Consider the following 117,882-nt stretch of genomic DNA (forward strand, 5'->3'; position numbering starts at 1 on the left):
TTTGACAAAAATTTGAAATACCACTTATTCTGTACTACTAATAGTAAGAAAATAACAACAATATGATTTATAAATCTTGCATTTTCCCCTTATTCTGCCTAGCCTTATTTTCAATTACACAATCGAAACTCATTCCAAACTACTACCAAAAATCATGTCCTAAATTTGAAGACATCATCAAGCAAACCGTCACAGACAAGCAGCAAACAACACCTTCAACCGCTGGCGCTGCACTCCGCCTCTTCTTCAGCGATTGCATGGTTGGAGGTTGTGATGCATCTGTCCTAGTATCCTCCAATTCCTTCAACAAGGCAGAGCGTGATGCCGACATCAACCTCTCCCTCTCAGGAGATGGTTTTGAGGTCGTTACACGAGCAAAGAACATGTTGGAGCTGGAATGCCCCGGTGTGGTCTCTTGTGCTGACATACTTGCCGCAGCGGCACGTGACCTTGTTGTCATTGTTGGTGGTCCATCTTACGAGTTAGACCTTGGTCGAAGAGACAGTTTAGAGTCCAAATCAATCGACACAGAAAACAAATATCCGTTGCCAACCATGACCATGTCTCAGGTAAAAAAACAAAGCTATTACATTGTTCAATAAATTTTTTACTTAACACTGAAATTACAAAATTCATCGTTGAATTGAAAATCATTCAGTATGTGAGTACAATACATCAAAATTAACGTCATATAATAATATGATCATGATTGAAATATATGATACAAATTTTTAATCAAATTGTGAATTTTGTAATACGGTAAAAAAGTTATTCAACATTGTAACATTAACCAAATACTTCATCCTTCTACATTGAATTGTTGACATAAATATTTTATGTGACCATGCATGCTAGGTGATAGACATTTTCACTTCAAAAGGGTTTACAGTTCAAGAGATGGTGGCTCTAACAGGTGCACACACAATAGGATTCTCTCACTGCAAACAGTTTAGTAACAGGCTCTTCAACTTCAGCAAGACCACTGAAACTGATCCTAAATATAATCCAGAGTATGCTGCAGGGCTTAAAAAACTGTGCCAAAATTACCAAAAAGATCCTTCCATGTCAGCGTTCAACGACGTGATGACACCTAGCAAGTTTGATAATATGTATTTCAAGAATTTGAAGAGAGGAATGGGACTTTTGGCTACGGATAGTTTGATGGGTGAGGACAAGAGGACAAAACCATTTGTGGATATGTATGCTGAAAATCAAACCAAGTTCTTTGAGGATTTTGGTAATGCTATGCGTAAGCTTAGTGTTTTGCATATTAAGGAGGGGAAGGATGGAGAGATACGACATAGGTGTGATACTTTCAACAATCTTAATGCTAATTGAGTTGAGATTCAAAGATCATTTTTATTTTTTGTTACTTATTATGTTTCAAAGAGTTCCATCACTCAAATAAAAACTTACTATATGTTTTTGTTTTTGGTTGTAATTATTGTGGAGATACAAAAATGCTGTAACAAGTGAAAATTGGGGAGAAAGAAGAAGTTATTACTCATTGTGGGAACTGTAAGACTTAATCATTATAAAAGTTTTATAGGGATGTTAGAGTTTGTCATGTATACCCATGAAACAAAGCATAGTGCTGATGTGTTCCCGAACTTATTTTTTAGCAAATGTGCTGCCTAACTTAAACTCAGTCCCTCATTTTTTTTTAGTAAGAAAATTATTTTATTTTTTTAGGTTAGACACCTTCATTTACACTACCAAGAAAAGACACTTTCATTTAATTTTGAACTCAAGAATTACAGTTGCACGTGTGAGTTTTAATCGGTGTTTGACACTTCGTCACAACCTTAATTTAAGTTCTTTTAAGTACATACAGTATATATTTTTATGCAAATTCCTTCAAATGTATAATTTTTACCTTTCTTTTAAATTTAGGTTAAAATTACTTTTATTATCCCCATAAAATTTTCATCATCCAAGTTCATCTCAACAAAAAGGTGTCATCCACTTGATACCTCACTTATTTAGCTTTTCTAGAAACAAGTTCTTTATTTTATACAAATTAGTAGTACCTTAAAAAATTAATCGAAACTCCAATAGAGACGTACGGTTTATAAAATTGTATACAAACACACCCCTTGGTATTTATTTGGTTTTAAGTTTTTTTTTCTTTCTTATTTCATTGATAAATTATTTTATATCGATTTATGATTATTTTTTTTGTTAGATTAGTTTGAATGTCAACATTATTGAAGACATATATAGTCAAATGAATAAATTTTAGAACTCAAAAATTTGGTCACATTATATGGACACATTCAAATAATATAGGAAATCAAAACAAACAATTAAATAAAAAGTATTTTGATGACAACTATATGATATATATTTATAAATGTGACCAAATAATATGCCCAAATTTTTGTGTATAAAAAAAATATGTCTAAATCATTGCAAAACAATTTCATAAAAATTTTACTTGCAAACACGAAGCCCCCACAATGAATATTATATGCAAAATTTATATAAAAATGTAAATAAACAAATCCTATAATAAGAAATGTGAGAATAAAAAAGTCAACAGAGAGAAAAGTCTCCACGGGGACCACAAAGAAGAAGTGAGGCTGTAACCACCATTGCCGGTATTCCTCTCCGGTGACGACGTGATGGTGGAGCCATTGAAACTAGGGTTAGTACCATATAAATATTGAATTCCCCTTACATCATCTTCAGCCAGCACTACTTTCTTCATCCGTGACGATATCGTCGGAAACATTATCGCTTCCTCCACCGACGAGTGACCTAATCCTAACAAGTGCCCAATCTCATGCACCGCCACTGATTCTAAATCAACCGCAGTTGGTAACGACGACTTCGACACATCGCCGGAAACTACCCAGTCCTCTGCAGCGTCAAGGTGAAACCTCCCGTTCCTTGGAGAGAAAGCATGCGCCAGCGTTCCTAAGCTTCCGTCAAACGGCTCGCCGTCTCCATGGTCGCCGTTGAAGAATCCAATCTTAATATCAGCGCCTGAATATAACGTTGTTTCGGTGAATTTCAGCGTGGTGACCTCCGACCACCGTGCAAACGCTGTTGCGAAGACGCTTTTCACGGTTTCTGTAAGTTCGTTACCGGGGAAGAACGCGTAGGTTAGCTCCTGCTTTCCCTCCGGCCACCGTGGTTGACCGGGAAAGACGGTGAAATGTGATACTGTATGGAACCGCAGCTTGCTGTCACTGTTTGACGTTGTTTCTGTGTCCTTGCCGGCGTTCATGGTAGTTGTACCGTTAATGATATCCGCTACGCCGCAACGTGGTAGCATGACCTGCCGGAGAGTCATGTCGTCGAGCTCACCGGTTACATTGAGATTGAAATTCTTCTGGTAGGTTTTAATTGCTTCATGGAGATCATCGTCGAAGTCATCGGAGAAATTTGATTCCGGCGAGCGGGGAATGTAACCGAAGTGTTGGAAGTAGTTCTTTAAATTAGAGAGGCCGTTGTAGTTTTCGCCTTGACGGCAGCTGGTGAAATTGCGAAAGGCATCCCACGGGCCAACCTGGGGAGTGCCGGGAGGTATCCAAGAGGGGACGTCGGGAAATAGACGAGCTGAAACAATGAGGAGAGTGAGAGAGAATGAAACTGTGAAAGGGAGGATAAGTTGTTGTTTTTTCATGTTTGTTTGGTTGGTGAGAATTGAGAAATGTAAGTGAAGGAGTATTAAAATAGGGTTATGATAGAAGACACCTTTTGTGAAGGTGTCTTTTATCAAGTTACTCTATGAGCATTTGTTAAAAGACACCAACTACTTTTTATGAAGGTGTCTTTTATCAAAGTTATAACTAAAAAAGTGAAAATCACACCTTGAGGTGTGACTTGATAAAAGACACCACACTACTTTTTATGAAGGTGTCTTGTAACATAACCCATTAAAATAAAAGGGGTATCCTAAAGGTGAATCATTTCCCATCATCGGAAAGGTCACTTTTGAAAATTGCTTTTCTGACATGGAATACTTCCTATTGACACATAGAAATGACCAAATTACCTCCAGAGGTTGTTAACTGCCGCTGGGAAACACGCCGGTAGTTAACTACCGCTGAGTGCCAGCGGTTGTTAACAACCGCCGAAGCTTAATGTAGCGGTTGTTAACTGTCGCTACGTACTTGATCATTTTCCAACAGCTCATTTCCATCTTCCTTATTTTGTGTATTTCCTAACCAATTTTAACTTTCATTTTCATCTAAAAAATTTATCAAATAACCAATTGAAAATTCTTATAAAATTTTCATCTAATAATACCTAAACATATTCATCCAATATTTAACAGGAACATGGTAAAATTAAAATGCAAGAAATAATATAAAACGAACGTACGTATATGTCATAGAAATAGGAAAATGTATGAAACATGTCATAATAATACATCATGATCATCGTAGTCAAAAAATACATAAAAAAACCCTAATACTAATCAGCCCTGCCTACCCTGCCTCTGCTGACCCTGCCTCTGCTGACCCCTGCGCCGCCTGGAAATCTAATAAGTAAGGGCAGGCTCAGTAGCACTAACTATCAGCATGACCTCCTGGACAACCTCCTCTTTGGTCATCTCGCCATGCCTGGCCGCAATATCTCGGGCTATGAGCGCCACATCCCGGACGATCGTCAGTGTGTGAGGCATCTCCATGGCATGCTCCTCCTCAATCAGTTGCTCCATGTTCACCGGCCTGGGAGGGGATCCCTCATCAGGTGGGAGAATGCGAGGGTGATAGACTCTGGCATACCAAGCCATGTAGCCAGGAACATGATGCCATGGTGTCTCACACCCATCTACCCAAGCAGGTACAAGCCATGGCCGAGCGTCCATCAACACAGTGGTCAGCATTTGTGTAGGCACCGGAGGGACAGCTGAAGGATGTCTGGGAACGTCCTGGACAAAGGAGAACTGTCTCTTCACCCGCTCAGGCAAATGACGGTACACCCTCTCCTTCCCGCACATGAGTCATCCCGAGTAAGTGCACAAGATACTAAATGGATGCACGTCTCTGTGATCACCATAGGTAGAAAATCTGACGTCATCCACCTCCATGCGATCCAGGCGTGAGCGGTAATGGTGCACACTCGTATGGCCTTTGGTAGTGAGCCATCTCGCAGCACATGGTGTCCGTAGGTCCCACTCCGGGTTACGCTTCCTTGGGTAAGGACCTGACAAATGCTCCATAATCCATCCCTGCAACAAAATAAATAATACACAAAAATAATTATTCGAGTTAAATATTCAATAAAGTAGTTAATACACAAAATAATAGTCTAACATGATAATAAAATTTATAAAATAAATTCATAAAGAAATTAAGATAAATATTACCATCAAAAGAGTCGCAGAGCCAGCCATCGTTCTGTTATTCAAGATAACAGAATCATCCAGATAATTGTAGAGGTAGGCTAAGGTCATCCCTCCCCATGACCACTTCCCAATCGCCCCCAAGTCCGCCATGCAATCAAGATATATCAAGTCGATGTGTCTGTTCGTTTTGTTAGGGAACAGCGCACAACCGACGAGATATAGAAGGAAACTCCTCACACAGCACGCCCTCCTCCTGGCTCTCTCGTGCATCTCCTCCCTCGACTGTGGACGCTCAAGCCGTCTAGCCTCAGTCAGGTGCTCCTCATAAACCCGCTTCAGTGCGGGATAACTGATATGTGTAACGCCCTCCTTTTTATTTAATTATTTTAATTAGTTTTAGAATATATTTATATATTTATATGTATATGAGGGATATATGATTTGTTGAGATTAGATGTCTTTTTATAATTTAGTTAATATATTTTGTTGAGTGATATTTTGTTATGTTATATGTTGGTATTTACTAGCATAATATATTTGTTAATTGTTATAGATATATATTTGTTATTTGGTGTATTATTATATATTTAGTAGAGAAATATTATTGATTAGAATATGAGGATTATTAGTGTGAGTGGATTTGGGGGTTAGAATAGAAAGAAGAATAAGTTGTTGGGCCTAAATAGATTTGGGAAGAATATTTTAGTATTATAAATAGAGAAGCTTAGGTTGGAAAGAGTTTACCCAAAACTGCTTTTTGGAAAAGAGGAGAACAAGAAAGAAGAAAAGAGAAAAGAAAAGTCAAGAGAAGAGGAGAATACCTTAGGAAAGAAGAACGCTGCTGCTGATTCAGGAATTAATCTAAGGTGAGGGTGAGACTATCTTGCATTAATATTAAGTTGTTAAATCATTAGATTACATCTAACAAGTTGGGGAGAGTTTGTGAGAATTTGAGAATTAGGGTTTTGAGAGAGATTTGATGATTAGATGATGAAAACTTGTTGAATTGATGTAGAAATTGTGTACAGACCTTAGATAATCCATAAGATGATTATTGGAAGTAATTTTGAGGTTAGCACCATGAGATTAGGTGAAACTTGAAGAAAATCTGCATTCTGCCCGAATTTTGATATTAAAACTGGTATTGATCGGTGAGGAATTGGTCTTAGGTGTAAACACGAAAGTTGTAGGTATGGATGTCAGCTTTCTAATGTCGTTGGTCTCACATCAAAACGATTTATAGAACTTGAGTTATGGTCAAATTACTGCACGTAGGTCACAGTGAATTTTTATGGACTTTCAGCACAACTTTTCCGAATTTAAAATGAAAACTGGTATTGATCGGTACAGAATTGGTCTTAGGCGTAAACATGAAAGTTTTAGATAATTTTGTTAGCTTTCTAGTGGCTTTGGTTTGACGTGAAAATGATGTTTGGTCTTTGAGTTATGATGAAAATACTACAGGGAGGTCTTAGCGAAATTGTACGGTGACAACATTTTCTGTTTCATGTTTTTGCGTTTTGTTCATATGTTTCTGTTTTGAATTGATCTTTGTTGTAAACATGATATTTGTGATATCTTTCCAGTAGCTTTGGTTTGACATGAAAATATGTTGTGGATAATTTATTATGTTTTTACAAAGATACATAGTGAATTATTGTCGATGTTTAAATACGATGTTATATGAAGTTGTTTATGATTGATGAATATGATGTTTTAAGATGTTGTTTATTATCATTTGATATTGTTATATTATGATATGACATGAATTATTTATGTGATCCATATGTTGTCAAGATGCTATGATGTTAAGATGTTAAGACGTTAAGATGATAAGAGTTGTTAAGTCGTCGAGTCGTTATGAAGTCATCAAGTTGTTAAGATGTTATGTTGTCAAGATGTTAGGATGTCATAGATGTTCATGAAGTTGTCTAAGTTGTACGAAAGTTATGTCGTTGCATTAGAGTTGTGTCGTTGCATAGTCAGAGATGGGGGCTTAATGCCCGACAGGTCCTTTATGACCTTAGAGATGGGGGCTCAATGCCCGACAGGTCCTTTATGACCTTAGAGATGGGGGCTTAATGCCCTGGTGGTACCACATGCATAATGAAGATGTCTAAGATGATTTAAGATGATTTGAGAAGTAGAAGTTGCATAGTCGAGTCGAAGTTGTTAAGATGTTGAGATGTCAAGTTGTCAAGTTGTTAAGATGTCAAGTTGATAAGTTATTAATGAAATGCTATGATGAATGAAGACGAATGATTTATGATAAGATGTTACGTGAGTTATAATTATGTTGATATATGAAGTTAATTACGAATTTGATTATGAAGTTGTTTTCGGTAATGCTATGTTTTGATAATAATACTTATGTGAAATTACATGATGATGCTTATGATTATATTTGATATTAGGTGTTGATGCTTATAAATAATGTTTGATGAAATGTGGTGACGTTTGTGATTAATATTGATGCTATGTGATGATTGTTGGAGACTATTATTTGATGTTATATGATGATGTTAAGATTAGTAATTGATAATATATGAAGATGTTTATGATTAGTATTAAGATAGTTTTACGACCAATATAAGAAGATTAATGACACTAGTTAAGGAAGTTTAAGTTGTTAGATATGATTAATGAATTATAAGATGTTTAAGTTGTTGAATGTACTTTATATGATTTATATGCTTAATATTATTGTTTGAGAAATCTCACCCCCTGCTTGGAAATGTTGCTCTTCGTATGGATAACTTGCAGGTAATCAAGATTAGAGGCGTCGTGAGTGGACTCCTCACATGTGTTTCTAGGTGCTCTGATACGTAACGGGATGGGACTTGACTTTACTTCTATTCCTTACGTATTGTTTATGAACTTTTATGAATAAATATTGAACTAAGACTTATGAGATTTTCTGATGAGGCCTGCGTGCCAAAGACTTTTTATGTTGAATGAACTAATTCCGCTGCGAAGTTTTGAATTACTTATGTTAAATGATTTTGAAGAATAAATTGTTATTTATTCAGTTTATGAATTTTTAAGAAGTGTAGCATTCCATTTAAAGTTGAATTACTCTGATTTTTAATTATGAAATTTTTACGTTGGGAAAACAGGGTGTTACAATATGACTAGGAGATTCATCCCTAACCTGATCTCTGGCATCAGCATCTGACATGCCCAACAACCTGGTCATCATATCAATCGATCGGTCCTGATCCATCGACTCATCGTGCTCCAACATGCGGCCGTAAATAGGAATGTGCAGAAGATTATGCACATCGTCCAGAGCACGTATCATGGCATGGGTCATAGTCGAAAACCCAACGTGTATCAAACCATGGAGGCCAGACCCCTCCACAGGCTCCCAAAACCATCTCAAAGCCTCCTCCGGCTTATCAAGCTCCTTCAACCTTTTCCCTGCGTTTACGCACTTATAACCCACTGCATCATGCCACATCTGAAATTCAAATTAAATAAGACATTGTCACTATTTTAAATGATTCAAACACTTACGCTACATTATTTTTAATAAATTAAAACACTTACGCTACATTATTTTAAATAAATAAAACACTTACGCTACATTATTTTAATTAACTAAAACACTTACGCTACATTATTTTAATTAACTAAAACACTTACGCTACATTATATTAATTAATTAAACAACTTACGCTACCTAATTTTAATTAATTAAATCACTTACGCTACGTTATATTAATTAATTAAACAACTTACGCTACGTTATTTTAATTAATTAAACAACTTACGCTACCTAATTTTAATTAATTAAATCACTTACGCTATGTTATTTTAATTAATTAAACAACTTAGGCTACCTAATTTTAATTAATTAAATCACTTACGCTACGTTATTTTAATTAATTAAACAACTTACGCTACGTTATTGTAATTAATTAAATCACTTACGCTACCTAATATAATTAATTAAAACATTTAAAGAATTTTAAACAATTTAAACACTTACATTATTGTGGTTCACCCAAAGAGGGTTCGCCACGTGCCTCGTGTAGTCGGACAACAATGACGTGGTCTCAGGTCCTCCAGAAAAGGGAGCCTCTCCAGCAAGATAGGGCGGTATCCGCGGAACACGACCACCTCGTCGTGGCTGAGGCTCACGCTCAGGCTCACCCTCGGGAATAACATTATGTGCCTCCATATAATCTGCCACAACATCCTCTGGCACCCCCTCACCCTCATCCTCTGCCTCGTCCTGCGGCGGCGGCTGAAAATACATCCTCTCCTCCTCCATCCGATCATTGCCAACAAAATCATCATCCGCATACCCAGCATAATCATGCGCTGGTGTCGGATCAACCACCTGGGAGGAGTCATCCACATGTGCCTGTGAGCCCTCTCCATGTATCATCGGGTCCCTGCGCCTCCGAGTCTTAGGGACATACGGGTCTTCAGCCCTCTTTTCTCTCCGAGCACTAGCGGTACTCGCCTCTTTACCTCTCCGCATCCTATCCTCTCTAATAACCCGTTGCTGCTCATCTGTATCCCTAGCCATATCTGTACAAAACACAAATTAAAAGAAGGCATAAATACGTGGGCAATGTATACTTTACGATAACATGATTCTAAGCCATTGAACATATCATAAAAATCCAAGGCATTGAACCTAAGGCAAGTAACATGTAACATATCACAAATTTAACTTAGGCATTCATAAAAATCCAAACTTAGAATCATTCAACTTGGGCATTTTCATCAAAAAAAATTATGTATCGTATAACATTATGTCATTCTTAAACTTGCCAAAAAATGTCAAAATACAGGCTTATAATAATTACAACATCTATACATTATAAAATTGAACATACTTGAAAAAAAAATTACACAAAAAAAGCAACAATTTCTCACTTAGGCATTTCGTCAAACACCTTATGTGCATTCTAAATTAGGAGCACAATTAGTGTTATTTGAACATCTAAACAACTACATTGTACCTACACTTACTCTAAACAACAATTCCAGCATAAACAATACATTAAAACATCTAAATCATAGTTAATTTTCAATTTTCTAACCTAACCTAAAACTAACATTTTGCTCAAAATTATGAAAACTAACACCCTAAACAAACTACATTGCATGTAAATAGGAAAGAATGAACTTACTTGTGAATTAGTTGATGAAATTTGGCGCAAATTCGTGAAGTACAAGTTTGGAGAAATTTGGAAGTTGTGTTTTTTGTGTTTGTGTTTTTGGAAAATGAAGAAACGAGGGTTCTGGTGTTGCTAAATCGCAGAACTCAGTGGTTGTTAACAGCCGCAGGCACTCAGCGGTAGTTAACAACCGGCGTGTTTACCAGCGGTAGTTAACTACTGCTGGGGTAAAAGTGTCATTTCCATGTGTCAATTGGAAGTATTCATTGTCAAAAAAGCAATTTTCGTCACTTTTTACCTACAGAATACACATGGCAATGCAACAAGTTGCTACATGTTTTGTTTGGTTTTTGGTTTGAACAAACATAATTGAATGCTATATTAAATTAAAATTTGAATTACACCTCCCCTTTTAGAAAACATTACTTTGTACACCACCACCACCTTATGTATCTCTCAGTTCTTGACAAATTTTTATCTTTTCTACATCTCAGACTAAAATTATTGGTAAGTATACCCCTTGTTGAGGTTTAATAATGCAAATGCCCTTGTTCTATACATGCTTTGGCGAACAAGCATTTGTTTTCAATTTTTTTTTGTTGTTTTATTTTCGTTTTGGGGGACAACCATTTTTATTTTATTTTTTTGTTTTTTATTTTTTCTTGTTTAGTTTTATTTGGTTTTTTTAATGATTTTTAGAATTAAATGTTTAATAAAAATCTAGCAACAAACCGTGGTCTGTACGGATTAAACGTCAAAGCGCGAATTATGCGTCAAATTATTCTACTCCCTCCGGTCCTATTTATAAGAGAAATTTGGGTCAACAAAAGTGGATGTATTTGGTCCAACTTTTTAACCAGATACATTAACTTTTGTTGACCAAAATTTCTCTTATAAATAGGAGGGAGTATTATAAATTCTCTTATTATTATTTTTAAGATACATAAATCAATCTACTTAATTAATTAGCGATTGACGGTTGTAACGTGTATAAATTGTACAACAATATTATCTATTGACTATTATTTTTTAAAGCAAGAGTTTTTAATTTCTTTTACAATTTTTTATCAATATTAAAAAACCAATAACAATAGGCCATTAAATAAAATAATATTAAACATATATAATATGGGGTCACAATAGGTTGTAGGTAACCCATCTCAACCGCTCAATATTTTTATTAATATATCAATGGTCAAGAATAATTTTTCTTATAGTGGAAAAGGATTCCCCTTTCCCATGTTAAACTCCACCGTATCCCAAACTCAAAGTCTTCGTCATTGAATTGATTGGTGTTGTTGATGATGTGATCCAAGTTTGAATAACTTGTTTTCTTCTCATAAATATTTCAACGGTAAAGCACTCGGAAGTTTCAGGTCAATGAAAGAAAATTTCAGGAGAATAAATAAATTTTGATATATTGTTATTATAAATTTTACAAGTTTATTCACCAATTAAGAAAGTGTAAAACATCAATAATGGATCGGTTCATGTGATTAATGACTTAACATCCTAAATAATTGGTCACATGTTCGATTCTTACCTTAGGAAAAAAAAATCTCTTTAGGAGGAGTGAACCACCTTGTATACTCCGCAGATCACAACTAAGGCCCCGTTTGGATTGGCTTATTTTGAGCTTATGTGGGCTTATCTACTCTCATAAGTCTTTTTAAAGGTGTTTGGGTAAATAAATAAAAATAGCTTATCTTAGTTTCATAAGCTGCTTATGCCATATTTTAATAAGCCTAAATTTTCAGCTTACCCTCCGGCTTAACAAGGAGCTTATGAATTTATGTAACCTCTTTCGATTCTCTCTGGATCCACTTTTTCGAAACATATATGTTAATTATAATGTTAGTTATCTTTGGCGGTGCATGAGTAACAAAATTGTTATATACTTATCTTAAGTAACACACGTAACTAAGATTTTTTTTTTGAAGGAAGATTTTTATTATTTTTTTGTCACGTAACAAAATGAAACTGAATAAAAAAACAAACTTAACTTGTCTTTTTTGGTAACAAACTGTACACTAATATCTATATATATGGTAAATTTATTTACACCTCTAATGTTAATTTTGTCTTATATGAATATTGATATTTTTTTAAGGACGAATATTGATTATACTATATATATATATATATATATATATATATATATATATATATATATATATATATAAAATTAATATATTATAATATTGTTTTTTACATCTTGATTAATTTTATCAAAAAAAATCTTGATAATTGTGGTTCGATTCTTTGATTTTTTTGTTAAATTAAAAATATTTAAAATTTTGATAATTGCTTATGTAATGTCACATCCAAACACTTCAATTTATGTAAGTACTTTTTAGTGTACATATCCAAACATAAATAGCTTATCAAGTATAAGAGCTTATGATGTAAGCTCTAATGTTATAAGCCATAATGCTATAAGCATCTATATAAGCTGTTTATCCAAACGGGGCCTAAGTTTGTATCAATATTGGTAACTAAAAAAAAAAGCGTGTAAAATATTTGTACCAAAAAATAATAAGGTGGACTTGTAACGGCATTCCTTATGAAACTATTTTTAAAAATTATATTATTAATCTTTGAAGTATATGTAATGTCATTTTATTTTGCTCAAAAAAAATGTAATGTCATTTATGGCAAGTTGGTCCCATTGTTTAGGTGATTAATTTCGAGAATTTTAAAATTGATGGAAATTTATAAAGTATTTTGTCCAAGTTAAATTTTAAACGGCACCTAAATGTTAGAAATTGGTAATTATTTCCTTACTCTATAGTCTATACAATATGAATATCAAATTAGTTTTTAATTTTTTAAAATTCATTGCAAGTTGGTCCCAATTTTTTAAAACTTTCAAACTGACCTCTATAAATTTTCAAAAGAATTATAAATTGACCCCTAAAATTTTTAAAAAAATTGCAAACTAGTACCTATTTTTTAAATTTCAAGTATCACTGATAACTTTTAAAATATATAAAAGTATCCCAAAATGTTAACAAGGAGTTTTTTTTATTGCTATCCAAACAAAAACTTTTAGAAATAAAAGAAATTCAATTGAATCATTTGAATTGCCTCGAATGCTAAAATTTCTAATTACATCATCCAAACACACGCTTATTGCACTTGTAAGCATACTCCTATTAACTAACCATAATGTGTTAAAATGTACATTTGAAAATCATGTTAATCACGTTTAAAATGATGGTTAATTGTGTTCATTATGGTTAATGAACTGCAACACTTTGTTAATTCGTTAACCGTCCATTTGACTACGTTAATTATGTAATTTTATGTCAAATTTTGTGTCAAAATATCATGTCTTTAACCTAATTTAACACTCTTACTGAGACGGGGTGGGCACAAATGTGAAATTTTACCACATGCCATGAAGGAAAGATTTTCAAGGAGTAAATGATCAATAACGCCGTCCACAATGTAGATAATACAAATGACCATTTTATAAATGTCTCCAACAATATTTGAACTATGTTCTTTGAAGTTACAAGGTTAAAATTATATGTTAATCTTTGTTTCATTTCTTACTTAGATCATATTTATTTTCCATGTTGAATTGAATAACATTCCTATTGTATTTTTTTGTCAAGAAAAACCATTACCAGTATTTTAGTTTTATTTTGATCCTCAAATAAAGTTTGCAACTGTTTCTCTCAACAATAAAAACACTCGGTTCTCCTTTCAAACAAAAAAAAAACTCAGTTCTATTTTTGTTATAAAATAATTTCAAAGAAGGGAGACATTTTTTCAAACAAAAAATAAAAAGGTAAACCGCATGAGCTTCTGACAAGTACATGTAACGAACTAAGTTGAAGTTTTGTCAATTACCTCACCAACAAATTGTCTAACTCACTTTTATTGTTTCACAAGCAACCTGCACATATAAGTTACATTGTAGCTATTATTTCAAACTACTTTTTTTATACTGGTAGTAAAAATTACAATATCATAAATTCCACCTTAATTAGCTCTAAGGAACTCAGTTATTTCTTTTGACATCTCATGTATTTTTAGAATGAGTTTTATTGAGTTGAACAGGTACCTAAAGAAAGAAAGGCATGCATAAATCTAGCATGACACAACGGTTGTCTGAGAATAAACAAGTGGAAAAATAAATAAAAGAACTCAGCCAAGTGGCAGCTCACTAATACACAAAAAGGTTGATTAAGGTTATTTGTGACTCACAAATTGTTGAGGATGTGAATATGAAGACCAAATTGAAGATGGGAAAGGTGAGAAAGTTGGTATTGCAGGTGGTAGAAAGTACCTAACATGAAATTTTACACCAGGTGCAAAGAATATCATATGTCAACTATATTGCTTCATTGTGAAGTTTCATTTTGGCCTGCTATTATGTTGCAGATTTATGATACTGTATCGAGGCACTGATGTACATCTAATACTTCAATGTCTCAACAATTGCATGCATTGTATCGTACCTCTATTGAGGCGCTGCCATTGAATTCGCCACAATTTATATTTACAAGATTGAGCTGTGATCTGAGAGCATGTGATTACAAGTTTCTAGCTAACTCGATGCTTCATTGTGATTTGCAAGGTTATGTTAGTATCCAATTTTGCCTTTACAGATGCCAGTTCAGATATAGGTCAAACTACCCAACATCAAATTATCAGCTGCTAAGCAGTTGACTTACCATAATGAAGTGAAAATGTTAATATTGTACTCTAGTTTTTCAATATTAACTAATGGAGTGCCATTTCTTCACATGTTTTAAGCAATTTGAATGTGGAACTAAATTTTACTTAAAAATCAAATATACATAAATAGATATACATTTCTGCATGTCACATGGTATATAGACAATTTTATAACAGGAAAGTGCACGATGGCTAAAGATAAATTTAACAAACAATTATAATCTAAATAACAAACGCTGGATTGAGCTCAGATCTAAGATCGAGAAGGCCGACCATAAGTTAGAGGAAGAGAAGGGCAGTACTCGTTCATGTTGACATATGGATCTAAGGTGTGATAGCCAGGCTGTTCCATCCTATATAATCTGATAAAATGGAAATCAGTCATTCTTTTTGTTGCACCAACTTGGTAGGCATGTTTGGTTATCCTCAAAATTCTGAGCATGTGGGCATCACAAATCTGCAAATCATGCGAAAACAGTTAGGGAAAAAATAACAATTATATCCAAAGAACAGAGGTGCAATCAATAACGGAGCATCATGACTTACTGTGAACTCAGTAACTTGAATGGAGCTAGAACCAGGACCGAAAATTCCAGCTTCTATACATTGAAAGAATAAAACCAACACTTGTTGATTTACCGTCGTTGTACTGTACACCTAGTCGTCTTGCTCAGGAATGGTGAGTAATTGATCAAAAGGTATTCCACGCTTCCCAAGCTCTACTATAATATCGTGCAAATCCATATCCTGAAAGCATACAAACATGAGAGATCTCGAAAACTATGAAAGAAGCAACCAATGTATAGTTTGGTAAACATTTAACTATTAATGTATAAAGCAACCAGTGACAAGGTGATATTAGATGTAATTTTCCGATAAGGAATTATTTAAGCATTTAACTATCAAAACGAACAACATATAAACTTTCAAAGAAACTTAGTTAAACTAACATGTCCTATACATTCACAGACATCGAACTCATAAAATGCCAATTCTTAAAGGCTGACAAACTTTATGATTTCACACCAGACCCAAAATTTCCATATCGAAACAAAGTTGAGCATTATGTGAGATATTCCTCTTGCAACAAAGAAGTCCTAAACTAAAACAAAGGCAAGTAGAGTTCACATACAGTCTTTTGTATTTGATGAATAGCACCAGAGCTCATTGGTAAACTCAAATTTCAGACAAGTCCCGCTGGTTATAATTGACAATTGTGCCCCATAGGCGGTTGCTTCAGTTTTGGAGGATTTCTTAAGAGTGTTGTCAAATAGCGGGGCTATATCATAGTGAATTTCAACAAAACTTCTAGGAAAACTGCAATACTATCCTAGTTTTGCTATTGGCTATTACACATAGCACATTTTTGGCACTATGCTATTGATAACACTGTCTCTTTGCCTTAATGGTTTCCTTCTTTTATTTACAAATTTAACACACACAAATAAAACAGAAAAACCTCAATACACTAAACGGTCCAAACCAGTGCCAAGCCTAGGACTGGCAATGAACCGAACTAACTCGAAAATAGTTCGTGATTCGATTCGATAATTGATTCGTTGAACTTGGTTCACGAACCAAATGAGTCGAACTTGAGTTGAAAACCAAACTCGTTAAATAAATGAGTTGAACTTGAGCTAAGTAAGGCTTGACTCGTTTGGTTCATGAACCAGCTCGATATATATATATATATATATATATATATATATATATATATATATATATATATATATATATATAATATTATCTTGTATTTTTTTATACAATATGTAATTTATATAATAATAGAGAAAGTGAAAAAAAAGAAGTTAGTACCTTGTGCAGGCTTTTAAACAAACATGTACACTCAAATAGTCCCACATCGGGGAGTTTTGTAACCATTAAAGAGGAGAAGTATTATATATATAACAGAAGTGCATCCAGATTCACAAGGTAGAACTTCTACTGGCATAATATTTCGAGATTTTTTTTTTTTTTGAAAAATAAGGTCAAAGACATATTATTTGAAGGAAAAAAAAAGCTACTGAAATATGAAATTCAAGCAAACGATTTGAACCTAACGAGCCGAACCGAACTGTTCGTGAACTTTAAACGAGCCGAACTCGAGCTAGAAAAAAGGTTCGTTTCGAACTCGAGTTGAGTTTCGAGCTGAACCAATTCTTATCGAGTCGAGTCGAGCTCAGACAGGTTCGACTCGACTCGACTCATTTCCAGCCCTAGCCAAGCCTTACTTCAGTCCCAAACCACCTATTCAATGCTTCATTCCACATATTTGCAGAATAAGTTAGCTGCATTCTAGTCCACATGAAGTTACCTGCAATCCTTGCTATTCCACATATCTATCTGCTTTGAAAGTGCGAAAAAGTTGAAAGCCTAGTAGGTTCTTAACAAGGTTTTAAACTGTTGCTGCGGTTGTCTCGCAATCCTTGCTATTGCGGAGAATCGTGGTCAAATGCGATTGCTGTGAACTCAATAGCGGTCATGTTGCTGTCACAAACATCACAAACCTTGATGTTGTGGCCCAGATCACAGTTCCAGCCCTTAATCTAACACCTTGGTTCTTAATACCCCAATCGGAAGCATCTTCCGAATCGTAAGTCATCTGATAACAACATTTTGTGGGGCAGTATATTTTAAGCACCTTTTACTGCCTACTAAACTAGCCTTTATAATTATTGTTTATTCCTTGTGCAGCTTAACTGCCTGATAACCAATGACAGCAAAACTAAATCTTCAAAAAGATCATTTAGATCCATGTGCTTCATAGGGCTATCAAAACATTATATGCGTTCAAAAGAAAAACAAGGATTTCTTTGAGAGAAAAAAAAAACTACTTATCTAATCTTTTGTACGTGCTTCATGTCCTGTTGTTATGCCTCATATCTGTATTTAGCATACAAGTGCCCAGAAAATGGATAACAGAAGATATAATTGAAGTCATAAACAAGTACTAACTAATTCATTTAAAGAACTCTATTCCTGAACTTGTGCAGCAAGACTTGGTCATTATATCATAATAGCTCATAGTTCAAAGCAGCAAATCCAACAACTGCATGGTAGAAGATAATGAAATGACAGGTAGGGTAGAGAAACTACTACTTACATAGTCTATATGTTATTGATGAACTAAAAGTTGACATGTTGCAGAGGCCTTTGGGCATGGGGACAAATTTCTTGCTATTTCAGACGGTTCCTGTGTGGTCCAGATTGTCATGGTTTGTAAAATGTTTGAATTTTTCAAAATATACTTTGCCAACATAAGGTCACTTTGACAGCCACTAAAGTGTTTAATAGTGCAAATTCTAAGATAGGATGGAAGGCATTGTGGAACAAATCCTGGTTCCACCCAAGGTTCTTTCCAATCTTCTTGATCCTGTGTTCGCGAGTACATCTCTTTAAATAGTACACATGATAAAACTAAACATAAAGGCGAATTAAGAAAAGATAAACTGAATATGATTCTTAAACCTTACCACACAAACCTGATTAAGTTGGAGATTTTGAAGCTTAGGGCATTGGTGAAGGCACTTGTGCTAGAAAACCACGGTAATTGTGGAGCTCCAAGTGGGTCAAATTATGAAATACAGGAATTAAGAGTGTTGCAGCGGATTCACCTAAATTAAGTAGAAAAACACACTATCAAATCAAGGCAAAAAGAAAATAAAAAAATGAAGATAAGTCACATTTATATTATTCATAATGAAACGGACCCGGATGTCATTGTCGTGGCTCAGAGTGGATGTAATTGCTTTCTCCAAACCACAGGAATACCGCTCAAATGTAGTGATATCTGCTTTAGACAACTTGGGTAAACTGAACCTTTTAAACTCTTGAATGGCTGGAGAATCTACCGACTCTTCCCTATGAAAGATATATACAAAAAAAACAATCATAGATTCTCAAAAGACAGCTTCTTTGGTAGTCAGTAGTCACAACTCACAAGCAGGGGCGGAGCCACTCACATGCTTGTGGGGGCTCCTGCCTGCACTCAAATGTAATGAAGGCGGGGGATACTCGATGTAGTTCACATTATGGTACATCACTTAGTATAGTTTCTTTATTCTCTTATATGATTGGTTTCCATGAGTATCTAAAAGAGTATCTAAAACCCTAAAAGTTCTCTCCTTTGGTTTCCATGAGTTTCACCAAGCTTACCCAACAAATGGGTCATGGAGTGCTTAAATAGTGTGACAGAACTGTCAAAATCGCGCCACACCTGTACCCAATCGCGTCACGTTACAAACGTACGACCCAAGGTACAACGGCCTTATCCACAAATCGCGTCACGCCTGTGCAAATCGTGTCAAGATTTGCCTTCACCTGAAACCATCCGTTCTGTCAACAAAATCGCGCCACGCCTCTCTTAATCGTGTCACGATTTTCAGCTTTCCCAGAATCAGAATTTTTGAGTCATTTCTCAACAATAACCAGGAAAATGTAACTCAAAATTTATACAACAGCATATAAAGCAACTTAAACAATCCTAAAAGCCACGAGCAAACTACCACAACCCTTCTAATAAATACACCTTGCTCTTGGAAAACAGCCTATTGTCCTTATCTTGAGAACACTACCATTACCCTTCTAATCGTAGAAGAAACATACCCACCACCAACAAAAACATCCGCTCTATGCCGAAAACAGATGCTAAAAATTGTCGCAGGCAAACGAACAGGTACGGACGTCCCAATCTGCGGTTTGCAGGGGGGCTTTTGACTGAATTTTGTGACTATGCGTGAATTCTAATACCTCTTTTAAAAATTAAATAACAAAAAAAATATATGACAAACCCTCACCTCGCATTCAGGGTAGTGATACTAATATTTGAACAGTTACTGCTGCATCAAGTGTTGAGATGAGACTAATAAACTGCCAGCGAGCAGTTAGGGTTCAAGTATTCATCATATTGTATTGGAATGGAATTCAGTCAGGGTAGTGAAACGTTATGACTTGTAATTACCTCTGCTCAATTTGCAAATCGGTTTTAAAAGTTCGGTTATTTAAAGATATTAGTGCAGTTCTGCTATACGTGCAGTATAAATGTATGATTTAAAAGCATGGTTATAAAATACATATGAAGTCATTGTTCAAAAAAAAAATACATATGAAGTCAAAAGGCTAAATAGTCACCATAGTTGAAAAACACTAACTACTCTCTCCGTCCCTTTATATAAGCACCTCTTTGCACTCACAAAACAGGTGCTTATTTAAATGGGACAAATAGAATATACATATGTTGGAAAACGAAAAAACTTGCATGACATCATTGTCTTTACATCATGATACAGCATTATGGACAACATAAATCCAAATGCCAAAATACATACCTAGACAGTTTATCGTGTCATTCATATCTAACAGCCTTTGATATGCTTTTCCGCCTCTTCAAAAGTCCATCCATTAACTTGATATACGTATATTTATTTAAACTAACTCCTTTCTGCTCTGCCTGTTGAAACAATTTCATTGCATCCTTGTACTTTCCCTGAGTACACAAACTACTTATTTGCTCTGAGTACATCATATCACTTGTACCAAGCTCCGGAGAGATGTCTTGAGTTTTCACCTGTTGCCCTTTCTCTGCAAATTTCAACGCCAGTTTCTCTGCTTCCTCAGTTCTACCAGCTTTGGTAAGCCCAGTCACAATAGCATTATAGGTATACCGGTCAGGCTCCAAATTTTTCCCCTCCATTTCAGTCATAAGGTCAAAAGCATCCTCAAGTCTTCCTTCTTTGCAAAAAGAGGATATTATTATGTTGTAGGTAACTGTGTCCATGGGCTTCCCTTTAGAGATCCATGTGTTAAATAGTGTTAGACCTTTCTCCAGCATTCCCTCTCTGCAAAGACCTCGAAGAAGAATATTACATGTGAAAATATCTGGTTTCAAGGAGTGCTCTACCATTTTGTTATGGAACTGGAATGCTTTCTCTACCGCTCCCTCCCAGCAATAGCCATGAATAATTATGTTACTAGTAGATTCATCGGGGACCAAACCCTTCTCTAAAAGCTCGTTTAATTTGTCTACAGCTTGACCAGTTTTCCCAGACAGACACAACCCCCTGATTATAGTGTTATAAGTGATAATAGTGGCAACAATTCCCTTCTCCTTCATCTCCTCCCAAAGCTTCAACGCCCTATCTGCTTGTTCATCCTTGAAATACCCCATGATTAGAGTTCCATACGTTACCTCATCAAGAATATAACCTCGCTTCCTAGCCTTCACAGTCAAGGCGTAAGCATCGTCTAGCTTCTTCTCCAAGCACATAATGTGCAGTAAGGTGTTAAGAGTAAAAGTATCTGGTTTCAATCCTTTCCTTCCCATTTCATCCATCATCTTATAAGCCTCTGCCATCTTTCCAGCTTTACAATAACCATTAATCATCGTGTTATAAGTAAAACAATCCGGAGAAAACCCACTTTCCACCATCTTCACCATTACATTGCTCGCCTCATCAATCTTACCTTCCTTACAGAACCACTTAACCATTATATTATGTGTCACACCATTCTCCTTAACTCCCCTCGCCTTCATTTCCTCCAACAACTTAAACGCCGCATCACTACCCCGATGCTCAAAACACCCATCTATCTAAGTATTATAAGTAACAACATCCGGAACCAGTTTCAATCTCTCCATCTCATCTCTAAACCTAACCGCCTCATCAATCTTACCCTCATCACATAAACCCCTAACCATAGTATTATAAGTCCAAACATCCGGCAACATACCACTCCTAGTCATCAACTCAATAACCTCAGCAGCTTCTTTCAACCATTTCAGCTTACAATACCCATGAACCAAAATATTATAAGTATTCCTATCAGGAACAAGACCACTATTCTTCATTTGAAGCAACAAATCCCTAACTTGACTCAACTGACTTCTCTTACACAAAGCAGTTAAAACAGTATTATAAGTAACATTATCAGGACAACAACCATATTCCCCCATTTGATTAATCAACCGAAGCGCTTCTTCGACATTATTATCAGAACAATAACCATGAATCAAAATATTAAAAGTATTAACATTAGGTTGAACACCAAGCTTAACAGCATCTTGAAAAACCTCTCTTGACAAAACCAAAGAATGAGAGGAATTAGACCTGACAAGAGCATTAAGAAGAGTATTACAAGTAAGCAAATTCGGTCGAACACGAAGGCGTTTCATTTTGTTAAAAATCTGATAACCAAGCTCATGGTGTTTAGAGATGACATAAGCAGCAAGGGAAGTGTCAAGTAAGGGTTTAGGGACGGAGTGATCGGCGCGAAGGAGGTGTGCATGAAGAGAATGATGTGGGTGATCGGAGGAGATGAAATTGAGAAGGAGGGATTTAGCGTCGGAGAATTGGCGACGAGAGAGGAGAGGAGGGAGTAGAGTGAGAAGGGGTTTAGGGGAATGAATGAGAGAGGAATGTGCGTTGGATTGGAACCATTTGAAGAAGGAAAGTAGGGTTTTTGGTTGAGAATGAAGAGGTTTGTATGAAAGGATTGAGATTATGATTGGGAGTGTGAGGCGTGGGATGAATTGTTGAAGATTCTGTGGGTTTTCGTTTTTAGTTTTGGTTAGTATTGTGGTTATTGTTTTTATCAGTTGTTGTTCTTTTCCTCTTCCGTCTCCGCCACCGCCACCACTGCCGCCGGCGACGGTGTTAGTGTTCATCATCTTTCTGCTTTGTTCTCTGTTTTAGGTTTTGGGGTTTTTGTTTGAAGTTTGCTTGATTGAAGAGAAGGAAGGATTCTGAATTTTTAACACATAAATTGAAAATTACGAAAATGTCCAACTCTAGTTAGAAATTTACTACCTTGACCAAAAACAACAACACTTTGTATACGTGGCAGAAAGAGATTTTAGTTTTGTTGAAGCTACACCGCGTAATCTCTCTTCTCACTCTCTCTCACCTATTTCTCTCTTCACAACTTCTCTTCCAAACCAAACACACCCTAAGGGTGTGTTTGGTTGTGAAGAGAAATTGTGAAGAGAGAAATAGGTGAGAGAGAGTATGAAAAGAGAGAAATATGTGAGAAATAGAGTAGATTTGATGGATTGTTTGGAATAAGAGAAAGATAAGAGAAATAGAGAAGAGAGAATTATAATGATTTAACAAATTGACAAAAAAGCCCTTACCTTATAAAGTCATCTTTATAAAAAAAAATTGTCAAGTTAATTAATTATTTCATTTTCCTGGTCTTGCTGTTATCAAATTAATTAACTAAATAGTATACAACAAAAACAAAATTAATAAAATAGGGGAGTTTTTTTTTTCCTTTGGAAAAGCGAATGTAAAGAAAAAGTTACAAAAATAATGAAAGTTGATTATAGAAAAAGAGAAACTATGTTTATCTCTTCCATTCTATACAAAACGAGGTCTATCTCTTCACAACAACAAATCCTTGGGGAATTGCAACTTGAGAGCAATACCAAGCCTTTGTTGTTTTCCATTTAAGCCAAGAGAAATGATATTTTGACAATCACTTTTTGACAACTTTTGAACAACTTTCTCTCTCATACTCACATGATGTTGTTATCCTCTCTCTTCCTTTTTCTCTCTCAATTGTTTTTGACCAATAAAAAGTGAGAAAAACATGGTTGTCAACAAAGTTGTCATTAAATAGATGTCAAAATATCATTGCTCTTAAGCCAAATATACACAAGATCTTAATTGGGGTGTTTGCTGCAAATCCATTTGAAACAGAAAAAAAAAAAAAGCTTTGTACACGGTGAGATGGTTTGGAACACATTCAAGAGACAGCATATAACCATGGCAGTAATGAAGAGATGAAGGAACAATATGAATTATATGAATTGTGATTGTGATAATAATAATTAATAATAATAAGGGTAGAACAGGAAACAAAAAAGTGAAGCTGGTTTCTCCCCCCTTTCTTCGCATGTTAGAGGAGAAACAAAAAAGTGGTGGGGCCCATATTAAAGCAGTCTCTCTCTCCAACTTCTTTGCAAACCAAACAGGAGAAGTTTGACATCTCTCTCCAACTTCTCTCTCACCAACTTCTCTCTTTCCTATTTCACCTCAAACAAACACAGTGTAAGTGATTCTTTGTCAAGGTGCTCCTGGAAGCACTCAGTTTTTTATCTGCTATTTGGTTCAGTAGTTGCTCCCTTTTTTAATCAAAATAACTTTAAAAAGTCCAATGCCATATGCATAACAAGAACATGTAGCGAAACACGATTCAAACTATTCTTTGACCAAACCCATCTCGGGTTGGCTTCAGATCTTGGAGTGTGCTCCTCTCAAGGTCTCAGGTTCGATTCGATTCCCCTTGGTGGCAATTTTGGTGGGCTAAGTCCACACAGAGCAATGGGCCCCGCAAGTGGGCGGTGGAATTGGTTCCCTCAGATTAATCGATTCTTGGATTGGATGCTGAGTTTTAAAAAAAAAATATCTTTGACCAATGACAGTGTTTAATGTAATTAACCAACATAACTTAAGATATTTCATAAAGGTTTGAATGAAGATTTGTGAAAATACAGCTTATATTATCTATGTAGTCACTAATCACAATATTACTGATGCAAAATATTGATCCAAAGGCATAATACAAAATCATCGTAAATTATTGTAAAGTGTAAAGCTTGAATCTGTGGTCAAATTTACAATGCCACTATCAATAGTAATTGCAATCAACTTTGGTTGTTTAAATTCACAGAGATGGATTTATTGTTTTATCTGATCTTGGTTGTTGTAATTTCTCGCTGTTTCGGCTGTATAACTGTATTTATCTTGACATAAAGTGCTCAAAATCTGTTTCACTATACATATTACATCAGCTTAATTTAGCTGGGATAGTTATTAGCTTCCTCAATTTAGATTGACATTATGCTGCAAGCCTGCAAGTCACCAACCTATACCCTAACTTATTGGAATTAATTTGTGTTTGTTAGGTTCTACATTATGCATCTTGAAAATCGTCCACTTGAGTTTTCTAATATCACACATCATGCAAGTGTGACTCAGTGCCTTGGGTCCATTGGTGGTCATGTTTGGTATCTTGGAGTGGCTAAGCCATCAGTTGTTGATTCAAATGAAATCAAAGATGATTCAGGCAAGACGGTCGTGAAGTCGCACAGTGGTCATTTTTATCTACCTCCTACCATTGAGGATGTCCAAGTTTTCAAGGTTTCAGGTTCCAAATTTCTCAAGCTTAACCGTGGGACATGGCATGCTGGTCCTCTATTTAAGTCTGATACAATGGACTTTTACAATCTAGAACTGAGCAATACAAATGTAAGATTTTCACCCTCCCTTTCACTAAAGTGTTACATGCACCTGAATTCATTTGCAATGTTCTTTACAATAATACATGGGAATTGTGCTTATCTTATTTTTTTGGTCTTTTTTAGGGTTTAGTGGATGGTGTTGTGATTTATGTATGGTTTTTTATTGTGTTCAGGTGGTGGATCATATCACACACAACTTTAAGAAGGACAATGGAGTGGTTTTTTCGATTGTTGAGTAATTTGAGCTTTATGTAGTTGCAAGCCTTTCAAGTGATTCTGCACATTATGTACCATTAAATGACATATATTATATACATAATTTAAGCATAATTGATCAAATATCAGTAAATCATGCTTACAATCTTATGAAAGATAATTGGATCCAAATCATCAAGAGTGTTTCGGTCAAATGCAATTTGCTGCATTATGTACCAAACAAGAGGACTACACGAGATACTACATTAAACTTTACCTTCCTAGCCTGCTGCATGAACAACTTTCATTATGACAGAACAGGGTGGGTATATATTCAATGTAGTTTCATACTAACAAAACAATCAACCCCTATTCTAACTTGAATAGAGTTGTTATTGGTGGTCATCGATATATGCTTTTCATACGTTGTTGTGATTGTTTAGAATTTGAGTGGTGCTCTATAGCACGACACTCCTGATGCACGAACAAGCACGAAGGGTCAAACAACCTACAATTTGCTAGGTAAACAAAAACAAAGTATCTTAAAGGTCAAAACCTGAGACTCTTTTGATCACAACAACTACTGAACCCTCAAAAGAAACAATTGGACCGCTGGTAAACAAGATGTTAAAGCTGTTAATAAGAAGACAAATAAGATAAAAGACAAAGGTCACCGCAATTTAATAATAACGTGAGTGATTTGGATAAGTGAAAAAAAATAAGGTACAATTTAATTTTCCTGATGAAAATATCATTTAGATATGTGTAAAATAACATAATTAAAGAACCGCAAGTGAATTAAATTTCTTTTCCTTGCTTATATTCCATGCAAAAGTAAAGAAAAGGAAAAGAAGATGAAGTGAATATAAAAACCAAGCAAAAGTCACTATATAGAGGTTCGTAAGTATCGTCAATGGAAGACATTAGAGGTGGAAAGATAGTCATAAATATTGTTGGGCAAATGAGAATTAAAAAGCACAGTAATTGAATGGCAAGCTCACTCTTATATGGATTTGCATGATTTTTCAGTCGTGCATATTAGCATTTTTCTTAGAATTTAGATTAGATGGGAGAAATTAAACATTCGGGTCCGAACAGAATGGTTTTATATTTTATAGGAGCCACAAACACTCTCATGTATTTTATCTGGACTTGGCACTAGGTTGTCATTTTTACTAGTATACAAACTGTCATGTGTGTTTTATTCTGTATATGATATTTTTACTGTTAATTTGGCTTTTGATTTTTACTAGTTTTGTTTTGAATATGTTGGGTCGTTTTTGTATAGAATATGTTGCACTTGGGTATAGTTTATATGTATCATACTGGTTTTGTGTCGTACTGGTTTTGGGACAAATTGATATTGGCGGAAGGATGAATGACGTTAATTAACTAGTGTTGTCAGAGATGAAAGTGAGTAACATTCGACAAAGTCAAGAATCAATTTCAAATATTCATAACATCAGACATATTTTAGAACGTTCTGAAGAGTCGAAGATGAATTTGATGGTTCACTTAAAAAAAAAACACAAACAATTTCAAAAGCATTTATTAAAACGCATTCTAAAAAACAAAACACAAACAATTTTAAAAGCATTTATTAAGATGGATTTTTATCAATGTCCAAAACATTCATAGAGGATCCAACCATGACTTATCTCTTTTTGTTGAGAATGCACTCTCTTTTGGTTGAGAATGCACCAAGAGTACTAGGTTTTAAGATTCAAAGAAGATAAAAAAAAAGGAAAACTAAAAGGATGAGTAAAACAAGAGGGAAGATATACAATCAAAAAATGAGCCACATTCTTTGAGTAAATGATTTGATTCAAGTGTTTAACGAACTGCATATAAGAACAAATCGTTTGGTAGAATCTACGTTCAATTTCTGATAGAACGATTTTTGATCAAACTATACTTACCTATCAGCTGAACTCATAATTACTAGGATCCTCTTCCATTAGAAATCGAAAGATTAACAAACAAAAAAAAAGTCACATCCTCTCTTTACAAAATACAAGCAAAACTCCAATATAAACGAACTAGCGTATTATCTTTTTAAATTTGTATTATGTCGTGTCTCGTATCAAAGTACCAAGCAATGTTAATGTCATGTTATTGCCTCTTTTTGTTTGAATGAAGTTAGTAATTAATTTATATATTGGCTTTTTCTCCTTCATTCGAGTTTGAATCTAGACCTTCAACTTCGTTTCCTTAATTCAAACCAGTTGAGCTAATCAACCCTAGAATATGAATGAATTTTGATCTAGAGACAAACTTCTCCCAATTTGGTTGAGCATGCTCTAACACCACAATTGGAACGGAGTTACTAAGATCATCCTCAATGGAAAGATCTCTCCATTTAAGACTTGGTACCTAGGAGATACATCTATTAGGTAACAAAAATTTTGAGTACCTAATTGGAGTAAGGTCTAGACAAGCATCGCATCTTAAGTAGGACCCGTCAATATTTACCATTAAAAAAAATATTTTGCAATGAAGAGTTATTGGTGGTACCTATTTAGAACTTCTGTATATCTTCTCTCTTGATGATACCTAATATGGACTCCATCTTATTAAGCACATTCATTGGAGAAAAATAGGGGTGTTCATGGGTTGGGTCAACCCAAAAAACCCGTCTAACCCACCCAAAAAAGGGATTTACTTTTCCCACCTTATAGCCTTCTCGCACGCCCTGCAAAAATTCCAAAAATACCCCTGGTCCGGATTATAGAATCCGGACTAGATTGCTAGTAATTTCCGGAAAACGTACTCCGGACCAGATGTTATGTGCTTTTTTGTGTCTTTCTTTGATGTCAAGGGTCTCTGTTAACCGTTATATGAACCCCACACAAGCTGCAATGCAATTGCAGGGTTCATAGGAACGGTCAACAATGACCATGACACCACAAACACTCCTACAAAATTTAAAAAATTTGAAGAAAATGGAAGAAAAGAGGTGAAGTGAAGAATGAACGTATTTGTTGAAGATGGAAGCCTATTTATAGCCTAAAACAAGTCCTAGGTCATTAATACAGTCAATGAAAACGTGTTAGTGGTTGTAACCGTCCAAACCCACATTGATGACTCTCTTTCAAAAGAATCCAAGCTCTCTTTCAAAAGAATCCAATGCTGAAGCATTCCGGATTATACATTCCGGAATGTCCTTAGCCCTACAAAGAAGTGCCAACTTTTCCCTCGTTCACCATAATCGCATTAATCCGGAACATATAATCCGGAAACCAAAGGTGTATTCCGGATTGTATTTTCCGGACTGCATCAATGTCATGGCCGGTGGTCTGCACCACACGCATTTGTCGGTGGTCAAGTCAAAAAAACGTGTTTTACCACGTTTTTTGACTGCATTTATGGCTTCCCAACCATTTTTTACCCACCCCTCCCTATAAATAGCCTCCCAAACCCCCACCATTTCTCACACCATCCTCTCCTCCTCTTCTTCCTTCTACAACCATGATTTTCCATCGTTGGCCTTTCATAGATAAGGGCCTCGTTGAAAACTTTCAGGGTTTGTATGAACGGTCAATGAGGATGGAACCGCGCTGCAACGAAGGGGGGGGGGGGGGGGGGGGTTCATCTGAGGGTCATGTGGGTCAGTGTGGTTCTTAGCCTCGTTGGCCTTTTGATGTTCTAAACTTTTTTTTTTTTTAATTTGTAGGTTCTAATGAAGGTGCACACAGTTATAGTTACTTGAATCTGAAGAGAAAAATAGCACGAGTATTGAAAGGTCCACATTTAGTTACACTGGTATCACCACTTCGTATCCGTTAAGTATAACTAATTTCCTAAATCTCTGTGAAGCGATAACTGACAATATATTTTCTCTGCAACATACTCTATTATAAGATTGAAAAAAAAGCATCAGATTAAAACCTTACACTGCAACTCATTGTATCTACAAAATGCATGCGATCAGTTCAGCTTATGTTTTAAAGTTTGGTGACTGTTAAACGATAGTAGTTACAGTACACATAATATTTTCTGCTAAACTTTGTCACTTAATGCTGAACAGGATGGTATTTGACATCTTAGTATAGTAAATTGCTGACTGATCTCTATTATGTTATCATTCCGAGCAACCTTATATGAACAACATACCTTATTATAATCTCATTCCTTATGACATTATTACCATCAATCATAACTTCATATTTGTTACGTATAGCTAATATTCTAATTTTTCAAGAAGCAAGAACGAATGCAATTATTCACTGCAAGATAATCTAAGAAACCATGTTATCTTATCCATCAGTGCATCTAATATCTTAAATTGCGGTGACTGTTAAACCAAGATTGCAGTTACAAGGCACAAAATGCATTCAAATAAACTTTGCCTTTTTTCTCCTGGAAAGGAAATTTTTCGACATCTACCCATAGTCAATTCATAACTGATCTCAAGTTAGTTATTATTCAAATCATAATTCATGTTTCCCTATGTAGCGGCGAGTATCCAAAATGATTAAGATATTCGTTTCGAACAACTATTTGAAAACTAATCTTTGTGGACAAACTACCATATATTTAATGTCAGTTTCAACAAATGAAACACCTGTATTTGTTAGTATATGGTGGAGATGGTTCTCATATTTTAGATTGCGGCGAATTTTTGAATCATTCAAATCATCCTAAATACAATGTTGTTTACAAGGAAATTTTTCGTAATGTACCAGCATGATTTGTTCCCTTTTTTTAAGTTGTATTATTATTTTTAACATTGTATTTGCACAAATAGATTACGAATTAACAGTATAATTGAATATTTTGTTTGCCATCAATATGACCCGTGCGGCAGCACGGGTGCAAGGTCTAGTATCCAAAAATTGAAGACATATTAATACCAACCTCAGAATTATAACTGCTCTCTACGTGAGTGAAGATCCTCTCCATTTTTGTTCCTCTCCATTTCTTCAATTTGGAGAGATAAAGACAAAAAAAAAGTTTGAAAAAAATATAAAGTAATTAATTTTGTTAGTGGTAGAACCCACTATCAATTTTTTGTATCTATCTCTCCAAATTGTATCTTCCATTTATTTTGTCAAATGGAGATGATCTTAACCCGTTTTTTTTTCTTCATATTTTAAAATTGTTATAAGATTTTTTAAGGAACAGTCCTGATTTTTGTGTTGATTTTTTTTTTTCCACTTCATTAACTTATTGAGACTTAAAGGTTCATTTTCTTTTACAATATTTTTCAATTTCTAGTGTATTATTAAAATATAACTAACACTAAACTAATTGATGACTTGATTCTAATACTTATATAAGCGGATTTATATCCTTTCATGTGTGAAGAAAATATGAATAAATTATGTTGATGACCTTATCATTAAAATGCATTGGGCTCTATATATAATTTTAAAAGTTGCATAACTCAATGCATTAGTAGCCGAGATTAGTAACATAATCCGTGTTTTTTCATACCTGGTCCAAATCCTTATACATGCACAAATGTAGAACATAACATAACAAATGTGGGTGTGAATGGAATTTTATTTTCGCGCTACATTGTTTGGCTACAATCATCCATCTTCTTTTTTCTGAAAGAAAGAAATAAGCTCGTTTAAAAGCCCCCATGCTTGTACAAAACTGTCATTAGCATTGCCATTGACAAAAATAAAGCATGTGGAGATCAATTGTCATTTCCAAAACATCGATGTACACTGCTTAGTGCATCCAAACGCAAAACAGTTTAACTAAAATCCTAGCTATCTGGTAAGAAAAATTAAAAGAAAAAACTTTTAAAATCTAAGCATGAGAAACTAACATCCAATCTAGACTTTGAGGGGGAGTACTAACGATCGGCTTTTAGGAACATACAAAAAATTCTGATGTCTTTATCAGTTCCAAATTTTTGGGGAATATCTGGTTCTTAATCTGGGAAGTGTTGGTTGATGTGAAAGCTACAATGACGAAAATCAATGAATTATACAAAACTGTTGGATTAATCTTGTTTTCATTGACCATTTTTCTCTCTCCCATGTATTGTGCTCCACAAGATGATTTCCTTGAGTTACGCCTCGTTGCATTTAATACTATATACTCCCTCCGTTTCAAAATGAATGTCGTTTTAAGTGTTTACACACATATTAAGAAATGCAATGATTAAAAGAAAAAGAATGGTTATTTTATCAAATTATCCTTATTAACTATTGGTTAGTTTTAAAAGTAATACTTTGGAAGTAGTGTGCAGAGTATTAATTGAAGGGTACAATTGAAAAGAAAGTTATTATTGCATTGAAAACTGAAAGTGACATTCATTTTGAAACAAATTTTTTTTTGCTAAAGCGACACTCATTTTGAAACGGAGGGAGTAGCATTTTTTTTTTTTAAGAAATTTCATACTATATAGCATTGTTCAACTAATTTATATGTTAGCTTTTGGGAGGGGTATATGGATACATAAATTTTCTTCAAAATTCCCTAGTACTAGTAGGTTACAACCAAATTAATGAAAAGTAAAAAAAAATAAAAAATTCTACAACTCATTGTCTCGTGGTCTAGTTTCCAAAGCCCCATACCATAAAAACAGCAAAAGTTTAGCAACTACAAACCGAAAGAAGAAAAACATGAACAATCTTAAACACACAACATTTGTTTCCTCAATCAGATTGTACCGTACAAGTACAACGAGCGGTCAAGTTCTTTAAACTCTTATATGATCATCCTTTTGTAATCCCAACAATAATCCTACTCTTCTTCTCTTTCGGGAGGCAGACCACAAGGCAAAAGCATTTTCTGCAACAAAACAAAAAGGTAGAATTTATCAATTAAGAATATAAAGTGCTTAGGTGAGATCATCAAATATCATGAATGTTAATCATATTTCAATCAATCAAATAATGTAAAATAAAAATTGAATAAACCAAGGAGTGACAGTGGTTTGGGGTTGGAGTGATAAGGGGGTCATAAGGTTTATCCCCCTCCCCCCAACTAACAAAAAATAACACATGAATACTTATCATGTCATTCCAAAAAAAGAATTGAATTAACCCTTTTGGTTCTCCAAAGATTAGGGTGTCACTATATTCGTCCTCCAAATATTTTTGTAACCAAATGAATTCCTCAGATATTGAGATGTCACCACTTTAATCCATACAGATTTTTATAATGTTGAGGAACTTATTAGATGAAAAGTATGCAGGAAGATAGTTAAAATCGAGGTTTTACACAAAATTGGAAAGGGGGGGGGGGGGGGGGGGGGGGGGGGGGGGGGGGTAAAATTGTAAATCATGCAGTCGTAATACTAATCTAAAGATGATACAAAATTCATAAAACCCATATACACATATAAATTCATATGCACATAAATAGCATAATACAAAGAAAACCTTAAATCACATTTAAAATACTTATGTAAATTAAAATTCGTAAGCATAAGGAAGTCAATAAATAAAGTCTTACAAACTCATAACTCACAACTTCATAAGTCACAAACAAAACAACTAAAATTAGTAAAACAACCAAGAACGCCTAATCGTCATCTCTTCTAGAAGTGGCATATCATGACCACCCTCATCCTTTATAACATCGTGTTCAATGGGATTAGGAGTATAATTTTCCGCCACAATCCATTCATTATTAGATGAGACATCATCAAAATTTATATTCTTCTTAAACATGTTAATGGCAGTGAGTTGTGAGCCAAATCTTCTCTTAAAAAATATTTTTGGAGCTGTCAACAACACCCTCCACTTCACTGCTTTCCCTTTTTTCAGTAAGTTCTACACAATCACTCCTATTTCCAGGAGCATTCTTAGTCTTTTTTCTATAGCTAAGGACATGAGAGTGAGTAGCAGCAAATCCCTCACTGGTAGCAACATGAGAAGTAGAAGCAATTTGGTTAACAATGAAAGCAGAGAAGAACAGGAAGAATTGGACGTGAGGGAGAATAAAGATGAAACAGATGAGGGAAAACTGGACAGAGATGGACAAGAAAGGAAGGAAAGGAAAAGTAGCACTAGACAAAAATGGTCGCAGCAGGGGATAAAGAGGGTCACGAAGACTGTTTCTAAATGAAATTAATTAATAATTTAAGGTTGCCCTGTTTTTAAAATAATTAATACATAATAATTAATAAGCACGATTTTTTAACCAAATAATCCTATTTTCAAACTGGGTTTTCTTTATGACCCGCATGGATAAACATGTCTTATTCTCACCTGCGAGCAGAAACGGGTATTCTTCTGACCCGCAAGCAGAAATCAGAAGATAGTAATCTCTTTCTGAGGTTATTATTCCATGACCCACTGTTCCCTTCTTAAACTGAAATACACCTCTCTCTCTGAGGTTCAAATCTGTTTTTATTTTTTAAAGATAGTAATCTGGTATTTTATTAGAAATAAATAGGGATATGACTCAATTACAAAGGAAAAAACGATGAAGAACTTTCAACGTCAGCAAACTTTCTAACCCGAAGGCCCCAATTCTCTCTTAAATCGCTTGAAGATTTCCCTCTAATCGTTTCCTATGATTTTTAAATCACGGTTTGCCTCTCTAGCTAAGTGTACCATTTCCAAATAACAAACCAGAACTAACACTCTCCCCGTAGCCTATTTGCAGCAACAAATTGCACTACAAGAAAATGCACTGCAACAGGCTTTAGAATCACAACAGACCCCTAATCCTCTCCGCTATTGCCTGCCATAGCAGTACTACTGACAACGCAGGTATTGAGCATGTAATCAAAATAAACAAATCAATACTCCATTGATTCATTCATGGGACTTGAATAATTAATTATCTTGTAATTAATTCATCACTTAACTAAGCTGAAATCAATAAACATGAGAAAAATTACCTGCATAAAAGTGTAACGCTGTCTACCAATAGATTCGTTTTGAGCGATGGAAAAGTAAGAAAGTAAAGGGTAATGGCCAATGTATGAAGCATAGCTATCGCGTTGAATATTCACAGCCCATTCAAATCTGTTGATATCAGCATGTCCAGTTCCAACGTATTTAGCTTGAAGATGTTCAAGTTGGGAATTTATGTTAAATCTATCACTCGCCTGCAACGCAACGCAACGCCGTTTCATGATTTCGTTAAATTGAAACAGAAATTGATAAATTGATAAGCGAAGAAAAGAGAAAAATTGGGAAAACTGTTACCTGCATATTGCCTCTCGTTTATTTTCTTCGTCCCTCAAACCCTACTCTACTCGCGTCTTGCTACAATGTTAATGTCTCAACTCTCACGACTACTCCACCGCTCCCTCTTTTATAAACTAAGTAACTATCATATCCGTGGAAAATTAATTTATTCATCAAATTTTAATATCAAATTTTTTTAAATTAGATTCAAAATTTATTTACACAAAAAAAATACATTATTTATATATTTATATTTTTTTTTTAATAATAAGCATCCAATATCTTCAATCCAGCATTTCACATATTAATCATCTATCAATAATTTTATATCAATATATTTTAATATTTTAATATTAAAAGAGTGAGACCCATTTAAAATTGAAATGTTTAAGTGAGACTTTTGTCCCGTTAAGTACTCAAAATACTTTTCCCCAACAGCAGCACCTCATAGGCACCAAGTTTTAAATGGTGAGAACGCCAATGAGGATGGTCTAAGTCATGATAAATTTAACATATATTAAAAAGTTAATTGTATAGTTTTTAAATGTGGTCCTTGCATTTTTACCACTTTTTTACATTAGTCCTTGCAATTTTTTTTTTATTTGGCATTAATCCCTTCACTTTGTAAAAAAATTGCAATTGGTCCTTCTGTTAAATCCATATTAAAAAAACAAAAACTAACGGTGTGCCATGTAGACCAATTATAACACACCACTTGGCACAATAAAGTCAAAATTTTCATAATTAATTTTTTTTTTCACGTTTTGGTATTTTTAACATTTTATCATATTGGTCCCTGCACTTTCAACACTATATCATATATTGGTCCTTGCGCTTTGATTTTAGCCCCTGAACCCTTTTTTTTATATCTTCCGATGATATTATTATATTTATTATTATTTTGTTCATTATTTATATTGAGAATAATTATAAAAAAATGAAATAAAAAAATCTTTTTTAAAGAAGGATTAAGCTTTATCCTATCACATGTCTTCTTTTTTTAATTGTGATGTCATTGTCAACCGAGTTATGTTCACTAGGACGATTGTTCAAATTATTAAAATTGATTAAATAAGCGAATTAAAAATAATTTTTATTTTCTATAATCATAAAGTTAATAATAAAATATTTTAATTTAGTTAACATTGAGGTCGGAGTATAATGTTTTCTATATATTTATTTACTTTACAGTGGAATATAGTGCATATTTTAACATATGGTGAGACGGGATGATAATTCAAGGTTTTCTCGAAGGAGGAGGAAAATGAAATTTACTCGTGTAAATAATTTTCTCTCGGAGGATAACATAAGATGGGAGACATAATAATTAAAGCTTAATCGTTCTTTCAGAAATATTTATTTTATTTTATTTTTTTTATAATTATTCTCAATAAAAATAATGAACAAGACAATAATAAAACATAATAGATAAATAATGGGTTTAAGGACCAATGTCAAAGTGCATGTACCAATATAAAAATTTGTTAGTGCATGGACTAATATCAAAACGTTGGAATAATTCCTCCCCCATATAGAGGAACGAATGGTAGCATCTATTTTTTCACAAATACTAGATGGAAGCCAAAGGTTCTGCTTAGTATAAATTGGCATAATAGTCACAACATTTTTGGCCAAGGTAAACCGTCATGGTCTACTTAGTAAATTCAGTTTCCAACTTGCCATTGATCTTGAATAGAATGAAATTGAAATTAGAATTCTTAACTCTGTCGGGCAACATAGGAAATCCAAGGTACTTACCCAGATAAGAGATATGGTTGAACTGAATAAGAGATTCAAATTTGTGTTGCTTAACTCGAGACACATTTCAGGAAACAAAACAATTTTTTTGCAGTACATCTTTAACTAGTTTAACTTGTGAGGTCTTGGCTTCAGTGAAAAGAAGACAATCATTAGCAAATAAAAGGTGATAAAAACTTAGTCCTTCACGAGAAATCTTTATCAGCCTCAAAGTATTGTTAGTAACCTATTTTGTATCGTAAGAGATAATTTCTCCATGCAAAGAACAAATAAATAAGGTGATAGTGGACCTCCTGGTCATAAATCCTTCTTTGGTTTGAAATTATAAAGTTTTGCATCATTCCATTTAAGAGAAAGGGAATAAGATGTAACACAACTCATGATCAAATTAACAGTGAGAGGAGGAAACAGAAATTCAGTAAGAGTTAACCTAAGAAAATACCAATTTACCCTGTCATAGGGAAGGGATTGTCTCCTAATGGACAAAATTGGTAAGTGCATCAAATCGTAACAAGCAATAAAGTATTAAGTTTATCATTCTCCACAAGGATTGTCGTTCAACTTAGTAATTAATAAAACTTATTTCAAAAGATGAAAGTTAAATAAAATTGAATAGAATTGCAGGGTTGAATTGCCCCTGCCCAATGCAAGATTAGGTTCGGGATTCAGACTATTAAGGGCAATTAGGGAATCCTTGGATTTCCATTCGTCTTTGTTGGAATTATCTTTTAAGAAACAAACAACTTATGTGGTGCCTACTTATGATTTAATGAATCCAACAGTAAAACTCATACAAATTTCTCACAACAACTATTGTCAGACAAACCTAGGTTTAGATTATGTACGACGATGTCCAAAGAAAAGAGTAATGACGGAAGGAATTCAAACATTGATTTTCTAACCTCTATAAGAAGTGGTAATTAGAAAAGCCAATGAAACTAATATAATTTCGGGTTGTCGGGGCCTACTTTTATCCTACAAATCATTCTTCAAGGCTACACTCGTAATTAACCAATTGAAATAAGCATTAAAGAACATGCATAATCTAATTTAAATCGAGCACAATAAAAGCATAAATTGAACGATAAACTTTATTAATAATATCCAACAAATAATAAGGGTTCATCTTGGAACCCCCCTAATCAAGAGGTTTAGTTGCTCGTTGCAACAGACATCATAACAAAGCAATAGAAAAACATACCCCAGCAAAAACAACAGAAGGAAGAATTTTGCCTTGAAGCTATGATGCTTGACCCTTTCATTGAACCGTCAATGTTTCTGAATGAATAAAAATATGCGCAAAGGTCTCTATTTATAACATATGTTTACTTAGGGGTTAATAGAATAAAACTGAGCTTTTTGCACTGATCCAGCTTGGAAAACAAGCAAAAAGCCAATTTTTGGCGTGTCTGGGTGACTTTGAGCACACGCAAGGGCACCTGAGGCAGCCCCTCCCGTGCGTTTTCTTGCATTTTCGTCCCATTTTCGATCGTTATTCCGTATGTAAACCCCTAGGAACTTGAAATTATTTTTCTTCACTCTGTATTGTCTCCAAAAACCTTCTAAGAACCATTGGTCTCCAATTTATTATCATTGATCCTTCACGTGATGTCTTGATTTGTCGATTTACGTGATTATTCACTACAAAATACTCAAAACACCCATAAAGTTGCATGATCTAGGATAAAAGTGAATTACAACGACTCGAGTGAAAACAATACAACATGTTCCTCAAACCATTAACAACTCTTCTATCTCTCGTCTTATTTGTCTTCAAATGCAAAGAAAAGTACCAAAAACATAGCAAAAAATGGCGTATGATGCCCTGTCATTTCTTTTAATGACAAATCATTCATTCATATGATGTGTCATTAAAATAAATGAATGGCTGAATTAGCTAACCGGAGAAAACAGGAGAAAAATTTACGGTAGACAATCCTTCCCCCTATCATATGTCTTCTTAAAGTCCACTGTTATTCTGGCACGTTAGACTTACGATGTTCCAAACGATGTTCCAACACAGGACACAGAAAAACAGATGTTGTATATGATGTTTAGAACATTAAGCTAACAGACATAAACATAATAAAGCAAAATAACAGACAGGAAAGAAAAGGCACAGAGAAATTGTTAACCCAGTTCGGTGCAACGTCACCTACATCTGGGGGCTACCAAGCCAGGAGGAAATCCACTAGTGTAGTCCTTATTCTCTAGCTCTCAGCAAACTCCTCGTTTACACTAAAGACCTAGGACCTACTCGTATTGACTTCAACCTAGGAACTCCTAGATCTGAGATCCCATCTCACTCCCTACAGTCAACCACAACCCCTGTGATTATCAGTTTACAGACTCAATCAAATCAGATGAAGTTACCTTCAAACAAACTACCTATCTCCTTGCTTAAAAGCTTTGGAGTAGTGCACAAATTACAACTCAATGTAACACGGTCCTTAACATGTATCAAGATGATACAAGAAAGGCTCACAATATAATCAGACCTAAACTTGCATCGACAGATACAAGAGTAGATACACAAAAGACTCAAAACCCTAAATAAACTATATTTTGTAAAATGATGGCTTGAATAATTCTTCAGGTCTTGCAGCCTCCTTTATATACTGAAGCAAACCGTGTCATTCCTTCAATCATGCTTCAGATCGGATCAGTGACTTCTTCATTAAGCAATATGGACGGATATAGAAACTCCTATAAAATAGGCTTATTAAAAGTCACATTAAAAATACTTTCCTAAGTCATTTCATCAATTCCTTAAGAAATCACATATGTTCTGATCTCTTTATAAAAACACACAGCTTGACCAACAAGAATAAAAGATTCCTTAAATAGAAAACACGTGCGTAAATCAAGGCATATGAACAGAACGTACATACCAGGTCTGGATGTTGGAACATTGTGTTCCACATCTGAAGTGAATATTTGTTTTAGGCAAAAGTGAAGTCAACATACAAATATCCAACAATCTCCCCCTTTGGCAAATTTTTGGCTAAAACAAATTCAGCCCACACCTGTTAAAACAGAGAGATAGCACACGCAACATTTCCTTCAATCTTCACAATTAAAATCTTTCTTGAAGAAAGGTTCACATTCTCAGACTTCTAAAAGATACCAAAATATAGTTCTTCAGTCATCACACATAATCTTCAGGACATAGAAGTATTATATTACAGGTCTCAGATTCTGCTTCCATTATTTTCACACAACAATTAACACATGGAATTATGCAGACAAGAGAAACTAAAAAGGTATTAGAGAGAAAATCAGAGTCTTGCAGCAGAGGACGTATAAGGAAAAATAAATTCCTGTACATCCTAAACAGACAGCCAACTGTCACAACACGCTACTTAGAGAAATATAGGAATACAGTAATCAGTAGCTCAAATCATCAGGATGTTCCAACATCCACAGGAACATTCAGGGACACAGAAGTTTACTCCCCCTCAAGGAGTACAAACAACATTTCTCTTACTCCCCCTGAATACATGCATGCTAGGCAGAAATCCTCAAACTGAAATATGTTCAAACTACTAGTGCAACACGAGAACATGCATACATAAACATAACCATCTTAACAGAGAAGACTACAACACATCCACAGATGTCTCAACATCAACATGCACATTTTCTGAGCACTAATCTTCCTACTATCATATGACCACACAACTCAGGAGTTCTTCACAGCATACACATGGAATACTTCCATCACTCCCCCAACCAGCAGACCTATCGAGGTCACACAGAGACATGTTCCAATTTCCTTATAGCAGCAGCAGAGAACATGTACAGCAGAGAACATGTACAGCAGGAATACATTTTTCTCCCCCTTTTTTAGCCACAAAATATGCCAAATAGAAGGTAGCAGACTTCAAGAGTAGATCATTGCCATGTATACCTCACAGTTCAAAGACGTGCGCATAAGAGAAAACAGATAACCCGTCTCACAAAACAGATCGTTACACTTCTTCATGCAAGAAAATGTCATCTAGATGTTTCAACATTATCTGACATATCCCATCATCAGGCATGCATCAAAAAATTCTGCTATCACACCAACACATACAAATACCTACTTCCAGGAACAACTTCACAGGCATCATTCCAGAAAATAGAAAAGAGCAGAAGTACATCAGAAGAACACAAGTATACACTTACTCCCCCTTTTTATCCATAAATTCTGACAAACTACCATGCATAAGACGCAGAAATAGAAAGAACAACAGTAGTACATAAGATCATGACACATAAATACACATCCATAAAACCAAGATTAAAACAGGATAAAACTCCACACACTTTGGTCATCACTTTCTGATCCATCCTTCTCATCACCAACAGACACCATCTTACATTGGGATTTTCCATTATCAAAGGCTGACTCAGACTCAGACTCAAACTTTATGTGATCAGGTTGAGCTAAGGATGTTGTAACATCCGATGCAACATCAAGTTGGGCCAGGGTTTCCTCAAGAGGGCCAACAACAACAATTTTAGATGGGGTCACAAAAATACTTTCCTCATTAATATTATCAGCAACAACCGAAATCATACCAGATAATTTGTCATTTGGTTTGACATTATGGTTTTTGAGGGGTTCAACATGCAACTTTGACATGGAATTGGGCTTATAGACGACAGGCACTGACTCAACAAGATTTCTAGACTTAGTAAAAACAGGTGGAACATTAATCGACATAGAGGAAGTCATAGAAGAACTTACATTTGGAGTTTTGGGTCTCCATTCTTTCCAATCTTGAGTAATCATACCACTGACCTTTGTTTGAACATGAGGCTGAGGATATCCATACAATTTATAACAGTATGGCCTTATGTGTCCTTTTCTGTTGCAGTGGTGACAGATCCAAGGACGAGCTGTCTTTTTGCCATTCTGATGTCTTTGAGAATGTTTCAACATTGTCTTGTTAGCAACATCTATTCTTGAAGGATCAATAACCTTGATGTCTTTGGCTTGTTCTTCCTTTCTGATCATCCTATGATCTTCTAATGCATAACAAGACTTTCTGTTGCGCTGCTTTTGATTTAGGGGTTTATAGTCAAAACATACACCATTTGCCTTCCTTTTATCTTGACTTTCAATCACTTCTTCCAGAATTATGGAACCACTTGTCATCAATTCAACTTGCTTCTTGACCTGTTCAAGTTGTGAGTTTAGAGAAGTTACCTCATCATTGAGTTCTGAAATCCTTGTTAGATGACTACTCCTTTCTGTAAGTAGTTCACTATTGATCTTCTTTTGTTCCCCTAACATTTTGCATATTTCTACACTTCTAGCATGCAAAACTTTATATGAAGTAACTAACTCATCATAAGCTAACTCTTCATCACATGATTCAGTGTCAGAAAAAACTCTACCAGTCATGGCAGTCACCTGCTTAGTAGATTCGCTGTTTCTGCTGATGTCGAACGAGATGTTCTGAACATTTGGCCTCGACTTTTTGTCAATCATCTCCAATACTTTGTTGAGTTCTCTACCAAGACGCACAAATGCATCTAAAATACTTTCATCAGTCTCCATATCACATTGAACATCTTCCTCATCAGTGTTGGAAGCAAAAGCTATGCTTTTCTTATTATATCCATTAGCTAATTCAAAGGATTGAAGTGATCCCACTAGCTCATCAACCTTCATACTGGAGATGTCTTGTGCTTCTTCAATTGCAGTCACCTTCATGTCAAACCTCTTAGGTACAGATCTGAGGATTTTTCTCAAAAGTTTTTCATCAGAGATTTTCTCTCCAAGTGAGTCAAAATCATTGACAATATCAAGAATATTCAGGTGATAGTCTTGTATGCATTCATCCTCCAACATTTTCAAATTCTCAAATTTAGTAGTAAGAAGTTGAAGTTTTGCACTTTTTACCTTAGTCGTTCCTTCATGTGCTGTTTTGAGAATCTCCCAAGCATTCTTGGCAACAGTGCATTGCTTGATCATTCTGAACATGTTCTTGTCCACTCCATTGAAAATAGCATTCAAGGCTCTAGAGTTTGCAAGCGATGATTCATCTTCAGCTGTAGTCCATTCTTCTTCTGATTTCAGAACAGCTGTCTTGTTTCCATCTTTATCAAAAGAAACAGGATGCTCCCTGATGAATGTCATAAAAGTGTGAAATTCATGATATATTCTAAGCACTTTTTGTTGCTTGCTTTGCAAGTAATTAAAGGAAAAGCCGAGAAATAAGTGTTAAATGCCTTATTACGCTTTACTTATCATTACTCTATCCTTTTGTGCAGGAATTAGCCCAAGACATTGATCAAAGAAGAAAAATCATGAAAAAGTACTGTTTGGGCAGAAGCTGATCCAAGGAGCATGCAGCTCGCAACCAAACTCGCAATTGCGAGTGCCAGTTGCGAGTAGCTCGCAATTGCGAGCTCCTTTACTCGCAATTGCGAGTAAGGACGGTTTGATCAAGCCAAGTGGCCCACTTGCTATTCTTTGAAGATATTTTTAGATATTTTGGGCTTGCTTTGTTATATATATTAGTAGTGCATTAGGGAAGATATAGAGGAATATAGATAGCATTTTTAGATAGTTTTCTCTTAGTTTTCATTGTAATATCTTAGAGAGAAAGTAAGGTAGATTATATGAAGTGAGAGTGGTTTTGGAAGTTGGCTCTCATTCCTTTGTTGAGACATCACTAGGAGAATGAATCCTTCCTTTTCAATCCATCCTTGCAAGGCTTCCATGATGATGTGTAGCTAAATACCCTTTGTTGGGATGTGAGGTACTTGATCTTGCTAACATGTAATCCTTTTTATCTTGCAAAATATGGTTCTAGCAATTTATATTCAATATAGTTGTCATTCTTGTTGTTAATGCTTTAGGAAACTTAATCAGACTGGACACGGTCGATTAAGTTATCCGATCGACTTTGTTATCTGTTAAATGATTTGTGCATGAATGTTTAAAAGATACGTTAGAAATAACTATGTCGTTTTATGACACGATCGATTATGTTATCTTTTGAATGATTTGATCATGAATGTTTAAGGGATACCTTAGAGTAATGATATCACTTTGGACACGAAGGATATTGTAGAACTAGAATGACAATCTATCATAGGTTATATCACTCTTGACAAGTTTGTAGATCTTTGATAGTCACCTTTAATCAAGAACTTAATGCTTTTGGATACTTAATCAGGCTGGACACGGTCGATTGAGTGATCCAATCGACTTTGTTATCGTTTAAGGGATTTGGACACGAATGCTTAAACGATAATTGAATTGATTGTGATAATATTGGTTATATAGCTAGAATTCGTATGGATCATTAGGTTATGTGTGACGCTTAGTTAAGGAACTCTACTCCTAACAAGTTTCAATCCTTATTAATCTCATCTTTTTACTTTTGCAATTTAGTTACCATAGTTGTAAATTAAACGAACAATCACCCTTTTAACTTAGAATGATATTTGATGTTAATCTATCCGTGATGTCGCACTAATCCCTGTGGAGACGATACAAATACTTATCTTGTTTTTGCTGAAAAACTACAACCATCAAAATGGCGCCGTTGCCGGGGATTGGTGTTTAGATATCATAGATAGAACGATTGATCTATTGTTTTAAGTATTCGTACATATTCCGTAAATATTTTTCTTTACTTAATAGTTGTTACCACTAACCCCTCTTTGATAAACAAAGAAAAGTTTCTTGTTAGTGTTTCCGTTTCAGATCATCACCTAGACAAAATCATGGCTGATCATGGTTATAGCAACTTCTATACTCCACCTGAGTGTGAACCATATCAACAGCATCAGCAATATCCTTTTGAAGATGAACGAATGACCAATGTGGAAAATACTTTGAATATCTTCATGCAACAATCCATGATAAACATGCAAGATACCAACCAAAGATTGAAGAATTTATCACTTCAACTTGAGTTGATTCTAGCACAAATCATGGATAACCAAGCCAACAATCAATCCATTCTTGGAGAACAAGAAAATAATCCAAATATGTTTGAGAGAGTCGGAGAGATTGTTGAAGAAGTTGTTTTTCAAAATGAGGAAGTTACAACATTAGAAGAATGTGGTGCACCACACAAAGACGAACTTCCTCAAGAAAGGTCAGATTCTGAAGAGGACGAAACTGTTGATTTCGGAGAAGTGATAAAGGTGACAGAGAAACAAGAGCGGTTACTTAGCAAGGAAGAAACATTTGAACAAAAAGGGAAGAAAGTGAGCAAGGCTAAAATTGACCGGGTCATTGATGAAATTTGCGCCTTGTTCAAATCTAAGTTAAGGAGGACATGGACTCCACATCAGCTGTACCTCAAGTTCATGGAATTCCTCCCAAAGCGTAGGGTTTCAAAAGACGATGTGTTGTCCGTCTCATTTTGGCCACCCTAACGAAAAAGGCGTCGAGCTAACGACGTTAAACAAGCGCTTGTTGGGAGGCAACCCAATTTTGTGAGTTCATTTACTGTTTTAATGCATAATAAGTCTAGGAGTCATGTGCATGCATCACAACAGCAAAAACAGAAGTTAAACAGAGAGCAGAATCCTGAACTGACACAACTCGCAATGGCGAGTAAAAATAGCTCGCAACTGCAAACAAAATGGTCACAACTCGCAACCGCGAGTAGAGTAGCTCGCAATTGCGAGCAAGCATAGTTTGGTTTTTTTTGTTTTCTTTCTTGATTCCTTTCAACACTAGTTTGCTTCTGTCGTTTGTTTCATTTTGGCACATGGACTCGTATTTTATTTTATTAGTACTATGTTTTATGTTGAATAATGTGTTAGCATTTTTTGTTGATTAAGTCCTTCATTTTGTTTTGAAAATCATGGAAGCTTCATTTGTATCACTCTTGCTTCATTCATCAAAATCTCAGATGATTGGTAATGATACATAATTTTGGTTAAAGCGCAAAGCCAAGGTACAAGTTTCCAGTTTTTCTAGGTTTTTACTCGAATATGGAACGAGTACTTTGTGCAAATTTCATGTCATTTAGTTCTTCGCAATAATTTGTTTATTTGTGAACCATGTAGTACTAGCCTAAAGTGAGGAAACCTCAAATGTTTGTACATATGCAAGGAGACTGGCTTTTATTGTTTAACTCAATTGTTTTATGTTAAATCCAATATTTGTTTTAAATTGTGTTAAGGCATGGAAGTGATCAAGGCATATTTTTGTTTATGAGTGAAACTTACTTGACCACAAATAGCCTACCTTGTGAGAAGAGCGAGTATTTGCTAACCCACTTGAGCCAAATGAATCGGAGTCATCAATTATGAACTGTCAATTCATAAGCACAATGCTTGATGAATTTGCCTTTAAACTTTTTAATATCCAGTTCATTTTTGACGCACTTTAAGACTCTGATATGTTTTTAATTGTTGAACCCTAAACTTTCATTGTTATTTGTCCCTTTTGCCTTAGAGTAAAGGAACATTCAAATAGGGTGTTTTTTGATTCAAGTTGGGGAGAGAAGGTAGATGTAAATCTTATGTCAAGTACAATGGTGTAATTTTATCTTTGATCAAGACAACATGTTGTTGTAAATACAAAAAGAAAAGAAAAACAATGTGTACATGAAAAGAAAAATAGAAAAAGAGAAAAAGAAAGAAAAATCCAAAAATAGAATAAGTTGTCAAGATCAAAGTGTATCTCATGTGAACACCAAGGGTTTGTAATGATTGGTAGAGAAGATAGTGAATTTTAATGGTTGATACAAGGAATGTTCCTAGTTGTTAGGCTTTTTGATTTCAATTGCCCCACATATGACATTTCTTTTGTAGCCAAGCCAAGTTATAACCCTCAAAGACCTTTTGATCCATGTTCTTTATGCCTTTTGAAATGATATTTGGATGGACACATAATTTGATTGGAATGTTAACTTGATTTCCGGATGTGTGTTCATAACCCTCACTTATATGTTTTCAATTGTTTATCTACTTGCAAAGAAGTGTGTTAGGTGTGGTTCGTAAGTAAATGTATTATTGTTTTGAACTATTTGGCATGAGCTTTGTACATAGGACTCATCTCATATTAGTAGTAGAATTCTAAATTAGTTGGAAACTTAGCCTTGCACGCGCATTCATTTTGAATCATTCATCTGAGAAAGTTTTCAAAGCCTTTTGTACTTGTGTCTTGTCATTAACTTGTTTGATTTTCAATCCTTTGTTTGAGGACAAACAAAGAGTTAAGTTGGGGAGTGTGATGAATGTCATAAAAGTGTGAAATTCATGATATATTCTAAGCACTTTTTGTTGCTTGCTTTGCAAGTAATTAAAGGAAAAGCCGAGAAATAAGTGTTAAATGCCTTATTACGCTTTACTTATCATTACTCTATCCTTTTGTGCAGGAATTAGCCCAAGACATTGATCAAAGAAGAAAAATCATGAAAAAGTACTGTTTGGGCAGAAGCTGATCCAAGGAGCATGCAGCTCGCAACCAAACTCGCAATTGCGAGTGCCAGTTGCGAGTAGCTCGCAATTGCGAGCTCCTTTACTCGCAATTGCGAGTAAGGACGGTTTGATCAAGCCAAGTGGCCCACTTGCTATTCTTTGAAGATATTTTTAGATATTTTGGGCTTGCTTTGTTATATATATTAGTAGTGCATTAGGGAAGATATAGAGGAATATAGATAGCATTTTTAGATAGTTTTCTCTTAGTTTTCATTGTAATATCTTAGAGAGAAAGTAAGGTAGATTATATGAAGTGAGAGTGGTTTTGGAAGTTGGCTCTCATTCCTTTGTTGAGACATCACTAGGAGAATGAATCCTTCCTTTTCAATCCATCCTTGCAAGGCTTCCATGATGATGTGTAGCTAAATACCCTTTGTTGGGATGTGAGGTACTTGATCTTGCTAACATGTAATCCTTTTTATCTTGCAAAATATGGTTCTAGCAATTTATATTCAATATAGTTGTCATTCTTGTTGTTAATGCTTTAGGAAACTTAATCAGACTGGACACGGTCGATTAAGTTATCCGATCGACTTTGTTATCTGTTAAATGATTTGTGCATGAATGTTTAAAAGATACGTTAGAAATAACTATGTCGTTTTATGACACGATCGATTATGTTATCTTTTGAATGATTTGATCATGAATGTTTAAGGGATACCTTAGAGTAATGATATCACTTTGGACACGAAGGATATTGTAGAACTAGAATGACAATCTATCATAGGTTATATCACTCTTGACAAGTTTGTAGATCTTTGATAGTCACCTTTAATCAAGAACTTAATGCTTTTGGATACTTAATCAGGCTGGACACGGTCGATTGAGTGATCCAATCGACTTTGTTATCGTTTAAGGGATTTGGACACGAATGCTTAAACGATAATTGAATTGATTGTGATAATATTGGTTATATAGCTAGAATTCGTATGGATCATTAGGTTATGTGTGACGCTTAGTTAAGGAACTCTACTCCTAACAAGTTTCAATCCTTATTAATCTCATCTTTTTACTTTTGCAATTTAGTTACCATAGTTGTAAATTAAACGAACAATCACCCTTTTAACTTAGAATGATATTTGATGTTAATCTATCCGTGATGTCGCACTAATCCCTGTGGAGACGATACAAATACTTATCTTGTTTTTGATGAAAAACTACAACCATCACTCCCATCCCTTAAGAACCGCCTTCCATGTCTTGCTATCAATGGATTTTAAGAATGCAATCATGCGTGATTTCCAATGATCATAGTTGGAACCATCCAACAAAGGTGGTCTGTTCACAAATCCTCCTTCCTTGTCCATAATGCCAGAATAGATCTCCTCTGGATCTCACCCAATAACAGGTAGGGTGCCTGCTCTGATGCCAATTGTTATTCTGGCACGTTAGACTTACGATGTTCCAAACGATGTTCCAACACAGGACACAGAAAAACAGATGTTGTATATGATGTTTAGAACATTAAGCTAACAAACATAAACATAATAAAGCAAAATAACAGACAGGAAAGAAAAGGCACAGAGAAATTGTTAACCCAGTTCGGTGCAACGTCACCTACATCCGGGGGCTACCAAGCCAGGAGGAAATCCACTAGTGTAGTCCTTATTCTCTAGCTCTCAGCAAACTCTTCGTTTACACTAAAGACCTAGGACCTACCCGTATTGACTTCAACCTAGGAACTCCTAGATCTGAGATCCCATCTCACTCCCTACAGTCAACCACAACCCCTGTGATTATCAGTTTACAGACTCAATAAAATCAGATGAAGTTACCTTCAAACAAACTACCTATCTCCTTGCTTAAAAGCTTTGGAGTAGTGCACAAATTACAACTCAATGTAACACGGTCCTTAACATGTATCAAGATGATACAAGAAAGGCTCACAATATAATCAGACCTAAACTTGCATCGACAGATACAAGAGTAGATACACAAAAGACTCAAAACCCTAAATAAACTATATTTTGTAAAATGATGGCTTGAATAATTCTTCAGGTCTTGCAGCCTCCTTTATATACTGAAGCAAACCGTGTCATTCCTTCAATCATGCTTCAGATCGGATCAGTGACTTCTTCATTAAGCAATATGGACGGATATAGAAACTCCTATAAAATAGGCTTATTAAAAGTCACATTAAAAATACTTTCCTAAGTCATTTCATCAATTCCTTAAGAAATCACATATGTTCTGATCTCTTCATAAAAACACGCAGCTTGACCAACAAGAATAAAGGATTCCTTAAATAGAAAACGCGTGCGTAAATCAAGGCATATGAACAGAACGTACAGACCAGGTCTGGATGTTGGAACATTGTGTTCCACATCTGAAGTGAATATTTGTTTTAGGCAAAAGTGAAGCCAACATACAAATATCCAACATCCACCTTAAATAGTAAAATACCTTTCTTACCTTTTTTCTCTTGTGCATGTAGTGAACAATTTCTTGAGCAATAATGGCGTTATCTGAAGCACCTCTATTTGAAATAAAATAGCTTTGAAGAGGACCAGTAAAATCATTCAAGAAAGGTATAATACGTCTAACTAGCATTTTGGAAATAGTCTTCAAAAGCACATTGCATAAGCTGATAAACGAAAATGTGAAACTTATATGGATATCATTTTTTGGAATAGGAACAATCAAGGTCTCTGCAAGAGCAGGACCAATTCTATCAGAGGCAAAAGCATCAGACACCATTTTCCACACATCATCCCCAACAATATGCCAAAAAGTTTTGAAAAAAATTGGTTGAAATCCATCGGGCACGAGGGCTTTGTAAGAGTTCATAGAGAAAATAACATTTTTTAACCTCTTCCTCAATGACAGGTAGGAGAAGTTGGTTGTGTAAGTTAACGTCGACGGATGTAATATTCTCCAACTTTAGATTATGAGGATTACAAGGATAAAATTTTTTGAGGCTTCCCTTTTGAGAGTACATTCATCCGTGCACCATATATTTTCCACATTAAGCCCAAATATTTTATTTCTACATCTTCTGATAACAGTGTAGGCATGGGAAAACTTTGTATTTTTGTTTTTAAATTTGATCCAATTTTCACGAGACTTTTGGTACGAAAGCATTTCTTCCTGCACCAAAATCTTATTATGTTCTTGTTGTAAAAACCTCTCAAACATAATAAGATCAGAAGTTTGGTGATTATCTAATTGTTTATGGACACCTCTAATTCGAGCTTCCAAAATTCTCTGATTCTTGAAAATATTGTCGAAAGTCTCTTTGTTGAAAGGGATTAATTGTGCATGCATCTGTTTCAATTTGAAAGCGGTTGTTATACCAACAAAAGTCTTCAAAGTATTGTCAATCGAAGACTCATAATTCGGGGTGGGAAATCCAAGAAACTTGAAAGTGAAACATTTTGGATTTGATGCTTCTAGATTTAGAACAACTCAATAACAATGAGTTATGATCTAAATTATGAGTAGAGAGAATTTCCACAAGAGCATGAGAAAAAGTCAACCTCCAATCCACAATCATCATACATCTATCCATGGGTTTTCGAATATGAGTTTGAGTACTACGCCGCCAAGTGAAAGGAACTACTAGTGACTTCATGGCTTCATGCACACTCTTGACTTCATTAAAATCAACAATCATTTAAACCAATTAAAATTATAAATTCTTTAAAATTTTCAATCAACTCGTCCAAACACATTTTTAGAGTTGGACATACTAGGACAAAATGGGAATTGTCCAAGCTGCCAAACACACCCTAGTGTAATACACAATCATGTACTTAATCTAACAGTTATGAAAGCATGTTAAGTTGGTACTAGTATGGTCCATTTTTAGAGTTTCACAACACCAAACCCAACCCAAACCCTTACAATGATAACATCCTCTTCCTCTTCCTAAAACCCAAAACCCTATATTTCATTTCACCATTTCTGTTTTGTTTGCAAAGACATCAAAAGATGAATGTTACTCGTTCTGCTCTGAAGCTCCATCTTCAAAATTCACCGATTCGCTACCATCAATTTTTCTTCTTCTATCGATTCAACAATGCTCTTATTCGCAATCCCACTTTTTCTTCTTCGTCCTCCTCACGTTTCTTTTCTGTAACCCTTCCACGTCAAACACAGCAGACACAACCCTTTGTTGGAAGCGCCGTTTCATCAGAAGATTTCAATGGAAAAGACACTTTCTTTGCTGAGGATAACGTTTCGTGGAGTTCACTTGGTCTTTCTCATACCCTTTCTCGAGCTCTCTCTAATATTGCTCTCAATACACCCTCTCTCGTTCAGGTCATTTTTCTCTCCCTCTTTTCACTATTCCTGTTTTTATTTATATTTTTTTATTTCAATAAACCCTGTATGTTCAAAATTTGATTTTTTATTAACTAATTGAAAATGGGTTCAAGTGATTAATTAGCTTTAGTCAAGGTTGAATTGATCCGGAGAACCAGTTTCGAACTTTGTTGGAACAACTTTACTCGGTCTTTTTTTTTATTGGTCTGTATGCTAGCGACAAATAACACTTGAAACTGACAACTACAATGTCTTAGTTCAAACCCGGATAAAGGTGTCCAGCCTAGCAATATCAACATTTCCTTATTGTATTAATTTGCTTATGATGTCAATAAAATAAAATAAAATAAATCCAACCATAGTTTTAGAGTTGTGACTTGTGTCAAGAATGAAATTGGGTAAGGTTAGATTATAACTTGGAATAGAACCTGAGAAGTGATAAATGATTCTGTAATTTTTGTTTTCATTCTTCTATTCGGGGTGCTGACTGCCGAGGCTTATTGATGATGACCGTTTCTTGTTTTGTGTGTGTACAGGCTTCTTCTATACCATCTGTGTTGTCAGGGAAGGATGTAGTTATCGCTGCAGAGACCGGCAGTGGTAAGACATACAGTTATCTACTTCCTCTCATTGATAAGCTGAGGGGTACAGAGGAACATTCTCTGGATGTTGTATCTGATAAAGAAGTCTCTCTGCCGGCCAGGAGAGTTCTGCTCGTGCTTTGTCCGAATGTGCAATTGTGTGAGCAGGTAGTTAGGATGGCTAATAGTCTCTGTGGAGACAATGGTGAAACCATTGTTAGTGCTGCAGCCATTTGTGGGAAACAGGTAGTGAGATGCTTTGTGTTTTTAGCTCTTATTTCCTGATGCTATTTTTGGTTATCTTTGTGCATTTATAGTTATGAAATTTGTGGTTTACTACACTATATGTCTGGTTGTTTGTACACGAAGTTTTAGCTATCTTCTCAAGTTTTCGCTCTGATTCTCAGCACTAAAGATCTTTTTTGGACCAGGGATGGCCAATTCGGGAACCTGATATCATTGTGACAACACCTGCTGCTCTTCTCAATCATGTTGACGTTGATAGAAGACGCCGCATGGAATTTATGCATGGTGTTAAATATGTGGTATCTTTCTTGTTTTATGATCTTATGTAGCTTTGTCGAACTAAAACTGAAGACTTATGAACTTAACATTGGCTCCTATTTATGTATGTTTATATTTTTTAATTTCTAATTGGCAGGTGTTTGATGAAGCTGATATGCTTCTCTGTGGGAGCTTCCAGAATAAAGTAATCCGCCTGATTAACTTGCTCCGCTATGATGAAAAACTTTTGTCTCGTTCGAAAACATCATTATCAGAGTTGCCAGTGACATCGGAATCTTCTTTGTCGTATGATGCTTCAGAAGGCGAAGAGGAATTTCCAATTGAAGCCATGTCAGACGAGGAGGATGATGATAACGAGGATATTGCCAATATTAATAACGAAGCTGAATCTGTCAAGAAAACAAGAAGAGACTGGAGAAGAGTGAGGAAATATTTTGAGCGTAGTAAACAATATGTTTTTGTTGCAGCTACACTTCCGGTGAATGGAAAGAAAACAGCAGGAGCATTATTGAAACACATGTTTCCTGATGCTGAGTGGGTTAGTGGAAACTATCTTCATTGTCACAATCCAAGGTGCTATATTTCCCCCCTTTTTGTACTTATTATCAGTAAAACATTCAATTTTCTTTGCTACTTGGTATTCAGCTTCTGTCATGGTCAATAAGGACATATATCCACCGGGACATCAAATTAGGAAAGTGGTCAGTGCATCAGTGGCCGTATATCATTTTGGTGGCCATTGATTGTGCACTGTCAATAATGTGACAGGAATGTGTATGGAGAAAATTAAGTCAAACATTAGTAAAAGATGGTAAGAACATTTTCAAAAACCAAGTTTAGAATTTATTGCCCATGAGACTTAGATGAATACCTAGGAAGTATGATCATAAGTGGAGACCTTAAGTTAGTCAAACAGATCCAGGTTTACTTAAATTGAAGAAAAGATCCTTGATGAAATTCGCAAAAACGGATAGATGAAATATGATTGTTTTTCAGTTTGAATGGTAAGCTGAGAAGTTTTACAGAGTAAGCATAACGATTCCAGAGTCTGAGACTCCCAACCAGGAGATATTCTCTCCTAACCAACTCGATAACAGTCATGAGTGAGACTCACTACCCTTCCCTCTCTTGTAGCTGAATCACACGGAATCAGTGCACACATCACTAACTAACATATTCTCCCCTACAGTCCCAGCCTCTTTCTCCCAGTATAGACTTTCCAGATACTGGGCCTATATGTACTGGTCCCAATGATTTGCTCATCATGCTTGTTAGGCCCAGGGGTCCTACCATTGTTGATGGAGAACTATTTCAGATGTCTAAATGTCTAATCATATGACGCATTTATAGCAAATGGTTATATTCGATTGTCTCCGTGACTTTTAGCTCACGACAGGTGGTGGCATGTCGTTGAAGAGTAATTACTGGCTTTAAAAAATAAAACACGTGGGGATTTGCCTCCCTTCCATCGAGTAAACATGCCATTCGTTGTCTCTTGGCTCAACTAGTTTCCAAAGGTTATGCTCAGACTTATGACGTTGACTACTTTGAAACCTGTCCTATAGCTAAGCTGGCTTCTATCTGTTTGCTCATCTCGCTCGCTGCTTTGGAGAATTTGGGCTCCCTTCAAACCAAATTTGAAACCAAGGAATCTTGGTTATTTGATGTATTTCCCCTGGGATTGAAGCAAGTAAAAGTACAAGTACAAAGGGGATTTTTCTCATTTGGTGGAAATATGTTCTCGATGTCCTATCTAAGGTTGGCATGCTATGCTAGGAACTGCAACTTCTGATACTTTGGTGGCTTCAAATGTGAAACACCTAATGATCGAGTTACTATCTAATCTAGGAACGTATTGGAGATTAGTTGTAAACATAATCTCCAAATGTTAAACACGCTCCTAATGATTGAGTTACTATCTAATCTAGGCACGTACTGGAGATTAGTTGTAAACACAATGATCTCACCCATGACATGCCCAAACATTTCCTTTCGTGTAAGATGTGTCAGTAAGTGTATGTCATTCCGTTGAAGTTCTCATTGGGATGTGGTTTTGAATAGTTTGAAGTATCTAAAAGGAGCCTGACCATGATTTGAAGTATCTAAAAGGAGCCAGGCCATGGGGGGTTCTGAGTAAACACAAAAGGAATAACTTGACAGTTGGAAGCGTAAGAACAAAATCTAGTAGCAAGGTAAATTGTAGAGTATGAATATCGGCAATGACTCAAATTTCTTGTGAGTTATTATAGGTATAACACTAACTCCAGCCCAATGTTCCATAAGAAAATGCAATACATAAGCAATTTACCTCTAGGGACTGTGAATAAGCTGAACTATTTGGGAACAAATCGGGTTTGACTCGTTAAGCGTTTGGTCAAACTTATTTGTTTAACTAAATAAACAAACTCAAACTTAAGATTAGGCTCAATTAATTAAATGATCCTAGCCCAGGCCTTACAGACACTGCCTTAATGGCCCATTCCACACACACACACACACACACACATATGGGGAATGCTAATACACACCCACGTTAATTTTAGGTGTTAATTTTAGGTGTTTATTAGCATCATACACCTTTTTAGTTTGGACAAAAAAATTCCTTTTTCTCTTTTTTCAGTTGTGATTAAATGCATGCCTGTTAAAGCAATTTTCTTATCTCACAACCTTCAATTTCTCCCCTTCTCTCAAAAAATTATTGTTGCACGAACCGGGTGTGCAGAATTCTAAACCCTTTTTCTACATTTCAAGTTATGAAAAAACCCACTTAATTAATCTTCACTGTTTTTCTCTCAAACAATTGAGATTTTGATTTATTATTTAACCATCTTTAGCATCATATCCACCTTCCTTTCGGATATATTATGAAAAAAATACCAAATGGATAATTCATTTGAATATCCACGTACAGGGTATGAATTAATCATCACTGTTATGTGTAAGCATCATACCCACCTTCCATTGCCCTGGTTCTTAACATTTCACCCAATAATTCATTTGAATACGAAATTCATTTAAATCACAAATACCAAAAGGATGAATTTTCTAACAAAATTGCATAGCTATGAGGATCAGAAACTCAATCGGCTGGACATGGCAGTGATCGTGCGTTGGAGAGAGAACTATGAAGTTGAAATTATGTATGGGGAAACTAAAAGCAAATGGAAAAAGCATGTTTAAAATAAGAAAATTACTCTATTACCCTTTAAATCAAACTAGTGTGTATAAATTTTTAATACTATTGTATTAGTAAGTAAGGTGGCCAACATTTTGAAGGAGACTATTCTGCCGATAAATTGATGAAAGAAATTTTACCAGCCTTTGTTATTTATGTTATAGAAGTATGTGAAATTTTATTCTTACTTGATGGTGTTACAATTAATTTATGTAGTTGTTTTTTGTTGTAGAAGTTCATAATTTTTTTTCTGGACTTTAATATGCTCGGCTCATTTATACTCCCAGAAAAGATTCATGAAGGACTTTTATCTGTAAAACGTTTGACATCTATAGTATGTCACTTTGTAACAAGGTCGGCATAAACAACATCTATAGTCCAACTTGAGTGTCGAGAGCTAACCATTATTAGCATGCAATTAGTTTGCAATAGTTACTTGTGTATTCTTATACAAATACCACATAGGTAGTTCGAGGAACTTGCACTCTCCCACTCAAATTCACTGTTTAACAGCCACACTCTTTCTATTTTGTTCTCCTATTACTGATAGTCTCCCTTCTAACTAACAACTACTAACATACTATTACAGTTACAACTTCCTTTACTAATTTCCTCACTCCTTACTCTTTTTTCGGTTTCCTCTTTACATGTCTAATGGGAAGCATTATTCTACCGTATATGCACAACATCTTTGACTTATGCTATTTTGTGATATCCAACCCATCCCGGCTCTACTGGAAAACAGTGTCTTCATTTATGCATTTGTGATTTCATTTGTTATTGTTTCTTTTCAATTTCCAGATTGAAGCAAAGATGGATAGAAGTGACCGTTGATACACAAGTCAAAGAGCTCATAAGGGCTGTGAATCACAGTTTAAAATCGGAAGATTTGGTTAATGGTGGTGGCATTCATAGAACAATGGTGTTTGCCAACACAGTTGAGGCTGTTGAAGCTGTGGTGAAGATATTGGGCTATGCTGGGCTTGAATGTTTACGTTATCATAAGATTTGCACGTTGGATGAGCGGGCACAAACTTTAGTTGATTTCTACGACAAAGGTGGTGTTCTTGTATGTACTGATGCAGCTGCTCGTGGCGTGGATATTCCAAATGTCTCTCATGTTATTCAGGTATGCTTTTCCTTTTACATGTTATAAGGTATAGTAATACTTTTTGCAATCGCTTAATACTTTTTCAAATCGCTTAAATTTTGAAAGTTCTAGGGTTGAGAACAAACAGAAAAGGGAGGATTAAACATCAATTAGAATTTAGAATAAGTAAATATGTTGATGAGTTTAAAATATCAAAGTTTGTTCAGAAAATTAGAATGTTTGCGCATAAATATGACAGAAATGAAGTTCTATCCAATTAACACCACCTTTTCCACTTGCGGACATTGATTGTGACGATAAATAGTTTATTGTTTCAATCAATTTCTCTTATTTATAAGCTTGCTCTCTCTTCACATCCCATATTTTTATAATAAACTTATAGGAATTAGGAAAGCATCTCCTACATAGGGAATAGGTGAGTTATCCCGTGCACCATTTGCTCAGTGATGCATGTATACATTGGGTGTAAAATAGTAAATCTACCTCTCCGCTAACTCCTTCCCCAGCTCTCCTCCTCCTCTCCATTCCCTTCACCACCCTTTGTCGTTTGTCAATCATTTATGGACCCAGAAATAAAACTGCAAATTTTTTTTTAATTAAAATCCTCCGAGTTTGTGCATTTTTATAGACAATTTTCTTTGTAATTGGATTCAGCTAAAATAAGAACGGAGCCGTGAGCGAAAGAAGCAGGTTTCTACGGTTTTCATGATCAGAGCTTGTTGGTGCAGCACATTGTTATTATTATTTAAAACAAAAGTAAAATTGTTTGTTGGGAGAATGAACTATGGGCGATTTATTTATGTCAAAATGTTTATCAGTGTTTCTCTGGATTTGTCTTTGTTCCTTAATCATTTATTTGGATTTGTATTTGAAGACATGAGTCTCACCCCTTTTCACCTAAGATCTTCAATGCAATCTTTTACTTTCTCCTTTGCTTCTTCTAACAATTCTTCAGACGGTGAGTGTCCAGTGGAGAAGGGAAAGGAAATTGGGGAGTGGTGAATCTGTATGCATCATGCTTGTACAGAGGCGAGGCAGGGCAGCACGGAGGGATGATTGAGGGGAGATGGAGTTGTGGTTGTGGGAGAGATGGGATAGAAGAAAAGGAGTTGACCATTGTACCCTTAATTATAAACTCAATCCGGACCGTTGATTAATTACAAAATTTAAAAAGCACTTGCAAGGTCTTATATATCATGCTTAAGTAGCGTTTGATAATTTTCACACGATGGTCTCTCTTTTGAAGTGTTTTTTTCGTTTGTGTTTATAGTTCAAACCTCAAATCATGTTATGTAATATACATTATTTCATGGTTTCTTAAGCCTCTTATTTGAGTCACTTCATTCCCTATATGACATTGTGACTCTTAGTTCATTATATTACCATGCATGTATCCAACTCTCTTACTTTCATAGTCTGCTTCAGTGATGCTACTATTATGACCATGCTTTCAACTGTACTGTTTCTTATTGTGTTTGTTTTATTTTTATATAACCTTAGGTGTTATATTTTATTATATATATGTTTTCATTCTCAATGTTGTGCATGTGTTTCAGGCAGATTTTGCTACTTCTGCTGTAGACTTTTTGCATAGGATTGGTCGTACAGCTAGAGCTGGCCAAATCGGACTAGTTACCAGCATGTATACCGAATCCAACAGAGAGCTTGTAGATGCTGTTCGTCGTGCAGGGGAACTCGGTCTACCTGTGGTAAATTATAAAACTGTATTTATTGGCTGTAGTAATCTTGGACAGATCCATACACATTGAGATATTTGAATAAAATGTATAAAAAAAAGTTAATACATTGGGAAAATTAGATGCTGTTCACATATGATGAGAGCATTAACTATGGGCTGAATAACTTCTCACATAATTCCAACTATACAAGTCATTAATATTTGATAGATTCCAACATTTTGGAGTGATTGTTACACTATTAATGCAGGAGACCGCATTTAGCAGGAAAAGAAGCTTCCGTAACAAGATAAAAAAGAAAGGTAAAGTTTAATGTTTGATTCCATAGAGCTTTAAAAATCAATATTGTGCATAGATATTTCTATTATGCATTGAGTTAAAAAAGTTAAGTGATGATGTTTATGTTTGTGTTCGAAATAGAAAATGCGGATCAGCATTTAAACTTCATACATTATCTTGATTTGTCACATGATTAGTTTTTTTTTTTTTTTTTTTTACCTTGGAGGATCTCTAAGATTAGTTTTCATATTACTTACGAGTCTTGTATCCTTATAAATAGGGGTTTCTATTTAGTCTTTTTGTGCCATTCAATAAATAATTATATTCATATTTTAAAGTCTTCGTTCTTTATCTCAGCTCTTTTTCTAAAACCTTGTAACTTCGACAACGATAAGCTTGACCTAACCAGTAACCATCATTTTGTATTTGTAGCAAGTGCTAACAAAGTCAGAGATTCAGCAACCATTGAAGAGAGTCTTACAGCGTGAAGAAAGTCCATTTTAAGAAGAAAGCCACTGGAGTTGCTCTATTGAAGTAAAACTCATACTTTGGTGTTAATTTTCTTATAATACAAAACTGATGTTCGAAAAAAAGGAAAAGGTTGTGATAGAAAGAATTTTTTTTGGTTCTATAGTAGAAATCATACCTAATTAAAGTTCCCTCTAGCTGTCCCAAGTTACTGATGTTTTGTAAATCACACCACTGCACCTCACTGAGGTGAGTTTAAATTTCTAAAACCAGTAGGTGAAATGAACCCTCTTGATAGACATTAGCTTTCTTATTATCTTAATCCATAAGGTGAATATATAATAAAAGTACGTTTATTCAATAGACATAAATTTCACCTCTTGGATGACATCAGGTTTCTCCATCTGAGCAAAAACTTTTGACCTTGCCTTTGAATACTGGGCTTTTTCAATGATGGGAGTGGTTTATTCTGAAATCCTTTCAAGAAGAATAGAGGACCTTTCCCACTTCCTGTTAACAATACTTGGTCGATGTAATAAGCAACTAAAAATGCTACTATCCAGTCAGAAAACATGATAATTAAGACTTCTTTCATGTCATTGACGCCATTACTCAGATCCTTCCACCGCATACCATCAGTCCTTAAATCACTGAGACTGGAGCAAACTGTGCAAACTCATCCAACCCACGATATAAAGCAAACCCAGGATACAACTCCATACAAATGATCCATCCTCCTGCAAAAATAGCATAGGAAATCAACAGGCTAGAAGTTTAGAAGCTGCCAACAGAGGAAAATGGGCAATAATGTTATATTTTATGTTCTATCTTTACTTCGTTGTGTTGAAATTTTTTGTAGTAATTTCATGTGGTTTATGTGAAGATCATTGTTCCTCTAGATTTCCTTATTTCCTTTTAATGTTTTGTGAAATGAAGACTTAGGATACTTGGAAATGAACCCCATTAATTGGCATCATCAACAATGTTACCCAGTCATATAGTTAAAATCATATTAACAACTTGGAAAGGTATCATTCTTCAGTCACATAACTTACTTGGAAATGATGTTTCTTGAACAAAAAATTGGAAAAGAAAGCCGCCTAATAGCCCGGTTCCAAAGACACCTATATATGCGGTTACTGCAAATATCAAAAACATTAGTAATGAGATCTGAGAAAAGGCAATATTAACGTACCAATTATTATGAACAACTTAAAGTAGAAACAAACCTGTAGCAATCTTAACATTTGAAAAAAAGGATGCCAAAAGAAATGCCATTGAAATTTGTAAGTTTACATAGATGAAATAGAACACGAATTGGATGCTGTAGTCATTCAAGGTGAAGAATTTTAATTCTGAAAATGATGTCTGCAACATTAGACAGAGTGCGAGAATGCCAAGAATAGAGAGTCAAATAATTATATTCTTACCCAAGACTAAGCCGAATATCACATAACACAACATGTATATTGCTGATAAGGCAAGAAAATAACCATATGAAATCATCCAATATGGCCCGTCACCAAGACCATGCATGAAAGCATAATTATTAATTTGTGTTGCTTCTCATAAACCAGAAATAATCTCTTCAAAGGGTCCATTTAATTTGGACCACCTGGACTTTGGGTCCAACTTGAACCATTGAAATGACCTACTATTGCAGGTTTGGATAAGTAGAAAAGATTCTCACGTCACCATAAGAAGAAACAATGTATCAATCCCTGTGCAATTTTGTATCGTTGGATTCATCTTAATAGTTGAGTGGCAAAAAGGAGACAAGGACAATTAAGAGAGAGAAAGTTCATCTTCTTTAATTTTCCTGTAATTTCTTCACCCACAGCCCATTGTCATCAATTGTTTTTTTTTTGTCCCCCAGCCTAAAATATCATATCTAGCTATGTTTGTTGTGAATGGCTTTTAAGTATTTAACCATTGAAGAATTCTAGTTACATAGATTTAGTGAACAAATGGAGATATTTAATATAACATAAAATTTGGAATTATTGAATTCGATAAATGTAAAGTTATCAAAATATCATGGATGTAATTGAGATTTTGGTTTATCTTCAAAACACAAACAAATAATATTCATCTTCATCGCGGTTAAGAAGAACAGATCTGCACAATTTTCATTATCAGCATAAAGAGAAATGTAAAAGAAGATGGGAGAGACAAAGTGCGGAGCCTCCGGTCCGTACCGCCGGCAAACATGACGACCCGTTATAAGGTGGTAAGGTCACACCGTCAAGGCTGGGCACCGAAGTTGTTGGTTCTTTCACGTTTTAGAAGATCCAGAATACCCAACTTTGTAAAATATGCTAAAAAATAATTATTCAATACACTCAAGTCCATGTAAGCATGGATTGCTATTTTACTTGTTGATTAGGTTGTCAATACTCAATCTGGTGCGTTGCAATATTTTATTAATAAATCAATGGCCAAAGTTAAATTGGTCCAAGTTGGACCTAAAGTTTAGGTGGTGCAAGTTAAAAGAAACCCTCTTGAAAACACTTTTTTAACATTTACAATTTTATTGAACGAAATTCATGCGAATATCACTGTTATTTTATGTGTGATCCATTTTCAATATGTAACACTCGCATTAATTTTATTAAATAATAAAGTGAGAGAATGAGTGTTGAAAAGAGACGTTCCTAACACTCATATTGAATTGAATTCTCTACAATGGTTTCAATGCAACCATTGCATAGCAGTTGAATTTAGAGGCAAAGGAGTTGAATTTCAATCTTGCACCCAAATTCAAAGATTATGGTCCCTTTTGAGTTAGTAATAAATAAATTCACTTGTTATTACTGCAGGTTTCACTCTTTGCACCATACTCAATTTAGAACAAACTACTCACTCTTCATGCCACTTTATGACTACATTTATGGAACAATGGACAAGGCTTCAGATGAGTTGCATGAGTCAACATTAAAAAGAAAGGAAGAGACACTAAATGTTGTCCACTTAACACATTTAACAACCCCAGAATCCATTTATCATCTCAGATTTGGATTTGCTGCCTTGGCTTCTAAGCCATACACATCTAAGTGGTACCTTTGGTTGATGTGGCCTGTTACAGCTTGGTCCATGTTCCTCACATGGGTCTACGGCCGCACATTCATTGTTGAAAGAAACCGTTTTGATGACAAACTTAACCTTCAAACTTGGGCAATACCCAAGTACAGTGTTCAGGTATCTATCTATCTATCAATCATCAATAGTTTCACAATTAAATTTGATTGGTAGGCAAGTAATAAGTGTAGAAATATTTTTGCACTTTTAATCAATTATAACTTATAATAATCAGATAGTTAAAAATGTTTAATATTAATTAAAACCGTCTTAAAAGTCACATATATACACGTTTGGTTGTGATTGCGCGACAATATAAAAAGTTTTATACCGGCTATGCATCAAAATTAAACTCATATTTTATACACATTCAATTTATTGAAATCAATCTTTCTAGCATTTATATGTATTAACAAAAATAGAAATATCTATATATCTAAGAGGGTGAGTTTTTGGCGTTACGACGAGGTTGTTGCCTTGTGACATGGAGGTCGCATGTTGAAATCCTGAAAATAGTGCTCTCTTGCAAGATTAAGATTACGTACATGTACCCTCTCAAGTCCTCACATGATGTGATCGAGTCTCATAAACTCGACCCGTGTAATCCTTAATCTTTTATGTAAGAGCCTAAGTAATGAATATTGCATAGAGTTATATATCTGCATAACCAATCTCTATGGTTGTAATTTTGTTAACATGTCTACATAACCTTTTGTTTATAATTTTTTTATAACCTAAGAAATATTAATTAAGACAAGTATCTAATAATAGTAATATGTAACACAAGATCATGTGCTGCATAATAAAGTATAAGACTACTTGTTCCTCTAAAAAATATGCCTAACCCTAAAAAGATAACTATGAGATTAATTAAACCCTAGGGTTAAACTTTTTCCTTTTTGTTTTCTTTTTCCAGTACTCACGGCAATAGCAAAAAGTGTCTATCAACAAAATGATTGAGGAAGCAATACTGGGATGCTGACAAAAAGGGCGTAAAAGTGGTGAGCTTAGGTCTAATGAATCAAGAGGAAGAGCTTAACATCTATGGTGGAGGCATCCAAAACTTAATGTTAAGGTTGTAGATGGTAGTAGCCTTGCCGTTGCAGCTGTTCTTAACAGCATTCCAAAAGGAACAACTCAAGTATTACTGAGAGGAAAACTCACCAAAGTTGCTTATGCTCTTGCCTACACATTGTGCCAACAAGGAGTTCAGGTCAATTTCTTGCATTGTGAGGTGGTGCCAACAAGAGTTTATTTTAAATTATTTTCTATCTTAGTTTTGATTATGTATATACTGCAGCAGATAGCTATATACAATGAATGACGATGATTATGTGAAGCTCAAAAAGGCATTGATGCGCAGCTCTCATTCAAATATTATTGTCAATGCAAAAAGTTTCACTCAGATGGTAAAAGAATCCCAACGTTACTCAGCCAACCTTTTCTTCTTTGCACGTCCCCTTTTTAAACTGTAATGATCAATAATTTGATACTATTTAGTTTTTCTAACTTCAAGATATATCTGATTGAATGCTTACTTTATTATGTTTTCCCTTGATATAACATAAAAATAAATTGGAGGAGTAAAAAATGTGTTCCTTGAGCTCAATAGAAGAAAAAATAAAATTTGACGTGGGCCATATAAATTAAATTGTAGCACTAACAGTAGTATATACTATATACATATTTATTCTTGGCTTGATGACATTCCTTTTTGAAAATAATATTAATACTACATAAAATTAGTAATTTCTTCCTTAATCTCTTGCATTTGCTGTCTTTCAATGTTTGTACCAAAAAAGATAATCCCTTCCAAATGGACCACATGACACCGGTGGCCTAATTCATATGCACTCCTCTGCTTTCATGACTTTTCCTACATAAAGTCAGTAAACTACAAAAGTGTCACAAAATATTGGGCCACATCATTGTGATAAAAGAAGGAATTTTCCTTTCTTCTGGTAATTTATATTCCATGACACTTTTCATTTTCATTGAAACTAGCTAGAGGCAAAAAATAGACATCACTGAAAGGAGTTAAGTGGGGAAATTTCTCAAGTAGTATAGTTACTTTGGTGATTTGTGGTGTGCCAGTGTATGAAAACTAAAGTTTAATAATTATTATTATTTGAATTATTTTCAGGATTATGGTCTCCAATTATTTCTATTCCGCACACCGTACTTGGTAGATCTTGACCGAGAGAACGTTGGGCGTGTTCTAAAGTTGGACTCAATAAAGAGTGGTAATGCATGGAGAGGGATGGATGTACTGGTTTTCAACACATGGCATTGGTGGACCCACACTGGAAATGCACAACCGTAGGATCTAATTTAACATCATGATCATAGTCAATTCTATTATTAAGGAGGTGATTAGTAGTAATATTGATTAATTAGTTGTTTTTTTGACATTTGAATGCAGATGGGATTATATTCAAGAAGGTGGCAAGGTGTACAAAGACATGAACCGTTTCATTGCATTCTACAAGGTTTGACAACTTGGGCTAGATGGGTTAACATCAATGTAAATCCAGCTCAAACCAAGGTCTTCATATTATTTTGGCAGAAACCTGCCTTGATTGTACCAAATACACTCTTTGGAATATTGAAAAGTACTTGCAATGCAAAGGACCTTCCTTTGGAATATAACATGCTGATGATCGTTGTTTGTGACAGTGGATTCCTTTTCTAGAAAGCAATATAATAGAATCAAAAAGTACAGAATATTATCCCACTTTGCAAACTAGTGCAACTTAAGCATCATTTATCCTCTTTAGGATCGAATAAGGCTCTATCAAATTGGCTGCTCAAGCTTAGAAGATTCCTATTTTCAGCAAAACATTTAACCTAATGTTTTGTGGATCATTAATTTCTTTTAACCTTTTTATTTCAGCTAGAATATTCCTATTTTAACTAGGTGAAAAGTGTGTATATTTATTGTCTTTGTTTTTTTTTTAAAATTATAATTATTACCAAAATAAATATTTAAAGATTTTAGACTCCTTTTAAGTGATTAACTCACTTGAGAAAGCTAGTTACTACTCTCGAAGTGATTTTGTTGTAGAAATTGTTTACCAACAAGAATGCGGGTCAATCAAAAAGACGAATTGTCTGAGTAATTGTGTTCTTTGCAAAGGGTGAATTTTAAGATAATAAGTATATATCCTGCAATTGCACCAATATTAAGCAGGTTTGGATGAGAATGCGAAAACTCCGTTTGCTACAACGAAGAGATAATGTAGCCTATGAGGTACGACTTATAGTAACAAATGCGAAAACTATGTTTGCTACAATGAAGAGATAATATAGCCTATGAGGTACGGCTCCAATAAAAACATACTTTTTTTTTTCATGCGATTGTTGTGATGCACATGAAATTAACATGTAGGAATCACATTTTTGAGAGGAATATTTTATTTGTAAATTTAAAATTCATGTTGATGCTTTTGCTTACCTCTTTTATATTTCATTGAGCTATTCTGGATTGAATTTAATTTATGGAAATACTAACATGTTAATTTTACATCGGTTTTTGTCCCGCTTCTTCAACTAGTGGTACTATGGATTTATTAAGACAAGACAAAAGTCCAGTTTAAATAATAGGTTTGAACATGATTTTGGTCGCAAACCATTGTTGGATATAAGTGACAAAACGTTGTTTTTCCATTTGATCCGACAGTGATTTGCAAACTAAAAAAAATCCAAACATGCTATAAACAATTGGGACAAGGAGGATGGAGGACCTTTTAAGGCTTTTCCAACTGCTTGAAGAGCATCAACAATCAGTCCATCTACGTCTTCTCCTAAAAAACATAAAGCCATAAAACGATAAACAAACTAGAAGTTGAATATTTGAATTTCTTTTATCAATTTTAAGCCAATCACATACTAGGTTAAATTTCAAAGCATCTATACCTGGCAAGTTTATAATTTGGGAAATTTCTCCCATGCTTAAACCTTGGTCACCAGCCTTCTGGATGGCAGCATAAACAACCACGAATACCTGAACACAGACATCACATCCTTGTTCATGGTTGGAAGGTACCGTCATCAAACGTCGTGCATACCCTCCCATAGCTTCATAGAATGATTCAATATGGTTTCTTTCGTCAGGTACTTGTTCACATGATTTCTTTTAGATTAAACTCAATACTATTGTACAAGAAATCTTTTGACTATAATTCAATACAAGACCAAATTCAGTATTTCGGAATTCAGATATACTATCTTTTCTTGAAATTTCACTTCACTTCCTAGATGTATAGATTGGTCCAAGTCCATTTTTCTTCATAGAAGAAATTCCATTTGCAGCATCTCCTTTTTTATAAATAATCGGTATCCGGTTTAAGGACTGAACTAACTTGCATCAACAATTTGATGAATAAAATATACACAAATTCTAAAACAAGAACAAAAGAGAAACAATCAGTATCACATGGTATTATTCAATGAAGTGTCAGAGCATTGGTAGGCTTGCTTAACTACTTTGTTTCCATATCACTCACGTAATTCAAGTATTATACAAGACAAATTATTTGCATTGATAACACAAGAATCCTTTTGAATTTCTCCAACCTCTAGCTCAACATTACAGAGTAATCAAAAACTATGAAATAAGAAATAAAGACCAAGCATAATAGTTCTATTTCTAAGCGCACACAAAACCCCCTATACATTACAGTCCTCCACAATCTTCTCGGTAAATTACAGGTGCACCATTACATCTAAGATCAGGGAACCACAGACGTAACTTCAAACTTCAATTGACAAGGACCCCTATAAATATGAGCTATGTTATTTTAACATCAAAATACAAGCAATGTATGTGTTTATCTATATATATCTTACTTTTTATTTTCTACAACTTACACACATTTTAAAAATACACAAAAATCATAGAACACTGTATGCGACATCAAAAGTTTTACCTCAAAAATCATTTCTCCTATAATCATAAACGATCAGGAGTTAAGATCCTCTCCATTTGTAATTTAACCCAACGATCAGTACCTCTAATGCACCTTGCCCAAATATAAAATACCCAAATTATCACCAAATGCCATGTTCACGGAAAATATTTCAGCAAAATAGTTTCTATTCTTAAAGATAAAAACCAGAGCATTTTGTTTTCCACTTCGAAAAGTCACCTCTGCATAATTTTGATACAACAAATGGTCTACTGCACTGATTTTTGTTTAACTGTTCCACAGCTTCTATTGTCATCGCTCCTTGTCTTTATCATTTTCAACTTGCTACCTGTTCCGCTCCAGCAGATGTTGTTCCTTCCTCCTTGCCTTGTATCCTTTGTTACACATACTATTTCGCACCCATTCTTCATATTACAACACAACAACCACGTCAACCTTTCTTTCCACTGTGCCATTATTCTGGTCATGCCAAAAATCCCACTTATCACATTATCTCTTCTCCATATTTTGATCAGAATTACTCCCACCTGATACACTTGCAAATTGTTCAAAGTACTTCCGAGTCTAATTGCTGATTGTTGCCGTGACACCAAGCCACAAATAAACCCTCCACCAAACTGTAGAAAAGACGGCATTCAAATAATAAGTGGTTAACAATATCACATTCCCCACACCCACTTACACATAAGGTTGCATCCGCTAATAATTCCTCTCTTTAACAGATACGGATATAATTCATAACAAGATCTCATAAAGATTTTATATATCCTACCATTTTCACACCTTAACCATAACCATGAGAAGAGATGGTTTCCTTTCTGTATCTTAAGTATTTCAAATAGTAAGACTATACTTGAATAATGTATCTGTCAATCTTAATCAAACTAACAACTAAGCTTATTCAATACATTATAACTCATCTATAGTATTTTGGACAATATTCTTAACTTTAAAAGTGATTAAAACAATATACAAAAATCCTGCAAACCTCTTATACCATACTTTTACTTCATTTTGGCACAACTATCAATCATATACTTACAAGTTCCAACTACTAGAATATTAACATTTATATTCTAAATGTGTATAAAGTCCTCAATATCTAAGACAACATTCAACACAATGAATAGATATCAAGAGCTAGTAAATTATAAATTTGAATTCCTTAACTTCCACCTTGAAGTTTACCAAATTTATTTTCTAAATCTAGATTACTTATTCTGATAACAAGCACACATATAAAAAGTGAATCATTCACTAAGACTTCTAAAGATATTCATTCTACAAGCGTTAATAACAATTTATTCAATGCCCAAACATGTTATACTGATTGATGATTATTACACTTTAAGCCGGATATGAAAGTACAAATGCTGCATGGACTGCAGCACCAATAGGAAGGGCTTCCTCATCTAAGGAAAAGTATGGACTATGGGCGGAGGGATTTGAATTGCTTCCTAACCCGAAAAATGTCCCAGGCACTTTTTCCAGGTAGAATGCAAAATCCTCACTGGCACTGATCTTGGGAGCCAGTCTCACATTTTCCTCTCCAACTATCATACTTGCAGCTTTCCTTCCTAGTTGGTATACTCCCTCATCATTGATTGTTGGAGGAATTGTTGCATGGTCTTTACTCTCAAAATCAACCTCTGCAGAGCACATGTATACACCTGCTTGCCCTTGTATGATCTCTTTTATTCTTCTTCTAAGATCGTTGAAGCTCTGTCTTCCAAATGCTCTGAAGGTCCCTCCGAATGTCACTGAGTCATCGGTCCCTGAATGAACCATTGCAACCGTGACCACCTGGGAATCCAATGGGTCGACCTCCCTTGACACTATTTGTTGCAGACTTATCACTGAGGAAGCAACCGCTAAAACTGGATGGAGGCATTGTTGATCGCTTTCGATTTTGACAAGAAAGCTTCCGTAGCCTGCTCCGAATTCGCCAGGCCGCGATGCGACTACACCTTGGGGGAGTAAATTCTGTGCCATTAAATGAATGCCAAAGATTGCCTCCACTTTGTCAAGCACATTCTCTTCAACCATCAGCTTCGCTCCGGTGCCTTTTTCCTCAGCTGGTTGGAATATAAGAACAACAGTAGCCTGCATGTGAAGGATTTAGTTTTCAATGGAAGATTTACCATAAAGCTCATTTAAAAAATTTCCAATTCCACTTTACCTTTAATTTATCTTTCATTTCTTGCAGTATCTTTGCAGCACCGAGAAGCATCGCAACATGGGCATCGTGTGCACAAGCATGCATTTTCCCATCTACTTTGCTCTTATGATCCCAATCAACAAGTTCCTGTTGGCAGGAAGTATATACCAGATTAAGGATTTGACAGGAACAAACATATTATGCTATATTTCTTGGTAGCAATTACGGCCAAATTAGTCCTAGAAGATTAAACCACCTGTATACTTGGCTTACTACAAGCGTTGAAAGTACTGCAATTGTAAATGGTAATATTAAACTATCAGACCCCCTTCACTCACCTAATGAGGTTATATTGATTAATCTTATTTTAAGTGACACCAACTTGCAATATAAAAACAAATCAGATGTTATAGGACATAGTAAGAGGATGACACTATCATGTTTTTAAATTCCAATCACGGTCATGCTGAAACCGTGATATTGCGGGCAGTTGCGATGTCATTGCAGAGACCTCAAAATCTTTTATATTGAGGCTGCAAATGCGGTAGCAGACCGAAATTTGCCACTCTTTCTTTCTCCATTCTCAATTACATGACAAGACAAACTTCATAATTAATGCAGGTGCCTTAATTTTCCTGTTTTTATCATCAAACAACAAAATGAACCCTACAACCTGAAACGCTTCAATTAAAACCAACACCCCACGACGTTTTCATCTTTTCTTATACAATTTTTGCCTACCTATATGAGCAGTAAATATTTAACTACTTTGTTGACTTCCTTTTCAATTTTATTCCCCAAATTTTTTACAAAGATCAACAGTTGCATGCACAATCCATAGCATTATATCATACAAAAACAAACATGCAAACATACAAATGTCCTTCATGTTTCTGCATGTTTTGATTGACAATGAGTTTGGTAGAGTCAGTCTTCCACAGCGATTTTAATTTCGACAAACTCACCATGATTCCAAATATGCATGGATGATCATAAATTGTAAACAAAGAAGTGCCAAGCTATATCACATGGAAGTACAAACAAAATGTATAATCTAGCTAGAGCACAAGAAGTGGCAAGCTATATCAAAAACAGAGCAAAAATAAAAAAAAACAAATTAATCATAAGGCAATGATAGCAAAAGCATAAGCCTCATGATCATGACAATCAAAATGTACAAAAGTAACAGAGAACAAAACCCTTTTGCAACATTTATATTTTTCTTACGTACATACCTGGATTGGCAAAGCATCCATGTCAGCTCTAAGAGCAATAAAAGGAGGAAATCCAGAACCGATTTTAGCTACAACTCCAGTTTTAGCAACAGGCCATTGATAAGATACACCTAACTTGTCAAGCTCACGCCTTATCACAGAACTTGTCTTGAATTCCTCATATCCAAGTTCTGGATATTCATGGATTTCTCTTCTTATTTGCTTCATCCATTTCACTGTGTTGGGGTTGTTAGCAACCTCAACAATCTGATTTTCCAGTGATGAAGTTTGGTTTGAACATTCATTTGCTTCAAAATAAAAAGATAAGTATGTGAAGATAAGCAAGAGAGTAAGTCTTAGATGATTCATGTTTAGGTCCATCATTCATGTGGTAAAAGAGCAAATCATTAAAAGAAAATGATCTCATCATTTTATATATGCCTCAGATATTTATAAAGTTTTAGACTATCTAGGAATTCTAGCATGAGGGAAGTGAGTAAATTATAGAACACTATCGCTCTTTTGCTTCATCTACCTTTTCAAAGTAAAAAAACTGTCCTGGTTTGCAAAACCAAAATACTAACACAGTATGTGTTTAGTTAGGGTTTAAACCAAATAGATTACAAATAATGGCTTAAATGAGATACAGCAAATATTCCATCACAATACTCAGAATTGTAACTCAACAAAAGGTTAAAAGAGCTTAACAAAAACATAGAAAACCAAAGTGCTAAAAAATCAAGTTTTCCCTTTATCTGTTTACTACATTACAAGATGAAAAGTGAAGATTGGTTTGTTTTGAGTACTTTATTTTAGTTATCTTTCACATGATAAGATTACAAAGAAGAGCTTTAAGCACGCTTTCTCTTGCTCAAGAGTCAAATACTATTCCATTTATTTTCTCTGTAAAAGTAACACAACACAAGTCACCATTTTTACCTCCCCAGACAAAAATAGTAATTTCCAATGACAAATCAAAAAAGTAAAAACAAAAAAATGGAAAACAAATATTTAATTTATCAGTTAGCATCAATGTATCAGAAAAACAATAAGATCTGCTAAACTAGACTCTTCAAGAAAAATGCAACCATCAAGTTAGCATTTTTATATGAAGAGAATGATGAAGAACAAAAACAAGAATGAAAAAAAATAGATATAACATCAGAATAAGTAGAAGGAGAAAATAACCAAACATACCAATACAGCAGCATTCCATGAAAGCTAGGCAAAGAAAAAACCATATTTTCTTTCTCATGGTTTTGAGGTTGAAATGATCTACAAAAAAAAAAAAAGCACTTATTTTAGTGTCAATGGAATAACCAGTTACTTGAAGAAGGTTTTATAATTTTCTTTTTCACTTTTTCTGAATTTTAATTAATTTTATTTTATTATTAAGTAGAAGAACAATTCAATGCATACCTTCTGAAGTAAGTAGTACTATCTTTGGCAGAGTGAAGTAGTGAGTATATTTTTAGTCTTTTCGCGCTCACACACAAAAAAGGTGGTAGTGTCCAGCATGTAAAAGTAAAACATTATTGTCATTTTCAACAATTAATTTATTTCTTAACCCCACAACTTGAAAGTTGAAACTCTTCAATTAAAACCAACACCACTACCCTAATTATGAAGAATGATGACATAATTGAACAACAAAACAACGTTTTCATCTTTTCTCATACAATTTTTTCCTACCTATATGAAGATCAAAGCACTACATTTTCCTCTCTCCACACACATTCATTCAACCACCCCATGCAAGCACTCTTTTTTTGACATGAGATTGAATAAAAACTCTATGGTATCAATTTTAAGTTTGTCATGTGTATTTTTTTTTTTTTGAGAGAATTTGTCATGTGTATTTTGTTTTCTCATACATATACATGATCCCATAATGACTCGTGACAATGAAAGCACACCCACTCTTTGTGAAGTTATTTGGTCATATTTTCTAAATTCCACTTTTTATAGATACATTTTCTATATTTCATGTAAAGAAAGCAACATTACATTTTCCTATAGAAAGGATAACAACTTATTTAGTCATATTTTTTGTGAAGTTTAAACTAAAATGAAGCTTTTATATAACACGTTTTTTTAGGTTTGTAGAATGTTTAATTGATGTCTTGAAATTATTAATAAAAAAATCAAATAAAATTCGAATTTTTAGGTTAAAAAATCAAATTTCTTTCCTTTCATATGCTAGTTCAGCTAAAAATGACACTTGATAGCATACACTGCACCGACCTTGTTTTTTTATCATACTTTCTTCATTTAGCAAATAAGTACCTATAATTTGAGTTTGAAAATACTCCTAGTAGAGCTAGGCTTTCTAAAAAAAATACACTCTTTAGTTCAATTATCTCATTCCAAAACAAAGGATCCAGTTTCCTTTATTTCCCCTAATGACACGAATTGGTTCCAGCTATTTTCATTATACACTCTTCTAGTCCAATTATTATCATTATACATACATATAATTCTTATAATATTAAGTCTTCTAATATTGAGTCTTTGCGTGTGTATATATATATATATATATATATATATATATATATATATATATATGTTGGATCGTTTAATAATTTTTCATCAGGTCTCCCATATAGGTTATGTGAACAACAATCTTGTCACTATCACTTTCACACCACTATCCGATATCAAACAAAAGCAAAAAGTAAAATGTATTTGATTTAAATTTAAACCAAATACATTTGACTTTTTGCTTTTATTTAAGATCGGAGGAGTGTATCAATTTTAGGAGTTTAGTCGTTCAATTTAGGACGTTGATATTGATAATTAAAAGGGTTAAATATTTTTTAGTCCCTATAAATATATCAACTTTTCGTTTTAGTCCCTCTAAAATTTTCCTTCAACTTTTACTCCCTATAAAATTTTCAATTGCTACTTTTGGTCCCTATTTTTAAGTTAATTTTTGTATTTTTTAATGAAATTGTGCAGAAATGTGTATTATATTGTAAAACAATTTCCCAAAAAAAATTAGAATTTTTTTAACTAAACATAAATTAAATGTGAATTTTTAACTGTCAAAAATATAAAAATTCATATTAAATTCATGTTTTGTTAAAAAATTTAAATTTTTTTTGGGAGAGATTCTTATAATATTATGAATTTTTCTGCAAAATTTTATTCAAAAATATGAATTCTACATATGATTTTACTTTAAAAGAGGGACCAAAAGTAAAGATGGAAAATTTTTTAGGGACTAAAAGTTGAAGAAATTTTTTAGAGGGACTAAAATGAAAAGTTGACATATTTATAGGGAACAAAAACATATTTATTCGTAATTAAAATTGAAAATAAAAATGCAATCACATAAGTAGAAGACGTAAGTTTTGCCTAGGAAGTCAATATAACGAGACAGACACAAATGAAATACCTTTTTAACCATCGTTATTGTTGATGCTATTATTATTTTATCTCCACTAATAACTTAAAAGATTATTTTAAATAAAGATATTATATGACTAGCCAACTCTCCAAACCCACAGCTGGTATAAACACAAACTAATAACTTAAAATGATGATTGCTCAAACTGCTCAATTGATCGAGTCCCAAGTTCCGAACAGTTTTTTGTGTAAACCTTGATCGGGTCGTAACACTCAATCAACTTTTTTTAAAAAACCTGAGCAATTTTAAGAGGCCTATTGAGCAACCATCGAACATGATTTTCAAAACCCATTTTAAACCACTTTTTAGCACAGGTCAAAAAACTCGTAACCCAATTTAAGCCTACCCAAAATGGCCCAGATAGTTTGTTTAGCTGGTTCTGAAATCTTGTAACAGTTTAGAATTTAACCATGTAATGTAATAATCTTTTTTTTTGGTTACATGTAATGTAATAATCATGATACTATCTTGTGGTTATCATCTAAATATAAATATACGATGAAAGTGCAATGTGAAGAATTGTTAACATAAAGATAATTCTAGATGACAAAATATTTGCATACTATTTACATAAAACAGTACCATCATACAAAATACAAACTTCATCTCCTCTTCACAATTCCCAAATTAGAAGCAGATGATTCTTGATGAAGAATGTTACTATCTTTAGGTCTGGTCCTGACACTGGTACCCTTTCCTTGGTTTAAGGTTTCCTTGGTTGAATCCATTAGGTGTTCATCAAAACTCATCAAATCTTTCAATTGGTCAAAATACTTACTTGACTTTGATATCTCACCACTATTGTAAGCATCTAAATCTAGCAAAGACACCGACTCCAAGTGCGGCCGCCATGGAGAAACAAAGTCAATATTAAACACGAGAACGAGAAGAGAAAGACTCAATTTCCAAAGTCTCATTGTGACCGTGAAAACCGAGGACCAACTGCAGCTAGCAACACACGAGAACAAGAAGAGAAAGACTCAATTTCCAAAGTCTCATTGTGACCGTGAAAACCGAGGAGCAACTGCAGCTAGCAACTGCGCTTTTGATGCCGGAGTAGACTGTCAGTACTAGCTTCCCCAGATTGGTTTGGCAATGCTTCCATGTCGCGGTGAAATGGCAACGGCTGGTGTGTTCCTGTCTACATAGTTCAGTTAGAATTGGTGGAAATAAGCATGTTGCTACATAAAATCTTCATAAGAAGTTGGGAGTAACTTACATGAGGGATGATATAAGGGCGGATCACAACGCCAATCACTAGGCCGAGTATACAAGATAGTCCTAACCCTAGAGTCCATGTCATAACTGCACCAAGCCCTGTTTAAAACAGATAGCTTTTTCATTATAATAGCCGACGTTTAATAATCTTATCTTTTCAAAGATCAAGATGGAGGATGTAATAGAAGAAATAATACTTAGGGGTGGACAAAAACCCGTGAACCGACCCAACCCGGAAAACCGAACCGGAAAATGACCAAACGGGCGGGTAGATGCAGGTTGTCGGGTTACTGTTCATTGAAATTCGGTTTCAGACGGATTGGAACGGGCGGGTTCGGTTTTCAAAAGCCAACCCAGCGGTGCCCGAACCCGCCCGAGTACACAGCAATTTTTTGTTTTATTCACATTTCAAAACCACAGCCAGACTGTATACCTCTCTCGAGACACACAACTGCAAAACCACTACTTTATTGATTTGAAAACTGTTGGCTTTCTCTCTCTCAATTACACAACTTTTTATTTATTATTATATTAAATAACAAGTGAAATGATATCACTAAACAACTATATTACATTTATTATTATTATTTGCAATTAATTGTTTTGAAACCTCTATTCCTTCTTCTTTGAGAACTAGCTAGCAGCAGATCCCATATCTTTCATCTTCACTCCACCAGGGAAATGGATTTGAAAACAAAGATACCCCTTTGTCATCCTTCTCCATTATCATCTTCCTTTTCTCCTTCTCTTCTCAAATCTCAGTCATTTCATGATTTTGTTGTTTTATTGTTGAAAGTTTTCATTTTTCTTCTAAGTTATGTGATAACTGATACGGATTTATAGTTGATGATAGCAACTGACTTCTTTTCATTGTGTTAAGATCTGAAAAAATTCTCAGATTTTATCATTTATTTAAGGGAAATGTTAACTTGTGCCCTCAAGGCACAAATTAATGATTCAAAATAGAAATATTCTATTGTAATTAATGCATATGACTTTAACTTTTTTACTTTTCAATAATTGAATGCACAAAATTTAAGAAAATATTTCCATTTTTGGGTTGCTAACATGTGCCCTAAGGGCACAAGTTAACATGACCCTTTATTTAAAGATCTAATCCGTTTCAAACCACCCGACAAACCCGACACCCGACCAAACCGATACCCGATAAAACCGACACTTCAAACGGACATGAGTGAGTTCATGTTTGCAGCCCGTCGGTTTCATTCGGTGGCCAACTTCCAGCCCGAACCCACCCGACCCGCCCGTATGTCCACCCCTAATAATACTGCAGCTAATATATGTTTGTGCATTCACTCAAGCAATTCTACAATTCTAGTCTGGTTTAGGATGAACAAGACACTAGTGCAAAACTTAAACATCCCTTATTAAAATTTTAGATCAAGTAATCACTTAATTATATCATGTGATTGTTATGTTGATCTTGCATGCAAAATTTAGAAAATTCAGACATTTGATTGTTTAAGCTGTTATGTTGATCTTGCATCCTAAATTTAGAAAATTCAGACATTTGATTGTATAAGCATCACCTATTATGATATTTTTAACAATATGATATTAATTTCAAAGATGGATTTTCAAACTTGAAAGTTGTGACTCTGCAAAATTAAAATTTTACAATGCAATCAATCAATCGGTGCAATGATGGATTTAATAAAATGTTCATTCTACGAATTATTAATTTGTGCAGAAAAAACTCATTTGCAATTGCTTTAACCGAATAAGAATAGTAAATTAAAAAACATAAAAAACGTGAAAAGGAAAAGTTCATATTATAATATGCCTCAAATTCAAAATTCTCACCAAATTTAGATCCAAGGGTACAGTCCTCCTCCTTCAAATTAATCTGATGGACCAACTGGTGCATATGATCCTACACCAGTAAGGCACACAAGGCAGGAATGAATGTTAGCTCGAAATCATTTGAAAATGATGCATTTTGTGCTGGTCCATCCTTGATGCTTGACTTTTCTGAAGACCCACCAGCAATTGTGGTGACACCTAGTCAATGACCAAAATAGACAAAAGGGATGTTCATTATTATTTGCATTATTTGCTTAAAAAATATATCTATCAGCCATCTTAAAATTTAGAAAGATCGCCACCCCAAGTTAACTGAGTGTCTTAACTCTTAAGCATGTGGTAAAGAGACTGATATCAAACATGTGCATATAGAACATCAACTGGTGGCACCCAGGGACGGATTCGCGCCGGGGGGGGGGGGGGGGGGGGGGAACACCCCCTGCATGTTAGTAGATAGTTTCAATTATTCATGCTAACAAAGCTAATGTAGATTCTTACAATGAAATTAACCGACTAATTTAGTGAAAATGTTATCAGGTTTTGTCTTTTCTAAAAATAAAATCTTTCTCTTTGAATAGGCTTGACATCTTCGTTTTAGTTTGAATCTAGGACATCACAATTGTATGTCTAAGTTTTAAGTGATGTATGCCACTTCGACCACAAAACAAAAAAACAAAAAAATTATTGTTATTGTTAAAAGAAAACAGCCCCCCGTCCGATTGGTTTCTGGATCCGTCCCTGACTGGTGGGAGACATACCTCAAGGGATAAGTGTCTAGCTCTCGGTCAAAACACTAGAAATACTTGGATTCACCACCGCAACAACGCATTTAATAACGATTATCAATTGTCAATTTTGAGCTTGAGACTAATTTATTGGTTAAGCAAATTAGTCCTCGAAATTGTAAACATCAGTCAATATAGTCCCTCACATTTGCGAATTGGTAAATACATTCTGGAAATTGTAGAACGACATTCGAAATGGTCTCTTTGTTGACTTGTGTTTTTAGAAGCTATGGTGTGACACGTTAACTACAAATGTTGATCCGACACGTTAGGTCATCTTGAGGATTCGTTTATCAATAACTGCGATTGTGCATGGACTAACTATTGGCAAAATTAATCCCTAGAAAACCTTAATTTCAAAGGAAAATTAGTTCATGGTGTGGTCGCATTGATGTGGGATCAGCATAAAGCGGTCACGTATTCAGTAAACGTGTCATGTCATTGTCCCTCCTGGTACAAGTCAACATAATCGCTATTTTGACTTACATTTACAATTTCAATGATGAATTTTTTTTAATTTGAGGAACAATATTTGCCTATTCACTTGAGACTAATTCTCATTCATCTAAGAAAATTTTGAGGTTGCTTATCACTTCAACTGATCTCTCTCTTCACATGCAACTATGCATCCAAAATAGAACTAACACAAACAATTTCCAGTCCAAACCAATTTCATAAACCTAAAGACTGAAACTTTATATGCAAAAACAATCAACACAAACAAGATGGAACCAAAACATACGTTAGTACTGATTTTCCTTATCACCTTGTTAACCCTATCAGCAACATAAACATTCCCTCTAAAATCAACAGCAAAGCTTCTAGGTTTATTAAACCTAGCTAAACCCACATCACCATCTTCATATCCAGGTGACCCATTTCCAGAAAACCTCTTGAAAACACTTTCTGCAACACAAAAACACAATCAAAATAGAAATAATTAAAAACCCAAAAAAAAAATCAAAACTTTATAGAAAACAAAAAAGCAAAAAAAAAAAAACGAACCTTGGGAAATTGGTAATTGGACGGTGTGGAAAGTGCTGTTTGTAGAATCAAGGAGGATGAGATCAGAGGAAATGGGTTGTTGGTGAATGGAGAAAGGGTTTATGTGAAGCTTGCGACCGTCGAGTATGGTGGTGATGGTGTAACCTTGTTCGGGAATGACGAGCTTTGCTTGAACTGAAAAAAAGAAAGAAAAAAAATGATGAATTATGAGATGAAAATGAAAAATGAGAGAAAGGGGGTGTGAATAGGAAAGTTACCGTGGAGAGAAAGGAAGGTGAAAAGGAGAAGGAGATAGAGTGGAAGGAAGGTGGAAGGAGAAGAGAAGACATGGTTGAGTGCTTTCTTACTTTGATCAAAGAGTGAGCTATGTTGTTTCACACTCTTCTTGTTTCTGTGTTTTACACCGTCACTTGTGACGTGGTTGTCAAACTTGGTTTTTACATCAACTTCTTTGGTTATGATAAAGTTCATTGTAAATTGTTGTTGACACATGTGCAGAGAAACACATATAAAAGACGAAAATATCATCTCGATAGTTAAGTGCTGAGAAACACATGTAATAGAATAAGTTTTGATTAATTTTTTTTTAATTTATTGACGTATAAGTTGGTCCTATAACTTTTGAAAGTATCAATTTAATTTTTCAATAAAATAAATTGGGTTAATTAAGTTTTTAGTCCCTATAAATATTCACAATTTTGTTTTTAGTCCCTACAAAATAAAATCACATTTTTTAGTCCCTGTGACATTTTTCTTAAGCATTTAAGGGACTAAAAATGCTGATGGAAAAATTTTATAGGGACTAAAAATGCTGATTGAAAATTTTATAGTGACTAAAAATGTTGATGAAAATTTTTATAGGAAAAGTGTGAACAGTGAACAGTTTTATAGGAAAGTATCATTTTCTACTGATGAAGGATTTCAACTTCGCATGTTAAAGTGTTGGGAGAAGTTCCCGGGGTATAAAGCTTTTGTTCGTGAACAGTGGAACTCTTTCATTGTTACTGGCTGGGGAGGTTATGTGCTGAAGGAAAAATTTAAGTTACTTAAAATAGCGTTAAAAGGCTGGCATCAGCTTCATGCTCAGAATTTACCAGCAAAAATATTGTCTTTGAAGGATAAAATTACAGCTTTTGATCTAAAAAGGAGAGTCTGTTGTTTTAGATGATGAGGAGGTGGAGGAGCTCCATGGGTTATCTGAGGAGTTGTTCTCTTTATCTCGGATAAATAATAGTATTTGTTGGCAGCAGTCGAGGGCTCAATGGCTTAGTGAAGGGGATGCTAATTCAAAATTCTTTCATGCAATTATGTCTAATAGGAGGAGAAGGAATGCGGTGTCTTGTTTCTTAGTGAATGGGGTGCTGGTGGAAGGGGTTGAAAATGTTCGCAGTGCTATTTATAATCATTTTTCATCTCATTTTCAATCCAGCTTGGTAGAGCGCCCTAGTATGGCTGGCCTCCAGTTTCGCTCTTTGTCTTATTGTGAAGGGGTCGGCTTGGTGAAGCCGTTCTCAGTTGAGGAAGTGAAGGCAGCAGTGTGGGATTGTGAAAATTATAAATGTCCGGGACCTGATGGTATATCCTTTGGTTTCATTAAAGATTTTTGGGAATTGTTGAAGGAAGTGTTGAGGCAAAATCCCTAAATAATTTTAAAGATAACAAACCTTGATGATTAAGGAATTAATGGACTTTGATTAATTTGTTGGTATTTAACTTGTGCTCTTGAGTGGTTAATTAAGACAGGAACAAGTTTCAATTCATACCAAGAAACAAAGAATCAAAGGACATAAAGACTTAAGAACTCAGTCAGAGTTCAGAAAGTTAAAATGAGTTCAGAAGGTTGGACAGAGTTCAGAAGGTTGTTCATGATGAACATCAAGAACCAAGCCCAGATATTCATGAACAAAATGAAGAACATGCAAGGTCTACGTGACTTAAATAAAAGCCCAGTAAAGTACAATGACTAATATCAATCAAGGAATAAAGGCATTTAATTGATTAAAGTCAAAGAGGGCATCTTCAATGTTCATTCAAGACTATGAACATTTGAAGTACAAAACATCAGGAATATTCCATCAAGAATATCATCCTAGATGTTTTCTAAGCTGCACTTCATAAATGTTTCACTATTAGGATTTGATTACATCAAATGAAAGTCTTACAAATCATCCTAAGTGAAACAAAAAGGAACATTCTGAAGTCCCCTGAGTTCAGAAAGTTCGATCCTGCTCCATGCTTTTTCTGACATGAACAGTATAGTTGTTGGAAAGAAAAAGGCAAAGACAAAAGCAAGATCAAATCTTTTTCAACAAGATTTCGACACATAAGGGAGTTGGTACTGTACAAAGCAAACCAAATCCCCTAAAGCATGGAATGAAAGTGACAGCTCCACTTTATGAGATCCTGCACTTGTTCCAAGGCAGATTGCAAAGAAAATCTGACCAAGGAACATTCTGAAGTCGTACAAAGCAAATCTTCAAGTACAACCCAGAAATTCATGTGACATTCATCTGCAAAAAGCCCAGATGCACATCTGACCGTCAATTCACATGAACCCAGATGAAGATCATCAAGAACACAACAATATTCTGGAAAATTCTCAAGAACACAACAACATTCTGAAGTATTCTCAAGAACACAACAACATTCTGAAGTATATCAGTTTTGCCCAGAATTCAAGTGTAAGTTGGTGGGTCCCATGACACGTGGCACAAGACCAGTGGACACTCTCCAACGGCTACAAAGGTTCAAGAAACTCTATAAAAAGAGATAAAGGCCTCAGCATAACACACACCTTTGCAAAGCATACAAGAAAACAACATAAGAGTGTTTGAAGCTTTAGCAAAAACATTGATCATCACAAAGATTCCAAGAAGTCTTCAAAGTGTACATCAATATTTCTCTTATCTTTTTAAAGATAAATCTCTTCCTCCATTTATCATTTGTCTGATCTATATCATTCAAACTCCATACAAATTGTAAACAAAGTCTCATCTAGCTTTAAGGGTACTAAAGTATTAGGTTGAGCAGAAAGGTGTAAAGTCTAAGTAGGTAACTTAGCAAGAAAGGTGCAAGCCTGCTGAGGCTTAGAGAATACAGGTTGTGTAATTGTTCAGGTGAACAGAGTTGTACGGTGCAGGATTTGAGAAGTTATCTCAAGCATCATAGTGGAAAATCTCACAAAACTGTGAGGAGTAGACTAGCCCACATTGGGTGAACTACTATAAATTTCTGTGTGCCTTTCTTCTCTTCTCTTTACTCTTTAATTTCAGTAAACACAACACACACACAAACACATTTAATTAACTTAACTGTTTAAACTGTTTTTCAGACTAACACTTCAGAACGTTCTGAAGTCTGTCAGTTAACTTAACCATTCCAAGTTTTCAACTTGAGAATAAAATTTTAAGTGACAGGTTTAATTTTTAAAAGGGTCACAATTCAAACCCCCCCTTCCTTGTGACTATATTATCTACTTCAGGAAGATGTGATGCGTTTTCTTGTTGAATTCCATAGGAACGGTAGGCTGGCCAAAGGGATAAATAGCATCTTCATTGCTCTTATCCCAAAGGTGGATAGCCCTCAACGGTTGAATGATTTCAGACCCATTTCATTGGTGGGAAGCATGTACAAGATTTTATCGAAGGTCCTTGCTAATAGATTGCGTTCGGTTATGGGATTGGTTATATCAGACTCTTAGTCGGCGTTCATTAAAGGTCGACAGATTCTGGATGACATTCTAGTTGCTAATGAAGTTGTTGATGAGGCCCGTAAGTGTAATAAGGAGCTTTTACTTTTCAAGGTTGATTTTGAGAAAGCTTATGATTTGATCGATTGGGGATATTTGGATGAGGTTATGAATTTAATGGGGTTTCCGACTCTTTGGCGGAAGTGGATAAAAGAATGCATAGGAACAGCAACTGCATCTGTTTTGGTTAATGGGTCGCCTACGGCGGAGTTTTCGATGGATAGGGGGTTGAGGCAAGGTGACCCCTTGTCCCCTTTCTTATTCCTTTTGGCTGCAGAGGGATTCCATGTGCTGATGGAGTCATTGTCTGCTACTAATCTTTTTACAGGCTATCAGATTGGGAGAGGTGATCCAGTTGTTGTTTCACACTTGCAATTTGCGGATGATACTCTAATTTTGGGTGAGAAATCTTGGGCTAATGTCAGGGGAATGTGGGCTGCTCTTATGCTTTTTGAATCCTTGTCTGGGTTGAAGGTGAATTTTTCAAAAAGTCAGTTGGTCGGTGTAAATGTTGAGAGGTCGTGGTTAGCAGAGGCCGCTAGGGTTTTGAATTGCAGGGTTGGTGCTCTTCCTTTTGTATATTTGGGGCTGCCTATTGGTGGTAACGCGACACGTCTGTCTTTTTGGGCTCCCTTAATTGATCGCATTAAGTCTAGACTGTCGGGGTGGAAATCAAAACATTTATCGTTGGGTGGCCGTCTGGTTCTGCTGAAGTATGTTCTGTCATCTCTGCCTGTTTATGCTCTTTCCTTCTTCAAGGCTCTGGCAGGTATTGTCTCCTCTAATGAATCTATTTTAAATTGTTTTTTTTTTGGGGGGGGGGGGGGGGGGGGTGAGGACCATAGGAAAATAACATGGGTTGATTGGAATTCTGTTTGTTTGAGTAAGGAGGTTGGTGGTTTGGGGGTAAGGAGAATTAGAGAATTTAATAATGCTCTTTTAGGAAAGTGGTGATGGAGGTTGTTGGTAGATAGGGATAGTTTGTGGTTTAGGGTGTTGTCGGCCCGATATGGTGTGGTGGGCGGCCATGTTTTAGATGGGGGTCGTGTAGCTTCCTCTTGGTGGCGTGATATTGCAGGCTTTAGAAGGGAGGAGTGGTTCAGTAATCATGTCAGTCGTGTGGTGGGAGATGGGATGTTAACTATGTTTTGGTCAGATGTGTGGATTGGTGGTGTGGCGCTTAGGGACAGATTTAGTAGATTGTTTGATTGGTCGCTGTCAAAGGAGGTGTCTGTGCTTGATATGTGTCAGTTAGGGTGGGGGGGTGGATGGAGAGGCGTGGCAGTGGAGGCGAGGGTTATTTGCGTGGGAGGAGGAGATGGTGGGGGAACTATGTTTATTACTTCAAAATGTAACTCTGCAGGTAGACAAGGAGGACAGGTGGCGTTGGGACTTGGACTCGAGCAACGAATACACTGTTCGGAGTGCTTACAAAGCTGTGGCTTCTCATCATACTGTGGCACCTACGGTTATTTCAAAGGCTCTCTGGCATAAGGATGTTCCTTTAAAGGTCGTTCTGTTCGTGTGGCGGCTGTTTCGAGACAGGTTGTCTACTAAAGATAATTTGTTTCGTCGTGGAGTTCTGGCTAATGATGCCAGATTGTGTGTTGGCGGTTGTGGCTTCTTGGAGTCTTCCTCTCATTTATTTTTACACTGTAATATTTTTGGGGAAGTTTGGCACTTTATTCATCGTTGGTTAGGTGTTTGTTCGGTGTTTCCTAGTGTGCCGACGGATCACTTAAATCAATTTAGTTTTGTTCGTGGAAACTGTTCTAAGGAGTGGCAATCTATTTTGCATCTCATTTGGTATGCTACGGTGTGGGAAATTTGGAAAGAGAGAAATAATAGGTTATTCAACGGAAAAGAATGTTCAGCATTTCAAATTGTCGACAAGATTAAGTCACTATCGTTTTTGTGGTTGAAGGCGAAAACAGCTAATCTCTCCTTTAACTATCATATTTGGTGGCTTAGTCCATTCTCTATGTTAGGCATTGGCTAATGCTTTTTCTTTCTCTGTTTTTTCGTTACTGTTTTTTGTTTCCCTCTCCTTGTACAGATACTTTGTAACTTTTGTTTCTTTCCTGGTACACCTTGTGCTAGGAAGAACTCTTTGATGCGGTAATATATTTCATTTTAGCCTCTTCAAAAAAAAGGAAAAGTGTGATTTTAATTTGTAGGGACTAAAAACAAAATTCTGAATATTTATAGGACCATTTACTTAATTAACCCAAATAAATTTAACGTAAATTAGCCATAGGTAGCCCCACATAACTTGTTCAAACTTTTATTCTTTCAAAAACTAGTAAATAGGCAATTACCCCCTGAAATTGTAGGTTTCGTCAATTACCCTATGAAATTAACAAAACTTCAATTACCCTCTGAAATTGCACAACGTTAATTAATTTACCCCCTCCGTCAATTTTTTTTGTTAGTGAACATGACGTTTTGCAAATACCCCCTGAAGTTTTACACATATATGCAAAATGCCCCCGAACTTGAAAATTTATATTTTTTTTATGTGTAATGAGAACTATTGTTGTTATTTTTTATTTATTTATTTGGGGGCAAATAGGATAGAAAGGTAACATGGTGATTTCCTTGATGATTGATTTATTAAATTTAATCTGGAGAAGTGAATGAATGATACCATCTTAAAAATATGAAGGTTTGGTCTTTTCTTTTTCGCATTGCATGTCATATTAGAAGAAAATGTATAGACCTTAAATCTTAGACTATGTTAACTATTTGGGAAATGGAAAGTCTTTATATTATTCTATGAAGTGTGAGTTGTGCTCCAAGGTTCTTGGCTTGTTTTAGTATAAAAATGAAAAAAGGGCTTTGTGTCATGTTTTACACAGGAACATTAGTTCACATCTAATTATGTACTAATCTTGTTCTTGTATTGTGAAGGTGGTGCACACTCCTTAATTGTGACATTGTTTCTCCTTATTGCTACTCATGTTAAGCCTTAAGCCTGGTAAACTCAAAGTGATGAGTGTGAACTCTCTCAGGACAATTGTAAAAATAACCATTATTGTCACTTTTAAAAAACTATGGGAAAAGCAAACAGGAACAAGCCTATTTTGATGTATATATGCATGTAGTTTTCCCAAACCCCAAAATTAATATTTAGTTTTAATATTTAACTGTTAATTGTTTGCCTTTAAGAAAAAAAATAACATAAATTTTTAAGTTCGGGGGACATTTTGCACATAACAAAAAAATTTGACGGAGGGGAAAAATTGATTAACGTTGTGAAATTTCAGGGTGATAATTGACGAAACTTACAATTTCTGGAGGGTAATTGCCTATATACTCCTTTCAAAACCATTCATTTTGAATTTAGAGTGCGTCGTATAAAACACTTATGAAATTGAAAAATCTGTTTGAATAGTATTTCCTCGTTCATTTTGATGTTTCGTTTAATTTTAATGAAATTGAAAAATCTATTTGAATAGCATTCAACAACTTTTGGCCAAAGCACTTTCCATTTAATTTTATGCATTAAAAAAAGTGCCTTTTTCAGTAAGTACTTAATTGATATTGTATTTGGCCTAACTTCTCCTTAAAAATGTAGAGAAGTTGAAAAAAAACTCAGGTCAAACGATATCTTAGTCTCCCACAACGATAGTGTAGAAGCAACTGAATTTGGGAGAAAAAATTGAAAAACAGTTAAAAGTTTTTAAAAATATAAAAATTGGAAAATAGTTAAAAAAATCGGTGAGGTAGCACTCAACCAAGCAACACTAAAAAAAATTATATGCATCAGCATAACAAAAAACAGACAGACGGACATAAAATATTACTCTAAACGGTAATGTGTGTGTGTGTGTATATATTCGCGAGGTTGAAGAAAGGAAATAAAAATATTTGGTATCATTAAATGACAGCGTGAAAAAAAATATTTGTGAGGTTGTGATGATTAAACGATATTGAAATTAATTATATAAGTGATAAAAAGATAATAAAATTCCTTTTCAAAAAAGATAATAAAATTAAATGGAACCTCCTTAAAAAATTAAATGGAACGATTCAAAAAATAAAATAAAATAAATTTAAATTGAAGAAAAAAAAATATTAACGTGAGTTGAAAAGAGGTGCTTGTGAAATAAATTGTCGAGAAGTAGTTTTTTAAAGTAACATTCAACAACTTTTGGCCAAAGCTCATTCCATTCAATTTTATGCATTCAAAAAAAGTATTTTTTTTAGTAAGTACTTAATTGATATTGTGTTTGGCCTAACTTCTTCTTAATAGAGAAGTTGGAAAAAATTCGGGTCAAACGATACCTTAATCTCCCATAACGGCAATGTAGAAGCAACTGAATTTAGGATTATTTTTATTCTTATAAAATAAATATAAAATAAAAAATAAAATAATATAAAATAAAAAATATAGTACTTGGATGAGATGGCACTCTCCAAGGGTAAGGAATTATAGAATTACCAAATTACCCCTCCTAGGGGCAAAATTGTAAATTCATATTGAGTTGGAGGCTTCTCAATTGTAAAAAAATCAAGAATCTTGTTTTTCTGAACAACACAATGAAATTGATTTATTATAAAAAAAATTCATCTTTATTAAAATGTTGTTTAGGCTAGACTGTAGGAGAAGAGATCATAGAGAGAATTGCATTTAACTAATATTTCCAATTCATTCTAAAAAATAATATCTTGGAAGTATTTTAATTATTCAGTTATGGAGTATTTCAATTTTGCAGACAAGAGAATAAAGAGAATTATGATAGGATCATGTTTTCAATTTGGGTATTGTAATCATTAAAAACAATAATAGTGTGTGATTGAAAGAAAAGATACACAATAAATAAAAATGTGGCACTATTATTAACCTTTGATTAAATAAAATCAATGGTTGAGATTTGGTGTCAACGGATTCTTACTCATATATATAATACGTTTGTAAAATATCGGCCAAACACTAATACTTATTTTGACTGAATAAATACGTGCGACTGAGTAAATATAGTAATCCATAAATTATCAGTGAGAAATTTATACATTGTTTGACCAGTAAATATAGTAATCCATAAATTATCAGTCAAAGGTTCATACATTGTTTGACCAGTAAATATAGTAATCCATAAATTATCAGTCAAAGATTTATACATTGTTTGACTAGTAAATACACATGACATCTATTAAATAACCTTGCATTCGGAAAAACAAAAGTTATCTTCATCATAATTGATTTTTTTTTTATCTCAATATGGAGCTCAATAGCTCAAATTTATCACATGAAAACACTAATTCTGCAGATGATAGAAATGTTGAAAGGAAAGCTTTTGAAGAATCAAAAGTTGGTGTAAGAGGTCTTGTGGAGAGTGGGGTGACAAACATCCCACGCATGTTTTATTCTGGAGAATTGAACATCTTTGATAACTCAAACAATAACTCAACATTGAGTGTTCCCATCATAGACCTCAAGGGCATTCACGTTGATCCAGCTCGTCGTATTGAAGTAATTAGTCAAATTCGAACTGCATGCAAGGAGTGGGGATTTTTTCAAGTGATTAATCATGAAATTCCCATTTGTGTATTGGATGAAATGCTTGATGGATTTCGTAGGTTTCATGAACAAGACTCTGAAGTGAGGAAACAATTTTATAATCGTGATAATAAAAAGAATATTGTTTATTTTTCCAATGCTAGCTTGTATCAAAACAAGTATGTTAACTGGAGAGATAGTTTTGGATGTTCTATGGCTCCTAAGCCACCCAAATCTGAAGAATTTCCTGAAGTTTTTAGGTAATCAGTTAATTTTGATATCATTTATATTTTTCTTTTAAATGTTAGTATTGTTAGTAATTGTCAATATTATGTTGGGAATGAGGATCCGACCTTCAAAATCCTTATTACTTCATTCTTCAACTCCCTCACCCAGCCAACATAATTTATAATTAATATGACAACAGTCTCTCTAGGATCTTTGTATTATTTTGTCGGGGATATTATTATTATTATTATTATTATTATTATTATTATTATTATTATTATTATTATTATTATTATTATTATTATTATTATTATTATTGATGTTTTTGTTGTTGTTGTTGTTGTTATTATTATTTAAAAGGTAAATGGGGAAATATAGAATTATTATTAATTAAAGTGACACCAATGACCAATTAACAAGGTTAAACTCTTATCATTGAGCCGACACCGCATGGATAACTAATGATATTATTTAAATCGCAACCCTGAAAATATTTGTATAAGTGCATTCCTATAATATGATTGTTTTACAATAACTCTTTTTTTTTTTTCAAAGAACTTTAGATTTAGATATTAAATTTTCAAAGGTTTTTTTTTTTAACAAAATTTTCTTAAAGTTAACATTTGAGAATTGGTTTTATTATTATTAGCCATTTGTGTATTTAATTTTTACAAATGGTAGATTCAAATTATTTAATTTTTTAAAATTGTTTGTGTGCTTGCAGAGACATTATAACTGAATATTCCAGCAAAATAATGGCATTAGGTAATACTATATTTGAGTTATTCTCAGAGGCTCTTGGATTGGATCCATCTTATCTCAAAGAATTGAATTGCTTAGAAGCACTTTATGTTCAGGGTCATTATTACCCATCATGTCCTGAACCAGAATTAACTATGGGTGCATCCAAGCACACTGATCCTGGTTTCATGGCAATAGTTCTACAAGATCAATTGGGTGGTCTTCAAGTTCTTCATGAGAATCAATGGGTTAACGTTTCTCCTGTGCATGGAGCTCTTGTTGTCAACGTAGGAGATCTTTTGCAAGTATGTATTGAATTAATATTATATAACTTTTTAGTAGTTATATGTTTTATTTCAGAGATTTATTGTCATTATTTATTTCTTTTTTACAAAGTATGCTTGAGTAGAATTAAGAAATTAAATTTTTATTGAAAATTAGTTGTTCAATCCATAATTTACATTTATCTTTTTTTTTTATTTCTATAAGTTTAAAAGATATTAAAACAATGGAAGAAACGAAAAACAAAATAAAGTGAAATAAAAAAAAAATCCATACTTCATAGTTACCTAGATGTCATTGTAATTATATACTTATAGAAATTTATTTGTCAATGTTACAGCTTATAACAAATGACAATTTTGTCAGTGTTTTTCATCGAGTGTTATTAAGTGATAAAGGACCAAGAGTTTCTGTAGCTAATTTCTTTGGAAATCTTTATGATTTGGATGAAGCTTCGTCAAAGGTTTACGGTCCTATAAAGAAATTGTTATCAGAAGAAATCCCACCGATCTACAGAGAAACCAGCTTTGAAGAATTCATGGCACATTATCTGAAGAAGGGATATGATGGGAGCAAAGCCTTGCAACCTTTTAGGTTGTAAAAATAATATATTTCAAATAAAAAAAGAGAAAGAAAAAAAAACTTAATAAATTGATATCTTTCTCTTTCGATTGTAGGTTTTGGTTTTATACTTTTGGTTGGTGATTTTATCGCCATTAAATAAAAGGTTATTTAATAAGATTTTAATTATCTATGATGCCTATGGATTAATAGATAAATTATTTTAAAGTCGGTTCTTGCATATTCATATATCTAGCATCATACCCTTGCATTCGTATGGACACGTTGATTTGTAATACATATATAAAATTAATATGATAAAGTTTTTAAAACTCAACTATTTGCTAAAATATTTGCATCATTTCCATTGCAAGTTGATGTGTTCCGAATCTAAGTCCAATTTTTTGCTATGTTCTTTAATCAAAGATTGTGCGATTCTCCTCTCCATTGATGAAATCTTTCAATGTTTCTTCAAACACAATTTGATCTATTTGTTCTCCTACTGCTATTATATGGTCAACTTTGCAACTTGTCATCATTTTTTTTTTTTGAATTCATCATTAGTCTTCCTAAATGCAAGCATGCATATATCTTCTCTATTATTTATTTTTTTGATTTTATTTCTCTCGATTCTTTCATTCATCGTTTCTTTTTAAGTAGAATTTATGTACATGATCTTGTATAGTTGTATTGACATTTCCAAGTCAATCTCGTAGAGCAATGATGCAGCATGCACATTTTCTATCTTTTATAAATACCAAACTTCACACAACTCTATTGCATCCAAGAAAACTGCTGCATAAAGCAAACAACTGCTTTTAATCGTGATTAGCATGAATTTCCAGCCTGCAACTCTCAAGTGTATGGATTGACTAAAGAAAGAAGGATTCCTTTATCTAACGATTGATGGTTGACAGTCAATAATTGTATTCTATCTCAACTGCTTTTAATCGTGATTAGCATGAATTCCGAAATTTTCTAGACAATTGGGTGAATGTTTGGACCATACTCTATTTCATCAATAATTGATGTCGAAAAAATCATGGTTTAGCTATGTTTGAACCGATGTTTTTAAAATCGACCAGTCATTAAACTCGAAAGCAGTACCGATACAAGGTTTAATGGTCTAACTGAGGTTAGATTGGTAATAATAAGATAACATTTTTCATGATATATTAAGTAAGGAAGCTTCGTATATCATTTTAAAAAACTCAAAAGTATTCTTTTTTGAAGTCACAAACAAATGCACTGGTATAATCCTGAATACATGGTAATAAAATGAAAAAATTAACCTTCAAAAGAATAAAAACATTAATTTTTTGATGTAATTTTTTCGACGTGGAAGGGGAAAATCAAGACACCATAGAAGAGAAAAGCAAACCATGCAGAACTATGAAAACCCAGCAAATAACCAATTTCAGTTTTTGTCCCGTTTCCTCAACTAGTGGTACTGTGGATTATTTAGACAAGACGAAAGTCCAGTTTCAATAATAGGTTTGAACATGATTTGGTCTTAAACTATTGTTTGATAGAAGTGACAAAACGTTGTTTTTCCATTTGGTCCGACAGTGATTTACAAACTAAAAAAAAAATTCCAAACATGATATAAACAATTGGGACAAGAAGGAGGGAGGACCTTTAAGGCTTTTCCAAGTGTTTGAAGAACATCAACAATCAGTCCATCTACGTCTGCTCCTAAAAGACATAAAGCCATAAAATGATAAACAAACTAATAGAAGTTAAATTATTGAATTTCTTTGATACTAGGTTATATTTCAAAGCATCTATACCTGGCAAGTTTATAATTTGGGAAATTTCTCCCATGCTTAAACCTTGGTCACTACACTAGCCTTCTGGGCATCATAAATAAACACGAATACCTGAGCACAGACAACATATTCTTGTTCTTGATTGGAAGGTACCGTCATCAAACATCGTGCATATACCCTGCCATAGCTTCATAGGGTGATTCAATATGGTTTCTTTCCTCAGGTATTGGGTCACATGATTTCTTTTTGATTAAACTCAATACTATTGTACAAGAACTCTTTTGACTATAATTCAATACAAGACCAAATTCAGTATTTCGGAATTCGGATATACTATCTCTCTTTTCTTGAAATTCCACTTCACTTCCTAGATGTGTAGATTGGTCCAAGTCCATTTTTCTTCATAGAATAAATTTCATTTGCATCATCTCCTCTTTTTTTTTTTTTTTAAATAATGGTATTCGGCTCAAAGGACTGAACTAACTTGCATCATCAACTTGATGAATAAAATATATCCAAATTCTAAAACAAGAACAAAAGAGAAACAATCAGTATCACATGGTGCAGTTCGAAAAGAAAAAACAATCAGTATCACATGGTATTATTCAATGAAGTGCCAAAGCATTAGTAAGCTTGCTTAACTACTTTCTTTCAATATCACTCAAGTAATTCAAGTATTATTCAAGACAAATTATTTGGAGTGAGAACACAAGAATCCTTTTCAATATCTCCAACCTCCAGCTCAACATTATAGAGCAAACAAAAACTATGAAATAAGAAATAAAGACCAAACCCAATAGTTCTATTTCTAAGCGCACACAAAAACTCCTATAAATTACAGTCCTCCACAATCTTCTTGGTAAATTACAGGTGCGCCATTACAACTAAGATCAAGGCACCACAGACGTAACTTCAAACTTCAATTGACAAGGACCCCTATAAATATGAGTTGTTATTTTAACATCAAAATACAAGCAATGTATGTGTTTATCTAAATATCTTTTACTTTTTATTTTCTACAACTTACAAACATTTTAAAAATACACACAAAAATCATAGAACCCTGTATGTGACATCAAAAGTTTTACCTCAAAAATCATTAAATATAAACGATGAGTACCTCTAATGCACCTTGCCCAAATATAAAATACCCAAATTATCACCAAATGCCATGTTTACGGAAAATACAACAGCAAAATAGTTTCTATGTTTAAAGATAAAAACAAGAGCATTTTGTTATCCACTTTGAAAAGTCACCTCTGCACAATTTTGATGCAACAAATGGTCTACGGCACTGATTTTTGTTTGACTGTTCCACTTTTTAGTTCTACTTTGCTGTCACGGCTTCTATTGTCATCGCTCCTTGCTCTTATAATTTTGAACTTGCCAGCAGATGATGTTCCTTCCTCCTTGCCTTGAATTCTTTGTCATCACCTTTGTCATCATCCGAGTGCACATACTATTTCGCACCCATTCTTCATATTACAACACAACAACCACGTCAACCTTTCTTTCCACTGTGCCATTATTCTGGTCATGCCAAAAATCCCACTTATCGCATTATCTCTTCTCCATATTTTGATCAAAGGAATTACTCCCACCTGATACACTTGCAAATTGTTCAAAGTACTTCCGAGTCTAATTGCTCATTGTTGTCGTGACACCAAGCCACAAATAAACCCTCCACCAAACTGTAGAAAAGACAGGGCATTCAAATAATAAGCGGTTAACAAGATCATATTCCTCACACCCACTTACACATAAGGTTGCATCCCCGCTAATAATTCCTCTCTTTAACAGATTATCCTTCGACGTGATTTTATTTTGAAACAATTGCAAACTAAACACCAAGACTTTGAGAGGTATAGACTTGTGCCAAATCTTTGGATTGTATTCAAACTGATGTTGCATCCATTCAACTAAGTAACTAAAACTTAAAATATATGAATTCATTTTCACGGTGTAGCATGCTTAAGCAGAATTAGAGTGAATGGATAAATAGTAGAAGACATAAAAGTTGGTCAAGATCCTTGCCGAAGTACGACATCAGTTAGTAGCAGAACTTAGAGGAAGCTCACTACTGGTTGAAAACTCTCTGGTTCTTAGCGGCCCAATTCCATCTGATGTTTTCACCAAAATACTTTCAACAAGTGCATTAAAGACCAATATACTTTCGCCAAAATCACCACCACCATCTTGTACGAACGAATGAACCTTCCTCCCAAAATCAAAGGCTCCTACTGCACCACACGCTGAGAGCGTAACTACCGAAGTAGCATCACCCAGTTGCAATTGCACACCGCTTCGTTGCACCATTCTAGTAAACAAATCAAGTGCTTCCACAATAAACATGACAATCCATGATAGAATTCCACGAAGCTAAATCCGGTTTGCGCCTTTCCTCAAACAGTTGGTGTGCAATTTCTAAATCCTTCAACATACCATACATATGCATGAGAGAACTCCTAACCTTAGTATGAGTTTCAAAACCAAATTTAATTAAGCTACAATGCGAAAGAAAAAGTGAAATTATCAGGAACAACACCATCATATTCATAAGCAAGTTGCATTCTTTTGCAGAAATGAATAGCATTGTTAATTTAATATATGCTAGTTAAGCTAAAAATGACACTTGATAACCGACCATGTTTTCATACTTTCTTCATTAAGCTACATAGAGAAATTAGTATAAACCAACTCATGTAACATGATCAATTGAACGGTTTAGGTGAAAATATTAGGTGTGTCGGTATCTTAAAGTAGCTAAGGTAAGAACCCACATAACCTCATCTTCTTTAAGTATAAATTTGGAAATAAGTAACAGTAATTTGGGTTTGAAAATACTACCAGCGTTTAGACAGAATGCGTATAAATTATAAACGGTAGTTTTTTAAATTTTGATTAAAACAAGGGTCATGTTAACCTGTGCCCCCGAGGCACTGGTTAAGGAAACCGAAAAAAGAAAATTTTAAATTAAAAAATACACTTTATTGATTTTTAAGGGATTGACAACACAATTTCCCACGCAGAACATACTATATTTGCTTCTTAACCAGTGCCCCAGGAGCACTGGTTAACATTTCCTTTAAAATAAATATCATTTTTGTTGTGAATTCGGACAAAATCACACCAATGAATAACAAAGATGTGTGGAGCAAAGGAAGTGGTAATCAATAGATAAAATGTCTCCAAGCAACAACAACAAAAACAGATCTAAATCTAAGTCTAGAGCAACACCACAAGCATAATCAAAGCAATAAAGATAAGCAATGAAAGAAAGGAACAAACACACCAAGATGGTAACCCAGTTCGGTCCAATATGACCTACTCTGGGGGAGAGAGCAGCCCTCCAATCCACTAAGATGAAAGTGATACAAATGGGTTACAAGAAATTAGCTTAAAAGCTCACAAAAGAACAAGACCTAATTTCTACCCATTTTCATGTCACCCACACTCACAATGAATCCTAAGAGAAAACACAAAAGGAAGCTTTTGATCCTTCCAATGGTGAAATCTCACTACCCAAGGTGTTTACAATGTTTCCCAACCCAAGAGATCCTCACTACAAAGACACTCAACCCTAAAGTTACCTCCTTTGTAATCCAAGTTTCTCTCTCTTCAAGCTCTCCTTCAAAATTGATGTAAGATTTTTCCTACTCGTCATATAACTATGTACACGTGAGTATATATAGGATCGTTTCCACAGGGAGTTACGTTAATCATAAGCATTTACACAATCGTTCATATTAAGGGTTTGGATATATTCAAGTTTGTTTGTAACACTATATCCATAAATTACACTAAAGTAAAAACGAGAGGGGATCGAACTATTTCGCTTGCGGTATAAGATAACGAGCAAGCATAACAGCAGCAATCTCTCGATCGATTAACAGACTCTAGCTTTATAACCAATATTATTACAATCATTTCTACAATATCCTTCGTGTCCAAAGCGACATCGTTATTTCTAGGTTATCGTTTAAACATTCGTGTCCAAATTCCTTAAACGATAACAAAGTCGATCGGATAACTTAATCGACCGTGTCCAGCCTGGTTAAGCATCCGAAAGCATTAAAATCTTGATTAAAAGTAATTATCAAAGGTTTACAAACTTGTCAAGAGTGATATAACATAAGATAGATTGTTATTCTAGTTCTAGATTCAAGAGTTTGTGTCCAAATCATCTTGAATCTCTTTGAAAGCATTAAAAGCAAGAATAACAACAATATTGAATCATATAGCTAGAACCATATATATTAAAAGATCAAAAGATTACATAATAGCTTGATTGTTACCTCAATACTACAAAGAAGGTTAGTTACATATAGACATGTAAACTAATGCAAGGAATGAAGGAAAGATGAAGATTCCATGCCAAGATCCTTGATGTCTCAATGAATCTAGGGTTGAATCTACTCCTTAATCACTTGCTTTGTGTTTCTCTCTATGAAATAGCTCTAACCTCTCTCTAGAAATGTGTAAAATGTTTTCAATGGAATAGTGAATACCTAAAAGAGAGGTAAAAATGCTATTTAAATGGCCTGTGTTTTTGCACCTGCGCTAATAGCGCAACTCACGCTAATAGCGTGGTAAGGCGGCCTATAATCTGGCCAATGGGAGCCTGCCACGTTGTTCTTGCCCTGCTGCTACGCTCCAGCCACGCTAATAGCGTGGCTCTCTGGAGCATTTACGCTAATAGCGTGAAATACGCTAATAGCGTAGCTCTTCAAACCCAGCTTTTGCTTCCACGCTCCAGGTACGCATATAGCGTAGCTCTCTGGACATTGTACGCTAATAGCTCAGAATACGCTATTAGCGTACTCTTCAAGAGTACTCCAGATCCACGCCCCAGGTGCGCTAATGGCGTATCCCTCTGGCCTTGGGCATTTCTTCATCACGCCAATAGCGTAGGATACGCTAATGGCGTAGTTTCTTGAACTTTGACAATTCTTGCTCCTTGCTTGTAATTTCCTGCACAAAAAGGGTAGACTAAGGCTCAAAAGCATAAATGACATATTAACACAATATTTGGAGTTTTCCATAGAGAATCTTGCAAAACAAGTCACTAAAACGACTAAACTCCTATGCGAAATATATCACTTATAAACACTTATCAAACTCTCCCCAACTTGGCTTTTTGTTTGTCCTCAAACAAATTAATTGAAAAGGAAACTAACAAGGCTTTGGACAAGGTTTTCAACATGGTGTCAAACAATTCAAAACAAAAATAAACAAATGGTGATTCAAAAATGATCGCGTGGACAAGCATGAAGTCCTCCGCTACTCTAGGTTCAAACTAAGAATGCGACAAATGTCCTAAGCACAAACTATACATCATAAACTTCAAGACATAAACATAACTATCTATGAACCACACCTAACACACTTCTTTGAAAGTAAATGCAATATAAAGATAACAATGAATGAGGTAATGAACACACATCCAACAATCATGCTAACATCCTATTTAAGTTAGGTGTCCATCCAAATATCGTCTCAAAAAGCATAAAAGCATGGATCAAAAGGTCTTGCAAGGGTTATAACTTGGCCGGGCTACAAAAGAAATGTCATATGTGGGGCAATTGATCAGAGAGCCTATCAAAGAGGAACATTTTTTTGTATCACAACTTGAAATCCATATACTTCCCTACCAAGAATTAAAACCTTTGGTGATTAACAATCAAACTTATAACCTTGACAACTTATTCTAATTTTGATTTTTCTCTTTCTTTTTCTTTTCTTTTCTTTTCTTTTTTCAAATGTACAATTTTTTCTTTGATTCAATGTTGTCAGGTTATTTTACAGCTTCACCATAACTTAACATATAATGCCTCCTTTTTCTCCCCAACTTGAATACAACAAAAACTCTAATTGAATGTTCCCCTATCCTAAGGCAAGGGACAAAGTACAAAAAGGTTAAGGGTTCAACAAAGTAAAAATATCAAAGTCCTATAAGATTCAACCATGAACTGGATTTTTGAAAAATTTCAGGCAAATTCAACAAGCATTGTGCTTATGAATATTGACAGTTCATGTTTGAGGACTTGATTCATTAGGCTCAGATTGGGGTATCAGATACTCGCTCTTCTCACAGGTAGGCTTTATGTGGTCAAGTAGGTTACTCTCAATTCAAAAAGTGCCTTGATCCTTTCCATGCTTTCAAACAATTCAAAATAATTATCAGATTTAACATAACTAAAACAGGTTAGACAGTGATTATCGGTCTCCAGCATATATACAACAGATTGAAGCTACCTCACATTTATGTTAAGTACTAAGTGGTTCAAAAATATTTATGTCTATGAAAAAAAATTAAATGATATATATTTTGTGCAAAGTACAAGTTTCAAATTCTTATTAAAAACCTAGAATAACAGGAAACCAATACCTTGGCCTTACGCTTTATCACAAGTAATATCATTATCACTCACCTGCTTTTGCTCAAACATGGCTCCATGGAGCACTTTAAGATTTATTGTTCATGAGCAATTTTCTTTTGAGAGACACAAGCAAGATGTAAACAAAAATTTCATCCAAAGCATAAGTTATTAAACCAAAAAGCTAAGTTATTAAACCATATAAAAAGTAACAAAGTAACAAAGTAACAAAGTAACAAATCAAGCACTAAAAACCACAGTGCTTGAAGAGTACAAAATACAACCAAAATAAACAGATGTTCCAACATGAAATAAAAACATAGAGTTATAAAGCAAAAAGAAAAACATCACTAAAAATCCAACAGATCACTGATCATCCTCTCCAGCATCATCCATGTCAAGATCCTGGTACACATCATCATCATCACCCATGACTCCAGCATCATCAGGTGTCGCCTCATCATCAACAGCATCAGCCACCCCCACATAAGGATTTGGCCTGCCCTCAGGCCAATGAACATAAGCCTGGTACTGCTCAGGAGTCATCACCGGGTATTCAGCATTTCCCGGATGCATGTGAGCATTGTAGAGGTCCTGGTGTATGCCCATGTTACTCCTCCAAATTGCTTCATTCTGGTCCATCAGGAAGCTATTCTGGTCCCTCACGTACTGGTTATGCATCTGCTGCTCCAGCATAAAGGTCTGCAAACCTGAAAAGTCAAAAGAACCAGCACCCTCAGATGGGCCACCTTCATCATCAGAGAAATGGTATTGGGCTGCCCTCAGCTCTGATTTCTCCCAAGTGCGAATATGAGAGTCAGTAATGGCCCCCTCAATATCCTCATCATAAGGTCCAGTAATGGCCACTCCATTGGCCTTCAGCAATCCCATAATCAAACCCGGGTAGAATAGTGCCACCTTCTTAGCACCAGTGGCAACTTTCAAAGCCACAGCCTTCATCTCATTAGCAATGATGCGAGCAATATCAACAGGCACTCCTTTCATAATGCACCAGATGAGTGGTAGAACGGCTTTTGGAGCATCGGAAGTATGGGCTCTAGGTAGGGCATTGTGGACAAGGAATTGGAAAACTAAGCGGGCAGTAGCGGTCATCTCCTTGGTAAGTGCATGCCTAATCTCTCCCTTGTCATTTTTGACAAAGAGCCTACCCTTGTTCATTATATCACGCTCAATTTGCTGATATTTCCAATTTCCTTGAGCGTTTCTCTTAGCATAGGTACACAAGGTGGGCATTGTGGGGTCCTCAGATGGCTCAAGGTTTAAGGCATTTCCAAGGAAATCATTGATTGCATCCCTATCAAAAGGGATTTGCTTTCCTCGGACATAAGAAGTCCAAGAGAAAGTCTCAGCAAGGGCTGCGGGTGAGGCATCAGGGACAGCATTACAATAGAACTCCCTGATTAGGTCGGTGTTAATCTCAGTTGCGGGCACCAGGAGTTTGGTCCATTTGCGACCGGTAAAAATGTGGAGCATGTCAGAGTGTTCGCCACCCGGTTGAATGTCAAAGGTTTTCTCGTGCCAGGTTTTGTACTGTGCCATCTTCTTAAACCTGGCAGAGTGGGCAGGGGTGGGGAAACGGTTTGGGATTGCAGGTGCAGCAGAGGAAGAGGCACCTTTGCCTCTAGGACGCTTAGTCCCGGTAGTTTTTTCAACATTTTTCGGTGCCATCTGCAACAAAACCAGGAAACGCCAACATATTGCATAGAAAATATTAGCACAAACTACAATTGGTCATTTAAAAATATCAAAAATTTTGAAAATCTGGGCAAGTAAGAAGATCTACGCTATTAGCGCCTGCCACGCTAATAGCAAAATTTTTCTGGGAAACTTTCGCTATTAGCGTAGATTACGCTAATAGCGAAATTTTTCTGGAAAAGTTGCGCTATTAGCGTAATTTTCGCTATTAGCGTAGCTCTTCGTACCTGCAATTTTCAAATTTTCAAAATCTTTGTTCCTGCAATTTCTCAGCACAATCCAGCATATTTCAACCCTAGGTTTCATCCTATGTCTCTAAAACACAATAGAATCATGAAAAGGAATCAAAATCACAACATTGGCATACAAATCATTCAAAACCCTTATTTTTCAAATTTACAAAATGGGTCAAAATCAAAAGATGAATGTTTGTTGCATGTGGGTTATGATTATTGTTCCTTTTCCAACTATTATCAATGAAGATCAGTCTCTATTCACAAATCAAAACTCTAACCCTAACCTAACCATCTCTAATCATGTCAAAAGCATGGTTTTTTCAAATTTAAGAACAAAGATAGGAAGAGAAGATCAAACCTTGTTAATGCAGAGAGAAGCAACACAAATGCAAGAAGAAATGATGCAAAAATGGATGCTTGAACCAAAATGAAAAGTGGGTTTGATTTCTAGGGTTAGGGAATGGGAGAGAAGTTTTTATGTGTGGTTATGAGATAATGGACAAATGAAACCGTAAAAGAGGAAAAAAAAAGGGGTTGTGGGAAGTTATGGGGAGTTAATCCCCTGGGCCCACAAAATTTTTTTCTCCCACGCCAAACCCACGCTAATAGCGTGGCTCTCTGGAGCTCTCACGCTAATAGCGCAAATTTCGCTATTGGCGTGAGGCTTCAGGATCAGTTTTTTTCAAAGTCTTTCATTTCTGCTGTTAATGTATATGTACTACTACTATATGCAATAACCATAAAAAATACTTACAAAACTGGGTGTGCCTCCCAGCAAGAGCTTGTTTTACGTCCTTAGCTTGACGCATTTTGAAGAAATCATGGCTCGATTAGTGAAATCGTCGTCAAACACCGATCAATTTCACCACCGAAGTAGGGCTTAAGCCTTTGCCCATTAACAGTCCAGTTGGCTTTGGTGACTGGATCCTCAAGTTCCACAGCTCCGTACGGTTTGACCTCTTTAATCATGAAAGGTCCGGACCACTTGGACTTCAATTTGCCCGGAAACAACCTCAGTCTTGAATTGAAAAGTAATACCATTTGTCCCGGCATGAATTGTCTCAGAGTGATCTTCTTGTCATGATACTTCTTGGTCCTTTCTTTGTAGAGCTTTGAAGATTCATAAGCTTGATTTCGCAATTCTTCAAGCTCATGCATTTGAACTTTTCTTCTTTCACCGGCTTTCTCTTGATCGAAGTTTAGGAACTTCAATGCCCAAAAGGCTTTATGTTCGAGCTCGACCGGTAAGTGACAAGATTTGCCATAAACCATTTGGAAAGGAGTGAGGCCTATAGGAGACTTGTATGCAGTCCTATATGCCCACAAAGCTTCATCAAGTTTAGCCGACCAATCCTTCCGAGATGTAGAGACCGTCTTCTCAAGTATGCGTTTGACCTCCCGGTTAGAAACTTCGGCTTGTCCATTCGTTTGCGGATGATACGGTGATGCTACTTTGTGCTTGACTCCATAATGATCTAGGGCCTTGGCAAGTTGTGTGTTGCAAAAGTGTGACCCTCCATCACTAATGAGAACTCTTGGTGTACCAAACCGGGTGAAGATATTCTTTTTTAGGAACTTCACTACCGTCTTGCTATCGGCTTTAGGCGATGCTACGGCTTCCACCCACTTTGAAACATAATCAACAGCTACCAAGATGTACTCATTTGAATATGATGAAGGAAAAGGGCCAACAAAATCTATACCCCAACAATCAAACACTTCCACTTCGAGGATGAGTTGTAGAGGCATCTCATTTCTTTTTGACATTGATCCGGTTCTTTGGCATTCATCACAATACTTGCAATGTAAATTGGCATCTTTGAATAAAGTTGGCCAATAGAACCCGGATTGAAGTACCTTTGCAGCTGTTCTCTCCCCGTTGAAGTGACCTCCATAGGGCGAATTATGACATTGCCATAGGATCTTCTTTGCCTCTTCATCATCCACACACCTACGCAAGAGATTGTCCGCTCCAATTTTGAACAAGTAAGGCTCATCCCACACATAGTGGTTAGCATCATGGAGGAACTTCTTGCGTTGTTGCCATTCAAAATCTTCCGGAATGAACCCGGTTGCTTTGTAATTTACCAAGTCGGCAAACCACGGTCTCACATTGATTGCTAGCAACCGTTCATCTGGAAATTCTTCACGAACCTCCGGTTCATTTTTGGTTACCTCATTGTTTGTCAACCTTGAAAGGTGATCAGCTACAAGATTCTCCGTGCCTTTCTTATCCTTGATCTCTAAGTCAAACTCTTGAAGCAACAACATCCAACGGATGAGCCTTGGCTTTGAGTCGGACTTAGTAAGGAGATACTTGATAGCTGCATGGTCAGTAAAAACAACAATTTTGGAACCTACAAAGTAAGAACGAAATTTCTCCATTGCATATACTATTGCAAGTAACTCTTTTTCAGTTGTGGCATAATTGATTTGTGCCTCATTTAAAACCTTACTTGCATAGTGAATAGCATGAAAAATTTTGTCCTTACGTTGACCCAAGACCGCACCAACAGCATAATCACTTGTATCACACATTAATTCAAAATTTAAATCCCAATTAGGAGCAATGATTATTGGTGCGGTGGTCAACTTTTCTTTTAAAGATTCAAATGCATCATGACATTCATTATCAAAAACAAAAGACTTATCTTTGTTGAGCAAGTTGCTCATAGGCTTTGCAATCTTTGAGAAGTCTTTGATGAACCTCCGGTAGAACCCGGCATGACCAAGAAAACTCCGCACACCTTTGACATTTACCGGTGGAGGAAGCTTTCCTATGACATCGACCTTTGCTTGGTCTACCTCAATACCCTTAGCAGAAATCTTATGACCAAGGACAATACCCTCGGTAACCATGAAGTGACATTTCTCCCAATTGAGCACCAAGCTAGTTTCAATACACCGCTTCAGCACGGTATCCAAGCTATTCAAACACGTATCAAATGACGAACCGAAAACCGAGAAATCATCCATGAACACCTCCATGCATTTTCCAATAAGTTTGGAGAAGATTGCTTGAACACACCGTTGAAAAGTTGCGGGTGCATTACACAAGCCAAATGGCATTCTTCGATAAGCAAAAATACCAAAGGGGCAAGTGAAAGCCGTCTTCTCGTGATCATCTGGATTCATGGCGATTTGATTGTAACCGGAGTAACCATCTAGGAAGCAATAAAAGGATTGACCGGAGAGTCTTTCAAGCATTTGATCCATGAAGGGCAAGGGGAAGTGATCCTTCCTTGTTGCTTGATTGAGTCTTCTATAATCTATACACATCCTCCATCCGGTGACGGTTCTAGTTGGGATCAACTCATTTTTATCATTAGTGATCACCGTCATTCCTCCTTTCTTGGGAACTACTTGAACCGGGCTTACCCAAGCACTATCCGAGATAGGATAGATCATGCCGGCTTCAAGTAACTTCACTACTTCCTTTCGCACCACCTCTTTCATGTTTGGATTCAAGCGGCGTTGCGGTTGTGCTACCGGCTTAAAGTTTTCTTCCATCATGATCTTGTGCATACAATAAGATGGACTTATCCCTTTCAAGTCGGATAACTTCCACCCTATCGCTTCCTTGTTGGCCTTGAGAACCTCTACCAACTTTGTTTCTTCATCGATGGACAAGGAGCTACTAATGATCACCGGTTTTGTACCATCTTTCTCAAGAAAAACATATTTCAAATTAGATGGTAAAACTTTTAATTCTACCTTGGTGTCATCAACTTTGGCTTCTTCCTTGGATTCTTCTTTCAAATCTTCAAGTATGGCTTGATTAGGAAGAACCTCCTTCAAGGAATCTAGCTCCTTCAAACACTCTTCAATGGCACTTGCTTCATCTTCATCAATAGCATTGAGTGCGTCCACCAAAGCACTCTCAAGGGGTGTTCTATTGTGCATTTGCTTCCGAGTAGTCAAGATGACTTCTTCGGTTGCATCCATTTTGAAACATGCACCCTTGTCTTTCGAGTACTTCAAAGCTTCTCGGATGTTGAAGGTAACCTCTTCATCATTTACCTTGACCTTCATGATATTATCATCAAGATCAATCATCATCCGAGCCGTTTGCATGAAATTCCTTCCCATTAAGATAGGCACATCCTCATCTTCTTCGACATCCATAACCACAAAATCAGCCGGAAAAATAAATTTGTCCACTTTTACAAGAACATCTTCGGCCATACCTAGTGGTTTTGCAAAGGATTTGTCGGCCAATTGCAACATCATCCTAGTCCGCTTTATACAAAGGTCACCAACTCTTTTGGCAACGGACAAAGGCATGAGATTGATGCTTGATCCAAGATCAAGTAGTGCTTTACCTACACGTGTTGTGCCAATAGCTACCGGTAGAGTGACTCTTCCCGGATCTTGCTCTTTCTTAGGCAACGTTCTTTGAATAATAGCACTACAATTGGCATCGATTTGGATCGTCTCTTCATCGTTGATTCTTCTTTTCTTGGAAAGGATATCTTTCATGAACTTCGCATAGACCGGCATTTGCTCCAAGGCTTCCGAGAATGGTATATCAATTTGTAACTTCTTGAAGAGTTCAAGAAACCTTGCGTATTGCCGCTCTTTGTCTTTCTTCGATGGAGCATGTGGGTATGGTAAGCGTTGAGCCACCACTTGCTTCTCAACTACTTGTTTCTTCCCTTTATCTCTCCCCACATCTTTATTCTTCCTCTCCATCTCCTCTTGTAACTCTAGATCTCTTTTTTGATTTTTTTCTTTTTCAACTAATGCTTCTTTATTCTTTATATACACTTCCTCCTCTATCTCTACACTATCCTCCTCGAACTCCTCTTTGTCCTCCTCATTGACAACTTCATCATCCTTATTTTCAACAACAATATCATCACCTACCCCTATACCTACTACTCTCCCACTCCTTGTAGCTATAGCTTTTGACTGCTATGCCTTGTGGTGCTCTTTAGGATTTGGTTGAGTGTTAGCGGTGAAAGCTCCACCTTGCGGAGGACCTTGAGCCATTTGTTGAGCTAACTGACCAACTTGCGTTTCAAGGCCTTTGATGGACGCGTCGGTGTTTTTCTGGTTAGCCATGGACACTTGCATGAATTGTTTCAAGACCTCCTCGGTGCTTTGGGAATTATTCGGTTGTTGGGGGTTATTTGGTGGTGGATTTTGGTATTGATTGTTGTAAGGTTGTTGGTAGTAGTTTGATGGTGGATATTGATAGTTATTGTTGTACGGTGTTCTCCAAGGTCTTTGGTAGTTTTGATTGGCCGGATACCTTCCTTGAGAATTGGAAGTACCCGGATTTTGGGATTGTTGTGAGGTTCCGGCTTGATGTGGTTGGTTAGGCCTTTGTTGGTTTCCCACATAGTTGACCTCTTCCTCTTCAAATGAACCGGGTTCGGGACAATAGCCGGTTGGATGATCCCCCGTACATAGTCCACAAGTATAGACTTGAGCGGTTCCTCCTTCTTGCTTGAGAGATTCAAGAATTTGTTTAGGCAAAGCTTTCATCTCCTTTTGCATAGCTTCTACTTGTTGAGTGAGAAGCTTATTTTGAGCTAAGACCGCATCATTGGCTTCAAGTTCAAGAATACCGGCTTTCCTTTGATTAGGATTCCGATTGTGAGAAGATTTTCTTGTGTTGAGCGCCATTTGGTTGATGATTTTGACAGCATCAGCTGGGTTTTTCATAGCAATAGAACCTCCAGCACTTGCATCTAGCATCGTCTTGGACATATCTTGAAGCCCTTGACGAAAAAGATATAGTTGCATTTGGCTATCAAATCCATGCTTTGGACAATTCCTTAGCAATGATTTATAACGCTCCCAAGCTTCACAAAGAGTCTCACTTTGGCCTTGAGCAAAAGTTGTAATTGAAGTTTTAGCCTCAAGATGCCTATCCTCCGGAAAGAACCGTTCTTGAAATGCTTTCTCTAGCTCACCCCAATTTTCCATCAAAGAAGTTGGTTGATCAAGATACCACTCCTTGGTTCCCGATCAAAGAATGAGGGAACAATTGTACAAACACGCCTTCTTCCTCATCTTCTTTCATACCAAGTGTACCGGCGGTAACATAAAAGTTGGTTAAATGCTTATATGGATCCTCATGATCCATACCGGTAAACTGGTTATGAGTAATCAAGTTAATCAACCCCGACTTCAGCTCAATCGACTTGGTATGACGATTGCCAAGATTAGCTAGCCTCCTCGGACTAATCCACATAGGTAGAGCATTCTCATTATCATTTTCCTGAGCCATGACTACTTCTTCTTCACTCTTCGGAGATGAATGTGGTGAAGAATGTGAAGAATCACCAAGTGAAATAGTATGCACCGAACCTGACGGAGAAGGAATAAAAAGTAAAGATTCCGGCTGAGCCAGCCTGGCTAATCTCCTAGCTTCCTTTGCTTGCTTTCTAAGTAACCTAGCAGTTTTCTCAATTTCTGGATCAAATTGTAGGTCTCCTTTATCAACGGTACCTCGCATAAACAAAGTTCACCAAGACTATACCAGGTGGTTAGCATAAAAAAATAATGAATGACATAAGTGTATAAGTATATGCATGAAAGAATTTTGTGCAAAATTGACTTAACATGACAAAATTGTTTCAATACTTATGATAAAAATTTCCGTTACTCCCCGGCAACGGCGCCATTTTGATGTAAGATTTTTCCTACTCGTCATATAACTATGTACACGTGAGTATATATAGGATCGTTTCCACAGGGAGTTACGTTAATCATAAGCATTTACACAATCGTTCATATTAAGGGTTTGGATATATTCAAGTTTGTTTGTAACACTATATCCATAAATTACACTAAAGTAAAAACGAGAGGGGATCGAACTATTTCGCTTGCGGTATAAGATAACGAGCAAGCATAACAGCAGCAATCTCTCGATCGATTAACAGACTCTAGCTTTATAACCAATATTATTACAATCATTTCTACAATATCCTTCGTGTCCAAAGCGACATCGTTATTTCTAGGTTATCGTTTAAACATTCGTGTCCAAATTCCTTAAACGATAACAAAGTCGATCGGATAACTTAATCGACCGTGTCCAGCCTGGTTAAGCATCCGAAAGCATTAAAATCTTGATTAAAAGTAATTATCAAAGGTTTACAAACTTGTCAAGAGTGATATAACATAAGATAGATTGTTATTCTAGTTCTAGATTCAAGAGTTTGTGTCCAAATCATCTTGAATCTCTTTGAAAGCATTAAAAGCAAGAATAACAACAATATTGAATCATATAGCTAGAACCATATATATTAAAAGATCAAAAGATTACATAATAGCTTGATTGTTACCTCAATACTACAAAGAAGGTTAGTTACATATAGACATGTAAACTAATGCAAGGAATGAAGGAAAGATGAAGATTCCATGCCAAGATCCTTGATGTCTCAATGAATCTAGGGTTGAATCTACTCCTTAATCACTTGCTTTGTGTTTCTCTCTATGAAATAGCTCTAACCTCTCTCTAGAAATGTGTAAAATGTTTTCAATGGAATAGTGAATACCTAAAAGAGAGGTAAAAATGCTATTTAAATGGCCTGTGTTTTTGCACCTGCGCTAATAGCGCAACTCACGCTAATAGCGTGGTAAGGCGGCCTATAATCTGGCCAATGGGAGCCTGCCACGTTGTTCTTGCCCTGCTGCTACGCTCCAGCCACGCTAATAGCGTGGCTCTCTGGAGCATTTACGCTAATAGCGTGAAATACGCTAATAGCGTAGCTCTTCAAACCCAGCTTTTGCTTCCACGCTCCAGGTACGCATATAGCGTAGCTCTCTGGACATTGTACGCTAATAGCTCAGAATACGCTATTAGCGTACTCTTCAAGAGTACTCCAGATCCACGCCCCAGGTGCGCTAATGGCGTATCCCTCTGGCCTTGGGCATTTATTCATCACGCCAATAGCGTAGGATACGCTAATGGCGTAGTTTCTTGAACTTTGACAATTCTTGCTCCTTGCTTGTAATTTCCTGCACAAAAAGGGTAGACTAAGGCTCAAAAGCATAAATGACATATTAACACAATATTTGGAGTTTTCCATAGAGAATCTTGCAAAACAAGTCACTAAAACGACTAAACTCCTATGCGAAATATATCACTTATAAACACTTATCAAAAATCTGCAAAGAAACACTTATATAGCAGTCTTCAGCTGTCAAAATCGTGTCACGTTTGTCCAAATCGTGACACGTTTGATACGTACGACCCAAGGTACGACCAACCTTATCCTGAAAACGTGCCCAGCAAGCCGAAAATCGTGTCACGTTTTCCCAAAATCATGCCACGATTATACACCAGCAAAACATGCTTTCGGCATAGCCAAAATCGTGACACGTTGATGAAATCGTGTCACGATTTCTCTGTTTCTCAAAACCACAAATTTGAAGCCAAAACAACATTCTCCACCTTGACTTCTAATTTGGTGATGATGTCAGTTTAACCATCAACCACCATGCTGCTCTCTCCAAAAGGGAATTACTCTTCAACAAACTTGATCAAGTCCAAGCAATGCTTGAACCTTGATCTAGGCAATGACTTGGTAAACACATCCGCCGGATTCTCTTCCGATGCCACTTTTTCCACCACAATCTCTTTTGCTTCAATCATGTCTCTAACAAAGTGCAAGCGAATGTCAATGTGCTTTGTCCTCTCATGATACACTTGATGATTCGCCAAGTGAATGGCGCTTTGGCTATCACAATGTATCTTCACACATTCTTGAGTAATTCCTAACTCACCAATCATCCCTTTCAACCATATGGCCTCTTTCACCCCTTCAACAAGGGCAATGTACTCCGCTTAAGTGGTAGATAATGCCACCACGGATTGTTGATTTGCCTTCCAACTAATAGCCGTGCCATAAAGAGTAAACACCAAACCCGATAGAGATTTTCTTGTGTCCACATTGCCCGCATAGTCCGCATCAACATACCCCTCTAAAGCGTCTTCATCTTGAGCTGCTCTTGTGTATTTCAAACCGCACTTCAAAGACCCGTTTAAATACCTCAACACCCACTTCAAAGCTTGCCAATGCACAATACCCGGATTTGCCATAAACCGACTCACAATGCTAACCGCATAAGCTAAGTCCGGCCTACTACAAACCATTCCATACATGATGCTTCCAACCCCACTTGCATAGGGAGTACTTTCCATCGCTTGCTTCTCATCCTCGGATTGAGGACATTGTTTTATGGACAACTTTGTGTGGTGACCCAAGGGAGTGCTCACGGTTTTAGAGTTTGTCATTCTAAAACGCTCCACCACCTTCTTCAAATAACTAAGTTGAGATAAGAAAAGTTCACCTTTGTCACGATTCCTCAAGATATCAATTCCAAGAACTCTCTTTGCCGGACCAAGATCTTTCATCTCAAATTCACCATTTAACTTTTCTTTGAGCTTCACAATCTCATCCTTGCTAGAGCTTGCCATCAAGATATCATCCACATATAGAAGAAGGTAGAGAATGACTTTCTCACCCCTCTTCAACATGTACACACAAGAATCATACCCGCTTCTCACAAAGCCGGTCTTCAAAAGAAATTCATCAAACCGACGATACCATTGCCTTGGGCTTTGCTTCAACCCATACAAAGATTTATTCAAAAGACATACCTTAGACTTATCCTCCACAAAACCTTCCGGTTGCTCCATGTAGATTGTCTCTTCAAGGTCACCATGTAAGAAAGCGGTCTTTACATCCATTTGTTCCAACTCAAGATTGAATTGATTCACAATAGCCATAAGTATCCTTATGGAACAATGTTTCACCACCGGTGAGAAGATCTCATTGTAGTCGATCCCCTCCACTTGAGTAAAACCCTTGGCCACAAGTCTTGCTTTGTACCTAGGACCTTCAACTCCCGGAATACCTTCCTTTTTCTTGAAGATCCACTTGCATCCAACTACCCTTTGGTGTTTAGGTAGCTTCACAAGTTTCCAAGTTTGGTTCTTTTCCAATGAATCCATCTCTTCATTCACCGCCTTCAACCAATACTTGCTTTCTTTGCTCTCAAATGCCTCCTTGAAGTTTCTAGGCTCCGAGTCTTGCACATCTTCAGCCGCATTTAGAGCAAAACACACCAAGTCCGCATAACCATATCTTCTAGGTGTCGTAATGGTCCTCCTTTCTCTATCTCTAGCCAAAAGATAATCGGGATCCACTACCGGTTGAGTTCCACTTGTATCCGATGTTGAATCTTCATCTTCCACATCATCTTTCTCTTCATTTGGAAGCTCCACCTCAAACTGAGTTTCCTCCACCATTGTTTCCGGTTCTAAAGTCTCTAGGTCTTTACACTTCATCCCCATACGGGTCTCATCAAAGGTAACATCCCTACTAATCAAGACTTTTGATCCTCCACAAGAGTCCAATTTCCACAACTTGTAACCCTTCACACCTTCCGGATAACCAATGAAGACACATTTCAAAGCTCTAGGCTCAAGCTTGTCTTGCTTGATATGCGCATATGCCAAAGCTCCGAAAACCTTCAAAGAGGAGTAATCTGCCGGTTTCCCACTCCATACCTCCATAGGTGTCTTGAAGTCTATTCCCGTTGATGGACGTCTATTGATCAAATAAGCAGCAGTTGTCACTGCTTCACCCCAGAAACTCTTAGGTAACCCAGCTCCTAGAAGCATGCACCTCACCCGCTCCAAAAGGGTCCTATTCATCCGTTCAGCAAGACCATTTTGTTGCGGTGTTCTCGGTACGGTTCTATGCCTCTTGATTCCTTTTAACCTGCAAAACTCATTAAATTGCTCTGAAACAAACTCCAGGCCATTGTCAGTTCTCAAACCTTTTAGTTTAGTTCCCATTTGATTTTCTATGAGAGTGTGCCATTCCTTAAACTTCTCAAATGTGTCACTTTTGTTTTTCAAAACAAAGACCCACACTCTCCTAGAATAATCATCAATGATGGAAAGAAAATAGGAACCCCCTCCATGAGTAAGAGTCTTGGAAGGACCCCAAAGGTCCGAATGCACATACTCAAAAGGTCTACTAGAATGATGCATACCACTACCAAACTTCACTCTATGTTGCTTGCCTAGTATGAAATGCTCACAAAATTCTAGCTTGTCCAATTTATCTTTTCCTAGCAAACCTTGTTTAGCTAGTTCAACTAAACCTCTTTCACTAACATGCCCCAATCTCAAATGCCACAATTCAGAATTATTATGAGGTACAACACTAGCTACCGATGCATTACCAATTACTATGGAACCATCTAAAATGTATAAACCATTCATTTTAGACCCTTTAACCGTAATCAATGCACCATGCGAAATTTTACAAACCCCATGCTCAATTCTAGTGCTATAACCTAGACTATCAAACATGCTAAGGGAAATTAAATTTCGCTTAAGTTCGGGAACAAACCTCACATCCTTTAAAAGGAATTCACGGCCATCAAACATCTTTAGACGAACGGTGCCCATGCCTTGGACTTTGCACGCTTTGTTATTTCCGAGTCGAACAACTCCTCCTTCTTTGAGAGCCAAAGTCTCAAAATATTCCTTCCTAGGACACATGTGATAAGAGCATCCCGAGTCCAAAACCCAACTCTTCTTCGGTTCCCAACTTGTGACCACTAGTGCACCCGCACTCTCATAACCATCTTCATCGGACGCCACCGCAACTTGAACGGAAGAACTACCATTGCCCCCTTTATCCGGGCAATCCTTCTTGTAGTGACCTTGCTTATGACAAAGAAAGCATTTATACTTTGATTTGTCAAAGCCCTTGGACTTAGACTTGGACCTCGACTTCCCCTTGCCTTTTCCTCTTTGCTCACTTCTCCCTCTTGTAACATTCAAGCCTTCACCACCATCATCAATCTTCAAGTCCTTGAACTTGGTCAATTCCTTGGTTCTCAAAGCCGATTGGACCTCCTCCAAAGTAGTGGTGCCCTCCTTACTGTGACACCCTAAATCCCAAGAATAATTATTGCTATTATTTAATTAAAAATAGAGTTTGATTCGCAGCGGAAAGTGTCAAATAAAAACTTCTCTAATGATATAGGAATTCTTCCACAAAATTTAGGATATCACATTGACTCATAACAAACATAATTCATATTTCATTTCATTGAAAATTATAATAATAATAACATCGAATCTTTTTCTTTTGAAAATATTTCATTTTACATCATAGACAATGGTTTTCTTGCACAAAATTAAATAAGTAAGCATATCCCTTTTCCCGTGTCACTATCAGAGCGGTGCTTTTCCCCAAAATAATCGACGACACAAGACAAGTCCTCACGAAAGGCATGCACTTGACTCCAAGACTCATAACCTATATAACTACGGTTTCGCAACCGCAGGGCCAAGCCAGCAAACACAAACAACGAAGGGGTGAGTTCCGAGAACATGTAATAGTATAAAAAAAATGAGTAGAACACGTAAGCAATTAAGTCAAAGTCGTTTCACATCACAAACATAATATTCAGAACCTTGAAGAATATACTATACCATCTCAATCTATATTAGTAGAAAATATCATTACAACTTAAGAACCAAAAAAAACTTCACAAACACAATGTCACAATTCAATTCCAACTAGTCACAACACATGTAGTCACCAATAACCATCTTCATAAGAACATCAACAAATAATCACATTCATCATCATCATCTCACACAATTACATTAATAGACATCACAAAGTAATTCGTTAAAACATCACAACTTAACAACTTGACTCGACAACACAACTCAACTTGACAATGCACTCTTAACAACTTAACAACTTAAATCATCGTGAAACTTCTTGATATGCAAATGCATGTGGTACCATTCAACAACGTAAATGAGCGTAATTAGGCTCTTCAACATGTGAGCACAAAGGCTGCCGGGCCTAAAGCCCCCAACTTTAATGAGCACAAAGGCTGCCGGGCCTAAAGCCCCCAACTTTAATGAGCACAAGGCTGCCGGGCCTAAAGCCCCCAACTTTAATGAGCGCAAAGGCTGCCGGGCCTAAAGCCCCCAACTTTAATGAGCGCAAAGGCTGCCGGGCCTAAAGCCCCCAACTTTAATGAGCACAAGGCTGCCGGGCCTAAAGCCCCCAACTTTAATGAGCACAAGGCTGCCGGGCCTAAAGCCCCCAACTTTAATGGGTATGCAATGGACTCAATCTTCTTACAACTTAGACAACAACGTGAACATCTTATACAACTTCATAATCATGGACAACTTCTTAAATTCTTGCAACTTAGACCGACACTTACAACTTTATGACATTAATGGTCAACATCATCAAACAATAAACATCAACATCTTATACATCGCATAAACATAAGCATCATAAATAACACATATTTAAATCACACATCTTCCAAATAGCACTTCATTATATAACACATTTTAAATAGCACCATTATGAAATACACATCATTAAATAGCACTATGGTATCCAAGACACATCTATAAGGAGAATAAATCTTATTTCAAACACATTCAAAGATAGTAAGAATAATTTCAATTATTATCTCTATAAAATCACTTAAAAAAATAAACTATTATTTATACTAGGCATACGACACCACTACAATTCCAACTTCTAATACATAACATCACATCTATATCAATCATTAAATAAATCATCAATCTAAATAGTTGCAGCAAATCAAGCATAAGCACCCACAAATTTATCCATGACTTCAAATACCACATATTCACATGATTTAAATCAAGCAACACCTTAATAATGTTTCTAATTCTTCTTTTAACCTCCCACATCTAAATTTGCACATTAATTAATTATTCTCTCAAAGGGCTACAACCGTCGCGGTGAGCCTCGAATGAACTTTGGGAAATACGGCTTTCCCGTTCATCCCAATTAATTTACACTCATGATCTCGAACTCTTCTCTCTCACCCCATACCTGGATTAAAGGTTTCAGAAGACGTAATGAACTCAATGATAGCAACGGATTCAAACAATTCCATATGGTTGCGTCTCTTTTTCACCAGCATAGCGACAAATAACTCAAATGCTAAATAAACAAACATAACAGTATAAATGAACTATTAAATATAAATATATACACTTTTTTATACTTAATAAAGAAAATTTGTTAAGGACATTAATGTCCTTCTCAGCGGGTGAACAAACTCATATTAATTTGACTTCACGATTAAATTAATTAATAGCCTCTCTAGTTTTTCATAATTTATATTACTCAATGTACTTGTTTGAGATTGGCCTACACATCATATTTGTACATGATAGATCGGTTTTGTAGTCTATCCACTTTCTATCAAGTTTTAGTGTTTAATCAAGTAATAAGTTTAGGCTTCTGGTCACACTAGGGGAGGGGAGTCAACATATTAGCCTAAAGCAATAGCAATTCGGGATTAATTTATAAGAAGGTAAAACCCCTTTAGAACTATAGACATTACAATTGTGTAATGCAAATGGTTCTAAATTAATGGCAGTTGAAGTTCTATTTTACCGAAATTCTAGAAATAAAGGAAAGTGGACAGAAAAATGGAATTGAAATTCTTTAATGATTCATAGCCTCAAATCGTGTATATCAATTTCATGGAAAATCATCAAATCAATTAATATAAAATCAGGATTAAACCAAGCACCCTTATCTCAAAAGGGTATCACGGAAGTCTCAAATATAAAGTAAAAGAGAAAGTGAATTCGACTCACCTAATCGAAACAAATAGCTACCTTGTTTCCCATAACAGCTTTACTTCTCCTTCTCTCGCTCTTAGGTTACTAGGGTTTTAAGTCTCTTAATCTAAATATATTGCATATGGATCAATCCATTCTAACACTCGTTGGTTCATATCTTCTCGGGTATTAATTAGGCCCACTCGACTATATACACCCACTCATTTATTCTATTCATCCACTCATAATATAAGCTAATTTTATTTTACTCATTCATAACTAATATTTTCCCAAAAATACTATCATTTTTCTATAATGATTAGAATAATAAATCGATAAATAAAATATCTTAAATAGCTTTACTATCATCAAACTTCAGTAATTTATTATGCAAACACGCAAACCAAACAAGTAGAAATTATCACATCATATCAAAGATATACATTATAATGATAATCAATCACAATATTTTTTTTTTGACACAAATATTATTCATTTTTAAGTATAAGAAAATTGGGGTGTTACACTTACCATAAAGGATGGTATCCTTGAAATGCTCAAAAGACTTTGGTAATGAACAAAGTAACAACAAAGCCTTATCCTCATCTTCCATATTAACTTCAATGTTGGCCAAATCATCAAGAATTTTGTTAAATTCCGCCAATTGCTCCGAGATTGTTTTAGACTCCACCATCCTAAATGAATAGAGTTGTTGTTTCAAGAGTTGCCTATGAGCCAACGATTTCGTCATGTACAATGACTCCAACTTAGCCCACATCGACGCCGCGGTAGCCTCCCTCGCGACATCCCTTAAAACCTTATCTCCGAGACATAAAACAATGGCACTCTTTGCCTTGTCTATCATCTCACGCTTCTCCGCTTGTGTCAAATGTGCCGGCATCGCCGCTTCACCCTTCAATGCTTCTACACACTTTTGTTGTGTCAAAACCGCTTGCATCTTAACCTTCCACAACCCGAAATCATTGCTTCCGGTGAACTTCTCGATGTCCCACTTTGAACCCATGATACCAACTTTACCAATTCACGCCTATGCCCCACGGTGGGCGCCAATTGTTGTGAATTCGGACAAAATCACACCAATGAATAACAAAGATGTGTGGAGCAAAGGAAGTGGTAATCAATAGATAAAGTGTCTCCAAGCAACAACAACAAAAACAGATCTAAATCTAAGTGTAGAGCAACACCACAAGCATAATCAAAGCAATAAAGATAAGCAATGAAAGAAAGGAACAAACACACCAAGATGGTAACCCAGTTCGGTCCAATATGACCTACTCTGGGGGAGAGAGCAGCCCTCCAATCCACTAAGATGAAAGTGATACAAATGGGTTACAAGAAATTAGCTTAAAAGCTCACAAAAGAACAAGACCTAATTTCTACCCATTTTCATGTCACCCACACTCACAATGAATCCTAAGAGAAAACACAAAAGGAAGCTTTTGATCCTTCCAATGGTGAAATCTCACTACCCAAGGTGTTTACAATGTTTCCCAACCCAAGAGATCCTCACTACAAAGACACTCAACCCTAAAGTTACCTCCTTTGTAATCCAAGTTTCTCTCTCTTCAAGCTCTCCTTCAAAATCTGCAAAGAAACACTTATATAGCAGTCTTCAGCTGTCAAAATCGTGTCACGTTTGTCCAAATCGTGACACGTTTGATACGTACGACCCAAGGTACGACCAACCTTATCCTGAAAACGTGCCCAGCAAGCCGAAAATCGTGTCACGTTTTCCCAAAATCGTGCCACGATTATACACCAGCAAAACATGCTTTCGGCATAGCCAAAATCGTGACACGTTGATGAAATCGTGTCACGATTTCTCTGTTTCTCAAAACCACAAATTTGAAGCCAAAACAACATGGAAAAGTTGACAGATAAGTCATCCTTACTGCCACTCTACAGAACCGTACATGAGATTTTCACCTCATACGGCTCCTCGTTCAATTCTTTCGAAGTAATTGGATCCTTCGTTCGATAATCTCCACTCCTTCCCTAAAAATAACGAGAACTAATTCAGTCAAAATTATTTAGTATAGATGATTTATATTTAGTATTCTTATATTCTAACAAATTATACTTATTTTTCGATGATACCAACAATATATCATTTTTTATGATCAAATTCGCTTAAGATTATAATTGGAAGGAGAAAAAGTCAGGCGAAAACACATATAGTAACCTTATAAATTGAAATTCTTATTATTTTTTACCATGTAATATAGTTGTAGTGCAAAAAGGCTACATAGAGGTTGAATTTTTTGATGATTTTTTTTCCAGACATATTTAGGACGTTAAATTATGACTTTACACAAAAAAATTAAAATTTTCAACTAAAGACGAATTAATTATGAATTTTTAAAGCTTCAACAACTCAAAAAACAAAACAACGAAAAACTCAATCTACAAATCGAATTTTGAGTTGATTGTTTGCAGAGACATCTATAAAAATACATAAAAAGGATATGCAAAGTTTCGTAGCATTTCAAACACGTTTCAATATATTTTTATTTTTTAACCAAAAATGTGCAAAATTGCAATTTTGTTCCGAGTAAACGTATACTCACGTGTCAAATTCAGTTCTCTAATTTTGTAGGCATTCTTAGGACATCATAAGAACCTTCATCATAAAATTTTGAAGTTTTTAAACGAGATACGAATTAATTATGAATTATTCAAAAAATTTATAATCATGGGGAATATAAATTCATAATAAATTCGTCCTTAGTCGGAAAAATCTAATTTTTTGTGTAAAAAAATGCCTAAAAAAAATCATGATAAAATTCAATCTCTACATCGCTCTTTTGGACAACATGTATGTTATAGGGTCAAGAATAAGAAGAATCTCAAATTACAGGATTGTAATATGTATTTTTTTTTTATTTTACAGGTTTTTTTTTCAGACATCGCATGTTTTACATTGTAAATTTAAACAATTAACCCCCCTTTTTTTTAGGGAGGGCGATCTATTTTTAATTTTAAAATGTGAGATTTATATTAATGTCATCTAATAAAAAAAGTATTATTAAAGAGAAAGTTGAAAAAGAAAGCATATTTGAATCCATACATAGTTGTCGTGGCATATCCTGGGGGTGACAGCACTTGCAAAGGTAGCGAGAGAGAGAATGATCCTCAACATATTCTTTCCAAAATCACATTCATCATCATCATCATCATGATCATAAAAAGAAACCTCTTAAATTTGAATATCCCTCCCTTACTTTACGTTGCTAATCGAATCGAGTTGACATATATTTTATTATTATTTAATGGGTTAAATATGTTTTTGGTCCCTATAAATATACCAACTTTTCATTTTAGTCCCTCTAAAATTTTCCTTCAACTTTTAGTCCCTTAAAAATTTTCCTTTTTCACTTTTGGTTCCTCTTTTAAAGTAAAATCATATGTAGAATTCATATTTTTGAATAAAAATTTGCAGAAAAATTCATAATTTTATAAGAATCTTTCCCAAAAAAAATTAGAA

At 35.4% G+C, this 117,882-nt stretch overlaps 8 protein-coding genes, 2 long non-coding RNA genes and 4 pseudogenes across 16 annotated transcripts in view; 7 read left to right on the plus strand and 7 right to left on the minus strand.

Annotated features, from left to right (window-relative positions):
• LOC146899831 (peroxidase 31-like) overlaps positions 1 to 1,644 on the plus strand; it is a 1,732-nt gene extending 88 nt beyond the window's left edge. Inside the window, exons 1-2 of the mRNA XM_085735194.1 lie at positions 1 to 569; positions 856 to 1,644. The exon at positions 1 to 569 is cut by the window's left edge and continues 88 nt beyond it. Coding sequence (XP_085591320.1) covers positions 63 to 569; positions 856 to 1,338 — 990 coding nt within the window. The 5' untranslated portion in view covers positions 1 to 62 and the 3' untranslated portion in view covers positions 1,339 to 1,644. The remainder of the gene's footprint in view (positions 570 to 855) is intronic.
• Positions 1,645 to 2,420: 776 nt separating this feature from the next.
• Positions 2,421 to 3,663, minus strand: LOC146899832 (metalloendoproteinase 2-MMP pseudogene; annotated as a pseudogene). The gene has a single exon (XR_015022590.1). The product of XR_015022590.1 is annotated as a metalloendoproteinase 2-MMP pseudogene (transcript).
• Positions 3,664 to 15,197: 11,534 nt separating this feature from the next.
• LOC146899833 (uncharacterized) lies at positions 15,198 to 22,850 on the minus strand (annotated as a pseudogene). The gene is made up of 6 exons (XR_015021851.1): positions 20,454 to 22,850; positions 18,837 to 18,987; positions 18,600 to 18,740; positions 18,230 to 18,499; positions 15,673 to 15,873; positions 15,198 to 15,583 (listed from the first exon to the last, which is right to left on the minus strand). The product of XR_015021851.1 is annotated as an uncharacterized LOC146899833 (transcript).
• A 2,159-nt stretch (positions 22,851 to 25,009) lies between these two features.
• On the plus strand, positions 25,010 to 25,753 carry LOC146899834 (uncharacterized). The gene is made up of 2 exons (XM_085736284.1): positions 25,010 to 25,373; positions 25,540 to 25,753. The coding sequence occupies exons 1-2, from the start codon at positions 25,041 to 25,043 to the stop codon at positions 25,603 to 25,605; spliced, it is 399 nt and encodes a 132-aa protein (XP_085592410.1). The 5' UTR covers positions 25,010 to 25,040; the 3' UTR covers positions 25,606 to 25,753.
• A 6,174-nt stretch (positions 25,754 to 31,927) lies between these two features.
• Positions 31,928 to 34,818, minus strand: LOC146899835 (uncharacterized protein At4g14342). Its single transcript, XM_085735504.1, has 3 exons — positions 34,684 to 34,818; positions 34,374 to 34,583; positions 31,928 to 32,311 (listed from the first exon to the last, which is right to left on the minus strand). The coding sequence occupies exons 1-3, from the start codon at positions 34,687 to 34,689 to the stop codon at positions 32,264 to 32,266; spliced, it is 264 nt and encodes an 87-aa protein (XP_085591630.1). The 5' UTR covers positions 34,690 to 34,818; the 3' UTR covers positions 31,928 to 32,263.
• A 9,147-nt stretch (positions 34,819 to 43,965) lies between these two features.
• On the plus strand, positions 43,966 to 46,830 carry LOC146899836 (uncharacterized). Its single transcript, XM_085733382.1, has 2 exons — positions 43,966 to 44,874; positions 46,770 to 46,830. The coding sequence occupies exon 1, from the start codon at positions 44,155 to 44,157 to the stop codon at positions 44,812 to 44,814; it is 660 nt and encodes a 219-aa protein (XP_085589508.1). The 5' UTR covers positions 43,966 to 44,154; the 3' UTR covers positions 44,815 to 44,874; positions 46,770 to 46,830.
• A 3,938-nt stretch (positions 46,831 to 50,768) lies between these two features.
• Positions 50,769 to 59,253, plus strand: LOC146899837 (DEAD-box ATP-dependent RNA helicase 22-like). The gene is made up of 8 exons (XM_085735195.1): positions 50,769 to 51,132; positions 51,672 to 51,962; positions 52,148 to 52,261; positions 52,378 to 52,814; positions 56,218 to 56,545; positions 58,084 to 58,236; positions 58,475 to 58,526; positions 58,936 to 59,253. The coding sequence occupies exons 1-8, from the start codon at positions 50,803 to 50,805 to the stop codon at positions 58,989 to 58,991; spliced, it is 1,761 nt and encodes a 586-aa protein (XP_085591321.1). The 5' UTR covers positions 50,769 to 50,802; the 3' UTR covers positions 58,992 to 59,253.
• LOC146899838 (ABC transporter A family member 4-like) lies at positions 59,033 to 60,624 on the minus strand. Its single transcript, XM_085735196.1, has 4 exons — positions 60,402 to 60,624; positions 60,201 to 60,326; positions 60,027 to 60,110; positions 59,033 to 59,708 (listed from the first exon to the last, which is right to left on the minus strand). The coding sequence occupies exons 1-4, from the start codon at positions 60,505 to 60,507 to the stop codon at positions 59,614 to 59,616; spliced, it is 411 nt and encodes a 136-aa protein (XP_085591322.1). The 5' UTR covers positions 60,508 to 60,624; the 3' UTR covers positions 59,033 to 59,613.
• Positions 60,625 to 61,627: 1,003 nt separating this feature from the next.
• Positions 61,628 to 63,358, plus strand: LOC146899839 (very-long-chain aldehyde decarbonylase CER1 pseudogene; annotated as a pseudogene). The gene is made up of 2 exons (XR_015023218.1): positions 61,628 to 62,169; positions 62,966 to 63,358. The product of XR_015023218.1 is annotated as a very-long-chain aldehyde decarbonylase CER1 pseudogene (transcript).
• Positions 63,359 to 63,360: 2 nt separating this feature from the next.
• On the plus strand, positions 63,361 to 64,677 carry LOC146899840 (uncharacterized). The gene is made up of 2 exons (XR_015022592.1): positions 63,361 to 64,368; positions 64,472 to 64,677. It is a non-coding gene; the product is annotated as an uncharacterized LOC146899840 (long non-coding RNA).
• Positions 64,678 to 68,214: 3,537 nt separating this feature from the next.
• Positions 68,215 to 71,786, minus strand: LOC146899841 (IAA-amino acid hydrolase ILR1-like 1). 2 transcript variants are annotated; one of them, XM_085735198.1, is made up of 5 exons: positions 71,769 to 71,786; positions 71,547 to 71,624; positions 70,371 to 70,657; positions 69,157 to 69,282; positions 68,215 to 69,080 (listed from the first exon to the last, which is right to left on the minus strand). In XM_085735198.1, exons 2-5 carry the CDS (start codon positions 71,602 to 71,604, stop codon positions 68,325 to 68,327), a joined length of 1,227 nt encoding a protein of 408 aa, XP_085591324.1. In that variant the 5' UTR covers positions 71,605 to 71,624; positions 71,769 to 71,786; the 3' UTR covers positions 68,215 to 68,324. The 2 variants fall into 2 exon arrangements, with proteins under 2 accessions (XP_085591324.1, XP_085591323.1); XM_085735197.1 differs by lacking the exons at positions 71,547 to 71,624; positions 71,769 to 71,786 and having other exon boundaries at positions 70,371 to 70,748.
• Positions 71,787 to 74,226: 2,440 nt separating this feature from the next.
• Positions 74,227 to 79,076, minus strand: LOC146899842 (uncharacterized; annotated as a pseudogene). The gene is made up of 7 exons (XR_015022593.1): positions 78,848 to 79,076; positions 78,591 to 78,764; positions 78,318 to 78,491; positions 76,801 to 76,998; positions 74,978 to 75,075; positions 74,717 to 74,895; positions 74,227 to 74,655 (listed from the first exon to the last, which is right to left on the minus strand). The product of XR_015022593.1 is annotated as an uncharacterized LOC146899842 (transcript).
• An 8,451-nt stretch (positions 79,077 to 87,527) lies between these two features.
• On the plus strand, positions 87,528 to 89,849 carry LOC146899843 (1-aminocyclopropane-1-carboxylate oxidase homolog 11-like). The gene is made up of 3 exons (XM_085735199.1): positions 87,528 to 88,101; positions 88,794 to 89,115; positions 89,433 to 89,849. Exons 1-3 carry the CDS (start codon positions 87,563 to 87,565, stop codon positions 89,691 to 89,693), a joined length of 1,122 nt encoding a protein of 373 aa, XP_085591325.1. The 5' UTR covers positions 87,528 to 87,562; the 3' UTR covers positions 89,694 to 89,849.
• Positions 89,850 to 90,318: 469 nt separating this feature from the next.
• Positions 90,319 to 94,192, minus strand: LOC146899844 (uncharacterized). 2 transcript variants are annotated; one of them, XR_015022595.1, is made up of 4 exons: positions 92,680 to 94,192; positions 91,444 to 91,944; positions 91,290 to 91,348; positions 90,319 to 90,448 (listed from the first exon to the last, which is right to left on the minus strand). It is a non-coding gene; the product is annotated as an uncharacterized LOC146899844 (long non-coding RNA). The 2 variants fall into 2 exon arrangements; XR_015022594.1 differs by lacking the exons at positions 90,319 to 90,448; positions 92,680 to 94,192 and having other exon boundaries at positions 91,267 to 91,348.
• Positions 94,193 to 117,882: the final 23,690 nt, after the last annotated feature.

Source organism: Medicago sativa, chromosome 8, assembly GCF_051527215.1.
Source record: "Medicago sativa cultivar Bolivia chromosome 8, Bolivia_mono, whole genome shotgun sequence".
In the NCBI taxonomy this organism is placed as follows: domain Eukaryota; kingdom Viridiplantae; phylum Streptophyta; class Magnoliopsida; order Fabales; family Fabaceae; genus Medicago; species Medicago sativa.

Bases quoted from the DNA above. Each gene is read 5' to 3' on its own strand.
- LOC146899841 (XM_085735197.1), bottom strand. From the start codon at position 70,733: ATGATGGACCTAAACATGAATCATCTAAGACTTACTCTCTTGCTTATC. The intron at 69,283-70,370 runs GTATGTACGTAA...TCCTGCCAACAG, and splicing joins TGGATGCTTTGCCAATCCAG to GAACTTGTTGATTGGGATCA. The intron at 69,081-69,156 runs GTAAAGTGGAAT...CTTCACATGCAG, and splicing joins AAATGAAAGATAAATTAAAG to GCTACTGTTGTTCTTATATT.
- LOC146899834 (XM_085736284.1), top strand. From the start codon at position 25,041: ATGCATCTTGAAAATCGTCCACTTGAGTTTTCTAATATCACACATCAT. The intron at 25,374-25,539 runs GTAAGATTTTCA...TATTGTGTTCAG, and splicing joins TAGAACTGAGCAATACAAAT to GTGGTGGATCATATCACACA.
- LOC146899843 (XM_085735199.1), top strand. From the start codon at position 87,563: ATGGAGCTCAATAGCTCAAATTTATCACATGAAAACACTAATTCTGCA. The intron at 88,102-88,793 runs GTAATCAGTTAA...GTGTGCTTGCAG, and splicing joins GAATTTCCTGAAGTTTTTAG to AGACATTATAACTGAATATT. The intron at 89,116-89,432 runs GTATGTATTGAA...TCAATGTTACAG, and splicing joins ACGTAGGAGATCTTTTGCAA to CTTATAACAAATGACAATTT.
- LOC146899836 (XM_085733382.1), top strand. From the start codon at position 44,155: ATGGCTGATCATGGTTATAGCAACTTCTATACTCCACCTGAGTGTGAA.
- LOC146899838 (XM_085735196.1), bottom strand. From the start codon at position 60,507: ATGCATGGTCTTGGTGACGGGCCATATTGGATGATTTCATATGGTTAT. The intron at 60,111-60,200 runs GTTTGTTTCTAC...TGATATTTGCAG, and splicing joins AAATGTTAAGATTGCTACAG to TAACCGCATATATAGGTGTC. The intron at 59,709-60,026 runs GTAAGTTATGTG...CTATTTTTGCAG, and splicing joins TCAAGAAACATCATTTCCAA to GAGGATGGATCATTTGTATG.
- LOC146899837 (XM_085735195.1), top strand. From the start codon at position 50,803: ATGAATGTTACTCGTTCTGCTCTGAAGCTCCATCTTCAAAATTCACCG. The intron at 56,546-58,083 runs GTATGCTTTTCC...CATGTGTTTCAG, and splicing joins ATGTCTCTCATGTTATTCAG to GCAGATTTTGCTACTTCTGC. The intron at 58,237-58,474 runs GTAAATTATAAA...CTATTAATGCAG, and splicing joins GGGAACTCGGTCTACCTGTG to GAGACCGCATTTAGCAGGAA.
- LOC146899835 (XM_085735504.1), bottom strand. The intron at 32,312-34,373 runs GTAATTTTTCTC...GTTTTGTTGCAG, and splicing joins AGCGTTACACTTTTATGCAG to AAAATGCTTTTGCCTTGTGG.